This window comes from Marmota flaviventris, chromosome 17 (assembly GCF_047511675.1).
Source record: "Marmota flaviventris isolate mMarFla1 chromosome 17, mMarFla1.hap1, whole genome shotgun sequence".
Taxonomy (NCBI): domain Eukaryota; kingdom Metazoa; phylum Chordata; class Mammalia; order Rodentia; family Sciuridae; genus Marmota; species Marmota flaviventris.
Window position 1 is genome coordinate 56,437,578 of NC_092514.1, and position 112,914 is coordinate 56,550,491.

The 112,914-nt window shown below is 44.6% G+C and overlaps 2 protein-coding genes and 2 long non-coding RNA genes across 12 annotated transcripts; 3 read left to right on the forward strand and 1 right to left on the reverse strand.

The window, feature by feature from the left end:
* The first annotated feature begins 1,540 nt into the window (after positions 1-1,540).
* Positions 1,541-13,350, forward strand: Rapgefl1 (Rap guanine nucleotide exchange factor like 1). The gene is made up of 15 exons (XM_027923154.2): positions 1,541-2,060; positions 4,784-4,862; positions 5,715-5,850; positions 6,067-6,164; positions 8,489-8,601; positions 8,815-8,982; positions 9,830-9,927; positions 10,030-10,152; positions 10,673-10,851; positions 10,948-11,038; positions 11,593-11,643; positions 11,971-12,058; positions 12,295-12,359; positions 12,734-12,788; positions 13,026-13,350. Exons 1-15 carry the CDS (start codon positions 1,541-1,543, stop codon positions 13,148-13,150), a joined length of 1,989 nt encoding a protein of 662 aa, XP_027778955.1. The 3' UTR covers positions 13,151-13,350.
* A 12,008-nt stretch (positions 13,351-25,358) lies between these two features.
* LOC114108464 (uncharacterized) lies at positions 25,359-58,841 on the forward strand. 8 transcript variants are annotated; one of them, XR_011704945.1, is made up of 5 exons: positions 25,359-25,547; positions 29,144-29,281; positions 30,845-30,947; positions 45,539-45,670; positions 58,296-58,841. It is a non-coding gene; the product is annotated as an uncharacterized lncRNA (long non-coding RNA). The 8 variants fall into 8 exon arrangements; XR_011704948.1 differs by lacking the exon at positions 29,144-29,281 and having other exon boundaries at positions 25,359-25,585; positions 45,539-53,438; XR_011704942.1 differs by lacking the exon at positions 29,144-29,281 and having other exon boundaries at positions 25,359-25,585.
* LOC139701329 (pleckstrin homology domain-containing family M member 1) lies at positions 54,913-100,271 on the reverse strand. Its single transcript, XM_071603226.1, has 12 exons — positions 100,185-100,271; positions 93,592-93,680; positions 91,230-91,477; positions 88,867-89,493; positions 81,624-82,020; positions 75,135-75,405; positions 71,235-72,155; positions 68,414-68,559; positions 63,371-63,564; positions 58,343-58,406; positions 57,769-57,926; positions 54,913-57,034 (listed from the first exon to the last, which is right to left on the reverse strand). The coding sequence occupies exons 2-12, from the start codon at positions 93,637-93,639 to the stop codon at positions 56,923-56,925; spliced, it is 3,186 nt and encodes a 1,061-aa protein (XP_071459327.1). The 5' UTR covers positions 93,640-93,680; positions 100,185-100,271; the 3' UTR covers positions 54,913-56,922.
* A 53-nt stretch (positions 100,272-100,324) lies between these two features.
* Positions 100,325-107,710, forward strand: LOC114079490 (uncharacterized). 2 transcript variants are annotated; one of them, XR_011704950.1, is made up of 5 exons: positions 100,325-100,427; positions 100,858-101,027; positions 101,606-101,698; positions 104,484-104,597; positions 107,281-107,710. It is a non-coding gene; the product is annotated as an uncharacterized lncRNA (long non-coding RNA). The 2 variants fall into 2 exon arrangements; XR_011704951.1 differs by lacking the exon at positions 100,858-101,027 and having other exon boundaries at positions 100,336-100,427.
* The last annotated feature ends 5,204 nt before the right edge of the window (positions 107,711-112,914 follow it).

Consider the following 112,914-nt stretch of genomic DNA (forward strand, 5'->3'; position numbering starts at 1 on the left):
TAGCTTCTTAGCCATGATTGGGTTCGTTCTTTTTATTGTTCCCTCTCCAAATCCCCAGATGGGTGTGCAGAGCTTTATTTCTGTGAACACATGCCATAGCACACATGGGACTAGATATGCACATACAGTGACATGAGTGTAGTATACACCCTGTCAGTTCCACCACCACCACTCCCAGCTATTAGCATTCCTATCCTTGCCTGGCTAGTGCACAGTACACGGGTGGAGCATTGTCCAAGGAGCCTCAACCCAGCTGGAACAGGGTGCCACTCCCTTGACCTTGAAAACTTTACCTGGATGTGTTCATACTGTCTCTATCACTCTCCTCCTGGGGGTTTAAGGGGGGGTGTACCCTTAGGGACAGGAGCCTCTTGATATGAACATTAGGAATAAGGATTATTTGGAATGCAGTCTGAATACACTATTCCCATTCTATTGCTATGTGACACTGTGCTTGGTGTGCTTGATGATGTTAGTTGGCAGGTGGGTTTGTCACCCATTTCTGTGGCCCTGCTTCCTTCTACCAGTGGGCTCAGGTGCCCTCATATTCCTGGTCTCCTCCCTTCTGCCTACTATTTCTTTTCACCCAAACTAGACCTGCCACAACCTGCTGCTCTCTACCTGACTCTTACTTGCTTGCCAGTACCTGCCTCACAGGCCAGCCCTGCACCACCTACTATGCCCCACTAGAGAGGGCAGAAGGGCACCGCCCCCAGTGCCAAAGCTAATCCACCCAAGAGGGCTTCCTAGCCTTTCTTATTGGAGTTAAAGACCAGGTATTCCTGTGAGTATGGTAGAGGTGTGGTGTGCAGGGTTCAGCAATCTTTGTAGGTCTCACCTGTTCTGTACAGGTAGGTGAGTCCAAGTGCAGGCTACAGACCATGTCTGGCTATTTGCAGTGATGCTAAGAGACCCAGTAATTCCATAAACCAGGAATCCTTCTCCGTTATTAAGTCATTCCCTCGCCTTTGCCTTTAAATTCTGCGTCTGCTCTGAAACCAAGCCCCTGTTTCCTTCATGGTCAGCCCCAGCACCCAAGTTCAAGCCTCGCGCGGCCCGGGGGGGGGGGGGGGGGGGGGAACGGACCCAGGGATGGTAGAGGCGGGAAAGGGGCGGGGACTGGGCAGGGACTAGAGAAGGGGGCGCGGTCTCTGTTCTGCCACCTTCCCCCCGGCGAGGAGCGCAGCCGCCGCCGCCGCCGTGTCCTCTCAGCCTTGCGCTGGGCACGCTGCCTCTGCCGCCGCAGCCCGGCCCAGGCGCGGAACCTGGGGCACTGGCCCCGTTGCCTGCCCACCCTTCGGCTGCAGCCGGCATGGGCAGCCACTGAGAGCGGGCACTCCTTCCCTCTGGCACCTCCCCTGGCCACCGGCCACTGGACTTCGGCCAGCAAGCCTCGGCCACCTCTAGTCCCCAGTCCGGCGCCTGGCACGGCCCTCCGCTCTGCTCCTCCGGCTCTGAGCATCGCGTTCCTGCCCCCCCCCGCCCGCGCCTGGGACACCTGGGTCCCCCGGCGGCCCTTAGGAGAGGGGCGGGGGGGGGTATGAAGCCGCTGGAGAAATTTTTGAAGAAGCAAACATCGCAGCTGGCGGGACGGACGGTGGCGGGAGGTCCTGGCGGGGGTCCGGGGAGCTGCGGCGGGCCTGGAGGGGGTGGGGGACCTGGCGGGGGCGGCGGTCCAGCCGGGGGACCGCGGCCGCTGCAGCGGCGTCAGAGTGTGTCTCGCCTGCTGCTCCCAGCTTTCCTCCGGGAGCCCCCAGCCGAGCCAGGGCTGGAACCGCCCGCTGAGGAAGAAGGGGGAGAGCCCGCGGGGGTCGCAGAGGAGCCGGTCAGCGGGGGACCCTGTTGGCTACAGCTAGAGGAGGTGCCAGGGCCAGGGTCGCTCGGGGGCGGGGGACCCCTGCGCTCCCCTTCTTCGTACTCCTCAGATGAACTGTCCCCAGGCGAGCCCCTCACTTCACCGCCCTGGGCGCCCCTGGGTGCTCCTGAGCTGCCGGAGCATCTTCTGAACCGGGTTCTGGAACGGCTGGCTGGAGGGGCCACCAGGGACAGCGGCGCCTCAGGTAAGAAGTCCACAGGCTCATCCATCCCAGAGCAGGGGGTGCCCCTGGTTCCTCTTCTTGCCCTTGGAGAGTGGGAATGGCCCTGAGCCTGGGTGTGGATTTGAGGGCTCCCCCTAAACCGGGTAGGGACTGAGCTAAGCCACAGACCCTGTCTCAAGCATAAGAGGAGCAGCAGTGCCCACCTTCATTCCCGTAGCTGTCTCACCCACCAGGGAAGAAGCTGAGCCTCCTCTCCTTCAGCTACCCTTCCCCTCCTCTGGACATTTTAGCCACAATCTCCCATGGGTCCCTGCTGTTGACTGCCTCCTCCTGTGCCCTTAAATTGGGACCTGACATATTAAAATGGAAGCTTCTGAGCTCAACCTGTGCCACCTTCGAATAGTGCCCAAGGCCTGAAAAACCTGACAGGAGTCCCTGACTGTGTAAAAGCCCCAGAGCACAGGCCAGCCCACTTGATAAATCAGCGTGGACAAGGCCCAAGCTGCCTTTGGGGGTTAGGCAAAGGCATCTTCCTTAGCAGCTTGGTAGGGGCTAGCATTATTTGGGGATGGACTCAGTGTTTGTGAAGAAAGGGGCCTCAGCATCAGGGCCTGTGCATCAGGGCCCTGCAACATCCAGGGGAGTTGGGGCTTTTCTGGCTCCCACCCTTCCGGTGTCAGGCCTTTGCTCTTGGCTGCTTTAAAAAATAATAACCACACCCTGAGAGGCTTATTCCCTAAATGATGATGCTATTTCACCCCTCCCCATCAGCACCTTACTAAGGGGCCTTTAAGAAAACTGAGTCCCAAATTACTGGTTAGTGCTGAGGTAGAAGACCTCGGACTCTTAGGTCCAACTCTAGACAGGCATTAAGCATAGGAGGGTCTGAGGTTTGAAGCCCAAGTTGAGACCCTAAAGATGGGTGAGGGATTACACTTTGCTCTTAGCCCTCTGCAAGGAACTCCAACCTAGGTGTGTGGAGTGGGACACCTCCCCTAGATTTTTTTCAAGGTCTGGGTCCTCTCCTTTGGCTCAGGCTACAGTTGCCCTGGGGAGCTGACACCTTTTGGATTTAATTAGAAAAATATCAGACACACACAGCTCTCCTAACCATAACTTCCCGCCTACACCACACACCCTGTGTCTCTATGACACATTCCCTGGGGAGGCTGTGCATTGGACCAGAGCCTGCTTTGGAAGAGACAGATGCCAAACTATAGCCCCCATATCAGCATCTCCCCCATTCTGTCCCATGCTCCTCTTTTGCTCTGTCTTTGCTTTCCTGTGAGATAAAGAGACCTCCTTATTCCTAGTCACTGTTCCTGGAGCTGGGGGTCAGGGCTGAGATATCTCTGACTTACTTCAGAATATAGCAGTGTAGCTAGGTAAAGAGGAAAAGAGAGAAACTCTCTTTGCCCTTCCACAGGGGGCTGGTGCTACAGACTCTGCTCTCTCCCCTGGGGTGAGGCTCCTGAATTGATTATTACCCATATTATCTGGCCAAGCAGGCTGGATCCCCAGAGTAACTGGTTTGGGAAAGCCCAAACCAGTCCCAGAGTGAATTGAGAATCAGCTTAAACTGCCACCCTGATACTTCCATTATAACCCGTGTTCTCAAGCCATTTTGGTTTCCTCCCAGGGCGTGTAGGAGGAAAGGGCTTACAGAAGGTCCTCCACACCTAGCCAGAGCCTCTCGAACATCTGGGCAGCCCCATCTGACCACTAGGTTCTACCCTGACACTTTGCCCTTCTTCCAACATATTGAGAAAAGAGCAAAGATGCAGGAATCGGGGTTCTTCCAGCTCCAGGCAAGTCCCTTCTAGCACTGGGCCTCAGTTTCTCATTTGTGAAATGAAAATGGTTGAAATAGATGATTTTGTGTTGGTTCTTCTTCATCTTCATAGCTAGAATTGATGGCCTGAGATGGTGAGCCAAGGTCTGTCAGAAGCCTTGGTTTTGTCCTGGAGCAGTGCCTGGGGACCTGGCCCTAACCTGTCCTGGTGAAGACACCTGGCTCCCTCCCTGTGCCCTGCCTGTGTGTGCCAGGAGACTTTGCCCCACCCCAGGACTGGCTGCGAGTCAGGGCGACCTTGTACCCGGCTGACTGGCTGAGCCAGGCCCAGACAGGGGTGTGGAAGGGAAAAGGGTGGTGAGAGGAGCCCCTCCCCTCCACCCTTCCATCATTAACCCTTGCATCTCTGGGCATCTAGAGTACACAAGCTTTCTATTTAAAGCCTCTGAGATCAAAGAGATGGCAGTCCCTCCCTCTCCATTTTAATGGGTCTTGTTCCCACCTGTCTGGGTAGAACTCAAAGTAGTGAGGTAGGGAGCAAGGAGGGGAGGAGGGATACATACACATACCACTGACCCTAACCTCTCTGTTTGGAAGTTCTCTTTGTCTAGAGACCCTTCTGTGGGCTACTTCATTTTTCAGGCAGTTCTCAGGCTTGGTGTGCTATCTGACCAACTTTCCACATATACCAAAGAGAAGTATGCGTTGCTGCCAAAGGCACACCTCCTTCCCTCCAGCTGCCTTGGCAGCTGCCAGCCCCACCCCCGCGACAGCTGCCCAGGATCTTCACACATGTGTGTGCACGTGTGCAGAGCATGACAAGGCAGGTGGCCGGGGCTCCAGCCTGCCTAAAGAGAACTTGCCCTTGGAGGCCAGAGAAGGAGTGTAGGATTTCCAGTCTGGTCCTAGAAGTGCTCTTCTGACATTCGTTGGCACCCATTGATCTCCACAGATATCTTGCTTGATGACATCGTCCTTACCCACTCCCTCTTCCTCCCAACGGAGAAATTTCTACAGGAACTACATCAGTAATATCCTTTTGTGGAATTTGTAAAAGATAGGCCAGGAGGCAGCCCATTTTCTCTATCCCACGTGTGACATCAGAGCTCAAGCTCTCCCCTAGAAAATATACCCAGCTTTTCAGTTCACCAGCTGTGTCTCTTTAGGTAGATCACCTCACCTCCAGGGGCTTCCAGTTCTTCTGTAAAATGGAGGTAAATAATACCTGCCCTGCCTACCTATGGCCTGCTGCGAAGATCAATCTGATAGTAGATGTGAGAGTTCTTTGGCAACTGCAAAGACCTGTATAGATGTAAGGTGTTATTATCCTAATAAGGGTGCCTCTCTTCCCACTGAATTATTCTTCTAAACATCTGGTTGTCCAGTGCATTATTACAGAGTCTGCTGTCAACATCAGGTCTTGGCTGGGCTTCAGTAGGAGACCCTGGGCAGTACAGATGAGCCACTGGCCAGCCTGTTCATTAGATCTCATATAAGCAGATAGCCTTTCACTGAGTTATTTTAGAACCTAATTCTTAATGTCAGGTCACTGAGTAAGTAGAATGTCTTAGATTCTCTTAGCAACATCAGGCCTCACAAAGCAATAAAGTCAGGTTTGTGGGTGCAACTGTAAGCTCTGGGCCCTGGGCTGGCCAGAGGATGGGATGGGTCTTGGGCAGGGTATTCGTAAGTGAAAAGCTAACAGGAAATGGATGTGATCAGGTGGATGCCATCACTACCTATTCTATGCAAAAACCTGGGCTGGCACAGGAGAAGGTCTTGGCTCCTAGAGAATATTTGGGGGTAGTTTAGCCTGTCATTGCTTCTCTTCCCAATTTCCTCAGGCTTGCCTGTCCATGGCTTTTTCTTGACTTAGTGGTCAGCTTTGTTCGGGCAGGGGTCCTGGAGGGCCCTGAGGGGCTAGGCCGGAAGCAGGCCTGTCTAGCCATGCTACTCCATTTCTTGGACACCTACCAAGGGCTGCTGCAGGAGGAAGAGGGGGCCGGCCACATCATCAAGGTGGGCCTGGGGAAGAAAAGGTGGGTGAGCAAGCTATTAGCTCTGGAAGGAAGCCCTTTTGAAGGAAACATACTCCTCAAGTTGGGTATCTGGAAGCAAAAGATGTTATTGGGTCTTGGATTATATGGTTCTTCTATGCTCAAAGGCATGGAGTCCCTGCCCTGGCCCTTGCAGAAAGAGGTACCTGGAATGAAACCCCTGTCCTCCTCTTCTCAGGACCTCTACCTGCTGATTATGAAGGATGAATCCCTTTACCAAGACCTCCGAGAGGAAACACTGAGGCTGCACCAGCTTGTGGAGACAGTGGAGCTGAAGTGAGGGAAAATGGGTTGCTGGAGTGGTCAGGAAAGAGGTCCCCTGAATTCCTCTATTACAGGGGCTACCTCTGGTTCTTTGGCTCAACATAGTGTTGTTGTTGTCCTGTGAATGTGTGTGTATATGTGTGTGTGTATGTATGTGTGTATGTATGAGTATGTGTGAATATGTGTTTTGTACCAGGGATTGAAACCAGAGGTGCTTAACCACTGAGCAATATCCTCAGCCCTTTTTATGTTTTATTTTGAGACAGAGTCTTGCTTAGGGCCTTGCTAAGTTGCTGAGGCTGGCTGTGAACTTGCAATCCTCCTGCCTCAGCCTCCTGAGTTGTTGGGATTACAGTTGTGCACCACTGCACCTGACTTCAATATGGTTTTATTTTAGCCCCTTTCTCTTACTGAAGGGTGACACAGAGCACTGTGTCCAGTCATTTTTATTGTCCATTCACCCATCCATTTGCCTGTTAATCCAGTGGTGAACTAGTTAATATTTAACAACTAATGCTCAGGAGAAAGAGCCTTGATTCTTAGCTTTTGCTGATTCCATGGCATAAATTCTGTCATCGTTTTTGATTTTAAGCTACTGACATGATGTCATTGAATATGGAATAGAGAAGAGATGTGTGTGGTAGCTAAATGTTATATAGCATTTCCACAGTACTGATACACTAGAGGTAAAAATCTCAAAAGCACAGATAATAATAAACTGTACCAAAACAATTAGCATACTTCCTTTTATGTAATAATTTATTTGAGCACATGTTTATAAAATGTGTGTTTATACACACATACATGCAAATTTTAATGGCTGTGTTAAACATAAGTTGGCAAAATCCCTCAAAATTGAACTCGTGAGCTGCCTTCAGGACTCCACTGCATTTCTTCATCCCTTCTGTCCTTTCAGTTTTCTCTTTTCCATTCCCACCACCATGGCCCTTGTATAGGCCTCTTTAACTCTCACTTGGATTTTCTTTTCTTTTCTTTTTTTTTTTTGATACCGGGGATTAAACCCAGAGGTACTTAATCATTGAGCCATGTCCCCAGCCCTATTCTTTTTAATTTTTTTAAATTGTCAATGGACCTTTATTTTATTTATTTATATGTGGTGCTGAGAATTGAACCCAGTGCCTCACACATGCTAGGCAAGTGCTCTACCACTGAGCCACAAACCCAGCCCTCCCTATCCCTTTTTTATAGTTTATTTAGAGACAGGGTTTCACTAAGTTGCTAAGGGTCTTGCTAAGTTGACGAGGCTGGCTTTGAACTCACAATCCTCCTGCCTCAGCCTCCTGAGCTGCTGGGACTACAGGTGTGTGCCACCACACCCAGCTCTTACCTGGATTATTGCCGCAGCCTCCTACTCAGGGCTTCAGCTTGTGGCCTTGCATATTTCTCCCTTTCTTTACATTGACAACAGAGAGATCTTTCAAACTTGTATAAACAATACCATCACACTCCTGTTCCAAAAGCATCCACACTCTCTCACTACCTCTAAGACAAAGCTAAACATCTGAACACAGCATTCAACACCCTTCTCTTTCTGCCTTCTGTTGATCCTTCCCACCTCATATCCCACATCTTTTTCTACCCTTGACACTCCCTATATAGCCCACCATTCTCTCAACTCCTGTGCTTTCCCAGATTCCTGCTGTTGCTTATATCATACACCCAGAATGCCTTCCTCCCACCTCTTTCACTTCCTGTTGTCCTTCAAGGCCTAGGTCAAATGCCATCTTCTCCATGAAAGTGTCACACAGATCCTCCTTTTAGGAATAGCTTTCAACATCTCTCTCCTGTGCCTTTTTCACATCACCAATACCTCCTGCCTGGTGTTAGAAGTAGCTGTATGCACGTCTGTCTCCCTCCCAGATTGTGAAGTCCTTGTTGGCAAAATTCAGAAAACATCTGATGGCCTACTACCTACCATGTGCCAAGCAGTGTGCTAGGCCCTGGAGGATAAAAAAAAAAAAAAATTCAGTAAGAACAAATCCCAGTCCTCAAAAGTTCTCAGTCTCATAGAGGAAATAAGACATGAACATAAGCAATAATGTCCCAATATTTACAGCATTTGAGGCAAGCAAGTGACCTTTCCTGGTGGGGGGGTGGATCAGAGAAGAACTGGTGGAAAAAGTGGCATTTGATTTGGGTCACTTGGTCACTTGTCCCATGCTGGTCATTGTCTTCTCTTCTGATCCCTTTAACCACTTTCTGAAAGTGGAGCTGGTATGTCCTTGACCCAATTCTAATATCCTTGCTTAATGTTGCCTGCTTAGTACTCCAAATGCCCAGCAGAGCTTGCTGATGCCCCACTGTGTCTGTACCAGGATCCCAGAGGAGAGCCAGCCACCCAGCAAGCAGGTAAAGCCACTCTTCCGCCATTTCCGTCGGATAGATTCCTGTCTCCAGACCCGAGTGGCTTTTCGGGGCTCAGATGAGAGTGAGTATCACCATTAGAAAAGGCAGGGCTTCCCAAGTGACTCGGGAGGATTGTGGGGTATCTGGGTCTTGGGTACCATCAGAGGAGTCTCCTGTGTAGTGGAAGTAGATAGTACACTTATCTTCAGAGGCCAGCCTCTGGTATAGAACAGAGGTGCCCTGGAGGGGCTGGTAACTACCTGTGTTGAAAAGCTGTTTTCCTGTCTCTGTGCAGTCTTCTGCCGAGTCTACATGCCTGACCACTCTTACGTGACCATACGTAGCCGTCTCTCAGCATCTGTGCAGGACATTCTGGGCTCTGTGACAGAGAAGCTGCAGTATTCAGAGGAGCCCGCAGGGCGTGAGGATTCCCTCATTCTGGTAGCTGTGGCTTCCTCAGGAGGTAAGGGTCAGTGCCCTGGGGCTGAGACAAAGACTGAATTCTAGGTCTTTGCTACTCAAAGTATGATCCTGAGACAAGCCTCATGTGCATCTCCTGGGAGCATTTTAAAAAATCTCAGACCCTACCCCAGACTTTCTGGATCAGAATCTCCATTTGGCTAAAAAAGACTTCTGGGGGATTAAAGTTTGGGAAGCAATAGCCCAGTACCCTGGGATTCTGATTTGAGTGCTGCCTCTCACTCACCTGGGGGATTGGGTTCTAGTTCTTTTTTCAGGGTAAAGACAGGGTGGTAGGGCATGGCGGCACATGCATGTAATCCCAGCTGCACAGGAGACTGAAACAGGAGGATCACAAAGTCAAGGCCAGCCTGGGAAATGTAGCGAGACCCTGTCTCAAAAACTATAAATGGCTGGTATATAGCTCGGTGGTAGAGCACTTGCCTAGCGTATGCTAGGCCCTGGGTTCAGTCCCCAGTACCACAAAAACAACACAAAAAGATGCAGGGGTTCTAATCTCTGTGGGGAGACAGAAGGCCTGCAGTGTATCTTATTTTCCTCTAAGAAAAAAAGTCCTGCCTTTCCAATGTCAAAGGGACAAAAGAATGAGGGAAGGAAAAAAAAAAGCTATGAAAGAATGTTGGAGGTTAAAAAAAAGGAAGATTACGAATGCAAAAATAATAAATATGATAAGTATGGCAGATAAATATGGCATCAACTGGTGACAGCATGAGTCCCACTGGTCTAGAATGTGTCAGTGCAGGGCTAGGTGTTCTGGATGCGAAAGGAGACAGGGTCTGGGATGTGTGAGGGAAGGGGTGGGGGGCGCTAAGCAGCCTGTTCTCCTGCAGAGAAGGTCCTTCTCCAGCCTACTGAGGACTGTGTTTTCACCACACTGGGCATCAACAGCCACCTGTTTGCCTGTACTCGGGACAGTTATGAGGCCCTGGTAAGACAAGGTTTTGGCTGGGAGCAAGGGCTGAGGGGGCACTGTGAACAGTCCCTCACCCTGCCACCAGGAGCCCAGCCCCTCTGTCCCTGCCTGTCACAGGTACCCCTCCCTGAAGAGATCCAGGTCTCCCCTGGAGACACAGAGATCCACCGAGTGGAGCCGGAGGACGTTGCCAACCACCTTACTGCCTTCCATTGGGAGTTATTCCGATGTGTGCATGAGGTGGGGACTGAGGCTGGTGCTGGGCGTGAGGCGGGAGAAATGAGCCAATGGGAGTCAGTGTTCATAGCAGACCCTCCTGGTTAGATGGCTCAATTGCAGCATGCCCTTGGGCAATGCACAGCCAGGACCTCCTCAAGCCTTTGTCTTCTCAAAAAATGGCAGAGAGAGACTCCATACCTGAGTGATTTAGGGCCAAAGCACAGCTTACCCAGAAACTGACTCAGGGTAATTTTAAAATATTCACTGTTAAAAGAATTTTTTAAAAAAGGTAAGCGACAATAATGTCTCTCGGGTGGTTGTCTTGAGGAGAAGTCAGCCTTTAGCAGGTGCCTGGCACCTAGTAAATGCTCAATAGATGGTAATATCCTATTAACCTTGGTTCTCTCTCGCTTCTTGTCCCCCCCCCCCCTCCCCGCTCACGCTCTGGGCTCCTGCCTCCTGCATCTCCTCGCGCCCTACGCTGCCATCTTCCCACCCATGCCCTGACACCTCGGTGGCCCCTCCGTCACTGCGGGTGTAGCTGGAGTTCGTGGACTACGTGTTCCACGGGGAGCGCGGTCGCCGGGAGACCGCCAACTTGGAGCTGCTGCTGCAGCGGTGCAGCGAGGTCACGCACTGGGTGGCTACGGAGGTGCTGCTCTGTGAGGCCCCGGGCAAGCGCGCGCAGCTGCTCAAGAAGTTCATCAAAATCGCAGCCATGTGAGTGTGGCCAGCCGCGGCGGGGCGAGGGGCACACAGAGGCTCGGCAGCGGCAAGCTGCCAGATGCCCCCCTAACCCTGCCCCGCACTCCTCAGCTGCAAGCAGAACCAGGACCTGCTGTCCTTCTACGCTGTGGTCATGGGGCTGGACAACGCCGCCGTGAGCCGCCTGCGGCTCACCTGGGAGGTGAGGAACCACCTTCCTTCCTTCTCTTGCCACGGAGCTAGCTCAGTCATCCCATTTCAGGGATCTTGGCTTCTGGGGGGCTCACCCCAGTTCGTCTCCTGTGATTACAAATAGTCTTTGTGCTGGTTGGAAGCAGGCGCCCTCTTCTGGCAACTATAGCCCCAGGTCACAGCTTGTGTCACATCTTCTTGGTGCAAATTGGTAAAAAGCCAAATTCCCAGACTGAGAGGAACTGACCTTAGGAGTAGGGCTGAGTTTCAGCCAGCAACCAGGTGGCTTTGCTATGCTCCTTGTCATAGTACATGCATGAGCAGAAGTCTCTCTTTCCCCAGAAAAATTCAGTCCTCTGGGTTCTTTCAACTTCTGGACTTTTCCAAGGACTGACTGCTTCCCCACCCACTGGCTTCCCACCACTGAGCAAGATATGCCAGCCCTTTCCCTGAGCAAGATATGCCAGCCCTTTCCCCTTCTAATGCTGGGAATTAGTCAGATGTTCCTGTGATATCCCAGGTGCTCCACTCTGACATCTCTTCTTCTTCCTTCAAACTCTGCAGAAGCTGCCAGGGAAATTCAAGAACTTGTTCCGCAAATTTGAGAACCTGACAGTGAGTGGGTTTGGCTCTTTCCACTGCCCTTGGACTTTCATCCCTGTTCTCGTAAACCCTCTGCCTTTAGCTTCCTTTTCAAGGTTTTTAATGCCTGGGACACTGCTCCTCTACCCACCATGCAGGAAGGGGAAGGGTGGAAGTATTGCTACCCTGTTTTCCTTGGAGGAGGGGAGGAGAGCAATAAGCCCCTCCCTGTCACACACCCAGCTAGACACCCACACACCCCTCTAGCTGATTGGGCAGGGAGATGAGGGAGAGAGTGGGAGACATGTTTGGGGTACACTGAGCCCATCTGTCTCTTATCCCTCTTCTGTGGAATGCTAGGATCCTTGCAGGAACCACAAAAGCTATCGAGAAGTGATCTCCAAAATGAAGCCCCCTGTGATTCCCTTCGTACCTCTGATCCTCAAAGGTGAGAGAGTCACTGCCACACTGTGGTTCTCCTCTCCACATTTCCTTCTCCCAAGCCCCAGTTCTGACTCTCAGTCCCCTCTCAGCTCAGCTCTATGTGTCCTACTGAGGAGACTTCCAGATTGAAGTATAGACTGGCATAAAGGACCCTCCCCCAGGGGGAGGGTCCTATATGCCATGGCCCTTTGGACTTCCTCTCCTCTGTGTGCCTCAAATTTGACTCTCTTCTTACCCTAGACCTGACATTCCTACACGAGGGGAGTAAGACCCTCATAGATGGCTTGGTGAACATTGAGAAGCTGGTGAGTAGTTCTGCCAACTCTCTGTCCATGAGTGAGGGGCTTTGTCCTCCCCCTCTCTCCTGTCACCTTCCTAAAATAGAAGTCTTCCTCCATGGTACCCAGCTTGCCTAACAGACTCTCAACTGTCTCCCTGGTGGCATCACTGTGGCAACCCACCCATGGGTGGCAAAGCTGACAGGCCGCTTGGGGGCAACTCTACCCGCCAACCCACCTGGTACCCACCTACACCCTCTCCTTTGGTCCTTCAAAAACCCTTCAGAACTGGGAACTTGAGAGAGTAAAACCAACAGAGTTGGAGAATGGAGGTGGGGGGTGTGTAAGGGGGAAGCATCTTTCTGTGCCCTTTTCAGGGCTTATTTCTTGTCATCTCCCAGCATTCAGTGGCCGAGAAAGTGAGGACAATCCGTAAATACCGGAGCCGGCCCCTCTGTGAGTGCCTAGTACCCAGGATTCTAAGAGGGTTTTGGGTGGAGCGCTGGCTGAGTGGGAAGGTTAAGGGGACCTCTGTCCTTAAACATGTTTTTACTTACACGGGTCGGGTCCGTCCTCCATTTTCTCCTTGTACCTCCTGCCAAACACCTATCCTAATCTTAATGTTTTGCCTGGTGTATGGAGAGGAAGAAGGGAGGCTGGGAGCCTGACTGCCTCTCCCTCCCTGCCCCTCAGGCCTGGACATGGAGGCCTCCCCTCACCACCTGCAGACAAAGGCCTATGTGCGCCAGTTCCAGGTCATCGACAACCAGAACCTCCTCTTCGAGCTCTCCTACAAGCTGGAGGCTAATAGTCAGTGAAAATGGAGGGGCTGGGCTGCCCCCACCAGAGTCCTTGGCACCTGGCACTCAAGCACTTTGCACAATGTCCCAACAAATGCACATGGAATATATTTCCCCTGGAGCAACTTCCTGCCCCATGGGGAAGAGTCAGATGGACTTACCTGGATTCATAAGCTCATAAGCTTATTCATCCTTCTGAAATCCCTTTACCCTTGCTCTTTCACGCCCCAACTACACTAGGTGTGTTCCTGCCTTTTTGAGGAAAAGGGGATAGAGTGCTCCTTCCTCTGTCACCTCCCAGTGAGGTCTGTTCCAGAGATGGCATTTCCAGCCTCTTCTTCCCAAGCAGCAACTCACAAGACAGGCATTGTGGGAGGCACTGGCAGCTTTCTTCCCCACTGCCTGTCTGGCTTCCCCTTAGTCAGGGTTGGGAGCCCTGGATGTATCCCTGGGATTATTATTGTGTGTGTGTGTGTGTGTGTGTGTGTCCGTGTCCCCTCTCGGGGAGCAGGAGTGCATCTGGCGATGGAGGGAGGGTGTTATGTGTGCTGGGGGGATTTTTCCTTCTGTTTGGTGCTACCCTTGTCTGCTCTGCCCTTGGGACAGCGTGGTGTGCTCCCCCACCCACCCCCGCTTAGTGCCTCCTGCTGCCCTGCATGCCCAGGCTTGTGAGCCAAGCTGCTCCCAAGGGCAAAGAGCAGCAGCAGGTGGGAGGGTTACCCATCAGCCCTGTGAGTCTCCCACCCAGACCTCCCCAAGATCCCTAGATGGGCTCTCATGAGACAGTAAAAGATGCTCAGGGAAACACAGGCCTAAGCTGCCTATAGGACCCTTCCTCTGCCTTGCAGAGGGGCACAGCAGTCTCAGGAGTTAGGGGTGCCTGCTCTCCATACTCCTGCTCTTTGGGGTGTCTCTTTGCTAACAAGGGCATTGTCATCCCCCTTCTGGCTCTTGTATCTGATGCTAACAACACAGTCTCTGTCCCTTTCTCCCAGTCTTGACACCCCTTGGTCCTCCCCATAGAGCTGGGTGGGGTGGATCTCTGTAAAATAACAGGACGGGCAGATTCCTGAAAGTGGGGAGAGAAGGAGCAGGCAGAGACTGTAGAGGTGAAACTGGACTCTGACAAAGCCTTTGTTACCTCTATCTCTGCTCCCTCTCCCATTATAGGGCTCCAGGGCTGCGGGGTGCAGGGGCTCCTGGCAGCTACTGGGTGAGGTTTCCTGGCACAGCCTCACCCGCCTTCCTGGCACCACTCTTTCCCTTTTGAATAGGCAGTGGTGGCAGTGGCAGCAGTAAAAGTGGCTGCTGCTCCTGCTCTGGGGTGTATATATTTTTTACCCAAAGCTCTGGAATTGTAAATTTATTTTTTAAAACTCAAAGAGGGAAAGAGCCTTGTATAATATGTAAACATTGTATCATAGGTTATGTTGTACAGTCCCTTTTATACAGCAGTCTGGTTCCTGTTTCAAAAACTATCTGTGGACATACACAGGCACCATGCCCCACCCACCCACTGCAACCCTCACAGTGACCATGGCCCCTCCTACACCCTGCAACTGCTGATGCCTGCTTCTATCCCTGCAGCCCCGGACTTTCCATCCTTCCTCCTGAACCCTCTCAGCAGCCTTCTCGCTTCAGTTCCCCACCCCTCCTTGAACGTGGTAACCCCCTGGCTGCTTGCCCCTTGCCTTGACACTGCCCTGCTGCTTTCCAGGGGCTCGCCAGCCCACACCCCACTTCCCACAGCTTTAACAGAGTGAACTGTGTGTATTGTACAGGCTCAGTTGTCATTGAAGAATCTGCTGGGTGGAGAGAAAGCCCATAAAGTCTATGAATCAACTGCCTGCTGTTCTCCGTTCTGTTTCTCTGAGGCTGGGGAAAGACTGAGGGATGGGAGAGGGAATGGCCTCTCAGGGCTCAAGGCCCCTCAGCAGGACTGTCTGGAGTGACTTGGAAAGTGTGGGTGAGAGGAAAAGGAGCCAGCCTCACAAGACCTGTCACTAGTGACTAGAACTTGGAAGAGTGGACATTTTTGTTCTTACATGGTATAGGTATGTGATGTTTAATGCTAACTCTGTAAGGTAGAAGATGGAGACTGAGCAGCCCCAGAAGAAGATCCAAGTTATAGGGTGAGAGATGGGACAGAACTTGAACCCTAACCCAGGCCTATCTGTTGCAAGTAGCAAGCACTATTCATTCAGCCAACGGCTATGAGTTCCACCAAGGCACATGGAGCCTAGTGTTAGTCTCAGGAGATGGTTAAGCTCCAGGAAACACACACTCAAACAGCTGCATGGGAGCCCTTAATCTCATCTGTTCAATCTTCATCTCAGAAAACGGTGCTTTCATCCACCCAGGTTTTCAAGGCAACATTCTAGGAATCACCCTTGATGCCTCTTTCCCCCCCCCCCCCATCCTCACTCATCTCATTGGCCAGTCCCACCAGCTATAATTCCAGAACATATCCTGATTGACCCACTTCTCTACGTCTCCCTTGTGACCACCCTAGTCCATCCCACCTTCATATCTTCCTTGGATGGCTACACAGCCTCTGACCTTGTCTCTCAGCTTCCTCTCTGTAGTCCATCCCATCTGCTACCAGTCAGGACTCCATAGGGCAGCCAGATGCTTTGTGTGTGTGTGTGTGTGTGTGTGTGTGTGTGTGTGTGTGTGTATTGCCTCACACATACTAGGCAAGCACTCTGCCACGGAGCTACATTCCCAGCCCTGAGTCCCATTAAGAGAAGTTGAAGTAATCTTTACATGAGAAGTAAAAATAGTGGTTACTCAATGGGGTGGGAGGATCAACCAGGCAGGGGCATGAAGAAGCCCTCTGGTGTGATAGAAATATTTTTATATTGTGAACATTATTATGAATATACTATGAACATTACACAGGGTGTGTATGCACTCATTGGGTTCATAGGGTAAAATCTACCTTTTATCATAGTTATGTTATAGCTCAAAGCAATTCAGATTGTAATCCTAAATTCAGAGTGTCACCTATTTTCAATAATACTTAGATTAAAAATCAAAATCCTCCCTCCCTGTCCACATCTCCTACCCTTTTGTCACTCACTCACTCTGCTCTAACTACACTGATCACTTTCTTGTTCCTGAATCACCTAACACTCATTTTTACATTTGCTGTTTCCTCAGCTTGTCTGACCATTTGATATCAAGATCCAGCCCCTCCCTCACTGTCCCTCCAGAGCCTCCTTTTTTTCCTTCCAGGAACTCCTCATACATGTTTCTTTGTATATTTGCTTAGTGTTTACCTGCCCCACCTTATCTCCATGAGTGTGTCTTGTTCATGATCTAGTACCCAGAATCATATCTGGTCTATAGAAAATGTTCATTACATATTTTTTTTTAAAAAATATATTTTTTTAGTTGTAGTTGGACACAATACCTTTATTTTATTTATTTTTATGTGGTGCTGAGGATCGAACCCAGGGCCTCGCACATGCTAGGTGAGCACTCTACTGCAGAGCCAAGCCACAATCCCAGCCCTCAATACATATTTAAAAATTTTTTTTTTAGTTGTAGATGGACAGAATGCCTTTATTTATTTTTTTATGTGGTGCTGAGGATCGAACCCAGGGCCTCACTCATGCTAGGCAAGCACTCTGCTACTGAGCTACAGCCCCAGCCCAATACATATTTCTTTTTTAGTTGTTAATGAACCTTTATTTATTTATTTATTTATATGTGGTGCTGAGAATCGAACTCAGTGCCTCACACATGCCAGGCAAGCGCTCTACTACTGAGCCACAACCGCAGCCCTGTTCAATACATATTTGTTGAGTAAATAATGAGATTGGTTGAAATGGGAACCAGAAGATAGGCACAAGACACAAGATGATAAGTGCTCTAGGGATTAAGCCAAGAGGGTTCACTCTTGGCCTGGGGATGGGGAGGACAGAATAAGATACATTTTCTTGGAAGAGATGACCCAGACCTCAAAAGAGGGATCGGGTTTGGTAGTGAAAGCATGGAAGTGGGAAATTAGGGATGAAGCACTGGAAAGCACTTGGGAACTGGGCCTTTTTAGCATGGAGAGCTACTTCTGCCCTGTAGGACTGGTCATTAGGGGAGCTAGAAGTGTGGAGGCTGAATAGGTTCTGCTCTCCTCAAAGGGTGCTGGCATCTCACTGACAGACTCCTTGAGCAGGTGAGGATGGAGTCCTTGTTGCCCCTCTTCCCCAGGAAGGCAGACAAATGGTGTGGATTATTCTTACCCCATCTCAGCCACCTTCAGACTCATCTGTTACCTATTTTTCAGAGGCGATAACAAAAGTTGCCATTCTTTGTGCTTGGCTTTGTGTGCATTCTCTTATTTAATATTCCCAACAACCTTTGAGGTTGGTTCTATCCGCTCCACTTCCACTTTCCTGATGAAGAATTGAGGTCTTGAGATTTTTTTTTTTTTAAAGCATAGGCAGAGGCCAAGTCCCCAGATTTCACAACTAGCAAGCATTCAAAGCCAATTCATTTCTGACTTTACAGCCTATACAGCTCACGCTCTATAAATCCTGGGAGTCTGAATAGTTGAGAATTATCTGCTTTGTTGCAGGTGGCTGTGGCTGGCAGAACTTTTTCTTTTGGGGGGGGGAGAACTTTTTCTATCCATTTCTTTATACCACCTGTGTTCAGAGAATCACCCAAGACCAAGAAGTAGCAGCAAAAGGGCTCTGTGGGCTGAGGCTGGGGGAATATGAGCTTATATAGTAGCCTAGCACCTCCTAGACTGGTCAGCAATGAACAAAAGGATGAAAATGATCTGGAGTAGTCAGAAGACCAATGTAATAAGGTACCCTTGATGGGGTTTAGAGAGGAGAGCAAGGAATTTAGGCAGTGCCCTAGTCTTCCACTAGGTGTCACCACCAGAATTACTTTCTCAAGGTACCTGGGGATGGGGACTAGCCCACAGCATAGAGAAAGGGAATTTACATTTCCTGGGGTCATTTATTTATTTATTTATTTTTGGTGGTACTAGAGATTGAGTCTAGGGGCCCTTTACCATTTTCTATTTTATTTTATTTTGGTGGTCCTGGGGATTGAGCCCAGTGGTGCTGTACCACACAGCTACATCCCCAGCTTTTTATTTTTATTTATTTATTTTTTTAGATCTTATTTATTTATTTATTTTTTTTAGAGAGAGAGAGAGATAGAGAATTTTAATATTTATTTTTTTTTAGTTTTCGGCGGACACAACATCTTTGTTTGTGTGTGGTGCTGAGGATCGAACCTGGGCCACACACATGCCAGGCGAGCGCGCTACCGCTTGAGCCACATCCCCAGCCCCTTCCCCAGCTTTTTAAATTTTTATTTTGAAACAGGGTCTTGGCTAAGTTGCTGAGGCTGACCTCAAACTTATGATCCTCCTGTCTCAGCCACCAGAGTTGCTGGGGTTATATGTGTGCCTCAGCCTGCTCCTTATAGGTATAGTTCCTTGGTGGTCACTTAAGCCCTCTCCTCTTTTCTCTATAATTCTGAGCCGAGATTTTATTATTATATTTCTGTTTGGGGAGCTCTTGATACATAACAAACTATTCCAAACTGAGTGGCTAACGGACAACAACCATTTTATAACTTCTCATGAGGGCTTAGCTGAATGGTTCTTTTCTCTCTCTCTCTGTACTGGGGATTGAACCCAGAGGCACTTTACAACTGAGCTATATCCCCAGTCCTTTTTATTTTTTATTTTGAGACAGGTCTCACTAACTTTCTTAGGGCCTCTCTACAGTTGATGAACTGGCCTCAAACTTGCAATCCTCTTGCCTCAGCCTCCTGGAATTGCTGGGACCTGTAGTCTTGGCTTAGACCTGGGACTTGGCTCAGGGGATGATTCTGCTAGTCTTGCTTTAGGTCTCTCACATGGCACTGTTAGAAGCTGTGTGGAGCTAGATTGTCTAGGATGGCTGGCTCCCATGTCTCTCACCCTGGTAGGAAGAGCTGGGTTGCTGGGATGGCTGGACCTTTCTCTTTCTCCATGCCAAGGTCTCTTCTTCCAGATTTCTCATAAGGGATCTTAGAGGTCCTGAGAGCACAACAGTGGAAGCTGCCAGGTCTTCCTTAGGCTTAGTTCCGGACATAGGATGGTCTCGCTTTTGCTCCATCTCACTGGCTTAAGAGAGTCTCTAGTCAGCTCAAAGTCAAAGAGTACCTGGAATCCTGCTTCACTGAAAGCCACTTTTTAAATAAAAAGTGAGACCTTTATTTATTTATTTATTTACTTATTTTTATGTGGTGCTGAGGATCGAACCCAGCACTTCACATGTGCTAGGTTAAGTGCTTTACCACTGAGCTACAACCCCAGCCCCTGAAAGCCACCTTTGGAGACCACCTACTAGTTTCTGAGTCCCAAATTGCTATCGCTCTTTTCAGTGACAGAACCAAATATCCACTGGTCTACTAAACATCTCTTCTTGGGCGTCCCACAGGCTGCTCAGGATCCTTGACCACCCCAAACCCTCTTCCTTTCAGTTCTCTCCAGCCAACTGTTAGCCTCACCACCACATAGGAGTTCGAGCCAGAAGCTTAGCCATCATCTCTGATAGCTCCCTCTCTTCAGTCCCTACATTCCATTTCTTAAATATCTCTAGAACTCTCCATCTCTACTGCTAATAACCTCTTGATCATGGCTAAGAAAACTGCAAACTGTCCATGTGTGTACATACTTGGGACACATTCCGTTTAGTATTATCTTCATTTTGTGGATGAGGACCCTAAGGCTGGCAGAGATTGGAATAACTTGCCCAAGGTCTCACCTCAGCAAGAGAAAACTAAATAGTGGAAAGAACTAAGTTTCCTCCAGCTCAGCCGATAGGCAGCTCTGCCTCTAAAACCTAGTGCCCCTTGTCAGTACAGATTACTGTCATCTCTCCTTTGGACTTCCACAGCTGCCTCACACCCAGCATTCCTTCCTCCATGTTGGCTCCATCTAATCCATTCTTCATGCAGTCAGAGGGATTTTTTTAGAGTACAAAATGGTCATGGCACTTCTCTGCTTATAGTTTTCAATGTTTTCCCTCCTGCCCTTGAGGTAAAATCTATTAAAGTCTTTCAGAAATTGGTCCCTGTCAACTTGACAGTATAGAATGGGCCAATGGTTTACATGGGGACATTTTGGAAATTTGAGTTTTTGTCTTTCTCAATTAAAAAGACATGCTACTGGAATTTGGTCAGGAATTCTAGAGTGTTGCAATTCAAGGGGTGATTCCTTATAACCAAGAATTCTCTTGCGTTTCACAAGACTTTTGGATGACCTGCTGGATGTACTATGTGAAAAACGTCTTTGTAATTAGCTGATCCCAGGATCTATCTCCATTAACCGTACACTCAAGGGAGAAGGGGACAAGTTTATTTCTGGATTTCTGGATTACTCTTATCATGAGAATGTAGTCCTTTGAATCCCACCTTTATGGAAGGAGAAACTCCTGCTAAATTCCTCTTATTGAGGTTGTTCTGGGGTGTTCCCTTTTCCCATGAGACATTCACAAAAATCTCAAATTCACCTAGTTAGGCAAGCACCTTCAGAACAAAAGTCTGCTTCAGTGTTCCACTTACATCTCTCTGTGTCCCCGCCTTCACTTACTGTGTTTTGCCCTGAAAATTCCTTACTTTTCTAAGCAGTGCATCAAAGCATTTGAGATTTTTATTTTTAATTTTTTTTGGTGGGGGGGGGGTACCAGGGATTGAACTCAGGGACAGTTGAGCACTGAGCCACATCCCTAGCCCTATTTTGTATTTTGTTAGAGACAGGGTCTCAAGGTCTCACTGAGTTGCTTAGCACCTGGCTAAATTGCTGAGGCTGGCTTTGAATTTGTAATCCTCCTGCCTCCGCCTCCCTAGCTGCTGGGATTGCAGGTGTGCACCACCATGCCTGGCTCAGCATTTGAGATATATTTTTTAAAATATTTATTTTTTAGGTATAGATGGACACAACACAATGCCTTTATTTTTATGTGGTGCTGAGGATGGAACCCGGGTCCCGCCCGTGCTAGCCAAGCGCTCCACTGCTGAGCCACAATCCCAGCCCAGCATTTGAGATATTTAAAAAATATTTTTAGGGGCTGAGGCTGTAGCTTGGTGGTAAAGTACTTGCCTCACATGTGTGAGGCACTGGGTTCAATCCTCAGCACCACATAAAAATAAATAAAGATACTGTGTGTTCATCTACAACTAAATAAATATTAAAAAATATTTTTAGTTACAGATGGACAAATACCTTTATTTTATTTTATTTATTTTTTAATGTGGCACTGAAAATCAAACCCAATGTCTCACACATGCTAGGCAAGCGCTCTGCCACTGAGCCACAACCCCAGCCTGAGATTTTTTTTTTTAAACATTTTTTTAGTTGTTGATAGATCTTTATTTTATTTATTTATAGTGGTGCTGAGAATCAAACTCAGTGCCTCACACATGACAGCCAAGTGCGCTACCGCTGAGCCATAGCCCCAGCCCTCTGAGATTTTTTTTTAAATATATTTTAGTTGTCCATGGACCTTTAATTAATTAATTAATTAATTAATTAATTAATATGTAGTGCTGAAGATCAAACCCACGGCCTCTCCCAGATGCCAGGCAAGCATTTTACACTGAGCCACAACCCGAGCCCCAGCATTTAAGATATTTTTGGTACTGTGGATTGAATTCAGAGGCGCTTAATCACTGAGCCACATCCCCAGCCCTTTTTTTGTATCTTATTTAGAGACAGGGTCTCACTGAGTTGTTTAGGGCCTTACTAAATTGCTAAGGCTGGCTTTGAACTAGTGATCCTCTTGCCTCAGCCTCCCAAGCCACTGGGATTACAGGCATGCACCACCATGCCCAGCAGCATTTAAGATTAAAAAAAAAAAGTTTTATCCAGGATTTTAGTTGTTTTTAGGTCTTTTAGGTTCTTAGCTTGAAAAGGAAAGCACAAATATGCAATATTTTTGCACATATTTAATATGACCTGTCTTTTCCAGTAATGCAACCACTATGTAAATTGTTTTGTATTGTTCTGAACTTTATCAAGAGTTGTTCACCATTTTGGAAAGTCAGACCAATGGCAATTCTGCCTAATTCAACTCTCCTCGGTCAGTCTATATTTTTCCCTATCACATTCTTAGTGATTCTAGGGCTGGGGGTAGAGTTTCCTATTTTCCTCTAACTTCCAGTGTAGAATAGTGCCCAAGTATTTGCATATTGAAATGCCTTCTTCTTGTCTTTATTTTTCTTTAATAGCCAGAAAATTATATTGATCTGCTTTTTAAATTGTGTATCCAGGTAATTTATATTGCTTGTTAATTTCACTTCAGGGTAGTAGAGTTAAATATTTGTTTTTAAAAAGATGCATTGAAGCCAGGTGTAGCAGTGTACCTGTAGTCCCAGCTACTTCCATGAGTTTGAGACCAGCCTGAACAACATAGTGAGACTCTGTCAAAAAAAAAAAAAAAAAAAAGATAAAAAGAGGACACTAGGAGGGGACAGATTTACTGATGTGATCATTAGAGTTCAAAATCTGGAGAATTTCTGCTATTTTGAAGGCATGTGACTTGGAGCACAATGGTTAACCTTTTGGCATTGGGGTGTAGGTCAGTGGTAATGCTTGTGCTCAGCATGTATAAGACCCTGGGTTCAATCCCATACCCATGCCTCTTCATCCCTCACCCCCACACACCTCAGAAAAGATGGTTAACATCCTCAGTTGTTCACACCTGTAATCCCAGCGGCTCAGGAGGCTGAAGCAGGAGGATTGCGAGTCAAAGCCAGCCTCAGCAACTTAGCAAGGCACTAAGCAACTCAGTGAGACCCTGTCTCTAAATAAAATACAAAATAAGGCTGGGTGGCTCAGTGGCTGAGTGCATCTGAGTTTAATCCCTGTACCAAAAAAAAAAAAAGAAAAGAAAAAAAAAATAAAGAAGAAAAGGTGGTTAACATTGTTGAGTCTTGGTTTCCTTGGTTTCTTCATCTGCAAAATGCGGGTGGTATTATGTACCTCAGAAAGTTATTGTGAGGATTAAGTGAGTTATGATATGTGAAGTTATAATAGTACCTGGCACATGGTGTTAATGTCAGACCTTGCCAGGCATTGGGGACATGCCTGTAATCCTAGCAATTTAGGAGGCTGAGGCAGGAAGATCACAACTTCAAGGTCAGCCTTAGCAACTTAAGTGTGGCCCTAAGCAACTGAGTGAGACCCTGTCTTAAAACAAAATAAAAAAAGAAAAGAAAAACAAAAAGGGCTGGGGATGTAGCATGGTGGTAGAGTACTCCTAGTTTCAATTCCTACTACCACACAGACACACACTCACACCCTCCTCCCCTCACACATACACACCCACAAAGTCACAGGCCCCATGATTATGCCTTTGACCCAATTTCTTGTCTCTTCCTTAAGTTCTAGCTCTCATCACATCAAAATACTTTTCTTGGAAAATGCCATGATTCTTCCTGTTTTGCATATACTCTCCCTGGAATCCTCCCTTGTTTGAAACCCTGTCTAATTCCTATCCATCCGTCAGATCTCACTCAGAAAATGGGTAACAGCCTTACTTAGCTCTTTCTTCATGAAGTCTATTGCTATCTCCACAAGTGATGTGTCCCTGTTTTCACCACGGTGGCTGCCCTTATCACAGAGTGATGTTACAGAGCACAAGGGCTTACATTAGCTACAGTGGGCAGGGAATGCCTTCTGTAGAGGGGCATTTGAGCTAAGGCCTGAAAAATTAAAGAGGATAGATAGTACAAAGGCTCTGAGGTCAGGGCTGCCTGCAGGACCACACAACATAAAAGTGATTGAGGAGGGTACAGGTAGGACATGAAGATGAAGATCTGGGAGGCTCTAGCAAGAGTTAGGATCCACTCCCGCATTACCTCACCTTCAAGCATGCAGAAGTACATACCTGGACATCTTTACTTTTGCATCTGTTGATCTCTATGTCTGGAATGTGTTCCTTGCTTCTCTGATTATTAATAAAATCCTACTCATCCTTCAAGGCCAGTTAAAAACCATTTATGAAATCTTCTCTCATTCTTTATCAGGAATTAATCACTCCCTTGTCTGATGTCCCCATGGCACTAATCACATGCTGACTTGTACCTCAGCTAGCTGTTTACATGCCAGTCTGCCCACCAACACGGTGAGTTCCTGAGGACAGAGGCTCTTAGTCATCTCTGTTATCAATCTCCTGGTGCCTGGCCCACATCTGATACATAATGAGACACTGACTTGACTAGTGGGTGGGGTCCAGCACTACTCATGGTGGAACAGAGAAGGAAAACAAAAATAATAACAATTATGGCTTATCACGTGTTGTCCCATTCATTACCTGATTTGTGCCTTCCAACAACACTAAGAGACAGAAGGGACAGGCATATGCATCAATTTTACAGACAGGGTCGCCGAAGCCTTTTAAGTTGTGGGGACTAAGTCCCAATCCTGTCTCTTACTTCAGATTCAGCGCTGGGAATGGAACTGACCCAAAGAGCAGTTTGAGGATATAAATCAGTGGGATGGGCTGCAGTGACAAAGTGCTTTTGTGGGTGGACTTGGGAGAAATCCTCAATCAGTTGCCAAGGAGTTAGCAATTGCGCCAGGAAGGGCAAAGTATTTCTGTCTCTGAGCCAAGCAGCTGAAGGATTTCGCAGCACCATCTCTCATCACTGAAAATGGGAAACCCTTGGCCCACGAAAGATACCGTTTGGATTTGGTGGCTCAGTTGATGTAAAGGATGACTTGTTAGCAGGGGCCTGCTTCTCTGTTGCCATGACAACCAGAGCTTGCCTATTGGGCCCTTGCAAGGTTAGTTGAGGCGTTCTCTTAGTTAACTCGAGATTAGGGAAGGACACTTACGGGGAGGGTGTGTGTGCGAGCGCGCCTAGTGGACTAAAGATGAAAAAGAAGTATATTCAAGAAACACGATAGCTGAGTGGTTCTCCACCTCGGTGACATGTTAGAATCACGCGCATTAAAAGTCCCGATACTAGGCTGCACTCGATCAATTAAATCAGAATCTCTAGGACTACAACCCTGACATCAGTAGCTAGCTGAAGCTCTCCAGGTAGTTTCAATTGTAGTCAAAGATGCAAATCCCGGTTTTAGCTGCTAAGTGGAGTTCTTGCGACCTTCTCGAGATGGCGACCGATCCAGCCACTTCCGTCTTTACGTGCGCCAGGCAGGGGGCAGGTTTTCCAGAGGCGCATGCGTTTAGCGTCTCTTTGCTCCCCGCTCCCTCCTCCTTTTTCCCCCGCCTCCATTTTGTTCGCGGACGCTGGGGACGGTGGGAGCACATCCATTTCCGGGTTGGCAAAAGGGGCGGCGGCGGCGAGAAAGAGAGCTTGCTGGGGGGGCGAGTGAGACAAGACGAAACCAGAGCAGAGGTGGCGGAGGATTCGCTCCCGGAGCAGCTGCATCCAGGTCGGAAAGAGGCTGAGAGGGCTGAGTCCGTCCCTGAGGTGACCTGCGGACCTGAGTTGGGAGGGAGGACCGGGAGAGGGGGGCTTTGGGCGGGGCTTGAGGAGAGTGGGGGCACCGGAGGAGGGGCCTGAGGGGGAGAGAGGGGCTCTGGGGCGGGATTTGGGGAAATGGGGGTTGGGTCTGGAGAAGCTAGAGTGGGGGCGTGGGTCATCTAAGGAGGAGTGGTCAGGAATTGGTACTGGGCGGGCGAGGACTGCGAAGATGGGCGAAGTGCTTTTTGAGAGACAGGAAATACAGCATCTTGAAGGGTTGGTTGAGGTAAGACGGAAACTCGCGGTGAAGAACGAGGTAACCGTGCGCAAAAGGGGAGATGGGAAGGGAGTACCTGTTGGGAACAGGTAATTAGTAGGATGCTCTGGGTGAGGAGGCCCGTGTGACATTTTGAGAATTGATTTAGATAAAAAGTCATGGTTGGGAGGATGGCTCAGGAAACTGCTTACATTAGATAGAATCTTACGAGCGTTAGTTGAGAGGCAGTCAGAATGGAGTTAAAGGTTGGATTGAGAAATGTTGAGATACGTTTTGGTGCACCTGGAGTTGAGGGGTTCCTGTTGGAGTGCTAGATGTGGGCGTTGTGTGTGATTGAGTTGCTGATCAGGAAGGAAAATTCTGAAAAGATGACATTGTAGTGAGGAGTTGGAAGAAGCTGGTGTACTGGAATTCATATTTTTAAAGGGACTTGAAAAATACTGTTTTGGGCTCTTCCAGGGCCCATCTCCTTTTCTTTCTTTCTTTTTTTTTTATGCTGTTATTTTTGACTTAAGTTTTGGTTTCCAAATGACTTATTGAATGTTTCCGGCTACTCTTCTCCTTTTATGTACCAGAAAAGAGCTTAGAGAGTAAAAACTGTTCTAGCACACCTCTGGCTTTACTCATTAACTTTGAGGCAAATCATTAAACTCTTCATTTTTCCCCCCTTTGTAGTATAGGAGGAATTTACTTTTGCATCCTTTGATAAAATTCTACTCATCCTTCAAGGCCAGTTAGAAACCATTTATGAAATCTTCTCTCATTCTTTATCAGGAATTAAAATCCTCATCCTGTTCTCTAAAAGACTGTGTTAAACAAGTGAGATGTTGAAGTGGTTGCAAACAAGTGCTCTGGAAACAAGATTGAGATATTGCTATTTGAAAGACATTTTTCTCAGTCTCTTCCTCTTGGTCGCGTGTGTGTATAATAGTGTATATATATGCACACACACATATATATACATTATTATATAAAATGTATATCTGTGTGTAAATATGTGTGTTTGTGTGTGTGTGTGTGTGTGTGTGTGTGTATTGCCAGGAAAGAGTTGGTTTAGATTTGATGCATGTTCAGTTTTTAAATTATATCCCCCCCCCGTAGTAGTGGGGATTGATTTCAGGGCCTTGGGTGTATAAGATGAGCTACATCCCCAGTCCTTTTGTGTGCATGGTACTGGAGATTTTTTTTTTTTTAATATTTTTTTAGTCATAGTTGGATGCAATACCTTGATTATTTATTTATTTACTTATTTGTTTTATGTGGTGCTGAGGATCGAACCCAGGGCCTTGCACATGCTAGGTGAGCGCTATACCGCTGGGCCACAACCCCAGCCCTGTACTGGAGATTTGAACCCAGGAGTGCCCTACTAGTGAGCTACATCTCAGCCCTTTTTATTTATTTATTTAAAAAAATTTTTTTTGTCGTTGTAGATGGACGGAATACCTTTATTTGTTTATTTTTATGTGGTGCTGAGGATCGAACCCAGTGCCTCACAGATGCTAGGCAAGTGCTCTGCCACTGAGCTATAGCCTCAGCCCTCAGCCCTTTTTATTTTTATTTTTTATTTTGAGACAGGCTGGCCTTGAACTTGCCATTCTCCTGGCTGGCCTTCAACTTGCCATTCTCCTGCCTCAGCCTCCTGTGTTACTAGGATTATAGGTGTGCACTACTGCATCTAGCTTTTAACTATTCTTTTAAAAAAAATTAAATATATGTATGTTTTTTAGTTGTAAATAGACATAATACCTTTCTTTTTATTTATTTATTTTTATGTGGCGCTGAGGATTGAACCCAGGGCTTCACACATGCTAGGCAAATGCTGTGCCACAACCGCAGCCCCAGTGTGAAACTTTTATAGTTGAAAATTTCTAATTATTGTGTTACATTTTATTGGCTACCATCAAAATGAAGATAAGGAAATTAGAGTTGGGAATGAATGAGGTCAGCTGATGGAGACTAGGAGAATGTAGTATTTTATTCTTGACAGAAACTGGGTTTTTCCATGAGCTCTTTTTTTCTTTATTTTTTTAGTAGTAGATGAACATAATACGTTTATTTATTTATTTTATGTGGTGCTGAGGATCAAACCCAGTGCCTCACACGTGTGAGTCAAGCGCTCTGCCACTGAGCCACAACCTCAGACCCTCCATGAGCTCTTTGAGAATTCACTGAAAAATAATATTTTGGACAATTGAGCCTTATGCTTTAATCCAGTCACTATCTATGGCCTTGTTGTCAGTTGGTAGGGATGAGTGTGCTGTGGACAGTTTTAGCTGCTTTACTGTTTTTTTGTTGTTGTTGTTTGTTTTTGCTAATTTTTTTTTTTTTTTTTTTTTTTGGTAGTGCTAGGTATTGAACCCAGGGCCTCTTTCCAACTAGACCACTCTACCACTGAGCTATATTTCTGCTTCATTGTTAATTCTTCAAAATCCTGTTTCAACTTTTTTTTTGGGGGGTGGTACTAGAGATGGAACTCAGAGGCACTCAACCACTGAGCCACATTCCCAGGCCTATTTTGTATTTTATTTAGAGACAGGGTCTCACTGAGTTGCTTAGCACCTCAGGCTGGCTTTGAACTTGCAATCGTCCTGAGTCGCTGGGATTGTAGGCATGTGCCACCGCATCTGGCTTTTTTAACTTCTGTAGGCGTGATTCTCTCTACACTTTGCACATAGGTAAACTTATTTAATCTAGAAGTATTCCTGAAAGTCTTGGCATTTCTGAGGTTCGAGGTGGATTTGCTAAAGAGAGGGCATTTTTTAATTCTATCTCCCACTTAATATCAGAATGGTGTTTACCCTAGTTAGTACTGATTAGCTGTGTGATGTCAGCACAAAGGTGAAATGCAGGGGAGACTGGAAGATATTGAGAACAATGGGGTTTTCAGGTTTTACTGATGGCTTTCAAGAAGGGAAGAGAGGAGTCTTGTGTTGAAGAGAAAATTATAGAATGTTTTTCTTGATTTCTTCTGCTTTCTGGTTGGCTCTGGTGTACTTGGTTCTATTTTCCTACTGCTGAAGTAGTTCTGAAATTCAACAGGCTGTTGGGTCAGGCTGTTTGAGTAAACTATAGCCTTCACACCCACTCCAGGAAGAGCTGCAGGCTGTGGTATATATGTACTTATATGGGGGTAAAAACCTGTGTAATATCCAGATTTTTCAACCTACAGTGTGACTTTTTTTTTTTTCTTTAAAGGATCCTGGAGACTGAACCCAGTGTCGTGCATACTAGACAAGTGTGCTGCCTCTGAGCCCTTCAAGTTTTTTTTTTTTTTTTTTTTTTTGCAGTACTGGGGATTGAGCCCAGGGACACTCTACCACCAAGCTGCATCCCCAGCCCTTTTTATTTTTATTTTGAGACAGGACCTCACTAAGTTGCTGAGGCCTTGAACTTCTGCCTCAGCCTCTGGAGTTGCTGGGATTAAGGTGTGTGCTGCATCTTGGTTCATTTGTTGTTGTGGTGGTTGCTTTGGTACTGGGGATTAAACCCAAGGGCACTGTACCACTGAGCCACATCCCCAGCCCTTTTTTTTAAAAGATTTTTTAAAAGATGGACACAATATCTTTATTTATTTTTATGTGGTGCTGAGATTCGAATTCAGTGCATCACATGTGCGAGGCAGACACTCTACTGCTGAGCTATAACCCCAGCGCGCCCCCCAATCCTATTTTGTATTGTATTTACAGACAGGATCTCACTGAGTTGCTTAGTGCCTCACTAAAAAGTCTGGCTGAGGCTGGCTTTGTACTCATGATCCTCCTGCCTCAGCCTCCTGAGCTGCTGGGATTACAGGTGTTAGCCACCATGCCTGGCTATCTTGGTTCTTCTTCTTCTTCTTCTTTTTTTTTTAAATAGTTTTCAGTTGTAGGTGGATGCAATACCTTTATTTTATTTGTTTATTTTTATGTGGTGCCTTAACATGCTAGGCAAGCACTCTACCACTGAGCCATAACTCTAGCCCTCTTGGTTCATTTTTTTTCCCTCTTTAATATTTATTTTTTAGTTGTAGTTGGACACAATACCTTTCTTTTTACTTATTTATTTATATGTGGTGCTGAGGATTGAATCCAGGGCCTCGTACTTGCCAGGCCAGCGTTCTACCGCTGAGCCACAGCCCAGCGCCCCCCCTTGGTTAATTTTTAAGAGATTTCTGAGATAACTTATAGAGGCTCAGAGCTCCTGGGGAGGCTTTTGGTATAGCTTGCTTCCTTAATATAATGTTTTTCAATTTTTCCTGTTCTACATTTTCTTGTTGCTCTGCTTGAGCTATTACTAAGTGGAAAATGGCAGATTTCACATTCCCCCCCCCCCCTCCTTTTTAGTTTCTGGTGGATATCTTGTCTGTGTCACAGTTTGATATCACCAAATTGAAAGGATTCTTGACTGCTTCAAATGGGGAGGGTGACAGAAGCTGACTTGGGTTTCCTGCACCAGAGAATGGACTCTGTCAAAGCAAAGAATAGTTGCAGATACACAAACCAGGACTTTGAAGCTGTGACTAACATTTTGGCAACATGCATCCCTTTGCCAAATAACTTCTTTTCTTCTTGAGTGTGATTGTTGATCTCCTTGTCAAAGTAGGCTCTTGTTGCTACTGTTCTTCACACAGCTCCCAAGCAGAAGTTGGCAGAGTTCCGGTTGACTGACTGTCTCTTGAGCCTGGATTAGAGTGGATGGGGCGTTCCATGTCAAAATGAGGTTCATTGGCAGATCCTGAGAGCTGTTCTGCAAGGAAAGAGAGGCAGCAGTCTTTACTGAATGTTCTTGCAATCATTTATTATTTGTTTTCTAAATTCAAATCTGGTTCTTATTCATCTAGTGGTTAAATGCAGAATCATTGCTTTTGCCTAGCTTTGCAAGTCTAGGGCATTGAGGAAGAAAGGTAGTATTTCCAATCTCTGCCCCAAATCCCAAGCCTTTGAGCCAAAGGAACCTTATAAGCTAAGCTTATGAACATTTCTTTCTTTCTTTTTTTTTTTTTTTTGCAGTTCTGAGGAATGAACCCAAGACTTTGTGAATGTGAGGCAAGTGCTCTACCATTGAGCTACAACTCCAGCCACCAATGAGCCTTTCTGTATATAATTTAAGAAGGTATATTAAATTGCTGGGCATGGTAGTGCATGCCTGAAATTCCAGCTAATCTGGAGGCTGAGGCAGGAGGATTGCAAGTTTGAGGCCAGCCTGGGCAATTTAGTAAGATCCTGTCTTAAAATAAAAAGGGCTGGGGATGTAACTCAGTGATAGAGTGCTTTCCTAGCATGTAAAAGGCCCTGAGTATGAACCCCAGTATGGCAAAGAAAGAAGGGAGGGGAAAAATGCTAAACACAACATTATGATGTTAATAGAGGAAAAAACTGTGGTAGGTTCTTTAATGTCTGTGTCACTTTTAAACCTCTCAAGATTTTTGACTTAGAATACAGAAAGAATCCATGGAGGCATATAAGTTATCAAATGGAAGAACCAGGAATTGGCTCCTACACTTAATATAATTTAGAATGACTGTCTCTACTTTGTAAATACCCTTTTGTTTTTCAGGGAATAATTAGCTGAAGACTACTTTGTTTCTGCTAAATCTTGGGATAGATTTTTTTTGGTACTGGGGATTGAACTCAGGCACTTGACCACTGAACTACATCCCTAGCCCTGTTTTGTATTTTATTTAGAGATAGGGTCTCACTGAGTTGCTTAGTGCCTTGCCATTGCTGAAGCTGGCTTTGAACTCACAATTCTCTTGCCTCAGCCTTCTAAGCCACTGGGATTACAGGCGTGCACCACCATGCCTGGTTTGGGATAGACTTTGAAGATCTTTTCTTGTAATGTATGAGTGGCCCTACGTTGCAGATAACCCCCAAATAAATCTTCTTATTAACTTTGGAATCAGTTTTTTCCTGCCATCATTAGTCCATAATATTCTGTTTCTAATATGCAGGTTCAAATTCAGAGATTTTGATATGGTTCAGGGCTTTGCTTGTGGTAGCAAATATTGAAGTTATGTTTAATGTCTCAAATCTTTCTTTCCTGAAAAGTCTCTTAAAGTTTGGTAGATATGTATATGTAAGTAATATAGTGTACTTACATGTACAAATTCTTATGATTAAGTTTTAGAACTATTTTAGTTTCTTAAACTTGGTGGATTCAAATAAACTTCATTTGGATTTTGAAGTCCCTCAGTGCAAATAATTTGTTTTTAGTCAGTATTTATATTTCTTCAGTATTAATTCACTGACCTACTTTCTATGCTTATGAAAACACTGAATCCAATAATCTTTTGTTTTAAAAAAAAATTTATTTTTTAGTTGTAGTTGGACACAATACCTTTATTTTATTTATTTATTTATTAAGATGTTGACAGACTTTTATTCATTTATTTAAATGCAGTGCTGAGAATCAAACCCAGTGCCTCACATACATGCTAAGCAAGTGTTCTACCACTGAGCCACAACTCCAGCTCTTATTTATTTATTTACTTATTTATTAAAATACTCTTTTAAAAAAAATATTTTTAGATGCTGATGGACCTTTATTTTATTCATTTATTTATTTGTGTTGCTGAGAATTGAATCCATGGCCTCACACATTCTAGGCAAGTGCTCTACTACCGAGCCACAACTCCAGCCCTACTTATTTATTTTTTATGTGGTGCTGAGGATTGAACCTAGGGCCTCACACGTGCTAGGCGAGCGCTCTACTACTGAGCCACAATCCCAACCTTCCTTTTTTAAAAAAAAAACAAACCTACTAATAATCTCTTCTGACTGTGAAAACATTCCCCATATGTATTCAGAATTGGGACACTTGGTTGTTGAAAAATGGAATTTAAAGTGGTACAATCTAGGGGCTGGGGATGTGGCTCAAGCGGTAGTGCGCTCGCCTGGCATGCATGCGGCCTGGGTTCGATCCTCAGCACCACATACAAACAAAGATATTGTGTCCGCCAAATACTAAAAAATAAATATTAAAAAATTCTCTCTCTCTCTACGTCTATCTCTCTCACTCTCTCTTAAAAAAATAAAATAAAATAAAAAATAAAGTGGTACAATCTAGTATGAGGTAATATGTCTGAGATTTGTGGATAAGTGAGTTTTTTCTGTTTCCATTTCTGCCCTCCCAGTGCTCATCAGGCAGGTAAGGTGTTTTGTCATCTAAGATTCAGGTATGGGGTATTTAAACTGTTTCTGTCTCTCAGAAATAAGGACATGACTATTTTTAGAAATTATTTATTTAATTTTATTGATTGATTAATTGATGGGTACTTGGAATGGAACCGAGGGGTGCTTTATCACTGAACCACATTCCCAGCCCCCCCCTTTTTTTTTTTTTGGTACCGGGGATTGAACTCGGGGGACTCAACCTGAGCCATATGAGTTGTTAAGCGCCTTGCTGTTGCTGAGGCTGGCTTTGAACTTGGGATCCTCCTGTCTCAGCCTCCCGAGTCGCTGGGATTACAGGCATGTGCCACCGTGCCCAGCCCTTTTTAAGAAAAACTTTATTTATTTATTTTGGTGGTGCTGAGGATTGAACCCAGTGCCTCACACGTGCTGAGCTACAACTGCAGCTCAGATTTTATTTTTCAAATAGCATAGAATTCAAAAGGTAAAAGATATACACTCAGATATACATTCTACCCTTCTCATCAGTCCAATTCATGTCCTGGATGCAACTGATACTATGTTCTTAAAATCCTTTCTAGAGATACCATCCATGTATAAAGCAAATGTATATATTTCTTGCTTGAAAAAAAAAAAAAAAGACCAAGTGTAGCACACTGTTGATACTATCTGCATCTTTTTTGTTTTTGTTCTGGTACCAGGGAACCCAGGAGCGCTTAAACACTGAGCCGTATCTCTTACTTCTTTTATTTATTTTGAGATAGAGTATTGTTAGTTTGTTAGGGCCTCATTAAGTTGCTGAGACTGGCCTCAAACTTGCAGTCCTCCTACTCTCAGACTCCTGAGTTACTGGGATTATCCTCATAAGCCACCATGCCAGGCTCTTTTGTTTTTGAATTTAGTTTGGCCATTATCTTTATCAACAAAAAGAGTTTGATACCTTCCCTGAACTGATAATCTTCTAATTGTTTCCAGTCTATTGCTATTATAAACTATGCTCCAGTGAATAACCTATGTGTATGTGAGTATATCTCTAAGGGTAAAGTCTTAGAAGTAGAATTTCTCAGTCAGATGTGGTGGCTCATGCATAATCCCTGTAACTTGAGAGACTGAGGCAAGAAGATCAAAAATTTGAGGCCAGCCTCAGCAACGTAGTGTGGACCTGTCTCAAAATAAATAAAAAGGGCTGGAGATGTAACTCAGTGGTAAAGCACCCTGGTTTTCAATTCCTATTTCAATTCCTACTATGGGAGTGGTGGAGGAATAGAATTGTTCAAGCTGATTTTTTTTTTTTTTTTTAATGTTTCTTTCTTCCTGTTTTGGAACTAGGGATTGAACTCAGGGATGCTCTACTGCTGAGCATCCAGCCCTTTTTTTTATCTTTATTTTTTTAAAGATAATTTTTTTTCTTTTAGTTGTTAGTGGACCTTTATTTATTTATATGCAGTGCTGAGAATCAAACCCAGTGCCTCATACATGCTAGGCAAGCACTCTACCACTGAGCCACAATCCCAGCCCCTTCCCAGCCTTTTAATTTTTTAAAAAATTTGGGATAGAGTTTAGCTGAGTTACTGAGGCTGACCTCAAACTTGCTGTCTTCCTGCCTCAGCCTCCTGAGTAACTGGGATTATAGGCATTTACCCTTTTTTTCTTTTTTTGATATTTCTTATTCATTTGTTTAACAGGAATTGTTGAGCTCCTATGTGCCAAGGACTGTGCTAGGTGCTGAAGATATAGCAGGGAGAAAACTGCAGATAGTTAACAGGAATCCCAGCCCAGGTTGACTAGATGGAAGGGCTGTCAGGGAAGATCTTTGAGCAATTGACTGTTTTTTGTTTGTTTTTAAAATATTTTTTAGTTGTCAGTGTACATCTATTTATTTACTTATTTATATGTGGTGCTGAGAATCTAACCCAATGCCTCACACATGCTAAATAAGCGCTCTACCATTGAGCTACAACCTCAGCCCAGCAATTGACTTTTGAGCTGAAACCGAAGGATAAGTGTAGGACAAAAGACAATTCTAGATGGAGGGAATAGTTTATGTGAAGGTCCTGAGCGGGGAAGGAATGTGGATATTTTGAGAAATTGAAAGAAGTTTGAGCATGGCTAGTGCTTAAGGAATGAGAAGCAGAGAAGAGGCAAGGTTAGGAAATGTGGGCTCTCCTAGAAAAAAGAAAAAGGATAAATAGTATAGTGAATTTTGAGCACAATCTCTAGAGATTTTTTTTCTGTTGATTCTTTCTACAAAAGAATTCTTTTTTAATTCTTTATTAGTGTTAATAGTGAAACCATTAGTATAATAAAGGAATTAAAATCTGATGCTTCTGCAGTAGAGCATGCTTTGTATGATAACTTTCCAGGATAAAGCCTATTCTTTTTTTTTTTTAAAGGAGCTTGCTTTTTTTTTTTTTTTTTTAAAGAGAGAGAGAATTTTTAATATTTATTTTTTAGTTTTCGGCGGACACAAATCTTTGTATGTGGTGCTGAGGATTGAACCCGGGCCGCATGCATGCCAGGCGAGCGCGCTACCGCTTGAGCCACATCCCCAGCCCAAGCCTATTCTTTTAATCTTGGTTTCTCTCAGGTCCTGCAAATTCAACTTAGTTGTCTGGATTGGGTCTTACAACTTTAGGATCTTAGAAACTGGTTTGGAGATAGAATTATTGGGTAACAGTTCTTAGATTATGGGGCATGATTGGATTGCCGGTTTGTTAGATTATGCTATTTTTAGGAAACAGAAAACTTATTTATTTCTAGGGAATATTGACCTGTTTACAATCCTCATGGGACTAGGAAAAGAGCACAGATGTTCTTATTATGAACTGGTGAATATAGTATTCTGTTATACCTGTCGTCTAGGCCATATGTTTTAACATGATGCGTATGTCCAGCATCTATTATAACTATGAATATATGAAAGCTTTTTAAATCTGGGACCATTATAACTCTGGATATAGGAAAGCATTTTTATCTGCAAGTATATTGACTTTTGTTTGGAAATCACAGCATTCAAAGCCCAGATGGTCCTGTTTGATTTAGTACCTTTCTTATGTAACTGGATTAGCTTGTCCTGTTTTCATAACGTAAAAATTAGACTCTTGATTTAGTAGTCTATCACTGGTGATCAAGGAATGAAAATGTGCATATTTCTAGCTTTCCAGGATGATAGAGAAGAGACTCTTCAATAGTGAAAGTCATAGCTTTGTTATTAGATTATCTGTGGGGCGTTGGGACTTTTAATATATTGAAATGAGGCATGACACTTCTCTTCGTGTGAAGTCTGGATCAACATTTTATGAAGCATCTGCTTACATTTTATTTCAGTCCTTTTTTTTTCTTCAGTATTTTTTAGTTGTCAATATTTATATGCGCTGCTAAGAATCAAACCCCGTGTCTCACACATGCTAGGTGAGCCCTCTACTACTGAGCCACAACCCCAGGCCACCATTATATTATCTTAGCTACCTTAAGCACCAAAGCAGGCAGTTTGTAGAACATCTGGGGCCATTCATTGCTATTGGAGGGTAATAATGGCATCTATCTGCCTTTCTTCTATCATTCAGATCTTAAACCACAGCCCACTGACAGAATTCTGGGAAATATAGTTTCCGGGTCTCTAGCCTCTTATCTCCAGGTGAATCTAGAAGGAAGTAGAGGAAAATGTTATCAAAAGAAGAGGGGGAAGAAAATAAAGAAAATTTGTAGTCAACCTAATGATGATGTGTACCAAGATTACATTTAATTTCTTGCACGGTTTTCCCCTAGATGTAACATTAGTCATTCCTTCCTTCCTTCCTTTCTTTTCTTTTTTTGCTTGATTTACTGAATATCAAACATTGATTCATCCCTAAATTCTTTTTTTTTTAATAATTTTTTTAGTTGTAGTTGAACACAATACCTTCATTTTATTTATTTATTTTTATGTGGTGCTGAGGATTGAACCCAGCGCCTCGCCACGTGCTAGACAAGCGCGCTCTACTGCTGAGCCACAACCCCAGCCCCCATCCCTAAATCTGACAGAAGTATAAATCTCTTCTTTAAAAAAAAAAAAAAATATATATATATATATTTATTAATTTTTATGTGGTGCTGAGGATCTAACCCAGTGCCTCCCACATGCTAGGCAAGTGCTCTACCACTGAGCCACAACCTCAGCCCTAAGTCTCTTCTTTTTTATTTTTTTTTTTAAGAGAGAGAGAGAGACAATTTTTTGATATTTATTTTTTAGTTTTCGGCGGACACAACATCTTTGTTTGTATGTGGTGCTGAGGATCGAACCCGGGCCGCACGCACGCTAGGCAAATATAAAATATTATTTTGGATGTTATAGTTCTTCAAAAATTATAAGCCCTTGCTTTGTGGTATTATGAAATTTGATGCTATTCTAACCCTGGATTTTTTTTTTTTTTTTTTGTATTTAGTTGTAGGTAGACACAATAACTTTATTTTATTTATTTATTTTTACGTGGTGCTAAGGATCGAAGCCAGTACCTCACGTGTGCTAGGCAAGTACTCTATCACTGAGCTACTACCCCAGCCCTGGATTTTTTTTTTTTTTTTTTTTTAAGAGAGAGAGAGAGAATTTTTTAATATTTATTTTTTAGTTTTTGGCAACATCTTTGTTTGTGGTGCTGAGGATCGAACCTGGGCCGCACGCATGCCAGGTGAGCAAGCTACCGCTTGAGCCACATCCCCAGCCCCGATTTTTTTTTATAACATTTTTTTTTTTCCTCTGGACATCTTAGGATCTTGTTTTTTTTTTTTTTGTCCCTAGAATTGAAATACAATGATATTGTGGCTTAGTGTGGCTATTTTAAAACTCATCATGCTTAGTATTCAATGGGCCTTTTTAATTTTTTATTTTTTTGTACTTGTAGTTGGATAGCATGCCTTTATTTTATTTGCTTATTTTTGTATGTGGTGCTAAGGATTGAACCCAGTGCCTCACCCATGCTAGGCAAGTGCTCTGCCACTCAGCTCCAGCCCCAGCCCCAGCCCAGACCTTTTCAATCTAAAAGTTTATTTTTACCTATTCTGGGAAATTTTCTTGTATTATTTCTTGTATTGATAGTTTATTCCCTCTTTGATAATAATTTCTGTTCTCTATCTGGGAACCCTTATCCAGATGGTGAAGCTCCTAGGCTGGTCCTCTTATTTTTTTCCTCACCAATTTTTAATTTTTCACTTTTTTCTTTCATTGGAGTTTTAGGAGCTTTCTTTAGCTTTTTTTTTTTTTCCAAGTCTCTATTTCCTTTCTTTTTTTAAAAAAATATTTATATTTTAGTTTTCGGTGGACACAGCATCTTTATTTTATTTGTATGTGGTGCTGAGGATCGAACCCAGCGTCCCGCGCATGCCAGGCGAGCGCGCTACCGCTTGAGCCACATCCCCAGCCCTTTATTTCCTTTCTTTCTTTTTCCCTCCTTCCTTCCTTCCTTCCTTCCTTTTTTTTTTTTTTTTTTTTGTACTGGGGATTGAACCCAGTTGTGCTCTACCTCTAAGCTACACCCCTAACCCTTTTTTATTTTTTATTCTGAGACACGGTCTCTCTAAGTTGCATAGGGCATCACTAAGTTGTTGAGGCTAGCCTTGCATTTGTGATCTTCCTGCTTCAACCTCAGCAGGTTGCCCAGCTTTGTAGGGTGGCTTTTTTTAAAAAAATATTTTTTGTTGTAGATTGGAGTTACTAAACATAGTAACTTTGTTTAGTTATTTATGTGGTGCTGAGGATCGAACCCAAGCCTCTGCCACTGAGTGGCAAACACTCTGCCACTGAGCCACAACTCCAACACGGCTCCTAGCCCCTTTTTGTTTTTTGAGATAGGATCTCAAAACTCACCTGAGTTGCTGAGGCTGGTCTTGAACTTTCCTTCCTCCTTTCTCAGCCTCCTGTGTTGCTGGGATTACAGGTGTGCACCACTACACTGGGCTTATTCTCTGAATTTTATGTATCAGTATTTTTGCACGTCATCATAAGTTGTTTGTTTGCTTTGATTCTGTCCTTCCTATCAGAGATTTTCTTCAAATATCTGATAATTTTTGGCTCTCTGTTTATTTTTTCAAAATATTTATGTTTTAGTTATAGGTGGATACAATATATTTTCTTTATTTAAATGTTTTTTTGTAGTTGTAGATAACAGACTACCTTTACTTTATTTATTTGTATGTGGTGCTGAGGATTGAACCCAGTGCCTCACGAATGATAGGCAAGTGCTCTGCTACTCAGCTACAGCCCCAGCCCACACAATATATTTTACATTTATGTGGTGCTGAGGATCAAACCCAGTGCCTCATGCATGCTAGGGGAGTGCTCTCCTCTGAGCCACAACTCCCGCCCTTCTCTGTTTATTTTTAAGAATGAGACACTAAAAAGCTCAAACTAGGTGGCCCTGGGCTCATCACACCCGTAGGGTAAACTGGCAGGCTGGTCAGAATATTCTTGCCTATAGAGTATAGGCCGGTGGCTGGTGTTTGAGTGTGTCTGACAACTGCTGATTCTGGAGCCACATAGGAGAAGAGAGTTGGGGAGGGAGAAGAGGACTTGCTATTTGAGTAGTTAGATATTTTACTTGATCTCCCTATTTTCATTGTGGCATTCCTGTCTTATCTGTGACAGGTCCCTTGGTTCAGAGGCCCTCTTGTTCAATTTTCTCAATCTTCTAAGTGGTAGCATGGAAGAAGATAGAGGAATATGTTGTTGTTGTTGTTTTTAAGTAGACTTCCAGTCTACCACTGAGCCAAAAACCTCAGTCCTGTATTATACCCTCCTACATCCTCTTTTCCAGAAGTATCAGGCACCTCTAATTTCTGAGCCTTTTCTAAATGTTTTTTCTTCTTCCTTTTGGAACTGAGAATTGAACCCAGGACATTTTATTACTGAACTACATCCCCAGTCATTTTAATTTTTTTGTTTTGAAATAGGGTCTTGCTACATTGGCTAAGGCTGGTTTCGAACTTGTGACCTTCCTGCCTCAGCTTCTGAGTCTCTTGGATTCCATGCCTGGCTTCTGTGAAGTTATTTATTCCTAGTATATCTGCATTCCAGCTTTCAAAACGTTGTTGTCGTCGTCTTCTTCTTCTTTTTTTGTTTTTTTATTGTTCTTGTTTTGTTTTTACATTTTTTTAGTTTTGGGATTGAACCCAAAGCCTCATGGTACATGCTAAGTACTACACATTCTACCACTGTGCTGTAGCTCTAACTTGTTTTTTCTTTTCTTTTCTTTAGGTTTGTATCTTAAAAAAAAAAAAAAAAAGAAAAAGAAATCTCTGTTCTGTTGCTGGCTTTTTTTTTTTTTTTTGAGAGAGAGAGAGAGAATTTTAATATTTATTTTTTAGTTTTCTGCGGACACAACATCTTTGTTTATATGTGGTGCTGAGGATTGAACCCAGGCCGCATGCATGCTAGGCGAGCGCGCTACCGCTTGAGCCACATCCCTAACCCGTGTTGCTGGCTTTTCTTTTCCTTTTTTATTTCTGTATTGGGGATTGAACCCAGGGGACACTTTACCACTAAGCTACATCCCCAGCCCCCGACCCTCTTTTTTTTTTGTTTTTGTTGTTGTTGTAGATGGACAGCATGCCTTTTTTTATTGTTTATTTTATTATATGGTGTAAGGATCGAACCCAGTGCCTCACACATGCAGGGCAAGGGCTCTGCCACTGAGCTACAGCCCTAGCCCCTCCCCAGCCCTTTTTAAATTTTCTTTTTTTGAGAAAGGGTCTTGCTAAGTTGCTTAAGGCCTTGCTGAATTGCTGGGACTGTTCTTGAATTTGTGATACTCTTGCCTTAGCCTTCCAAATTGCTTTGATTCCAGGTGTGCACAACCAGGCCTGGCTCTTTGCTGTCTTTTTTTTTGGGTAGTTGGACACAATACCTTTCTTTTTATTTATTTATTTTTATGGGGTGCTGAGAATCGAACCTAGGGCCTCTCACACACTAGGCGAGTACTCTACCACTGAGCCACAACCCCAGCCCTTATTTTTTTTAATTGTACAACCAATTAGAACATAGATTCTAATAGTTATCTCCAACACTTTCTTATAACTTTATTTTATTTATAATAAAATAACTCACACATGCTAGGCAAGTACTCTACCACTGAGCCTCAACCCCAGCCCATCTTTGCTGTCATTTTAATGGTGTTTTTATGAGGGAACATTGATAAATGCATTTAGTCTATCATGTTTAACTTACACATTCATCAGCTTTTTCTTGCAGATGTCCATTCAAACACCATAGTATCTGTGCAGTGTAATATTGTGTCTGTGATTAGTAATACTCCTTTGATACAGTGTTTTCCAGATTTCCCTAACCCCAAGAATCACTTAAAGTGCTTCTTTAATATATAAAATATCAGGTCTTCTGGAGATTTTCTGATTTTAGTGGGTGTGGATTTAGGGCCCACAGATTTATTTATTTATTTATTTATTTAGTTGTGGTTGGATACAATACCCTTATTCATTTATTTTTATGTGGTGCTAAGGATCAGACCCAGGGCCTTACATGTGCTAGGCAAGCACTCTACCACTGAGCCATAACCCCAGCCCCCACAGATATTTTTGTGTTTGTGTTTTAAACAGATCCTCTACATGTATCTTATCTTAAGGCATATTTGAAAACCCTGATTTAGAAGAGTTCTTTCTCAACTATGAGTGACATCTCATGCTTCCATGACAAACTCCTTAGCTATCACCTAGCATTGCTTTTGTATTCAGACTCTGTTTTAGTCTGTCTAGCTTTGGTCTGCATTTCTAAATTAGGATGTGTCTTTCATCTGATTAACTCCCCTCTCTTCCCTAGTATTAAATATTGACTGATGATAATAACTTTGGCCTTGTGTGACTCCATTTTTCTGGCTAAATCCCTAAATCCCCTGGTTCTTAGGATATGTTATGTGGGTGGGGAGGAAATATTAATTATGAGTATTTAGCTACTCTATATTTTGCTGCCTAAATCCAGGAATCTATTAATGCTTTTGGAAAAATGGAAAATTGACACAGGCTTTGAAAATAGATGTAATAATCATCTGCCTTGGATTTATGCAACATCTTTTTTGAAGATGTTATAGCACTGTGATTTCAAGTTGTTTTTTAGCTTTGACAATACAAAGAGGCACATTTTCTTTTCCTTACTGTATTGTAGATCCTAGGACTGGAAAGGAAAAATGGCTAGTATCTTTTACTGCCTATGTATAAAATGTCTGGAAATGTGTGTGTAGGTTCTGCTTGGTTGCAGTGAATTGCTTGGTGGTCAGGGGCTAAAATGTACTTGGTTTGGTAACAGGACAGAGGACAACTGTAGTACTCTTATCTTCAATCTTAGAAATCTTGTGGTTGTTATTAGCTAAAATTTAGCCTGAGGAAGCCATGGTGGCTTTGGCATAGAGCTGATATGCATTCTGAGATGAGAAGCCACTAAGCTACAATCCCAGCCCTTTTTATATTTCAGTTTTGGGGATCAAGAAATGCAATTTCCTAGCTGGATACAGTGATGCACACCTATAGTCCCAACTGCTTGTGGGAGCTGAGGCAGGAGGACTGCTGCAGACCAGCAGTTTTGAGACCAGTCTGGACAACATACTGAGACAGAAGGAAAGAAAGGAAGAAATGGGATTTCCTTGAGACCAATCATTTTAGAAGTAACTACTGTTATATCTTTGGCTCCTATTTTAATGTCTTAGGGTAAATTACTTTCCTGGTTTTAGCCTCATTTTGTGAAATGCAAATTAGTTACAAACTATAATAGAGGGCTGGCCTGAGAGTAAGTGCTTATAATCTCAGCAATTTAGGAAGCTGAAGCAGGAGGATTGCAAGTTTGCCAGCCTTGGCAACTTAGACCCTGACTCCAAAAAAAAGAAGAAAAAGAACAATAGCAGCAGCAGCTGGGGTGTAATTTAGTGGTGGCATGCCCAGGAGTTCAATCTCTAGTACAACAACAACAACAACAACAACAACAACAACAAAAAAACTATAATAGGGGGACAGCAGTATATTTGAGTGCTGTTTTGTTACTTGATAGGTGGCTAACTTTTCATTGGTAGTTATGCTCTGATCAGCTTCCATGAGTGTGACTGTGGGGGGCAGCTATTGTAGTTTTTGAGTGCTGTTCTACGACTTGATAAGTGACTACCTTCTCAGGTGGTAAGTTATGCTCTTATCAGATTCCATGAATGTGCTTATACCAGGTGTCAGTAAACTATGGCCTATGAGTCATATCTGATCCATAGCCTATTTTTATTTGGCCCTCAAACTAAGACTAGTTTTTTATTTTTAAAAGATTGTGAAAATCAAGAGAAGAAAAAGACAGGCCACAGACTGGGAGAAAATATTTGCAGAAGACATATCTGATAAAGGACTGTTATCTAAAACATATAAAGAGCTCTTGAAACTGAACAATAAGAAAACAAAACAACTCAGTTTTAAAAAATGATAAATAGAAAAAAAATGATAAATAGGGATTGGGTGTAGCTCAGTGGTAGAGCATGGGTTTATCATGGTAGAGCCCTAGGTTTAGTCCCCAGCACACACATACAAAAAGTCAAAAGACCTAAACAGACAGCCTCACCAAAGATGATATACAGATGGCAAGTAAGCATATGAAAATATGTTTAACATCATGTCATTAAGGAATTGCACGTTAAAACAAGATACCACCACACACCTTATACAACTGCCAAAATTCATACATCTTAGTGGTAGAGCACATGCTGAGTATGTGCAAAGACCTGGGTTCCATCCCCAGTGCTGGCAAAAAACAAACAAATCCTTTTTTATGTGGTTGCAGTAGTGCTTGCCTATGTTTCCAGTAACTTGGGCTGAGGCAGGAGGATCGCAAGTTTGAGGCCAGCTTGGGCAACTTAGCGAGACTTTGTCTAAAAAATAAAAAGGGCTGGATATGTAGCTCAGTGGTTGAGTGCCTTTGGGTTCAAACTCTAGTACTGCAGACCAGCAAACAAAGAAAAAAAGAATAGCCAAAATCCAAAACCACCCATGCTGCAAAGATGTGAAGCAAAATGGTACAGCCACTTTGGAAGAAGTCTGGCAGTTTCTTACGGAATACAACATACTTTTATCATGTGATCCAACAGTCACACTGCTTAGTATTTACCCAAAGGAGTTGAAAAACCCTTCACATGGATGTTTATAGCACCTTTCTTCAGAATTGACAAAACGTAGAAGCAACCAAGATGTCATTCAGTAGGAATGGATGAGCAGACTGTAGTATATCTAAGCAATGGAATATTAGTCAACACTAAAAAAGAAAAAGAGCTAAAAAATGGATGTAGTATCATGTGACTATTGTCCCAGCAACTCTGAAGCTGAGGCAGGACAATCACTTGAGTACAGGAATTAGAGATCAGCCTGGGCAATATAATGAGACCTCATCTCAAAAGAAGCTAAAAGAGATGTCAAGACATGAAGGACTCTTAAATGCCTATTACCAAATGAAAAGACAATCTGAAGATGCTCTATGGTATATGATTTCAACTATATGACATTCTAGAATCAGAAAGACTATGAAGATAGTAAAAAGATCAGTGGTTGCTTAAGAATTGGGGGGATTGGCTGGGGTTATGGCTCAGTGGCAGAGTGCTTGTCTAGCACATGTGAGGCACTGGGTTCGATCCTCAGCACCACATAAAAATAAATAAAGGTATCTACAACTAAAAAATTTATATATAAAAAAGAAAGAATTGGGAGGAAAACAAGATTAATAGATATAGGATTTATAAGGCCATAAAACTTCTATATAATACTATAAGATGGTAGATGTAACTCATTGTACATTAGTCAAAACCCACTGAATGTACCATACCAAGAGTGAACCCTATGTAAATTATGGACTTTGGATGTTAATGATGTGTCACTATAGAGTTATCATTTGTAACAAATGTACCTGTAGTATGGGAGGGTATTCATGTGTGGGGACAGAGGTATATGATAATTTTATGTAGTTTTTGCTCATTTTGCTGCTGAATCTAAAACTGCTTTAAAAATAAAGTTTAAGCTGGCACAGCAGTGCACACCTGTAATCCCAGCAACTTGGGAGGCTGAGGCAGGAGGATCTCATGTTCAAAGCCAGCCTCAGCAACTTAGTGAGGCCCTAAGTAACTTAGTGAGACCCTGTCTCAAAAGAGCTCAGTGATTAAGCTCCCCTAGGTTCAATCCCTGGTAATAAATAAATAAATACTTATTCATTTAAAAAAAAGAAGGGAATGGGCTTCGTTGTGCCTCAGAGGTAGAGAGAGTTCTTCCTCAGTATGCACGAGGCTTTGGGTTCAGTCCCCAGCACCTCAAAAAAAAAAAAAAGAAAGAAAAGAAACAGAAAGAAAGGTTAACAAAACAAAGGAAAAATAATATGCAACAGAGACTGTTGCCTAAAATGTTTGTTATCTGGCCTTTTATCAAGAATGTTTACCAAGCTCTGGACTGTATTACATCACATCTAGAATATGAGGTGCTTAGTCTTTCTAGTGCCATGCCTAGTCCTCTAGTCCTCTTAAAGTGTGCGAGACTCCTCAGTGTCTTTAATGGTAAAGTAATTCTTATGATTATCTATTTCATTTACAGGTATATGAGTGACCTAAAGCTGCAAGTAAACACGGAGAGAAAGCAGTGCCAACAGGGAGCAGGGCAAGGATGCCAATTCCTCCTCCCCCTCCTCCCCCTCCTGGCCCTCCTCCCCCTCCCACTTTTAATCAGGTAGGTAGTCTTCTACTAGTCTATCTCCAAACCTTTAAGTAAACAGATTGATGGCCTTGGTTAAAAATTGGTTAAAAATTCGATTTTCCTGCCCATACCAATGTTATTTTGAGCCTGCCCTTTAATTCTGTTTTTAACATCCCAGATTTTTGGTCCTAGTATTCATAGATACTTAGGAATTCCTTGTATAGACATAGTATACTCATGACATTTGGTATGGGAAAATGGAGAACCAATATTGTCTGTCCTCATCATTTAGTCTCATGACTTCTGAAGAGGTCCATTTATTACTGTAATGGCATGTTTTATTTCCTTGTCCTGGTTCATTCTAAATGGAAATTTGAACTGGTTGCATTGGATTAGGAACTTGTGTTTCTTCCTGAATTATTTGCTTTTCAAAGGAGATTGTGGAGCTGGAGATATAGCTCAGTTGGTAGAGTGCTTACCTTGCATGCACAAGGCCCAGGGTTCAATTCCCAGCCCCACAAAAAAAAAAAGAAAAAAAAAAAAAAAAAAAAAAAGAGCATCCCTGGGCACCAGGGGAGCACTATCCTGGATATGGTGGGGGATCACCTACTTATCAAACAATTCCTGTAGAGTTCATTGGTGTCATGTAGTCACTAAAATAGTTTAGTTATAGGATCAATAAAAGAATCCAAATTTATGGGCTGGGGATACGGCTCAAGCGGTAGCGCGCTCGCCTGGCATGCGTGCGGCCCGGGGTTCGATCCTCAGCACCACATACCAACAAAGATGTTGTGTCCGCTGAGAACTAACTAACTAAATAAATAAATAAAAGAAAAAAAAAAAAAGGAGATTGTGTCATTTCTTTGGTATCCCTGAGAAAAGAGACAGGGATTCTTGTTGGTTGTTTCTTGCTACAAGTTCATTTTTTCCTTTTCTGCCCTGAGACAGTTTATTTTAAAGTCAAACATATCATGTTTTACACCCTATTAAGAAAGGAAGGAGCCAGCCCTGGTGGCACATGCCTGTAATCCCAGTGGTTTAAGAGGCTGAGGCAGGAGGATTGCGTGTTCAAAGCCAGCCTCAGCAAAAGAGGAGCTAAGCAACTCAGTGAGACCTTGTCTCTAAATAAAATACAAAATAGGGCTGGGGATGTGGCTCAGTGGTTGAGTGCTCCTGAGTTCAATCCCCAGTACCAAAAAAAAAAAATAAGGGCTGGGAATGTGGCTCAGTGATAAACACCCCTGGCCCTGGGTTCAATTCCAAGTGCCTATCAATTAATCAATAAAATTAAATAAATAAAATTTTCTAAAAAAAGAAAGGAAGGAAGCTGGGAATGGTGGCTTAGGCCTATAATCCCAGATAGTCAGGAGGTTGAGGAAGGAAGATTGAAAGTTCAAGCCCAGGGCTGGGATTGTGGCTCAGCGATAGAGCGCTTGCCTAGCACATGTGAGGCACTGGGTTCGATCCTCAGCACCACATAAAAATAAATAAAGAAATAAAATAAATTGTGTCCATCTACACTAAAATTTTGTAAAAATATTTTTTAAGTTGTTTGATGGACCCTTATTTTTTATTTGCTTATTTATATGTGGTGCTGGGAATCGAACGCAGTGCCTCACACATACATGGCAAACACTGTACTGCTGAGCTAGACTCCAGCCCCTACACTAAAAATTCTTAAAAAAAAAAAAAAAAGAAAGAAAGAAAATTCAAGCCTAGCCTCCACAATTTAGTGAGATTGTTGCCTCAGAATGGAAATTAAAGATTACCTCTAGATAGGGAATAGGGGTGGGAGGGAGAAGGAGAATAGCAAGGATGGTGGAAGGGGATGGTCATCATTATACAAAATACATGTATGAAGATGTGAATTTGGTGTCAGCATATCTTATATACAAACAGAGATATGATAAATTGTGTTATAAAGGTGTATTAAGAATTGTAATGCAAAAAAATCAATAAGAGAACTCATGTATAATCGCATAATTTGCTGTGAACATACTTTATATACAGAGTTATGAAAAATTGTGCTGTGAATGGATAATTATGAATGTAATGCATTCCACTATTTGTCATATATGAAATAAAAAAAAGAAACACAATAGGTATATCTGTTAAAATGAAAGTTATTAATTCAGTGAATATTTTTAGTAAGTTCTTAATAGACTTTCTATATGCCTGATGATAAAATAAGAATTAATAGAAAATAAAATGTTGATATTTGCTAAGTTTAATTAAAAAAAAGAATGAAAATTAAAAAGGGCTGGGAATGTAGTTCAGTGGTTAAACATCTTACTCTGGGTTTAGTCCTTAGTAATGGGAAAAAACAAAGAAGCTTATGGAATAGATTGGTAAGAATACAAAGTTTCAATAATGGGAGGAAAAAAAACAAGGAGGCAGCCACTCTAACCTTACCTGGGCTGTGAAACCTCCTGGTATCATATAATAAAGAAGGAATCTGTAGCTGGATAATCTCAGTGGCTTGGGAGACTGAGAGGAGGATCACAAGTTCAAGGCCAACCTTAGCAATTTAGACCCTGAGCAATTTAGTGATACTCCGTCTCAAAAAGAAAAAGGGGCCAATTGCGGTGTTGTACCTCTAAATCCCAGTGGTTTGGGAGGCTAAGATAGGAGGATCGTGAGTACAAAGCCAGCCTCAGCAACAGCAAGGCCCTTAACTCAGTGAGACCCTGCCTCTAATAAAAATACAAAAAATAGGGCTGGGGATGTGGCTCAGTGGTTGAGTGCCCCTGAGTTCAATCCCTGGTACCAAAAAAAAAAAAAAAAAAGGAAGGAATCTGTGCCTTCTCATTTTAGTAAAATTTACAAGTAAAAGTAACTTCTGACAGAAATGGTCTAGAGGTGTGTGTGTGTACTGTGTGTGTACATAATATATATACATATGCATATGTGTGTGCACATAATTATTTATATAATTAGGTATTTAATAGGTAAGAAATTGTGTCTTGAAGAGGAAAAGTGACTTGCTTAATTTGAGGCCAGCTTGGGTAACTTAATGAGACTGTGTCTCAAAATAGAAAGGGCTGGGGGGCTGGGGATATAGCTCAGTTGGTAGAGTGCTTGCCTTGCATGCACAAGGCCCTGGGTTCAATCCTCAGCACCACCAAAAAAAAAAAAAAAAAAAAAAAAAAAAAACACTGGGGTACAGTTCAGGAAAAGTAGGGAGTGGGAAGGGGAAAGTGACTTGTTTAATTAGATTGGTCTCAGAAGTAGGACTAGAGTTTAGATCTGCCAACTTGTACTTATTTTCCCCATAACCTCTGGTTTTCAGACATCTTCTTAGGATGTATATGAACTCCATTTGAGGTGAAATTTTGTATGCAAGCCCATTAAGAGCTACTGTGGCTATAGTGGGAGGAGGAAGGGGAGGCAAAGGCCCTGAGGAGAGGTAATGCTTGAACTGAGTCTGAAGTGAGCAGATTTTAGTCAGAAGAAAGTCACTTAAAGCAGAATGTGAAAGGATGGTGATTTGTGAGAAAGCATACGGAGGTTTAGATTATTACTTGAGATGATGTGATAGGAGATGAAGCCAGAGAGGCTGAGGGTTTGGATTTTTCTCTTGTGATAATGGGGAGTTGTTAAAGTATTTCAACAACTGGAGCAACCTGTTCAGTTTGTATTAGAAAGGTCACTCTCACAGTGTGGAAGTGGATTAGGGGTTGGGACTCCACAAAAGACTATTGTTATTAAAAATTGAGGTTCTGGGGGCTCCAATTGTAGCTTAGTAGTAGAGTGCTTGCTTAGCATGTGTGAGGCCTCGGGTTTGGTCCTCAGCACCACATAAAAATAAATTAAATAGAGGTATTGTGTCTATAACTAAAAAAAAAAAAATTAAAAAATTATAACTAAAAAAATTATAACTAAAAAAAATCTGAGGGTCTGGACTAAAGCAGTGAGGATGAAGAGTGGACATGATTTAGAAAGTAAATTTTTTTTAAAAAAATTTGTTTATTGTAGTTGGACACAACACCCCAATTTTATTTTTATGTGGTGCTGAGGATCGAACCCAGGGCCCCACACATGCTAGGCGAGCCCTCCATTGCTGAGCCACAACCCCAGTCCTAGAAAGTAAAATGTTTTTTAAAAATATTTCTTTTTAGTTATAGATGGACACAATGCCTTTATTTTATTTATTTTTTTATGTGGTGTTGAGGATTGAAGCCATTGCCACACACAAGCTAGGCAAGCACTCTACCACCATGCTACAACCCCAGCCCAGAGAGTAAAATCGTAAAGAGTTTGGTGACAGAAAGAGGAAGGAGATTTGAGAGATTTGGGAGCTAGATTGATGGTTTTATTTAAGAAATAATTATGTTTGTGAAAGAGCTCAGTTTTGGACAAGTTTAATAATATTTTCTTTACAAAAGTAATATGTTCAGCTGGGTGTAATGCATACCTATAATCCCAGGGTCTCAGAGGTTGAGGCAAGAGATTCATAAGTTAAGCCCAGACTGGGCAATTTAAAGAGGCCTTAAACAACTTAGAGACCCAGCCTCAAAATAAAAAATAAGCCAGTGTGTTGGCACACACCTGTTCCCAGCAGCTCAAAAGGCTGAGGCAGGAGGATTGCAAGTTCAAAGAAAGCCTAAGCCAAAAGCAAGGTGCTAAGCAACTCAGTGGGATCCTGTCTCTAAATAAAATACAAAATAGGGCTGGAAATGTGGCTCAATGGTTGAGTCCCTTGGAATTCAATCCCTGACCCCCCAAAAATAAATAAATAAAAATGAGAAATGAAAAGGGCTGGGGACACAGCTCAGTGATAGAGCACCCCTGAGTTCAGTCCCTAGAACTGGAATGGGGGGGGAGATATATTTAATAATTTGGAAACTGTGGATAAGGAAAAAGGAGTAGCCATTCATAATCCAATCTCCCCCCTTATCAGGGATTGAACTCGGGCACTCAGCCACTGAGCCACATTTTGTATTTAATTATTTAGAGGCAGGGTCTCACTGAGTTGTTTAACACCTTGCCATTGCTGAGTCTGGCTTTGAACTCGAAATCCTTCTGCTTCAGCCTCCTGAGCTGCTGAGATTGCAGGTGTGCACAACTGCACCCAGCTTATAATCCAGTCTTCATAATGGTTTTATGTATATCTCCCCCTTCTTCTTTCCCTTCTACTTAAAAAAAAAAAAAAAAGAGGCTGTGCATACTATACATACTGATTTCTAATCTGCTTTTTTTTTTTTTCATTACTATATTGTGAATGGTATGAATGGCTTCTCATGTCCTTAAATGTTTAATAGTGTCATTTTGGGGGGTATTTGAGTAATAGTATTTTCAGAACTGTTATTGTAATGTGATTGTGGAGCTGGGTACAATGGCACAAACATGTAATCCCAACAACTCTAGAGTCTTGAGAAAGGATTGCAAATTCAAATTCAAGGCCAATCTGGGCATCTTAGTAGGATTCTGTCTCAAAATAAAAAGGCCTGGAAATGAATTCTGTACATGAGTGAGTCCCTGGATTCAATCCCTATTACCTCTCCCCCAAAAAAAGTTTCTATAAAATTAGGAAATACTAATAAAAGTAAAAAATGCCAAACTATGGTTAACTTTTGTTAAGACTGTGTTTTATATTTACTGTAGGAAAATTAGAAAATACAAGAAAACCAAGAATTATTGCATGATAATAATCTTCAGTAGTATATCATTGTACAGTATGTACTTGCAGAAATTTTCTGTGTATACCTTTTTTCCTCCTAAAGTATATATTGTTTATTGAGCTTTTACTATATATACTAAGCACTGTACTAACAATCTTTTTAAAAGTGTGACCTCATAGCTAAGGAGGCTGAGGCAGGAGAATCACAAGTTCAAAGCCAGCCTCAGCAAGACTCTGTCTCAAAACAAAAAATAAAAATAAAAAGGGCTGGGGATATGGTTTACTGGTTAAGTGTGCATAGGTTCAATCCCTAGTATCCCTCCAAAAAGTAATAAATAAAAGTTTGATCTCACTAGGAATGTAGCTAAGAGGTAGATAGCACTTGCCTAATGATGTGTGAGGCCTTGGGTTCAATCTCTAGCACCACAACAAAAAAAAAAAAGAAAAAAGTGGCACCTCATTTAATTCCCAAAACTACCTGTGTGACAGGTTCTATTGTTATTCCTGTTTTATAGAAGAGAAAACTGGAGTAACACTATTGTTTTGTAATATTTTTATGATTGTGTCAAAATGCAAAATGTTTACTGCTGAGACAGATAGTTCTACATCTTTAAGAGCTTAACTGGTACTCCATTGTATAGTTATATTTTCATTGTTCCTTTTTGTTGAACTTTTATATTATTTTCAGTTATATGCTGTTATAAATAATTTATTGCAATTAGTAGCCTTGTGCATTTTTTTCCCCCCTCAAAACTAATTCCTGGGGCTGGGGTTGTGGCTCAGTGGTAGAGCACTTGCCTAGCACGTGCAAGGTGCTGGGTTCCATCCTCAGCACCACATAAAAATAAATAAATAAAATAAAGGTATTGTGTCCAATTACAACTTAAAAAAAAAAGTTTAAAAAAATAAATAAATAAAAATTAGGCTGGGTGCCATGACTTACACCTATAATCCCAGCAGCTTGTGAGGCTGAGGCTGGAGGATTGGGAGTTCAAAGACAGCCTCAGCAACTTAGCAAAGCACTTAGCAACTCAGTGAGATCCTGTCTCTAAATTAAAAAAAAAAAAAAAAAAGGATGGGGCTGGGGTTGTGGCTCAGTGGTAGCGTGCTTGCCTAGCTCTGAGAGGCACTGGATTTTATCGTCAGCACCACATATAAATAAATAAACAAAATAAAGATATTGTGTCCATCTACAACTAAAAAGGGGGGTGGCTGGGAATGTGGTTCAGTGGTTAAGTGAGTTTTTTGGATTGGGTTCAATCCAAAAAAAAAAGAACAATAAAAAAATCAAAAATTACCTAAATAAATTTAAAAAATAAGAAGTTACACTAATAGTGAACCTGTTTTAAAAAAAATACAATTGGGCTGGGATCACCGCTCAGTGGTAGAGCGCTTGCCTAGCATGTGTGAGGCACTGGGTTCGATTCTCAGCACTGCATATAAATAAATGAATAAAATTAAGGTTCATCAACATTTAAAAAATATTTTATAAAAGCACAATAATAATAATTATTATTATTTTGTACTGGGGGGTTGAACTCAGGGGCATTTAACCACTGAACCACATTTCCAGCCCATTTTTTGTTTTGTTTTGTTTTTTGTTTTCAGGGGGGCGAGTACTGTGGGGATTGAACTCAGGAGCACTCAACCACTGAGCTGCGTCCCCAGCCCTATTTTGTACTGTATTTACAGTCAAGGTCTCACCGAACTGCTTAGCACCTTGACATTCCTGAAGCTGGCTTTGAACTCATCCTCCTGCCTCAGCCTCTTGAGGTGCTGGGATTCAGGTGTGCACCATTGCACCTGGTCTGTTTTGTTTTGTTTTGGTTGAAAGCTAACACTTAGGAGGTATTTACATTCTCGGAGAAGGTTGTTAATGCAGCTGAACCAGTATTAATCATTTTAGTGGCCTGTAACATTCATAGAGGTATGTGTAGTCTCACCTCTAATATGGGTTTGTAACTTGGTGAGTGCAGTTCATCTAAACTGCTTTTTAAGTCATATTCTCAAGCAGGAGCTACATGATGGGTAGACAAATAATTTATTTTTCCATATTTTTATTGGTGCAAAATAAAATTTCTTTGCTCTCGGGCTGGGGATGTGGCTCAAGCGGTAGCGCGGGTGGAAGGAACAGTTGTGCCCTCTCCCTTAGATGCTTGTGCTGAGAGCTGGGTACTTCAGGTGAGTTGAGTGTTTGATTGGAAACTGAATCTGGCCATGCTCTTTCTTGAACCCCATTTCCTCCACATCTTTGACCCTGTGAGGGGTTGCCCACCAGTGAGTTCTCCTTATGCTAGTAGAATCTCAGTGCATCTGAATTCTGGTGGCATCTTAAGATCCCTGAGGCAGTCACAGCAAAACTCAGCATTGCCCTGCATACTTAGAAAATAGTGACTGGATTGGACCCTCCCTCCACCCCACCTCTTAGGTCTCCCCATCTGTCCTGGCTAGGCAGGATGGCAGTGGCTGGTAGTGATTGTACTCCTTGTTTGGGGTCTAGCAGGCTGATGTCCAGCTCTGTCCTGTGTTGGCCTTTAGACATTGTGAGTACTGACTTATGTCTGCATCTCAGCTTTCTTTCCAATAAACTGGGGATAGTAATGCCTACCTACTATAGGCTTGCTGAGAAGATAAAATGAGATGCACTAAGAGCAGTGTCAAGTACACACACTTCATTATTATTACTACTTTTACTGAGATGAGCTCTTTGGGGTTGAGTTGTGATCTCCAAACCTCCCGTTCTCTAGGTAGAAAGGGAGGAAGGGGAAACATGTGGCATTAAAGGTATTTTGGGTTGAGTCCAAGGGCAGGGCAGCATGAGCTCACATGCCCATGGCCCTCCCCTGGGCCTGCCCCCCCCCCCCCCACCCAGCCCTCAAACCCAGTTCCTCTTTGCATCTCTGGGCCTACCATCTACTGCCCCTGGAAGAGGGAAGACCCTTGGAGGAAGCTGGGGCTCATGGATGGGCAGAGGGTTTCCATGATGGGTTTAAAGGGATCTTCAATGGCAGGAAACTGCAGACCTGAATGTTATTCTTTTCTGCTCCATTTTCCTGCAACTGACTTTCTGGGAATTAAGTCTGTTTCCTTCTTTTGTTCTTACATGGACAGTGGGGGGCTTCCCCCTAGAGTCCCCCCCCACCCCTACCCCAGGGGCTTCTGGAACTTGTGAGAAAGGCTGGCAACCAAATAAAAGCCACTTTGAGCCCTAAATACAAGATTCATGATTCTGGGGCTCTGCTTAAGTCACCTGCTCCCCTCCCACCCATCCCTTCCACACTGCTTTATTTCTCCAAGAATTCCTGCCGTGTTCGTGATCAGTGTTGACATTTAAGGAGCAGGAAAGAAGCCATGGGGGAGTCAGCTTCAGTTGTCACAGATGAATGTATGAGTGAACCTCCCCAAAGTCCCTAAAATCCCATCCCAGGGGGGATCCCAACTCCTGGGCGTGAAGGGTGGGACTATACACTGTCATTTATGGGCTCTTTTCTCGATGGCCACTCCTGGTACATAGCTGCTGCCTCCCAGTGTTCTTCAGTGACCTGGAGACCTCCCTATGCCCAGGGGCTAATGGGTAAGTGGGGGGCTCATCCAATGGTTATGATGGCTGGTTTCCCCACCTCCCATGAGTTAGGATTCAGAAGTCAGACGGTGATTAGAAAGATCAGGTCTTTACTGCAAAATCACTCAACTATCACACAGCCGCAGTTCCTTCAATACATTGCAAAATCTCAGGGCCAGAGCCCTACTTTCTAGAAAGTTTATTGCATAAAATAACATTTTAAGAATAGTGTGGGCACTGCTGAAGTTCACCTCGGCTTTCCACTGGAGGCGGAGGGTAAGAGTCAACTCATCCAACAGCATTAGCAGCTTTTTTGGTACTGGAGGAGAGGGCAGCTCTAATGCACATAACCCCAGGGGTGAGGAGGACCCATCAATCAGGGCCTCACTCCTGCTGCCTCCCAGGGCACCATATGGAATATACACCCAGGACCAAGGCCCACACCAGGCCAGACTCCTGCCCACTCAGGGACCTGGGGCAGTTGATAGCTCTGATCAGGCGGTGTTTACAGGGGAGAGTTAATGCTGGCTATGGGAGGTGGGTGGGGAAGGGATATGGTCACACTTCCTGGCTCAAGAAGCTTTGGTGTTCTGGGCACAGGTGTGCACCACCTTCCACAATGGGGACACAGGAGCTATGTGGCAGCCTCCGCTGCCTGCCTACTGTCTCCTTTGTTCTATTGCACAATTCATCCAACCCTGTGGGGCTGGGTGGGTGACTCAGCAGCTCCATCACTCCAGGGAGGATGGGGGAAGGCTCACCTCTTGACAGTGACAGGTACATCTCCACCTGAGGCCTTTGACTCCTCAGGTGAGACAGTGAGAGGAGCCTGCTGGGTCCAGGAGAGGAGGAGAAGGACGCAGAGACCACCAACCCTCCCCAAACTTCAAGGACCTAGACATGCCTAGAGGGGAACTCCAGGCTCCCATCCAGCCCCCAGGACCCCTTCAAAAACCGATTCTACTCCAAGGAAATTCTCCAAGTCCTGGCAGACCCTTGCTGGGCAAGTCCAGGGCAGCTTTGTGAATTCATGGCTTTGTAAGACTGAGGCTGCAGAAGCACCCACAGGATAGCTTCTCTGCATGTCCCTGCACAGTTCAGCAGCGGAAGGACAGGGTCACTTCTCCACAGGGTAGGGCTCAGCAGTCACGGCAGTCATCTGAGGCAGCCGCTGCCCTTGGTCACTGCTCTCTCTGGGGTCCAGCCTACTCAGGAGTCAGTCAGGCAGGGGTGTGACCTCAAGAGTCAGTCTGAGGCAGGTCCTGCCCATCTTTGTGGGAGTAAGGTGGGTGGGGGGAGGAGAATGGGCAAGATGAGGTCCTTCCCCCAACCGAGGAAGTCTCAAAGTGCTGACAGTGCTGGTTTTGAGTCATTTCCCATTCTGCACAATGACTCCAGACTAGAGAAGAGCGAGGGGGCTCTGACTCTTAGAAAGGGAGGACTTTCCAGGTGAGAATCGAGGGGATAGGAAGTCAAGATGAGATGGGAGAGAAAGGAGGTAGTCATCAGGATGACCTCGTCCTGCTGGAAGCAGTTTGGCATGTGGCACTGGAGTTGTCAGTAAGCAAGTGCCAGCAAGGACGAAGGAAAGGCACCTGTCCGCTGACAGGCCTGACTGCCTGCCTTTGGGCCAGGCCTAAGTGTGCACATCCACCAGGGTGAGAAGGCCCGGGTTTCTTGGGTGACTTGTGTAGGGTCAAGAATAAAAAAAATATTTTCTGTTGCAATATGAAGGGAAAAAAACCCACCTTAAAAAACTAGACCTTTTAATCAGGAATGTGGAATTGAAAATGTCCCCCAAGTCTCATTTCCACAGTGTTTGAACAGCCCTAATGGAGGTGTGACAGTGAGGTGAGCCCAGCCTGATGAAAGGCCCCATTGAGCCTTGAGCAGAGGACATCTGGTGGTGTCCTTGCTCCTGAGACAGAGGGAGGTGGGAGGCCATGGGATGTCATTGGGCTTCCTGGCTTTCTCTGGGAGGCCCATGCTCTCTAGTCACACCTGAGGGTCTTCCTGAAAAGGGGAGACACTTGACACACCAAGAGGAGCCTGGGGTGATGGCAAACCCGGCTGGGACGGCTTGGGGTGGGTGAGGAGATTGGCCTAGGTTAGAGTGTTCTGTTCCTGGTATTTGCGCCGGCGGGCACAGCGGGGGCAGCCCTTCTTCACCACAGCCTGGCAGCTCTGGTGGAAGACGGTCTTGCACTCAGCACACCTGGGGAGAGAGCAGCGTGCACAGTTTGTGCCAGTTGACTAGAGGCCATCCTGGGGTGAGGGCTGGCCAGGGCTCTGGTCAGGTCCCATAGTGAGGCTGTGTTCTTCTTGGCAGCCCCTACCTGCCTGCTTTAGATGATGAGATCACAGCCATGCCGGGCATGGAGATTCTCCATCCACTTCATTTCTCACAAGTGCTGCCTGAGTGTCTCTAAATGATTTCTTACCTATCTTTAAAAACATAGTTTCAAAAACAGCTCCAGGCCCATGCAGGGTTGAACCCTGGCGGGTGTACTCACTGGAAGTGGAGGAATGTGCTCCCTGGGGCAGCTTTTTATTCCCCATGTCTGGGTGAATTTTTCAATTCAGAGGCTTCTGATATTGAGCAATGACTGGGGATAAGAACAATCGCTACAGTGGCAGAAGCTGTGGCAAGCACCACCCATAGGTGCCCATTCTGTGCCAGGGGTTTAGGGCCAGGGCCATAGCTTGTTCAGTCCCTCCTCAGCTTGTTTGCAGACTGAGGTGGGGGTCCCTCTCAGTACCGGCAGCCACCTCTTCTCCAGGGTGATGGATGCTCAGTACAGGGGGGAGCCATGGGAGCCCCAGGCAGGGGCTGCTCCAGACAACTTTGCCAGCCAGGCTCTGGCACAGAGTGGATGTTCACTGTTCCTGAGTGGCAAAACTAGGGCTACTCCCTATAGTGCTGTGCAGAGCTGTGGGTGTCGTGCATACCTGATTGTGGTGTCAAACTCAAAGGGGAAGATGATGTCATGGTGGTGGCAGATCTGGCAAATAAAGCCCCGCTGTGTGCACAGGTCACAGTGGTAGACATGCTGGGAGGCGAACTCGATCAGGGCCTTGAGGAACCCTTCATACACCCCATCTGCAATCTGTAGGGATAAGCACAAGCCTGGCCTCAGGCAGCTGCATTGTGGCACCAGACTCCCCGCTGAGAGGAACTGCCTCCAGCTCCTCTATTAGCAAGGAGACTTCCCCAATTTGGGCTGTCACGGGGAGTTACTGGATTTACAGATGAGATCCAAATCTACTCCATTCTCTTGAGCAAAGCAGCGTCCTACACTTTCAACCCAGGATTCTAGAGTCTGCTGCCTGCCAGGGAACCAGGGGAGTCTGTCACTGCCCAGGATGTACTGGGGCAGCAGGGAGGCCCATTCTGAGATGTGAAAAAGTTGAACACTGCTATCTGGTCTCAATATTCGGAAACACCCCTCTTCCATCTCTTTTTCTGATTTCTCCAGGAATGAGGCCTCTCTATAGAGATTTGGGGAGAGTTGGACATGTTTACCTGCTGGAGGTCAGCAACACTGAACTTGTGGGGAGATTCCAAGAGATAATTCCTGTGGTTGAGCCTGCAAAGAAAACACAAGAGCTTCCTCAGAAGGGCTTTGGAGGCTGGGCCACCCTGCATTGTCTGTTTTCCTTCCCTCAGCACTGCTAACCAACCATAACCCTTCTGCCTCGCCAGGCAGGGCTAAGAGCACAAGTCAGCTGGACCAGACTTGCCCTGGCCTCCCAGGTAAACTAACCAGCTGGTGGGTCCTTGGGCAAGTTGCTTAATCTCTGAACCTCAGGTATCTTCCTCTAAGAAGTGGAATTGTTTTTGATGATTAAATAATCTATTTAGAGCATTCGGTACAGTGCCCGGCAGGTAGTGAGCACATAACTAATAATGATGAGGGTGGAGCTGGGGCTGTGGCTCAGTGGCACAGCGCTTGCCTAGCATGTGTGAGGCACTGGGTTCGATTCTCAGCTCTGCATATAAATAAATGAACAAAACAAAGGCCTATCAGCGTCTAAATTTTTTTTTTTTTAAATAATAATGAGGATGAGGATGATGAAAACTGACAGCCAGTACCAGGAACTGGCTGAGATTTTACCCTCAGTCACTCATCTGTCCTTGCAACAATGCTCTGAGGCTGAGCCTGTTGCAACTCCCACTTTGAGAAAATGGGCAAATGTGGAGAGTTTAAATAATTTGCCTGGGGTCACACAGTAAGAGTCAGAGCAGGAGCTTGCATGCAGGTATCTGGTTCTAGAGCCAGCATCCTTCTCCACTCCACTGAAACTCTACCACCATTACATACCAGGGACCCTGCTGAGGACAGAAATGCAGAAGATACAGCTGCTGCCCTCTGGCAGCCCCTGGTCTAGCTGAAGAAAAGACATTCCAGTATCTGGTTTCAGTGCTACATGAAAGGAACTGAGATGTGTTCTAAGCACAGCAGATCCCGTTTCAGAGGGGAATGGAGTGGAGGACAAGGGCTGCCGCCAGCCCTGTTTTGGTTCCCACTACACCAACAGCCGAGACTCCAGGTCACATCCTGAGGGATGGAGAGGAAGTGCCTGCAGAAAATCCCTGGCACAGAACCCTATCCAGCCTTGCTCATGTGCCTGTGCAGGTCCTGGGGTGGGGGGTGGATACTCCAAGTCAGAGGAAGCTTGGGAACCTGCACAGGATGCCCTGGACATCTGGAACAGATGGTGTCTGGCATCAGGAATGGGGGCTTGGCCATACCCCATCCAATGGCCTTAGTGTGGTTCAGGGGGAGCCCAGTGTGGGATGGTCCCACAAACAGCCAGGCAGGCCACACTGTGCCATGTGGGGTGAGGACACTGCCAACTTGCCTCTCAGTTTACCATGCTGGTTTCCTTAGTAAACTTCCAGCTTTCTGGGAACAGGAAGCTGCCATTTATCACCGGGAAAACATGGTGGGAGATAGGCACACAGGCTGGCTCCAAGCTGGCAGGAAGGGTGGGGCTGAGTTGGATGGAGAGGTCCCTGTCTTCTACCTCTGTCTACAGTCCTGGCAGCCAGTCAGGCCTATAGCCTGATCTGAGAGTCACTGTGCCCTGGGCCTGTCACACTCTCAGTGGGGCTCTATAACTGATGCTCTGTCAAGGCCAGAAGGAAAGCAGTACCACTCATGCTGTCCTCCAGGAGAGAAACACCTGGGCACTGGAGAAAACCCTGGGTTACTCTGGGCCTCAGTTTCTCACCCATACAATGGAAAGACCCCTCTTAGTCCTCTGGTGTGAGGCTGATTGTCTGGAGAAGGGACCGGAGAGAATTTCAGGGGTCTCTGGGAGACAGTGGAAGTTGGAGAAGGTTGCTTTTTAACTCCTGTAACTTACAGGGTAATGGGACAGAAGGCCACATGAACATAGGGATCACTGACCCTGGCAAGGCCAAATGATCTGCAGGTCTCCAGTGGGCAGCCTGGGTGCTACCTCTTTCTGAGCCCCTCTTCCTCCTCTATCTACCTCTACTCAGCTGTTGGTAGGAGCCACCAGGTCTGGTGGGAACATCCCTGTGAGGCATTTCTGTGATGGTTCCTTCCCAAAGGCCCAAAAGAATGCTTTTAGAAACATGTCCCAGACCTGCGAGAGGACCCCTTTCTCTCAGGGGACCCACCAGTCTGTTGCCATTGGCAAGGGGCAGCTCCTCTTGACTTTACCTCCTACATCCAGAACCTGATCGTGTCTTCTCCTTTCTTGTCCTCCCAGCCTCCCCTCTGGCTAGCTTGGTCAGGTCTCCCTAGCCCCTGGGGTCAATAACGACACCAGCCACCTTGCCAGGACTCTCTCCTTAGCTCTTGCACCTTTGGTTGCTAGAACGGTCTCTTAACCACAGACTGAACCATGACAGTCTCGGCTCAGACCCTTCAGTGGCTCCATGCTGGTGGCAGATGAAGTGCAAAGGACTTCAGTGGGGGCCACAGGGCCTCCAAGTTCTGGTCCCTGGCCCGGCATCCAGCTGTCTTGAGCCTGTTTGGGCCCTTGTGAACTGTGCTCCATCCGCTGCCCACTTAAGGCCCCTCAGCCAGGAAAGCCAGGCCTTTCCCTGGCCCTTTCTTCTCTTGCTCCAGTGTGCTGACAGTGAGGCCTGGGTGCAGGTGGTGGTGGAATCTGAGAAGAGCTGACACGCACGTTCTGTTTCATTCCCTTTTATTATAAACACCCCTTTCAAATTGACTAACGTTGTAAAGAAAATAAGTATTTTCTTAAAATAAAAGAATGCTGCAAACCCTTAACCCTGATGCCATCTCTTGGAACCCCCTGGCCCTCTGGCCCCTGCCCAGTTGAGTCAGGTGCCCCCTCAGGCACATACCAAGCTGACCCAGGCTATCTGCCTGCTTATCTGTAGCTCAGACACTGAGCCCCTCACCATGACGTGGAAGGCCACATGAATATAGGGATCACTGACCCATTTTACAGGCAAGAAAGCTGGAACTCAGAGAAGTGAATTCCCTGAGTCATGTGGGTCTAGAGCTGGGCAGGAGCTATTCCTATGCTCTTTCCCCTGTCTTGTTAATTCCTCTAAAAGGGGACTTCTATAAGTGTGGCCTCATCCTCTAGCAGGCCAGGTACACAGGGACGGGACAGCAGGGCCAGAGAGTCAGAGGCAGGCTGCCCATGGCACCAATCATAGGCTGGCTCAGAGACGGTTCAGCAGGCAGAGTATGGGATGAGGTCAGTGCCAGCCCACCCTGCAGGTGTCAGGAAGGGTGACAGAGGTACCACTTGTCACCTGGTTTTTTTTTTTTTTTTTGTGCGTGTGTTTGTGGGGGTGTGTCTGGGGATTGAACTCAGGGCCTCACACATGCTAGATATGACCCCAGGTTTTTATCACCTGGTTAGGGGCAGGAAGGCAGACCTCTGGAGAGTCTGGAGTCCTGGGTCACAGAACCTCAGAAAAGAGAGGAGAAAGTCAGCCTCACTGAAAAGGGCGGGCCCAGGTACCCAGCTGGTGTGGGATGGCAGAGCCTTTAGGGGCTTTCTGTTCTTCCAGGCCCTGCAGAAGAGAAAGCCCTGGGGGCTCTACGGGCCTGTGAGGGACCAGTTCTCCGAGTACCCACCAGAGAGCTCCCTGCAGCACTGGACAGCCCCAGGGGACCTGTATGGGCATACCCTTGCCCGGAGGAGCAAAGCAGGCATGACTCTGGGAAAAACAACTGCACTCAGGGCCGAGAAGACACCCTTCAGACAGTGCTCCCTGGCAGCCCCTGAGGAGGTGAGGCTCTGGAGAAGGTGGAGGTGCTTATAAATTACTCTGGTTTCAAAGACCCAGAAAAGGTGAACCCAAAGCCCATGCTGGGCTAGGAGAGGTTTGTGACGGCAGGGAGACTATCTGAGTCCATCCTGAAGCTTGCAGTCACCTTCCATCCCTGGGAAACAAAGGCCTCCAGGCCCTGGGTACCCAGGAGCTTCTTGGAAGGGCTCCTGAGGGTGTGCTCTGATCACACACTCCTGGAGGGTTTCAGGAAGGATGCTGCCATGGACAGCAGCATCTAACAGTCAAGGCACGGAGGCTGGGCTGGCAGGAAGGAGACCCGGAGCACAGCCATCATCACCTGGCTAGCTGTGTCTCGCCTGCCTCTACGCACGCTTCCTGCCTCCCTTTCCACTCCAGACAATGCTCTCCCTGTGCTTTCTGTGTACAGTGCCTTCCTTTGGGGCCTGTACCTGCTATTCCTCTCTCTGGAACACTCTTCCCCTCCTCTTTCCTCTTCTACCTCCTAATCAGTTTTCAGGTCTCACCTTATGCGTCACTTCCTCCAGGAAGTCTTCCCCACTGGGACCTCCCCTAATCTGGTTAGAGGTCTTACTTGAGCTTCTGGGTATACTTCTCCTCTCCCCACCGCCCCCTGATTGGAGTTGCTGGTTAGCTCATTGCCTTCCCTCCTAGACCAGAGGCTTTCAGAGGGGAGGACTCTGGTATACTTTACTCAGCATTGCACCCTGTACACCTTGCCAGGTGCTTGGGTATGTTCTCAACAAATAAATTACACCCCCCCAACACACACACACACTCCCCACCCTCACACCCACACATTTTTGGTGGTACTGGGGATTAAACCCAGGGATGCACCACCACTGAGCTACATCCTGGTCCTTTTTATTTTATGAGACAGGGTCTCATTAAATTGCACAGGCTGGCCTTGAATTTATAATCCTTATTACTCAGCCTCCCAAGCAGTCAATTTGTTGAATAAATAAATAAATATATGAACAAAATCTACCCCTGAGGGGCTGGAGTTGTGGCTCAGTTGTAAAGCACTTGCCTAGCATGTGTGAGGCACTGGATTCGATCCTCAGCACCATATAAAAATAAACAAGTAAAATAAAGGTATGTTGTTCATCTGAAACTAAAAAAAATTTTTTAAATTAAAAAAAAAAAACAACTCAAAAAACAAAACACCCCTGAAGGATGTGGTGATTTTGCAAGCCCAATGGGAAGTTCTCTGCCCAGCCCTGGCATTGCTCAAGGAGCCGCCTTGAGCGTGTGTGGCCTGTGCATGTAGAAGGTACTCACCTCTTGCTCAGCTCCTTCAGGGCACCACTTCGACATAGGCCCAGGTAATCCCCCAGAAGCTTCAGTTGTTCCCGACTCCTGCCAATGAGGCGCATCTGCTCCACATGCTCGTACAGAGAGGCATTCACCAGCTGCAGGTTGACGAGGGGCTGGGCCCGGATCTGCGCCAGAAACTTCAGGGCCTGCCGACAGACCTGGGGACACCATGGAAAGGCTGGCTGTTAGCGACGCCTGCACTGCCCAGCTCTCACCTGCCCTGCAGCTCTCTCCAAGGGATGTAGCACTAGCTTCATCTTATAGACTAGGAAACTGAGGTTCAGAGCGATGACGCTACTTAGCCAAGAGCACACAGCTCAGAAATGGTACAGTCCGACTCCCAAACCAGCTTTTCCTCTAATGACACCCATGTTGCCCCCTCCCAACCATGACAAGATATGGGAGGTCACTCTGGATAAGGCCCCCTCCTCCGGGCCTCACAGTTCTTTCCCACTCTTTCCTGTATGCCCAACTTCCTTTTCCTGCCTATAGGAAACAGGTGCTCCCCTCTGGGCCCTGACTCAGGAACCAGGTGACTGGTGTTGCGGCTCTAGCTACAGGAAACCACAGAGCAGACACAGCTTAACAAGGTTCCCCAAGTGCACTGGGCTCTTGCCAACAACCACCAGGACTCCACTGTGACTCTGTGGAGCTGAGTGATCAATCTCAGCTTCTCTCAACAGATTGAAAGAGAGTTGAAGGTTCTACCCAAGATCCTGGCCCTAATACAGTTTGCCAGACATAGGGAGGGACCTTGATCATATCCTCTTTTCATCCACAGAACAAGCCATGGGGAGAGGTGGCATCATTTCTATTCTATAGATGAGGAAACTGAGGCTCTGAGAAGCTGAAGTATCTGACCTGCCTGTGGAAAGTGGAGCCCAGGTCTGAGCTGCAGTGTTGTTTCTGAACACCAGGCAGCCACTCTGACTAAAAGAACTCCTTGTGGCATGCTAAGGAGCTGGGGCTAACTGGAGGAAAATCAAAGGATCAATGCCAGGAGACTATTTAGCAGTGCTGGGAATTGAACCCAGGTCCTTGCTAGGCAAGTGCTCTACCACTGAGCTACATCCCAGCTTCCCCACCCCCTTTCTTTTATTTTGAGACAGGATCTTGCTAAGTTGCCAAGCTGGCCTTGAACTTGGGATCCCCCTGCCCCAACCTCCCAAGTGGTTGGTATTACAGGTGTGTGCTACCATGCCTGGCAGATTATTTTGAGTTTATATTAAAAGATATTCCATGCAAGTATTTGGCAAAGGGCCTGGCACAGAGTTCATCTTCAGTAAATGTGAACTTCTGTCAGCGACTATTTAAGAGCCTGTCTGTCCCTTTGAGGGTCAGAGAATGTAATGGGGCTCTCAGAATTGTCCCTATATCTGGGAGCTGAGGAGACCTCTGGCCTCTTGTCTCCCAGCTCCACCAGCAACACTCTTCTCCCCCTGCCACGGACAACTCCTTTTTCCATATCCTATAGCCCTGAGGTAGCAGTCCCCCAGCTCGAGGGCAGCCCAATGGCAAACCCCTGGTGACCTGGGTCAAACTGCTGTCCTCCAGCCATGGCTCAGCTCTCCTGTAACAGCATCTGTCTGGCCTTGAGTGAGGCTCAGATGAAATACACACAGGAATGAGTGCCAAACACTGCCCAGTGCTAGAGACTGGCAGGGACTTTGTGCTCCCCAGGGGCTGTCCCTATCCTGTGGGCGTGGAAGAGAAAGACAAAAGCAAAAACCACACTCTGGGGCTGACATCCTGCCAAGTGCCAGCTGGGCTTCAGAACAAGTGGGTCAGCCAGAGCTGCAATAGCAAACAATAAGGCCCCAAAGCCCTGGCCAGCCACTTTCTGTTTGGACTTTCTTGTCTCTCTCAGGTGGTTGATCTTTGATAGAGAGCTGGATATTTCCTGATCTCAGATAAGCCTAGAAAAGTTTTGCAGTTTCCTAGGGAGAAGGAAGGAAGAGCACAGGATTCCAGTACTGAGTAAGGAGGTGGCCCGACTGAAGTATCAGGGTCTGGGGAAGAGGGAATGTGCTCACGGTCAAAGGTGCATTCCTGGTGACTCTGAGGGTTAGTTTTCTGTGCGTAGTTAGTTAAATACTACTGAGGGCAGGGGTGGTGATGGGTGAACAACAGAATGGCCAAAGCAAAGCCAACTTTGGAGTTTTTCCTCCCCAGAGGAGTGGAATTTACTTGGAGTCACCTTCCCTGAATTCTGAGGACACATCCATGAGGCAAGACTGTGTAGCGTGCAGGTCCTGGGCCTCGAGAGAAGAAAACAACTGCTTCCTTGTGTTTCTGTGTCTGTCTTAGTAGAAATCTATGCTTTGGAAAGAAGGCAGATTTGAAAGGAGAGGGTAGCATTTGAGATAGGATAGAATAGGATGGAATAGGACAAGACAGGACAGGAAAGATTTATTAATGGATTTGTGGTTGAACAGATGAATGGATGAATAGGTAGACAGATGGGTGGTCTTGAATTAGGGACTGAACAAGTGAATTAGGGACAAGAGATAGGAATGGCCTCAGGGGAGGGAAAGGGCACTGTTAGAAGGCACTGTTCTAAGTGACAGGCAGTACTACCACAGTCTTCACAATAGACCCAAGACATACACTATTTTTTTCATTTTGGGGGGATCCTAGGGATTGAACTCAGGGCACTTAACTACTGAGATGGCTTTTTTATATTTTATTTAGACACAGGGTCTTGCTGAGTTGCTTAGGGCCTCACTAAGTTGCTGAGGCTGGCTCTGATTTCTTGATTCTCCTGCCTCAGCCTTCCTAGCTACGGGGATTACAGGTGTGCACCAACATGCTCGGCCTGAGACATACACTATTATTAAACCCCTTTAAGAAAAGAAAAACAAACCAAAAACCTTAAGAGATTAGGGATCTGAAGCTAACTTGCTCATGACAACACAGCTAGAAAAGTGGCTATAATCCTAATGGCTTAGGAGGCTAAGGCAGAAGGATTGCAAGTCTGAAGCCAGCCTCAGCAACTTAGCAAGACCCTAAGCAACTTAGTGAGAAATTGTCTCAAAATAAAAAATTAGGGCTGGGGTCATAGTTCAGTGGTAGAACATTTGCCTCTCACATGTGAGGCACTGGGTTTGATTCCCAGCACCACATAAAAATCAAATCAAATCAAATAAAGGTATTGCGACCATCTACAACTAAAAAAATATTTTAAAGAATTAAGAATTTAAAAAACCCAAAAGGGCTGAGGATGTGCTCAGTTGTTAAATGCTCTTGGATTCAATCCCCAGGAAAGGAAGGAAGGAAGGAAGGAGAATGAGACAGACAGAAAGGAAAGAAGGAAGGAAAGAAGGAAGGTGGCTAAGCCCACCTAGAGAAGAGGACAATCTGAAAGATCTTAGAATATATCTTGTTCAAAGAAAAAAAGTATCTTGTTCAGAAGCATCTGGTGGACATACAAGAGTACCCAAGATATAATATTAGGGGCTAGGGATGTGGCTCAAGCGGTAGCGCGCTCGCCTGGCATGCGTGCGGCCCGGGTTTGAGCCTCAGCACCACATACAAAAAACAAAGATGTGTGTCTGCCAAAAACTAAAAATAAATATTAAAATTCTCTCTCTCTCTCTAAAAAAAAAAAAAAAGATATAATATTAAGTGAACAAGATGGGAGAGAGGAGGGGAGGGGAAGGGGGGAAAGGAAGGACAGCAGAATAAAATAGACATTGTTATTGCTGCATGTATATATATAACTGCATGACCAATGTGATTCTGCAACCTGTACACTCAGAAAAATGAGAAATCATACCCCATCTGATTCAAATGCATAATACGTCAAGATCATTGTACTGTCATGTGTAACTAATTAAAACAAATTAAAAAAAAGAAAAAAAAATAAGTGAACAAAGCAGGATGAGTCCAATATGATCCCAGCACATGTGAGGCACTGGGTTCGATTTATAAAAAATAGATGCATATGTAAATTAATGCACAGAAAAGGCTGCCCCCCAGAATATTAGTAGTGATTACCTCTGGGTGATGACACATAATTTTGACTGATTTGTCTTTGGGCTTTTCTGTAAGTTTTAATGTTGAACAATAATCCTGTATTGGACTGGGGTTGTGGATCAGTGGTAGAGTGCTTGCCTAGCATGTGCAAGGCACTGGGTTCGATTCTCAGCACCACATATAAATAAATGAACAAAATAAAGATCCATCGACATCTAAAAAAAAAAAAAGTCCTAGTTTTCTGCATAGGGAAAGCTTTTAAAAAAAATAACCATATATTATCTTTATAATGGGTAGAGGCCCAGAAAAAGTGCACTTTTCCCCCCCAGCCATATATATAATTATTTTTTAAATTTAGAGACAGGGTCTTGCCAAGTTGCTTAGGGCCTCACTTGCTGTGGCTGGCTTTGAACTTGCAATCTTCCTGCCTCAGCCTCTCAAGTCGCTGGGATTACAGGTATGGACCACCACACCTGGCTAAAAGCACACTTTGGAAAACATGAAATAAGTAACCCACACAGGGCTTGCAGTCACCTGGGGCCCTCAGGGTTGGCAAAAGTAAGGTTGAATTGCTCTTTGGGGTGTGGCCAGCTGGCTGGGCTGTCCATTTACTTATCTAGCAATCCACCCACCCAGCCATCTACCTAACTCCATCCATCTATCCATCTATCCACCCACCCACTCAACTATCCAGCCACACATCCATTGACATATCTGATCTATCTTATCCTGTCCCTCCTTCCTATCTGCCTATCTACCTAGTTGCTGGTGCCTTACACAGTTTTGTCTGTTTCTTGGAAGCTGCAGAGAATCATCTTCAGAGGTCTACTGGGGACTCAGGCAGGTGTTTTCAGAGCTCTGTTTGGGAGCTGCAGATAGGCACCAAGCTTTTCTCTTGGTCTTGAACCAGTGATCTTGCTCCCTAGAGCCAAACCACTTCAAACATACAAACAGCAGCAGCGAAAAGGGGAGGATATTCCTCTGTCATTCAGCAGCCATGTAGGATCATGACTCGCTGGGCCTGAGACTTACCGGGCGCTTGGTGAGGTCCCAGTTGTGGATAATTCTGGCCGGAATCACTGAAGTATCATCTTGGTGGCAGATGTCACAGTAATAGAGGCCAGAGAAGGCACAGAGTTTGGGTCGTACAAAGGAGAAGCCAATCTGCCGGGAGCAGCCTGGGGAGATAGGCAGTGAGCAGAGAGGGGCAGAGTCAGCTCCAGGTATCACAGAGCTACTATGGTGGGAGGGGCCTGCTAGTTTTATATATATAAACATAACTAACATAACATATATATATATATATATATATATATATATATATATATATATATATATATATATATATATGTTATATTTTTTAAAAGAAGAGCACAAGGGTAAAAATGACTCACTTATATTTCCACCACTAATGATCAACACTATTAATGTAACAATGCACTATTAGAATTACTATCACAGGGCTGGGGATGTGGCTCAAGTGGTAGCGCACTCGCCTGGCATGCGTGCAGCCCGGGTTCAATCCTCATGGCCACGTACAAACAAAGATGTTGTATCCACCAAAAACTAAAAAATGATAAATATTAAAATTCTCTCTCTCTCTCTCTCTCTTTAAAAAAAAATTACTATCACCATTTTACAGCTAAAGAAATTGATGCTCAGAGGTGAAGAAATCTGTCTGGTTACACAACAACTAGTTTACACAGTGGAAATCAAATTTGGGCTTGGTTGGTCCCAAGCCTGAGATCTCTTCCATGATACTCAGCCTCCTTCATCCAGTGGTTCCACTGCTTGCTCCCCAATGCCACCTCCTCTCCATCCACCCCCTACCGGGGCCCAGTAATGGAAGCAACCAAGTCAGGGCCAGCAGTGAAAGAGCTGAAGAAGGGTAGTGGATGGGGAAGCCAGCAGGAGCCAGGGTGGCCTGGACATTTCCTGAGACCAGCTTGAACCCTGAGCAGCCTGTTATCTCAGGGGAGTGGGATAGGGCCAGTTTCAGCTGCTTGGTTGAAGGTCTCAGGGGGCACTGGGAGTGGGGTGTGGCTAGGGCAAAAATCTAAGGCTGGCTCAAATCCTGAACACATGTTCTGCCTCCCACAGGGGCAGGGGAAAGGGTCCCCCTACCACTGAGCCACTTTGGCCTTGGGACCAAAGTGCAGGATCTCTTGCTTAGCAGCTGCCTCACCCTGACCTTCACCTAATTTTCTCAAGGTTTCATTTCAGTGTCTATAAAACTCAGCTGCTACTTGCTATTTTTGTGGGGATATTACAAAGTAATAGTGAGACCATGTTCTGAAAGTGACCCGCAAACTGAAATACAACCCAGTGCGCACCAATGTCTGCCCAGCCACGGGGCTGTGCTGCAGGGTGGAGAGGAAGCAGGAAGTCGGGGTTTCACAGTCCTGGCTGTCAGGCTATCAGGTGAGAGCCATGGGGAGACCTGTTCTCTGTGACAGCACTTACTTCACAGGTGGGAAGTGTCCCCTCACAAGTGCTAAAGTCCTGCCCCTTGGGCTGAAGAGAGAAGGGTGAGTTCTGGGGCACAGTGCTGCTTGCAGGTGTTTTCTGTAGGAAGCTCTGCTCAGCCTGCTTCTCCCATCCTCCAGGGGGCTACCGCAGGCCACTTCCTTCCAGGCATTTAAGGAGGCTTTCCCCTCTGGTCTGGCAGGCTCCTCCCTCCCCCCAGGTCAGCTCTGAAATTGGAACTCAACTTATTGTGGCCTTCTGCAGCAGTGCAGCTGGCATGTCCCCCTGTACACCGGGGAGTGGTACATCACATAGGCTTGGACAATTCAAGGGCAGAGAGCCTCTGGGGTCCTCTCCACTAGCACAGGCTCCGAGGGAGCAACCATCAAGGTCCAGTTCTGTCTCTAACACTTACTAGCTTGTATGAGCCTGAGCCAAGGCACTTACCAGCTCTGGGCCTCAGCTTCCTCACCTATAAACAGAGTAACAGCCCCAGTCTCTACTAAATGAGATAATCCAAATAAAGCATCTGGCTCAGTGCCCCACACAAAGGTGATTCAATGGTGATAATAACAAGGCAGATGCAGTGACATGAAATAATACCCATAATGTATTACTAAGGAGAAAAAACCAAGTTGCAGAATAACACATAGAGCTGTGCTGCCCGAGACAGTGCCATGCACCATAGGGGTCCCTTTTAAGTGAATTTAGCAAATTAAAAAAAAATTTTTTTTTTTTTTAGTTGTAGAAGAATACAATACCTTTATTTTATTTATTTTTATGTGGTGCTGAGGATCGAGCCCAGGGTCTCACACATGCTAGGCAAGTGCTTTACCACTGAGTCACCACCCCAGCCCTTAAGTGAATTTAAATGGAAAACAGTTCCTTATGCACACTAGCCACATGTTAAGCATCCAGTGACCACACGTGGCTCACAGCTACCACAGCAGACAGCACAGATCTAGAACTTTTCATTAACACAGGAAGTTCTACTGGACAGCATGGAATAGCATGACTTGCAAAATCATGCACAAATATTTACTTTGGGAGAATCTCAGGCCCCTTTTGTAAAAGAATATGACAGTGTAGCAAGAAGATAATGCAGAAAGGAGACAGCAACAGGAAGCATGGTTGTCACCCACAGGTCCCACCCAGCAGCAGGTCCCACCCAGCAGCAGGTCCCACCCAGCAGCAGGAGAGGGGAGAGACAGGGGGCTGCCCAAGAGCAGGCAGCTGGCCCCACTGGGTGCTGGGGAGGTGCAGAGGCTTCCTGGAAGCCTACTGTTATGTCAACTCAGGGGAAGGATGAAGGCACAGGGAGGGCCCCAAATCAGGAAGTAGAGCAAGGCTGGCAGGCAGTGGGTGGTGGGAAGGTTCAAGTCAGCACCTGCACAGAAGCAGCCCTGGGAGTCCAGGCCTTTCTCCGTGGGGATGGCCACCAGGTACTGCAACAGGAAGCCATTCTCCCGGGTGGCGAACTTCAGCACCTCCTGACAGTTTTCATCCAGACTCCCGCCAAGTGTCACGGCCTCCTCGGCTGTCTCCAAGTATGATGCCAAGACCTTGCGGACCAGGTCCCTCCACAGGGCAGCCTCCTCGGCGGTCCCTGCCTGCAGCTTCAGCACGGCCTTGGCTGTGATGATTTTGAAAAAGGCCGGGCCCCCTAGGCTTGTGTCCGGCAGGATGTCTCGGATGGTCTCCACTCCATGGCTGTCACTTAGCATCTTCTCATTGTTTTTCACTCGGAAGCATTTAAGAGACTCCAAAGACAGGGAGAAAATATAGGGTATCCAGGTCCTGTCTGCATACAGGTACAGAAGGGATTCTTTGATAGCATCTGGCTCCGGAACCTGGGCAGATGTCCAGTCAAACTGTGTGCCCTGGGGGACTGTGGACTCCGGAAGCAAGGCTGAGTAAGAGAGGTGTCCACCTAGGGGAGCCTCAGCAGGGTCCTCAGGTTGGTCTGGATACTGGATGTTCACCCACTCATCTTCCTGCTGAGGCCGGACCTTCTGCAGGACCTCCCGCACCCGGTCAAGCCAGTCCTCAGCCTCATCCTGAGAGGAGGCACGCAGGGCCAGCTTCTTGCCAGAGAAGACTAGCTCAAAGCGCCCATCACTGTGGGCCGGCCCCACAGCCTCACAGCGCAGCAGAGAGCAGCTTTCCACACAGGTGCGCTCCTCATCACTCAGGTAGAGGCGGAGCTCCAGCGGGGAGAGCTCGCAGAAGAACTCCTTCCAGATGCCCATGGCCCCTCGCCGAGCCACTGTGCCCAGCTTCATGAGGCCCCGGAATGGGTTGGACAGCCCTGGAAGCAGAAAGAGGCACTTTAGAGAATGGGCCACAGTGGAAATCCCCAGAACACAGCTGGTCGTGGGCCACTGTCAGATGGGATTCTGAAAGCTGGATGGGAATATTTTTGAGCACCTTGGCCAATCCTCCTCAGCATTTGTTAGAGTCTGTAAACAAGTCTGGATGGCGCCTGGCATTTTGCCAGAGGGAGTGGTTTGTGAAGTAACACCATCGAGCCATTAAGTGTGGAGATTCCTTATTGGTTGACTGATGTATCTAGTTTATGCTAATTAGATAAGCTGTGTGGAATGTATAAATACTGCTCCTGTCCTGCAATAAAGGGCTCCTACTCCTGCTGTATCAATCTACACAAGTTGTTCGTCACCCCCCGGTTATTTTGCCCAGCCAGCCGGGCTGCGGCAAGCATTGACCTCATTTCCTGCACTTTGCTGAGAAGAGGAATGTGCTCATATACACTATATATACTCTGGCATCTGGGCCTTCATTGGACCTTCCCTCCTGTCATTAGGTTGTGCTTCTAAGTGAGGCCAATCCCTCCCCACACCCACACAAGGCCAAGGACATCTTTCCAGCAATTCCCTTTCTCCTGTGTCGCTCTTTCCTCCCTTCTCTACTTGATCAGGCCCTCTGGCACACAGAATGCTGTAATTTCTCCCATCTTTAAAATCTCTCTCCTCAACTCACATCTCTAATTACTACCTTGTTTCTCAGTCCTTTTTACAGAAAATCTGCTTAAGAAGTACAGGCATCTCTGGCTCTATTGCTGCTCCCATTCCTTCTTGAACCTGCTCCAGTTAGACTTCTGACCTCTCACTTTACTGAAACTACTCTTGGGAAGGCCAACAACACCCTCCTTGTGGCCAAACCTAAGGCCTCCCTGGAGGCCTTACCTGACCCTTATCTCCTCAGCTCCCTGACCTCTCAGGGCTGGAGCACTCTGGGGCTCAGCCCTGGGTCCCTGTCTGTTCTGTGGACACCCACTCCCTAGCTGAGCTTATCTGCTCTCAGGGCTTTATGCCCACAGACCCCGCCCCCTTTTTTCCTCTAGCCTGGACTTCACCCATGAACTTTAATACATCCACCTGCTCCACATATGTCTAATAGATGCCTTAAAGTTGACATGCCAAAAATGAATTCCTAATTCTCTTGCTGCAAAACTGCTTCTTCCCTAATGTTCCTTATCTCATAAAATGGAGAACTTCATCCTTCTAGTTTCCTAGGCTAAAAACCATGGAGTTATCCCAGATTTTTCTTTTTCACCTTATATCCAAACCTTCAGCAAATCCTCTTAGCTTCAATACATATCTAATAGTCCCCTGCTTCTCCACCACCTCTACTACCTCACAGCTCAGGCCACTGTCATCTCTTACTTGGATTATGACGACAGTCCCCTGACTGGTTTGGCATCCCCTGCTGTCCTTCAGTATAGGAGCTGGAGTGATTAGTTTAAAAGATAAGCTAGAACATGTCCCTCTGCCATTCTGTCCCCAGAACAAATGCCTACCTACTTTTCATGGTCCATAGGCCTCCATGTAACTGACCTCATCTCTCACCACCCCTCCCTACTCTGCACCAGTTGCTCTGGTCACCACTGTCCCCTGAACATGTTAAGCATGTTCTTGGCACAGGATTTGCATTTTTCTCACTGTTTGAAACACACAGATGACCTCATGCCTCCTTCCCTTCTCCCTTCCCATGACCTCACATGTCACCCTATTTGTGAGGGTGCTCTGGCTACCCTCTTGCCTGGCACTCCCTGACTCCTTATTTTCTAGGGCTCTAATCACCACCTAACCACACTCTATGATTACTTGACAGTTTTTTTATTTCCTGGATCCCCCTGCCAGAATCCAAGTCCCATATGCTTCCCCCTGTGTCCTACACATCTAGAATACTGCCTGGCACATTAGAGACACCAATGAATACCTGCTCAATGAACAAAGGAATGAAGGCCTGTGACCCACACTGCTCAATGCCCCTTGCTCCTCTGGAGTCTGCTACATTATATGGAGGGGTCCAAAGGCCACAAAATTCTCTTTCCCCCAGCCTGGAGATTTGTACTGCATAGGGTTTCCTGACCCCTTGGATATCCTAAGTAAGAAGCATACCACTGGGGGTAAGGGTTGTGGCTCAGTGGTAGAGTGCTTGCCTAGTATGTGTGAGGAACTGGGTTTGATGCTCAGTACCACATAAAAATAAATAAAAAAAATATTGTGTCCATCTACCACTAAAAAAAAAAAAAAAGAGAAAGACAAAGAAAAAAGCACACCTTCTCAGACATGGTTAGAGACCACAGCCAAAAGCAGGTGGGACAAACCCAAAAGAAGCCAACATGGAGATCAGGGCTCTTCTCACCCAGAGCCCCATGGACCTGACAGAATTCTCAGCTAGGTCACTATAAACAGAAAATGAGGAGAAACTGATGCCAGGACCCCATTATTTTGTTTGTTATAAAAGGAACTCATTTTGAGGGTTACAGAAAAATTAGGTTATGGTTATTTAGTGCTTTCTGGAATTTCATAGGGTGGGGCCTTCACAATAAATAGCACATGGAGGACAGAAACAAACACAAGACCTGATAAAGCCCACCAGCGCTGTTAAATGAACCATCTAAAATAAGGCTTTTAGAAGGAGCTGTTAGAACACCTTGGCCTCCGAGGTGCAGGGTGCTCTGAGCACAGAGAGAATCAAGAATCCTCTGTAATTCTCAATTTTATAGTGCAATTTCAGGGAGCGTATCTCTGTTTCAATATATGAAACAGTATTTTAATTCTCTGTAGATAGGTTTTAACACTATCTCAATAAGATTTTATAAGAGAATACAGTACTTTTCCTAAAATGCTCTCCTGAATTACTAAGCATGAGTATGCCTCTTATTACATTCTGATATGAAGTTTCTCTAGGGGAACACGCCACCCATTGGATAATGGCAAACAAGACTTTACAACTGCACGGTCCCTGCCGAGCCACCTACCCATCTGCCTGCGGTGCACCACCCGGAAGTTCTTATGCTCTGGAGCTGGTACTGCCCTGGCTTTCCTGCTTCCTGGGGAAGGCACACATGCTTTGTCTAATGCCCCCAGGGAGCAGTTCTTTCTTGGTCCTTGAGAAAAATGCCTGTGGAGAGCAGGCCTTGACTCTGGAGTCCCTCGAGAACCAGCTCCGGAGCCATCTGTGGTGCTCTCAGGGGCTTGCTCCTGGGTAGGGCGGTAGAAGTCATCTTCAGAGATCCAGTTTCTGCTTTTCTGTTGAGAAAGAAGTAAAGATAGAGATTGTCTGATGTTTAAGGTTTAAAAAATTATATACCATAAAATGACGCCCCCCCCACTTTTTTTGTGGTGCTGGGGATCGAACCCAGGGCCTTGTGCATGCGAGGCAAGCACTCTACTAACTGAGCTCTATCCCCAGCCCAAAATGAACCCATTTTTAAGGGTATATAATTCAATAATTTTGGTATATTCCCAGAGTTGTGCAACCATCCCCTTAATCTAAGTTCAGAACATTTTCATCACACCAAAAAGAAACCCATACCTACTAGCAGGCACCCTCATTTCCCCATTACCATTCCGGCTCTGGGAAACCACTCATCTATTTTCTGGTTTTATAGATTTACACAATCTGGCTATTTCATATAAAAGGAATCATATAATGTGTGATCTTTTGTGACTGACTTTTTTCTCTTAGCATAATGTTTTCACCAAGTATATGTGAAAATTCAAATTCTTTTTTATGGCCAAATAATTGTATAGATGAACCACATTTTATTTATCCATTCATCAGTTGATGGGTATTTGGGATGTTTCCACTTTTGGCTATTGTGATTAATACTGCTATGAAAATCCATGTACATGTTTTTGTGTGGATTCAGGTTTCCCTTTTCTTGGCTACATACTTAGGAGTGGATTTGTGGGGTTGTATGTAACTCTAAGTTTAACATATTGAGGACCTGTTAAACCATTTCCCAAAGTGGCTACACAATTTTACATTCCCACCAGGAATTTATGAGGGAACTAATTTCTCTATAAACTCTCCAATGTTTGTTATTTCTTGATTACAGCCATCCTGATGGGTGTGAAGGGCTATCTCATTGCAGTTTTCTTTTTTTTCTCTCATTGCTGTTTTGATCTGCACCTCCCTAATGTCTAATGATACTGAACATCTTTTCATGTGTTGGGTGGTATTAATATATCTTCTTTGAAAAAAAAAACCAATTTGAATCCTTTGGCCATTTTTAATTGAGTTATTTATCTTTGTTGTTAAGTGCTGAGTTATGCCCCCCCCCCCCCCCCCCCCCGCAAAGACTTGTTGAGCTCTTAACCCCAGCACCTCAGAATGTGATCTTTATTTAGATGTAGATGTAATTAGTTAAGATGAGGTCATACTAGAGTAGGGTAGACCCTTCATCCAAAACGAGTTATGTCCTTATACGAACAGAAGGCAAGACACACACAGAGGAGAACACCAAGTGAAGACAGAGCACAGAGGGGGAATGCAGGGGAAGGTGGAGGGTGAGTCTACAAGTTCAGGGACACCAAGGTTTGCTGGCTACACTGGAAGTGAAGAGAAAGGAATGGCACAGATTCCTCACTGTAATCTCCAGAAGGAATCAACCCTGCTGACATCTGGATTTTAAACTTCTAGCCTCCAGAGCTATCAAAGAACACATTTCTGTTATTGTAAGCTGTCTGGTTTATGGCATCCTATCATGGCAGCTCTAAAAAAAAAAAAAAAAAAATATATATATATATATATATATATATATATTTTTTTTTTTTTTGCAAGGGTTCTTTAACATTCTAGGAACTAGACCTTGACCCAGTTATATGATTTGCCAGTGATCTCTCCCATTCTGTGGCTGTCTTTTCACTTTCTTTCTTTCTTTAATTTGTTCTTTTTAGGTATACACGACAATAGACAACAGAGTGTATTTTGACACATCATGTATACATTGAGTATAACTTATTCTAATCTTTCACTTTCTTTTTTTAATTTAACCTTTATTTTTTTTAACCTATTTATTTTTTATGTGGTGCTGAGGATCGAACCCAGGGCCTCACCCATGCTAGACAAGTGCTCTGCCACTGAGCCACAACCCCAGCTCTCTTTTCACTTTCTTAATGGTGCCTCTGGAAGCACAAAAGTTTTTAATTTTGATGAAGTCCAATTTACCTATTTTTTTCTTTTGTCTCTGCTCCTGGTGTTGTAACTAAGAAACCATCGCCAAAGCCAGCGTCATGAAGATCTACTCCTACGCTTTCTACTAAAAGCTTTACAATTTTAGCTCTTACATTTAGGTCTATGCTCAGTGTTAATTTTTGTGCTAGGTCTAAGGAAGGAGTGCAACTTGATCCCTTTGCAGGTGGACGCCAGCTGCCCAGCATGTTGGTTCTTCTGCCCTGCTTATGGGGCTGGAGATGAGGGAGGTGTGGGGAACAGGACTCAGTTCTGTGCCTGCCTCTGCCTCGGCAGCCCTGGAACGCCACCACAGGCAGGCCCTTCCCCGCCCCTTCTGCGGTGCTGTCTGCGTGCCCTCTCTGTCTGAAGCTCACCTAACAGAGGAAGTCGGAGAAGTGTGGGGTCTGTGGGCTAGTGGGAATGAATTCCAGTTCCTTTGTTTCACTATTTCAAGCCCTCCCTGCTTCTGTGCCCAAAAATGCAAAAGCAGAGGCAAGGAAGCTGACTGGGCTGTCCTGTGTGGCTGTCTACACAGAGGATATGAGTCACAAGAGGGGTGGGACCAGACCAGCTGTTTTGTTAAGTGCCATCAGCCTCACCCTGATGTTGCTATTTCCAACCCCTAAATCAAGACATCCTCCTTGCTTATGTAGACAGGGAAGAGGAGCTGGGCTGGGGCTGGCTGCCCCAGAAGGGTACTTTTTCACAGTTTAATCCATTCAGATGCTCTAAGACTCCTAAGTCAAGAGCTGCAAGTCTGATTCAGGCACTTGGGGAACCTCCCAGAACTAGGCCCCCAAGGCCTCCTCCACAGACCCCTCACAATTGGCAGGTACATCCTCTGTCAGGGATGGGAAGATCTGTCAATGGCTACTGGGGAACATGTACAATGCTGCATTCTTAACAAAGACTGCCTCTGACATCAAGACCCTGAGGAAAACAGGCCGAAGCAGCTCCCTGAAATCATGATGCTATCCTGGCAGCCTCTCACACACTTGTGACATCCTTCTCACCATCTGTAGCCCCTGCTCATAGCCCTGATGGGAGACATCATCCATCACCTCCTCCTTAAGCTTCTTTATTGGTTCTCAACCCACACTTCCTCCCACAGTCCCAGATGGGCCAGGGTCCCCTAATGAACCCAGTGATATTCTATGCTTAACCCCATCTTGTTTGAACAGTCCTATTTTTCTTGATATCTCCCACTAAAGGACATGGCACAGGGTCATAAAAGATGGGGAATAAATCTTGATTGTCCCAATGTTTTTAGTATAATATAAGAAAGGTGGGTTGAAGGAACTGGAAGGATGAAAACAAATGTGAATGTTATGACCATGGATAGGGAGGGCTTCTCTCTCCACTGAGGAGAGGGAGACTACTAGGAAATATGCAGACCCTAGTTCACTGACCACAGAGCAGCCTCCAGGAAAAGGTTCTCTAGAGAAAACCTTTGGCTCTCTCAAACAACAGGGAAAAGCATTGGGAAGCAGATTCCTTGGAAAAAGCACTGAGAGTATGTGTCCTGCAAAACCCTATCAAAGAACACACCCGGGCAGGTGCAGTGGGGAGGGAGAGAATGTGCCTGCAAAACCATCACACAGGGGTTCCCTTTTCTCTCTCCTTTTCTATGCCTGTTGGTTCAGGGGCTCACATTTGGCCAGCTCCCTGCCCCTTTAATAGTGGGGGGAATCACTACTGACCCAATAACTATATTAGAGTACCACCTGCCACCAGGGACCCAAGACAGAGGAATGGCCACCCTGAGTTACTCAGGTACCATGATGACACTGTACACAATAGCTAAGTTCCAGAAAGAGAGATCTAGCTAAGGAATGTGATGCTGGGTCTTTGGATCACCTTCAAAAGGATTGGACATTCTGTCTAGGCTGTCCTCATTATGACAGGCAAAGGGACTTTGTACCCACGACTGTGCCATAGGTGGGTGGTCCATGGGGGATTGATTTGACCAACTCATAGATAGTCACTCTGGGTAGCTTCCAGTTTTCTGCACCTTCCTACCCAGCACTTAGCACAAGTGTAATTGTGATGTGGATCATCATTTGTCTAATCTAGTGTCTGTCCCCAAAGGATAGGGATCTTGTCTGTCCTGTTCCATCTCTGTATCCCTAGCATCCACCATGGTGCTTGGCTCATAGTAGATGCTTTCTGTTGAATTAATGAAAAACTAAACATTTTTAAAAGAAAAGCTGAATGGCTCTGAGGGCTATAAAAGTTGACATTGACCCCCAACATTCCTCCAAACATTTTTGCTCAAATAATAAGCATGGAAGCACAGAAAGATAAGGAACTCAGGAACAGGCACACAGGGCACGGCTCAGCATAACCTTCAGCATGGCTTGGCAGTCACCTTGCACAACCTTTAGGGGCCCATAACATTCATCTTCCAGAAGTACATCCAAAGCCATTTTCAGGATAGTAAATACAGAGAATCTAGCTCACATTTATAGTTATATGATTTATATAGTCATATTCAATAATGTGTGAATATGTAGTGAGACCCCCTAGCAGCTTAGCGAGACCCTGTCTCAAAATAAAAGATAGAAAGGACTGGGGTTTAGCTCAGTGGTAAAGTGCCCCAGGTTCAACTACCAGTAACCCCTCCATCATGAATATACACAATCTTATGAATACACTAAAACCCACTGAATTATACTTTGATTAGGTGAATTGTATTTCAAATAAGGCTGTTAGGAAGCGGGAGAAGTGCCTCTCTAGGCTTCATGGCCCTGACCCCAACCTGAGTCATATGATCTAGAAGCTAATACCCAGGGAGAAATAAGCATGGATAGAGCTGAAAAAGCAAGGCCACATCCCAACCTGAGCCCCAGATGGCAGCTGGGATAAACTTGGGGTTTTTTAATTTCTGTCTCTGTTTCTCACGACTCTCTTTTGCCCTCCATGGTATAGTTCAACTATAAAGGCCAGAGAGAGTCATCAGAGAAACTCACACCTACAAAGGGGTTCATTTTCTCTCTTTCACTGTGGCCTCTCTCCCTCTTCCTCTATAGGTCTCCAGAAGCATTCCAGAGCAGCTACCTTCGCTCACCCTGCCCTGTTAGGTAGCTGGGACTTGAGTCATAGAAAGGGCAGATACCACGCACATACCTTCCTGCAAACACTCAATAAAAGTCAATAACTTTGGGAAATGTCAAAGGCCACAGGAACAAGTGTAAAAGGCTAAGGAGCTCGAGTGCACAGCTTGACAGGTGCTTCATTGGGCCAGCAGTCCTAAAGCCTCTCGGCCCACAGAGCTCTCAAGGAGAGGCCCAGGGCTGTCTCTCCTAAGGTTCCTAACAAATCGGACTGGCCAATGCTATCTACTAGAAAAACAGTGTGGGCCACATGTATAATGTTAAATGTTCTAGTAGGCACATAAAAAAAGGCAAAAAGAGAGTTAGGGGCATAGCTCAGTGGTAGAGTGCTTGCCTCGCATGTGGAAGGCACTGGGTTTGATCCTTAGCTCCACATTAAAATAAGATAAAGGTTCATCTAACACTAAAAAAAAATTTAAAAAAGGTAAAAAGAAACAAGTGAATTTTAATCTATCTTAGTTAGTCCAATATGTCCAAAATCTTTTCATTTTAACATGGAATCAATAAAAAAATCATAAAAATAAAAATTATTGAGGGCTGGGGAGATAGCTCAGTTGGTGGAGTGCTTGCCTCCAATCCCTAGCATCACAAAAAATATTGAAAAGTTTTTATTCTTTTATCTTTTTCACACTAAGTTGTCAAAATACGGTGTTTATTTTATATTGCATATCTCAGTTTGGACTGGTCATATTTCAAGTGCCCAACAGCCACATGGACTGCCACATTGGACCATGTAGTTCTAAAACCTGGGTCAAGGAAAAATGTGTATTTTGAAAGCCTGGTATTTTATAAAAATATTAATTTAATAATAATAAATACTAAGGAGGAAACTAAGGCTCAGAGATGCAAAGTCACTTGCCTAAGGCCTTAAGCTGGTGAGTGGTAGTGGTTAAGAGGAGAGACTGTGACCAGGTAGGGATTACCTTCTTCACAGAGTTGATGTGAAGATGACGAGAGGTACATACATGGGAAGTGATTGGCACAGCACCTGGCTCATCTCTACTCCTCACAGCCCAAGAAACACTAGCTCATCATTTCCATGCTATTAACAATACTGCAGGCAGGAGAGGGAGGTTAATGGGGAGAAGGCAGAGACTCAGGGTCATTAGCTGGGGAAACCCTGCTTCTGCTCTGAATCATTTCCCCAGGACTTCCCCAAATCCTGCACCACTCACCGGGCTGGTGGGGGAGGAAACCACAAGCTTCAGTCCAACAGTACCATCCTCCAGGGCCTTCTGCTGGGCACTCCTGTGGCTGACTGCTGCGCCTGTCTCTTTCGTAGCACTAGAGGGCTGCTGGTCTGAAGTGCTCCCCATAGGGTCAGCTTGGGCAACATCTGGTTGCTGCACATCTGGGATGTCAGATGCCTGGGAAAGTGATTCCTGCTTGTGACCACCATCTGGGCTCCCAGAAGATGCTTGGGCAGCAAGGGATTCTGCAGGCACATCAAAGTCCAGGTGTGTACGTGTGGCCAGGGAGAGTGAGGCCTGTAGCGTGGGGATCTCCGTCTTTTGGCTTAGTCCGTTGGTTGGCACAGAGTTTACCTGGGCTTTGCTGAATTCTGACAATACCCTAGAACAAAGAAATCTGTGTATAAGATGATGGATAGAATGCCTAAGGCTACTGGGACAATGGTAAGAATGGAAAAATGCTGTTCTGTGATTTAAACAACCAAATAAAACAACACTCTCTTCAATACCCATTGCACTCCCCAGCCCCCAGCCCCACACAGCCCTCTAGACATACCCCACAAATGTTGTCCCTGGTCAGGGCTTAGTCATACCAGATGGTCAGGTGAGCTGTGTAGTCAGGATCTCAGGTAAAATGCTCACAGGGTACAAATGAACACTTGCACATGGAACGAACTGCCTTTCTGAGAGTCTGCTCAAACAAATGGTTGTGTGGGCAATTGTTTCCACAACACTGTCTGTGACAGAGACTCCAGGACAGATGGTGTCTACAGTGGGGATCCCCATCAGCAAAGCAGAAGAGACACCAAGACTGCTGGGACAGGGACTGGGTGAGATGAGGTTGTACTTTGTCTTGTGACAGTCACCAGGGCAGCAGGGAGGGAATGAGGTGCAAGGGTTAATTCCCCTCAGAGCTGGACTGGGTGTGGGATCATAGAAACCTCATGTCCCCAGAAGTTGAGCCCAGTGTACACCAAGAGTAGAAGGGTGTGTACAAGTGTACACGGGGTGTATCTCTTCATGCTCCTGTGGGACTGCCACTCCTTGTCTCTGAGGCACTTTCTGGGGCCACAGGGAGTCAATGTTACTGTCACAGTATCCATGTATACTGCACAAAACATATTTCTGAGCCTTCTGGAATGTGCCCTGGCTAGTGACTGCTCCTCCCTCGCCTGTGGTTTCTGAGAATCCAAGTTTATTTTCTAAAATAAACCTATTTGCTGTTTTCTCTTCGGCTTATAAAATCAGCAGAGTTTGCCTTAGATGGTAACAAGGTTGTTTGCAGTCCAAAATTTGCACACATCTACTTAAACTGGGTTCAGAAGATGTTAAACGCCCCTTAATTGGGCCTGACAGACATGAGGATTTTAGCACCCAGGTTGCTTACCTGCTTGTCTTCCCACTGAGCTGTGCTCTTTCCTATGCCATCCTAACTCAAAACATTCCAAGACAGATAGTCAGAATTAGGAGACCAACCCATACACTTATGAGCAACTGACTTTCAACATGGACACCAAGACATTTCAATGGGGGAAAGAACAGTATTTTCAACAAATGGTGCTAGAAATCAGTGAACAGACACATGCAAAAAGAATAAAGTTTGAATGTGATCTCACACCATATAAAAAAATTAACTCACAATGAATCAAAGACCTAAATGTAAGAGCTAAAGCTATAAAAGAAAGCTAAAGCTTAGAAGATGATATAGGTATAGTTGGGTGCAATGATGTATGCCTGTAATCCTAGTTACTTGGGAGGCTGAAACAGGAGGATTTTGAGTTTGAGGCCAGTCTGAGCAACATGGTGAGATCCTGTCTCAACAAATAAATTAATTAAATAAATAAATAAGGCATAAATTTTGTGTCTTTGGATTAGGTAATGGTTTCTCAGATGTGACATCTAAGCCTCAGTGATTAATACAGATAAATTGGATTACCTCAAAATTAAAAACTTTTGTGTTCCTAATGATCTATCAAAAAAGTGAGGGGCTTGGATATATAGCTTGGTAGAGCCCTTGCCTACCATGTACAAGGTCTGGATTCCATCCCTAGCACTGATAAAAACTAAAAAAAAATAAAGCATAATGACAACACACAGAATGAGAGAAAATATTTGCAGATCATACATAAAAGTCTAATATCCAAATATATAAGCAATTCTTACAACTCAATAATAAAAGACAATCAAATTTTAAAATGGAAAAAGGATACGAATGGACTTTTCTCCAAGAAAGATAACAAATGACAATAAGTACATGAAAGGTATTCGATATCATTGGCTTTCAGGGAAAAGCAAATCAAAACCATAATGAGATACTACTTTATACCCATTATGATGGTTATATTTAAAGAGAATAATAAGACTGGTAAAGACTTGAAGAAATTAACTCATATTAGTTGTGAGAACGTAAAACAGTGCAGCTACTGTAGAAAGAGTTTGGTAGTTCCTCAAAAGGTTAATCATAGAGTTACATGTGACCCACAATTCTATCCCTGGGTATATGTCTAATAGGCATAAAAATATGTTCACACAAAAACTTGGATATGAATGTTCAAAGAAACATTACCCAAAATAGCCAAAATGTGTGGGGGAAAATGTCCATTAGCTGATGAATGGATGAACAAATTGTAATAGATTCATATACTGGAGTATTATTCAGGCATGATATGTGTTATAAAATGGATGGATTCTGAAAACATTATACTAAGTTGAAAAAAAAAGGCCACATATTATATGATTCCATTTATATGAAATGTCCAGAATTGGCAATCCATGGTACTTGTAAGGGGCTTCCCTTTGGGGTGGTGATATTGTTCTTGAATTAGATGGTAATGATGGTGCACAACCTGGTGAACATACAAAATACCACTGAACTATATATTCTCTTTAAAAGGTGAATCTTATGGTATGTTAAATCTATTGCAATAAGAAAAATGGATATCCAATCGGAGAAAGGTGGAAAGGTGTTTGAGGAATGGTTGGGGTGAAAGGAAAGTGGGCAGGTGCTGTTTCTTGCTCTAAGGTCTCATTCTAAAAACAGATCAATGAAAATTCAAGAGTGCATCTTGCAGGAGTGGGGAGTGCTGAGTTCTGGAAACAAAGGGCTTCTACAGGCAGAGAAGGAAAGTAAATTTGCTAACAACTGTACGTGTCCATACCACTGGGACAGAATGGAGCCACTTCTGCAATGAGGCAGGGAGGCAGAGTTTTGGCAAATCTGCCTTGTGAGGTCCCAGTTGCCCACGGGCACCTGGAAGATGGTGTAGTGAATGACTGAGAGCAGGGCTCCTGAGTCTATGTGGTCTCACTTAGTACACTGCTGTTCTTTCAGCTCCTCAACTTCAATTTGTTTATCTGCATAGCAGGACTGATAATAGCACCCACTTTTTATGACTGTGACAAATACTAAAGAGATAATGTAGGCAAAATGCTTAGCAGAGTGTCTGGCACAAAGTAAGTAATCAATAAATGTTAACCTCAATTTTTTAGTAGTTACTTTTATCACTGATAAGATTGCTTAGCCTCCATGTACACAAATATAAACATTTAGAGAAAAAAAGTCAAATTATGAAAATACTTGTTAGCACTATAAAATGATTATCAATTAATGAATCCTAATGTAAGAAAAATTTTAATGACAAAGTAGACTAGGGGTATTAGAATAAATGAGTGAAATGCCTAAAGATAGCAGGAAACTTATATGATAAATCAGTTTCCACTGAATCAAAACCATGGTCAAGATGAAGACAAGTTCAGTTTCACCAACATCAGTACCAATCTTCAGGGCCAGAGAATATAAGAGAGACACGTGCATCAAGCGGAAAAAACTGCTAGCTAGAGATGAGATTTTGAATGAAAAGTAAAAGAAAAGAAATTTTTGAAGAATTGTGAAAAAATTGCAACCAAAATGGCTACAGTCCTTCCATTTCTATTTGGCTCTGGGCACCAATTTCCAGAAACTTTTAATAAAAAAAATTTTTTAAGGCTGGGGTTATGGCTCAGTGGTAGAGCACTTGCCTAGTATGTGTGAGACACTGGGTTCGACCCTCAGCATCACATTAAAAAAACAACAAAATAAAGGCATCGTGTCCATCTACAACTAAAAAAATTTTTTTTTTTTAATTTAAATGTGCTTTATTTTAGAAAGCAATTTGAATAGACTATGTGTCAGCTGGGCATAGAGATACACATCTGTAATCCCAGCTGCTTGAGAGGCTGAAGCAGAAGGATCTCAAGTTCAAAGGCAGCCTCAACAATTTAGTGAGGTCCTAAGCAACTTAGCCTGTCTCAAAATAAAATATAAAAAGGGGTTGTGGCTCAGTGGTAGGGTGCTTGCCTAGCATACGTGAGGCGCTGGGTTCAATCCTCAGCACCACATAAAAATAAATAAATAGAGTTATACAATTAAAAAAAAAAAAAAGAGGAGGGATGTGTCTCAGTTGTTAAGTACTCCTGGGTTTAAAAAAAAAGAGTATGTGATTTGTGTGTGTGTGTGTGTGTGTGTGTGTGTACACGCACGTGCCCATATATATATATGCTTATACATGTGTGCAGTAATTAAAAAACATGGCCTGGAGAACCACCTTACAAAACAGTACTGCCAAATGTCTTGTGTTGGTGGAACATGGTACTGTTTTGACAGGCAAGGGCCACTGAAATAAGCACAGAGGTGGGCTGCATATACTGAGAACCATTTCCCCCAAGGGAAAGATTCACGACAATAACATCTGACAAATATTAACAAAGCTTTTGCAGCAGTTTTTAAATTTATTTATTTATTTTGGTGGTGGTTGTTTTGATTTTTGGTACTGGGAACTGAATCCAGGGGCACTTAACCACTAAGCCACATCTCTAGCCCTTTTTGTTTTTAATTTTAAGACAGGTAATCACTAAGTTGCTTAGCACCTCACCATTGTTGAGGCTGCCTTTGCACTTGGGATTCTCTTGCCTCAGCCTCCCAAGCCGCTGGGATTACAGGCTTGTGCCATTAAATCCGGCATAAGTAAACCCTTAAGTGCTGGTGAGACACTTATATCTAAGAAATGCTGATCTCTGTGGATGTTCAAATACTTACTTCAAGGCCAAGCTCTAAGAATGATGGTGTTAGACATGCATTTGTGCATCTGTGTGTTTAATGTTTGTCAGGGGTTCACCTCACTGTCCACAGTGTTTGTCTATACATTCTGACCCTTGTCCCTTGAGTTTCCCCATAAAACCCAAGACAATGCCTCTCACACAAGGTGGATGGTTACTGATTCAATGACCTCAAGTTGGAATTTTCCAATCATAAGATTCATGAAAGATAAAGACCAGGTATATGACATAGCAAAGCAGGATGGTCTGTGGAGAAGGCAGAGACACAAAAAGAGCTGAGACAGGTGAGCAGACCTACATCATGTGGTAGAGACTGTTCCTCCCCAACATTCCCTATCCATTTGACATCAGGAAACACCATCTCACAGGCTCAGTGCTCAGAAGCTGTCTCTGGAGCCAACCATACAGTCTCACCTGTGTTGCTCACCAACAGGCATCTGACTTGATTCTCAAACAGCCATGTGTAAAGGAATCTCCATCTTAAAGATGAAGAAACAGAGCTTCAGCAAGAGTCAGCAGCATGCCTGACATTACTGGACTTGTAAGTGGTAGAACAGGACTGCAAACTAGTCAACACACCACCTAAATCCAGTGCTATTTCCGCACTGGGTGGGAACCCTGGAAGGACCTGAATCAAGGTCAGGGTGGGCAGCAGGAGTGGGAAAAGGTCCTAGATCAGGCTGATGGAACACGGGCTTACCTAAGGGAGACTCAATATAAGGTCTACATTTTCATCTATTAAATGAGCAGATATCCACAAGTTTGGTAATAACTTGTGGCAAGGTAAAAGGATAAGGCTACACCTCTGGTAGAGTATAAACAGGCAGTGCCTGAAAAGCACATATTAATTCATCCTTTGGCTCAGCAGTTTTGCCCTCTAGGAGTTTACTGAACTGAGATATTTACATAAAACTAAAAGACCACAAATACAAGATTATTTATGGAAATACTAAACTCCAATGTCCATTAAATATAGGGCTGATAAAATAAACTAATATATATTCAAGCAATGGAATAACATATGATAGAAAAAAGAATGAAGACAATCTGATAGGAAAAGATCTCTAAAACAAGGATAGAAAAACATACTTCCTTTTGTGGAAAAGGGGATAAGAAATAAGGAAGATATTTTAAAAATTTGCATACTATTATTTGTTACAGATGCATTTAGAAACTTTGGAAGAATATGCAACAAATCAACAATTTATTAATAAATGAGGAAGAAGAACAGGATAGATGCAGGACAGAGAAGGAAAATAATTTTCACTGTATATGGTTTAGATTTCTTTTGCCATAAAATAATTATTTAAAAAAAAAAAAAAAAAAACTTTAGCTGGGCGTGGTGGCACACGCCAGTAGTCTCAGTGGCTCAGGAGGCTGGGGCACCAGTATCACTTGAGCTGGCTTCAGCAACTCAGCGAATCCCTATGCAATTTAATGAGACCCTGTCTCAAAATAAAAAAATAAAAAGGACTAGGAGGTGGCTCAGTGGTAGAGCATCTCTGGATTCAATCTCCTGTACCAAAAAAGAGAAGGTTGACATGGTGGTGCACACCTGTAATCCCAGTGACTTGGGAAGCTGAGGTAAGGATGGCGAGTTCAAGGCCTGCCTCAGCAATTTAGTGAGAACTTGTCTAAAAAAATAAAAAATAAAAAAGGGTTGGGATGTAGCTCAGACCACCCCTCATCTGAGCTAAAAGAAAGAAGAAGAAAAAAGGTGGCTGAAGAAGGTTGTGCCCCGGCTCCCTCTAAGGTCAAGTGAATCAGACACTTTTCCACACACTTCCTTGCTTATCCCTGTTGTCCTGGGTTTTGTGTCCTCTAGGAAGTCTTCTATGAAGTTACATCCTTATGCATTATGCTTCATAGTATTTGCTAGAAATTGCACATATTCTCTAAACGATTAAACATATTTTACACTAAACCTCAGAGATACTAAGTGACTTGTTAAAGATGGCTCAGGAGCAAAGCTGGAGTTTTGTACCAGCTCTGAGCCTTTCTAAATCTAAGAGCCATGCCTCCCTTTGACTTTCTTATACCTTGACAGAGTTCAGTGACAGAAAATCACGTGTGATCAGGAAGAAGAGAGAAAAGTGGGAGGTGGAGAGGGCAGGGCTGTGGGAAGGGCACTTACTCTTGTAGAGACGGGTCAGAATCATCAGCATTTGCTGTGCCCAAGTCTGAATCGTAGGACATGGGTTCCTCAGAACGGTCTGGACTCTTGAAGCCATTCTCTTGAAGTAGGCAGCTATCGGAGTTTAGGCTGCAGGACAGCTGGGATGAACTGGCTGTATCCAGGCTGAGGGAGGAGGCAGTGAGCTTCCTATTCCGCCGGATCTTATGACCCGAGTGCTGGACTTCGATGTCCTCTGAGCCTGAGGAATGGGAAATTGAATCCAGAGACTCCTTCTGCTGTAGTTCTGCACCAGAGGTAGTGAGAGGGTCAAGCTCAGAGAGTGGGCAAAGCCCAGAGAGGGCCAATGGGGTGAGTGTCCATTCATTTAAGATGGCAGACTTATAGGACAGTTCAAAGGACAAGGATGTTAGTCCCTGCAGGAAACTAAGGAGGAACTCGCCCTCCTCAGCGTCTCGAAGCAGAGCTGTGGGCTGATAGTACTCGCACAGTCGGGCCTGCTCCTGCAGCAGCAGTTTCAGGTAGCACTCCATCAGGCCGTCGTTGAGGGCCAGCCGCAGCCAGGCCCGGCAGCGGCCCACATCTGTGTTGACGAAGACCAGGTGCTCCAATTCTGAGATGATGTGTCTGGCATGGGGAAGAGGATTACTTGTTTCAAGAAATTTTCTCAAATCATTGAGATGTCATTTTACCCACTGGTTAGCAAGAATCCATCATAACTACTGCAAGTATTATAGGAATAAAAAATACTTGGATAATATGTTTTAAAGGGAATATAGAAACATTAAGCTATAACTCCTGACTTCTTGTTGGTGTCATGAAAGATAATTGCCATGTTCAATATAACCATCCCTAGAATCTGTAAAATCATCTGCTTATCTAAGACATGTGTGCTAAGCCCTCAAGTCTTTGGAACTGAGAAGAAACAGAGTGAAGTAATTGCCTTTATGTTTTTGTGGTGCTGGGGAACAAACCCAGGGCCTTGTGTGTGTCAGGCAAGCACTCTACCATTGAGTTACTCTCCTAGCCCTAAGTAACTGCTGTTCACAGGCACATGGACATGAGCCCTTTAGTTGAAGAAGCTGTCGTGGGAGGTCAGACCATAGTTTCTGGGTTGTTGTAAGAAAAATGCCACAGAAAGGAAAGTATCTAAGCTAGAACCAAGGACTTTCAAGAAGCAGAGATAGAGAAACTTCTAGGCAAAATGGATGCACAGAAAAAGGACACAAGTGGTAGGAAAACAACAGACCTGTAACAGGATGTGAGCACTCTAATTGCAACAAGTGGAGGGAGAGTGGTTAATTTGGTTATGAAATCAGGCAATGGAAGGTCTTGAGTAAAAAGTGATAAGGCTACGTAAAGCAAAGTTTCCCACAACTAGCTGCACAGAAGCCCTTGGGGAGCTTACCAGGATATAGATTCAGGGGCCCCAACTTAGTGAACTAGACTCTAGGGCAGCATTTGGGAGCTACAGGTTTCTGTATAGGAAAGTGACCTGCCCACACCTATGAGGACTGCTTTAGGATAGATTGCTCTGGATAAGGAGACCAGAAACTGATATGAGAAACTCAGCTCCCACATCCCTTGGTCTGACATAAATGCCCTTCTGTGAGACCACAATGCCTGTGTGTGTCTCCCATGGGGGAGTGCAGACCACTGGACTTGGTGGCTAAGCTGTAGCTAGTTTAAGCTCAGTAAGTGTTAAGCAGCTGATGACTTAAGGAAAGACACAGTGAGATAATAGGGACAACTAAAGCCACTGCTGCCCAGGAGAGAGGTTAAAAACCTGAGATAGGACAGTGTCAGTAGGCGGGGAAAGGAAGCTCAGAGACTAATAAGGCACCTTGGGCTAAAGGTGGCACTGAATAGCTTTTAGAGGCACTGTGCCAGCCACTTGCTCAAAAGTCCCAGCAGTTAGAGACAAGGTCAGAGACACATGACTCAAGTGAACATTCAGATGCTCTACTTGCATTCTAGTTCTTGATAAAACAAACAATAAAAACCCATACCTCATTATGAGTATAATATTTACACAGATGTTAAAATATTTGAGGATAGAGCAACTTTTTCTATAAAGGGCCACAGAATAATATCTTAGTTTTAACTGCCTGACTCTGCCATACATGGTCAAAATGTCATTGGCCCTGGGGTGCCAGGACCACTGATCTTGCCCAAGGGCTGAGACTCTCAGAGTCTCAAGGTCTAGGGTCTGTCTGGGAAGCTAGGTCTGGTGATAAACCTTCTCTAGACACTCTCCAGGCTTCTCTCACCCCATCTCTACTCTAGAAGACAGGGAGAGGATAAAACTAGCATCCCACACTCTGAAGCTCCTCCCCTAAGAAAACCTCTCCAGCTGATCTCACTTGTGGGTGACAGCTTTCAGGAGGGGCCAGAAGACAGGCTGAGGCAGAGGCTTCTGGTGGGCACTTTTCTTCCTTTTCCCTCCAGCCTCCGCGCAGATGTGCTTGGCATGAAGGCCATGGATAAACACAGCCTCCAAGGCACTGCACATGGTGTTGGCATCTCCATCTTCACTAGTGACCACCGTGTCCAGGGACACATACTGCTTCTGCAATGCCTTCACAGAACCCACCAGCTTCTTCTTGATGACCTAGGTAGTGCCAAACAGAAGATAAGCCATTAGAAGAGAATCCTGTGGAGTGCCCCTGGAATATAACCCTCAGCCACTTGCCAAATATGTGTGCAGACACAAGCAGACACACCTGTGTAAGCATCTGTAGATTCCTTCAGCAAAATTAATACATGTTCATTACAGCAAATAAAGATAAAGCATAGTGAAGGAAAGCAAAATCACACAACCCTACCCAGAGGTATTGTTGCCCAGGGTAACACAACTGGACTGTTTTGAACATCATTTGCTGTGGATAATTTTGCTTTCGAAATCAAATTCCAGTGACTCTATAGCCATATAATTATTATTATTATTATTATTTTTTGGTACTGGGGATTGAACCCAGGCATGCTTTACCACTGAGCTAAGTCCCCAACATTTTTTATTTTTAATTTTGAGAAAGGGTATTGCTAAATTGCTGAGGCTAACCTCCAACTTGTGATTCTCCTGACCCAACTTCCTGAGTTGCTGGGATTATAGGCTAGCCATATACTATTGTATTTAAATACTTGCTCCATCATGGATACAGCTATGAGAGCAATGGATGGGGTGAGGCTTCCCAGATAGGTTATACAACTATCATTCTGCAGAGAATCAACAAGCTAAGGGGCAAAAAGTGCTGCTTTGGAACAATAAAAACATAGAGAAAGGGCTGGGGGTAAAGCTCAGTGCATGAGTGCTCAGCACACACAAGGCTCTAGATTCAAACCCCACCAAGACACACACACACACACACACACACATCAAGACAATAAGAGTATGGCTACATTAAGAAAGATTCTAGGTTTGGGAACCAAAGACCCACATTTAGTTCCAGCTCGTCAGTAACCACCTGGATCACCTCAGACACTTCACTTAACCTCTGAGCCTCAATTCCCACATGCATTAAATGGAAATAATTTCTCCTGATCAAAAAGTATTGGAGCATCGTCCCTTGAGGGCAGGAGCAGTTTTATATTCATCCTTGTGTCCTCAACATGTGACACTGTGCCTGGCACACTCAAGAACTCAATAAATGTTTGTTAAATGAAAATATTAGAAAATGTGCAAGATTGTGAAATACCATCTCAAAAAAATAAATGCAAGACATTAGTAGATTATATAAAAACTAAAAACACTTTTGAGTGTCCACAAGGTATTAAGGTAAGGTATGCAGGGACAGAGTAGGCATATACCCTCAAGAAACCTATAACCTCAAGGAGTTAGCCATGCTAGAAGGCTGAGCTGGCCCCTGCTCTGCTCCAGAGAGGGCCCTGGGTGTGATGGAAGACCATTAGGGATGGAGTGGGGATGTGGAAGGGGCCTCTGTACAAAGTCCGGCTGGGAGCTGAGTGCCATGCCACACATTTACAATCCCAGACTCAGGAGGCTGAGGATGGAGGATTACAAATTTAAGCCCAGCCTCAGCAACTTAGTGAGGCCCTAAGCTATTCAGTGAGACCTTGTCTCTAAATAAAATATAACAAAGGGCTTGGGGTGTGGCACAGTGATTAAGTGCTTCTGGATTCAATCTCTAGTACCAAAAATAAAATAAAATAAAATAAAAAGGGCTGGGGATATGGCTCAGTGGTAAATGCCCCTGGGTTCAATCCTGGGTACCAAAATAAACAACAAAAAACCAGGTGAAGCTGAACCCTCTAGTGGCCAGGAGGGGAAGATATATCTCTGAGGGCAGAAGTTCTTTTCAAGCAGAAAGTTCTCTGAACTGGGAGAAACAGCAGAGAAGAAAGGGCAATACTGGCTTCTCCCAAGAAGCCACCTCAGGATTCTGCTGAGAGACCAGTCCAAAAGCTCTCCAACCTTCTGTGTCTCCAAGGGAAGTGACAGAGCCAGTCTACAGGCCCAAGACAACTCTGGGACCGGCACAGGGCAAAGGACTCTCCAAGAAAGGGGATCTGAGGGGTCTCTGATGAATTGGTGACAAGCAACTTTGTTTAAAAAATCTTAGAAGGGGCAGGATCTCCTCAGGATCTGCCTCTACTATCACCTTTTCTCAACCTGAGGCCTCTTTTTAGGCACTGTCCATTCATTTCAATTAGAAAAGCCAATAAAATGGCAGTCCTTTGCAGCCCTCCCCACCCTTGCCCACCTACCGGGATGGCAGCCCGGGGGTCCAGTCCATTCTCCACCACTGAGAGCATTTCCACTCAGGCAGCAGCTCCTGAGGAGACTCACATGACACCTGCAGGGAGAGATGGTGGCCAGAGCAGGCTCCCAACTCACCCCTGCAGCCTGAGTCCCCTCCCAGCAGGCAGCAGGTGGTAGGCCCAGCTCACCCAAATGGCCACTGAGAGGCCTCTGAGCAACACTGAAGTAAAAACTGAAAGTGGATTTTAAGGAAGGAAATGGAAGGGAAAAATGTCAGAGGCTCAATACTTGGGAGGGGAGGAGCCCCGCATGCCATGAGTGGGTGGTTAAGGGTTCTTCACACCAAAAGCTGCTCCCAAAGCCAGTGCCTGTGGGATGGGGGCAGGGATAAGGAACCAAACACTGATCTAGGATACAAAGGGGAGGCTTCAGCTGAAGGTGCCAAGAACCAGGGGGATCGGGACACAGAGCTCACAATTAACACTGAAAGCCGGGGGTCCTGTGGCAGCTTCCCAATTCTTGTCCCCTCCAGGGTCTACCAGCTCAGCAGTGGAAAACCTAAGTGGAGCAGCACCAAAATAGAGAGAGCTCTCTTCCCACACTTCTGCTTCTCCTGGGGTGGGGGGCCAGGGATGTGTCTAGACAGACCAACAGGAGTCTGCTTGCAATTTACCCCTAACCAACAAGGCACAGAGGGCGCAGTATCAGACTTCTCCAGTGGAGAATAAGAACTTGTAAAGTTCTTACTGGTATAAATAGCATCTATAATCTAATGGTGTGGCCACCCAAATCTATAAGCAAAGAATGCCACTGCCCAAAATAGTTGGAAGTCAGTACAACATTAAATCCCTCAGGGCAGCTGGCTCCCTCCTTGGACCTGAGCAAGCGTGAAGGTGCTGTTGGAAGGCCTGGCCCCCAGCAGCTTAGGTTGGGAGGGCCCTCATATCTAAACAAATCTCCAGTGACTACTCTGCTGGGCTTCAGGGGAATTAAAAAAAAAAAAATATGGTGTTTCTGCTCTCTCAAGTAATTGTGACCCGAAGAAGTTAACAGAACCAAGGAATGTGACATAGACTGCCTCATTTAAGCTCCTCCTAGTCACAGCAGTCCCATTTTATTATCTCCACCTGACAGATAAGGACATGGAAATTGATAAGGTCAAGCAACTATCATAGGTGCCATGGCTCACAGTGGCCTGGCTCCATAGCCCCCAGGGTAATGCCAACCCCAGATCAAGGGAATTCCTGAGTGAGTGCCATCCTTAGAGCCAGGACTCCAAGGTGGGCTGGGAGAAAGACACTTCACCTGGGGGCCCAGGCTGGGGTGCAGGGACAGCAAGACCAGCCTGGAAGCAAGGATTACAGGAGAGTGGCACAGCTTGAGGTCTGAGAAGGAGAAAGCAGGGTGGCCTTCAATGAAACGCTGCTTCAATCTATGGCCTCTGTGGTGGGCCAAGAATAAACACGCCACAGAGAATTAGGGTCTGAAGCAGACCTTCTAAGCCAGGCCACAGAGGGAGGCAGGTGTGTGTGGACGGTGGCCCTGGCAGACTGCCTGGAAGAGCCCTTGGCCCTGGCTACAGTTTCTGGTTGACCACCTCACCCTTTGCCACATGCTGCTGCTCCATGTACCAGTGGATTCTCAGAGCTTCCTGAGACCTGCTCTACACACTGGGCATCAGAGGAAGAGGAAAAGGGATACATACTGTAGTCAGTCATGCCTGGCAACATGTCTAGATTCTGGAAGCTGGGTTCCTTCAAAGTTAACCTCATGCTGTCCAACAGGTAAAATCCGGCCCCTGGCTCAAGAACCAGGGATGCAAGCCTAATCCACAATTTCAGTGGCCTAAACCACTCCCTCAAGCCTTATAGACGGAGCCCTTAAGCTTCAAAGTTTCCCTTTCCTCAACCAGTTATAAGGACCCTAAGGGCATAGACTTCAATAATCTGTATAGTAGCTTGGATCCATTAATACCTCATTAACTAATTAGCTGAGAGTAACACAGCACTCATTAGGAGAAGCTATCAATAATTAAGTGCTCTGGCCAAGGACCAGTCTGCTAAAACAAACAAAATAAACTGAAGTTAAGAGCGGTCAGCTGGGCGTGGGGGATATTCACCAGCAATCCCAGCAACTTGGGAAGCTGAGGCAGAAGGATCCCAAGTTCAAGACCAGCCTCAGCAACTTAGGGAGAACCTGTCTCAAAATTAAAAGGGTGAGAACATAGTTCACTGGTAGAGTGCTCCTGGGTTCAGGAAAAAAGAGAGAGAGATGGGGGGAAGGGAGACAAATAACTTGATAAGAGACAAATAACTTGCCTAAAATTAAGGGTTAGAAAGCCACAAAATTACTAACAGCTAAGAGGAATTCAGAACAGCCATTTCACAATTTACAAAACAGAACCAAGACTTTGAGGCTCAGGCCACAATTCAGGATACCTCTACCTTTCTTTGTAGGAAGCCCAAGCAGCCTACTTATTCACAGCTCTTCCACAGTACTTCAAGGAGGCAGGAACGTGATCATCAATGACATAAGAACTTTCTGGTGGAAACTAATGGAGGCTTTGGTCACTGTTCCATTATCCATTTGGTGGCTCAGACCCTAAATCTGCCACTAGACCAGCTGGTGTCATTTCCTGTCCTCAGAATATCCCTTATTGACACCAAAAACCAAACTGGAAAGAACCATGGCTTCACTGAAGGGGAAAGAGAGAACTTGGGCAACACTACTAGGGAAAGAATGGCAGGGGAAAGGTGACTACCACTATTTAGGAAACCCCGAATCACAATAAGGCTATCTTCACCCCTAAGCTGACATTAATTCAACCTTCTGCTGCTTTCCAAAGTAAACAAAGCAAGTTTCTCTGATCTCGTTTTCTAATCTCATTTAATTCTTAGAGTAATTCCATAAAGATGATCATCCCTATTTTACAGAGGAGAAAATAGAAGTTAAATATAAATAGGGCTCAGCTAAGGGACAGAATTCTCTGGTCTCCTTGTCCTTTCATCATATCAAACTATCCTAGGTCTTTGGCTTGAAAGTTTTTAAGGAAACTACTATTTCCAGACTCTTCAGAGCTGTGGTCAGAAGCTCTGCTTATAAGGCCTGTAAGCAACAAGACACAATCCTGTGATCAGATTCATAGTCCCAAACAGCTAAGCCCAAGTCCTTCTCAGGGTACCTGAGTTTCACAGCTGTCTTTTCTAAATGTTTCAACACCAGGAAAAAACCGTCCTAGTTGTTTTTCTTCATTATACTGCTTGTCCTTCTATATACAGAATGTCCAATTTCATTTCCTCCAGAGATCAAGGAAGAAATAAAAAGAGAAGAACAGCTTAGACAAGACTTACATTAAATGAAGAAATGGATAAGCTGACGTTACCACTCTCAAAACATTCAACCCATCAGTAAACAGCAACCTATTCTCTTCAGAGAATTCTCAGCCTCTCCTAACAGCCTTCTGTCTACTGTCTGAATCTTACCCTGGTTGTTCAGAACAACAGACTGGTGTTTATGCCATCTAACTGCTGTACTAACTGATGAGTCATGTTATTTCACTGGGAAAAGAATGACAAAGTTATCTTCTGATTCGGAAAGGCAGCTGATCTTTCAGACATGTGAGTGCTGAATGAGTAAACAGCATCTCCTTCTATATGAAGCAAGGTGGATTTCTGGACCAGTGTCCTTCCTGGATGGGGTGGGGTGGAGGGAGAGGATAAGTCCTTCAGAACAATAATTTCAAATGAAATTTGCTGGAGGATGAGGCAGTGTGTGGTGGTACACCACTGTAATCCCGGGCTGAGGCAGGAGGATCACAAGTTTGAGGCCAGCCTCAGCAATTTGGCGAGGCCTTAAGCAACTAGGTGAGACCCTGTCTCAAAATAAAAATAAAAAGGGCTGGGGGTGTGACTCAGTGGTTAAGTGCCCCAGGGTTCAATTTCCAGTTAAAAAAAAGAAAGAAAAAGAAAAAAAAAATACACTGGAGGGTGAGAAATTTCTAGCTTGTAATTCTTGGACCAAGGATTAGTGGGCAAAGGCAGAATTGTGAAAATGGTAAACACTGAATATCTTTCTTTCCTCCCTCCTTCTTTCCATCCAAAAACAACTATTTCCCCATATTCTTGTCCCATGTGCTGTAGAATTCTAACAAAGTGTAAATTCTGGTTTTGCTGTTTGTTTACTGGAGCTTGAATCCAAGAGCACTTTACCACTGAGCTACATCCCCAGACCTTTTGATTTTTATGACACAGTCTCACCAAGTTGCCCAGGCTGGCCTCAAACTTGCAATACTCCTGCCTCAGCCTCCCAAGTCACTGGTGTGTACCACCATTCCTGGCAAGGAACAAACTCTGAATGAAAGAAAATAGTAACTCTGCCTGAGTCATTCACATTGCATTTCTATACCTAGAACTGTGCTTAGCACACAGTAGTACTTGGAAAATGCTTGTTGAATGACTTGATGAATAAAATTAAAACAGGGCATAGTGCAGGTAGATTCATTTTTAAGACTGTGGAAAACTGAGGTACACCATTCTGAAGTGGTAGGGGTACTGTGGAACTCCCGCCATTAAACAAAGCTGCCAATAAGGGTGAAAGCCATTCATGTAAGTCACATCTTAATGGCAGGATATTGAAGGTAGCAGTGTATTCAGTTTTCAAAAGAAAAAACCATAGTGACAAGCAAAGACAATGGGTCCTCTTGGGGGCCCTATAAATCCTGCCAGGGCTTGGGGTGTAGCTCAGTGTAAGCATGTGCAAGGCCCTGGATTAGATCTCAGCACCAAAAAAAATAAACAAATTGCCATCAAATGGCTAACCCTTCTGAAACCAGGTCATCAGAATTCAGAGGAAATGTACATCAAAAAGTCCCCAGGAAACTAACCACTGAGCATGAGCCCTAGGTGCCTCAGAAACATCCCTCTGCCTCAGTTACTGTGAGATAATGTGGCTTCCTGTGTTCATGAAACCCAAATGGCTAAAATTCAATGACCCAGCACAGAAAAGAGGAAGCAATTCAACAGCTTCTGCACCCACCTACACTTCAGCTTCCTCAGGACCCACCACCTCTACTGTTCACATGTAACATGCCTCTAACACTATGTGATCCCTGTGTTTAGTGCTGGAACTGATCTGCCATCAGCTCTGGCAAGGAGCACTGGGACAGGATCCTCCACAAGTGCCAGGACAAGACACATGGCCATGGCTCTGTAATTACAGCCAACCCCACTGGCATTCCCTGAGGTTCTCCAGAGCCAGAATACCAGTCAAAAGGAAGCAAGGGCTTCAACTGCCCCAGGGTGAGTGAGGTGGGTGAGGGACCATCTCTCACCTTGCAGGAATTTCAGTGACACCTATCATTCCAACAGTCAACACAAGTAATATAATATGAACGGTGAAAAAACAATCCCTGGGGACAGGTATAAGGACCAGACATCAGGGCTGGGGTTGTGGCTCAGTGGTAGAGCGCCTGCCTAGCACAGGCAAGGCCCTGGGTTCGATCCTCAGCACCACATAAAAATAAATAAACAAAATAAAGGTATTGTGTACCACTAAAAAATAAATAAATAAATAATAATAATAATAATAAAAGGACCAGACACCAGGAAAAAATCTCTGACCCAAGAGTAGAGGAACTCAACTCCCCTGCACTCATTAACCAAACAAGCTGCAAGGTCTATCAAGCTGCTCACCTCTGAGCAAGCACCTAGACTTGACTGTTCAGGGTTAGCTGGTGGGGTTGGCAGGGAGCTCTGCACTACAATTTCAGGCTGAATGGGAGCTGTCAAGGGAAGAATGGGCAGAGTTGATGTGAAGAGTTGCTACGGGGACAAAAGGTGAAAGGACATGGAGGATCTCTGTTAATAAAAAGGAAGAGGGTGATAGGAAATGAGGCAACTAGAGATGGGGACAGATAAAGACTTAGGAATGGGGTTTCCTCGCGATGGTAGAGGAGGGAAAAGAAGTACATAATGAGCTAGGAAGTTAAGGGCAAAGTCTGTGAAGAAGCTACACATAAAATTTGGGAGAAGGCTGAAAGAGGAGTTAACACGAAGCGGGTGAGCTCAACAGGGCATGAGAGGAGGACAGAGGTAGACGTTTGGGATAAACAGACCTTAGGGGGCTGGGTAGACATTGGGAGCTGGGGATGAGAGAGCTGAGCCAGAAAAGGGGAAACATGAATGGTGAATTTAGGGGAGGTCTGTGCGGAGTATTAGGATTGCCAGGGGGGTTGTGGGGTGAGGATTAGATAAAAAGGAGGTAAGGGATATATCCAGATCAGAGTTGCAACTAGGTTAAAGAGAGGTCACGAGTGAGGCTGCATTTATGCAAGACCGGTGGTAAGAAGATGGGAGCAACAGCTGAGGTTGGGTCACGGGTAGGAGAAAATGGACGGAACAGGCCAGCGGTGGCAGCGCGGACCGAAGGCTACGGTGGGAGCCCGGTGCGGGCTGGGAGGGCAGAGGGCTCCGAAGCCTGACTGTCTCCAGGCAACCAAGATCTCTGGGATCACCGCGAGGGCTGGAGGACCTACTGCCCGTTGGCGTAACGGCCCCGCCGCCCCTGCGCTGCCCTCTTCACCCACTGACCCCTAACTCACCAAAAGGAGCAGGGAGCGGGGCTGGGGGCGCTCCTGGCCGCGGCAGCCCCTCAGCTCGGAACCGACACTGCGGCCTCCTGGCCGTTGACAACAGGAAGCGGCGCCCCAGCGCCTGACGCCATCTTGTTGATTCGGCGCTCCGGCCCCGCCTCCAGCCCGAGGAGTCAATAGTGAGGCTTGGAGGATCAGAGGGCCGGGGCCAGGAGTTCTTCCAAGCCTGAGGGTGCGGAGCCCCATCCGCAGGTGAGTGGATCTAGATCTCTGTACACCGGCCCAAGTCGGACCCGCACTGGTAGATCCAGGCTTCTGGGTCCCTGACTCCGCTGGATCGGCATCAACTGAGCGACTTTGGGGTAGTGACTTAGCCTCACAAAGCCGACGACAGTCCACTTGAGTAGTACCAATAATACCCACTCTTAATACCTACTCTTCCTTTGCCTCCCGAAGGCATCAGTCCAACCCAGTGGGTAGAGCCTGGGCTCAAATTGGAGCCTTCCTCCTGGCTTTTAAGAGCCGGGAATACACACCTATTTTGAAGGCACCTAATACCACGTGATCACCTTGAGGTTTCTCTGGGCAGTCTCATGTGTTCAACACAATCCTGAAGACCTGAAGCCCAGGGGTTCGCTTTTCCTCTTCCAGCCTTGTAGTTGTTTGTTTTCTTTCCTTGTAGAAGTGACATCGCTCTTTCAAATGAACTTAGAAGAAAAATATCAAGAGCAGCGACTGCGCCTGGAACCCTTGGAGCCAGGGACAGTTCTTTGGGCACTTCACACTTGCAAACTTCGATCAATGGGAGCCTAGGGCCTGAGCATGGACTGTGAATTATTAGGGTCAGGAGAGGTACTTGCGCATCCTAAGAGAGTAGCACAAGGGTGACCAGGGACAGGCCAATTCTTGGAAAGAAGCTACACTGACTTTGGTTGGAGGTCTTATGCTCCCTTGGCCTCTAGGCAAGGAAGGTGGCCCTCATATCTCCACAAATCTAGGGGGGCCCAGTTCCTGTTTCCATTTATAAAAACAACTGTTGGGTGTGGTCCCCCACCTTGTTAGTGGGCTGCCTGCTCAGTAATTCTCCTCCCCTCAGTTTCAGGCTAGATGGGTCACAGTGTTCATTCAATACAGTTGATATTGAGCAGGAAGATGACAAGTACGCACGTACAAACTGTTCTTTTGTGTCAAACTCATTTTAAACAAGAAGGAAGGTAAGGTGTTTTCTAGGGAAACTTACCTACCTTGGCAAAAGGATAGCTGTTTCTGGTCATAATCATCACAGACAGATATTGGTGGTTTAGAAGAAGCATGTCCTGCCCCTAAATCAAGCACTTCATGTCCCTCAGTTATTCCCTTGCATTTTTGTTCAGCTGTTGAAAGGATAACTGTGTGGAATTCCTCAAAATAATCTCTTGTCTGTTTTTCAGGAGTCTCTGTTTCCTGGTCCCTTATTTTCCAGGCTCCTGATATCTGAAAAGTTTCCATGCTTGTCTACCTCTTCTCATCTTGCTCTATACAAGGTGAAGCTATATAAAGGCCTGGAGTTAAGATGGGGGAGGATGGAGGAAGTGGCAGGAAAGGGCAATGCACAAATGCACATAAATATTGCACATTTCCACAAAACATTTCACAATGGACCATGAGCGCACCAGGTAGACTCCAGATGGGGAAAAAAAATGTTACCCTGTGACTGGAACAATAATAAAGGTGCCTGCAAAATACTATCGAACCAGAGAAAAGAATTTGAGAGGTTTCCAGATGCATAGTATCCATGAACTTGTGAAGAAGTGTTGAGTTTGTGCTTTAAAGGTTAGTTCAATCTAGCTTCAGTCTTTGATCCTCCATTATTCATCTCATTCCCTTGTCTTTTGGTAATAGAGCCTCCCGTAACACTTCATGCTTTGAATATAGCCCTTGCTGCTCTGCCACATTGACTTATTATTATTTTTTTAAATTTTTTGGTATCAGGGATTAAACTCAGGGGAATCAACCACTGAGCCACATCCCCAGCCATCCTCTTCCTCCTCCTCTTCCTCTTTTTTTTTTTTTTTTTTGGAGATAGGATCTTGTTAAGTTGCTTAGGGCCTTGTTAAGTTGCTGAGGCTGACTTCAAATACATGATCCTCCTGCCTCAGCTTCCTGAGCTGTTGGGATTACAGGTGTGTACCACCACAGCCACACACAGACTTATTTTTTAAATAGACATGTTTTTTTTTTTTTCTCTCCCCTTCCCTAGTTTTCCCTTCCCTGATCTCAGGGGAAACAGGATTACTCTTCCTCTCTATCCTAGGCCCAGTTTTCTGTCTTTGAGCACACCTTTAATCATAGGAATAAAGTAATTCAGACTTGGGGGATGGCTCAAGAAGATCTAAGAAATCTCCCAAATTAACAAGTGAATTCTCTCTCTCTCTCTCTCTCTCTCTCTCTCTCTCACACACACACACACACACACACACACACATACACACTCACACACACACACACACACACACACACCCATCAGACATACCTGGAATGTAGCCTCTGGGACAAGAGTCCCCTCTGTTTTTTCCCTTTTTTCTTAAAACTGTGTCCTCATTACTGGAGTGGCATTGGGGACAAGGACCAATCTTTTGGTACCACTCTTATTTTACTTTCGGGATGAGCCTCCTTCACTCACTGTGATTCTGCTAGGTTTAAGTCCCCCACCCCAGGATATGTGCAAGGCAATGGCCAGCCAATCAGAGTCTCCTCTTCCCTGAACTGTGACCCAACAGGCCAATCAGAGACCTTTTGAGGAAGGTCTTTCTCTGAGCCATTTCCTCCACAGCAGTGGAGAATTGGACCATTCTTGCAGATAAGAGGAGTCTTCTCCTATGTAATGTTTTGAACAACTAATAATTAAAAAAAAAAAAAAAAGAGGAGTCCTCTCAAGGCTGAAGTTATCACAGAGGAAAGTGGACCTGAGATGCAGATAGGGAGTGGATGCAATGAGTGATGGATGCAGCCAGCCTTAAGCCCTTAGGGGTTCCTGTTATATAAGCTGATATGTCATGTTTTTATTTAAGCATATTTTAGTTGAATTTCTTTCATATGGAAAAAAAAAGCCCTAATATATTATCTTTTTGAACTTGGGCAAGTTATTTATCCTCCAGCTTCAGATTCTTCAACTATTAAATTGGGGAGAATAAGATCTCCATTCTAAGTAGATGTAAGATTTAAATGAGATAACATGCATATACATTCAATATATGATTACTATTAGTGATATAGTGATTATATTTTTGGGAGACACAGACAGGATTTATTTGCTCTGCAAATAGTGCATGGTGCACACATGCATTCAGAGGCTTCCTGCTGTGATGGGCTCTCCAAAGATCTGCAATTATTAATTGGAAATCACTGTTCCAGAGGTTACCTTTTGAGTAGGGCAACCTTTATTTTCCTGTCCCCTTCCAGTCTATGTGTATTCTTCCTTTAAGAGAAAGTTTGGTGTTATAGTTTTCTCCACCATGTTCCCATCTAATTGGCCTAGATTCAGGTTACTTCCAAGCAGATTCCCCATCCCTTATTTTGCTAATAATCAAACTTGCTTAGGAGGCATGGTGTTTGGAAGTTGTACATGAACGCTTATTTCTGTAACAAAACTGGAAACACCCTTAACAAGAGGAACTATGGCTGCTGATTATTCACGTGGAATATAATCACAATGACCCACACACATTTCTTGGAGGAAAAAATGTCAACCAGTGCATGGCAGCTGGTTGAATTTTTCCTTTAATGTTCCCTTGCTACTTATTAATTCACTTTGTTGCCTGTGAGCTCCTAAGAGGAGAGAGAGACTGGCAGGAGCTAAAAAGTTTAAGCTGTTTTTTGTAAAAAAAAAAAAGTAAAAGTAAAATAATGTCTATAAGCTTGTTTTAGGCAAATTTAGGTAATTTCCTGGGAACCACTGTCCCAGTATAGTGACCTAATTCCCACTTTGTATTTTTTTCAAATTCATTGTTAAATACCCAATGATATTGCAGCCTCCCAGTTGCCCTCTCTGAAACACCCTTACCAGCATGTCCATCAGAATTGTAGAGATGAAAATAGTCTACTATGCTATCTGATATGGTGGCCATTAGCCATGTGACTATTGAGCCCTTGATGTGTGGCTAGTGTGACTTAGAAGTTGACTATAAATTTTTAATTTGCATGAATTTATATTTGCAAAACATATTATACATAAATATTACATACTTTTTTTAATACTAGAGATTGAACCCAGGGCACTTTACCACTGAGCTACATCCCGAGTCCTTTTTATCTTTCATTTTGAGACAGGATCTCACTGAGTTGCTGAGGCTGGCTTTGAACTTGTGATCTTCCTGCCTCAGCCTCCTGAGTCCCTGGGATTATAGGTGTGCATCACTGCCTGGTGCAGCATGGGCTTTAAAGGTAAATCTCACTGTCTTGAAATTGTCCTTAAGCCATGTGGATCCTTGACTAGCTTGGTGCCTTCAGACAGCCTTCCTCCTAGGATATTTCAGGTGATGAGACTCTTTCCAGTTTCAAATGGCCTCTAGAGAAAGAAATTTCACTAACCTGTTTTGGTGTTTAGTCCTGTCTTCTGGAGGTCCCTACGGGAGGTAGCAGATTCAAAACTGGCATGAGTCAGATCTGGGCACAGATCTCAGCTTCAGATGGCACAATCTCTTTACATTTTATGGGGCAAATACTTAGCACATGTCTCTCTTTTGTAACAAATCACATGGTGAGAATGAAGGAATGGTTTAAAATTCACTCAGTAATATTTCTGAGTCATCCCTAAGGGCAGGGCATGGTGCTAGGCACTGGGAGAAAGGGAGCAGGAGCAGGGTAGAGAGGAAGGAGACATGATTCTTTCCTTGTCAGGACTCCTGATCTAATTGAGAAGGTGGCTGAATCACCACAGTGGTGGCATTTCTTTTCAGTAGGCTGCAATTCCAGGTGATCACTAGAAGAGTGGGTCCAAATTGTGTAACCTCCAAACCAGGGATCATCACATACTACGAGAGAATTACTGGCCCCAATTTCTCTCCCCTCCTGGCATCCATGGTCTCCATGTAGTGGGAATGTCCTTTCCTGTCCTCTGGCTTTGGGCTTGCTTTGACCCTTCAAATAAAGTACAAAAGGCCTGCTGAGGTTTTGCTGGCCCTTGTGTGTTTTTGCATTCACCAGGAGAAGTACATCTCTCAGGCAGCTACTGCATCTCCAGCCTGGACTGCAGAATGAGCACACTTGGAACAGAGATGCAGGGAGAGATACCGCTCAGTGGTTAGCACAGCATTAGAGAAGTATCTATATTAGACAGCTACAGGATTCTGCTGCAGGGATCCTTATTCCAATGTGGCATTTCGGTAGCAATCCTTATTCCAATGTGGAGTTTTGGTAGCAACCGCTAATCCATTCCTTTATTAGGTTGTTGGTCCAGCTGCTACAAGTGACACCCAGCCCAATAGTGGGTTAAGAATGTTCTCTGAGTTGTCATGTAATAAAGCCAATAAAGAAGTCTGGTGTTTCCTACACACACCATCATGTAGAAAAGACAGCAGAATGAATTGGACATAACTTTTCTATGCTCACATGTGACATATGACTAATGTAACTCTACATCATGTACTCCACATCAAGAATGGGATCCTAGGCCTGGGGTTGTGGCTCAGTGGTAGAGTGCTTGCCTAGCATGTGTGAGTCACTGGGTTTGATTCTCAGCACCACATATAAATAAATAAAATAAAGGTCCATTGACAGCTAAAAAATATTAAAAAAAAAAAAGAATGGGATCCTAACGAGAGTAAGTTGTACTGCATGTATGTATGTCAAAAGACACACCACACTTCTTCTGTCATGTATGACTAAAAATAAATAATAAAGAATTAAAAAAAAGACACTCCACTGTCATGTATATCTAAAAAGAATAAATACAAATAATAATAAAAAGTCTGGTGGTTCATATGTCAGAGACCCAGGCTCTATCTATCTTCTTGCTCCACCTTCCTCAGGGTATGGCCCTCATCTACATGAAGCCCTCTTAGTATTTCCAGTCTAGAAGCCCCTTGAGGAAAGAGATTCTGTCCTAGTCAGCTCTTAACCCCAATACCAGAAACAGTGTCTGACTTATAACCCAGACTTAGCTCAAGCTGCATCTTTTTCATGGGTTCTCCTTAGATGACCTTTCCCTCCCTGAACCCACACCTCCTTTCTGTATAGTTTTTGCCCAATAGTACATTGGCCCATTTCATCATCATCTTTTTTTTTTTTTGGTACCAGGGATTGAACCCAGGGGTGCTTAACCACTGAGCCACATCCCTAGCCCTTTTTATACTTTTTATTTTTTAATTTAGAGACAAGATCTTGCTGAGTTGCTCGGGGCCTTGCAAAATTATTGAGGCTGGCTGTGAATTCACGATCCTCCTGCTTCAGCCTCTCGAGCTGCTGGGGTTACAGGTGAATGCCACCTCGCCCAGCTCCATCACCTTCTTCTTGTATGTTTTATTCCCCAGGCTGAGGATCAAACTCAGGAGTACTCTAGAGAACTCTGTGAGGATGGTCTTAGGCCTGAGCCTAAGCAACTCCATTTTAAAAGCTCCAGTTTGAAACCTGCAGTCTCATCAGGCAGCCTAATGGAGCTTCCAGGATGGCCCTCAGGCCCCCACCTCAATAAACTCAGAGTGAAGCCTCTGGCAGAAGAGGGAAAGGTGCCCTATAATTGGGAAAGGCGAAAAGATCCACCAGATGTTTTGTTTTTAAATATTTATGTTTTAGTTGTAGTTGGACACAATATCTTTATCTATTTCCATGTGGGGCTGAGGATCGAACTCATGGCCTCACATGTGCTAGGCAAGCGCTCTACTGCTGAGCCACAACTGCAGCCCCCAAACCAGAAGTTTTAATCCCAGAGTAAATGATGTCACTGAGAAATCCAGTGGCAGCTGATAAGGATTGAAAGGGGGGTCGAAAGCCCCCAAATATAGTATAAATAATAGAGCAAATGAACAGACATTTATCCAGCCAATACTGATACACAGAAGCTGGAGAGCTTGATGAGGACTTGGACTGACATCCCATCACTTGTCATTGTTTGCCTGATCCTCTGCAGGTCTCACCGCTCTCAAACTCTACAGCCACATCTTGACCCTGGTGAGAGTTGCAAATTCTCCCTACAACCCTCTCCTCAACCTCAACTAGCAGTCAGCTCCACCCCAGAAGCCTGCCTTGGTTCCTGATCTGATCACCATGGTCTGAGTGAGTGTGCATCTGCTGGACTTAAAAGTCTAAGGCTTGAGACTTTTGATCTGACACTTGAACTTAGCATGCAGAGGGAATGTCTGCCATTAGCCTGTCATGATTAGTGTGTTTGCAGTGCTTAGAATTAATTATCTAGAATTGTTTGCTGTGAATGAATTAATCTAGAATTGTTTGCTGTGAATTGATTGTCTATTGCAGTGCCTTAAGCATTAAGGATTGTTTTCCTGATTAAGAACCTATAGAGTGAAATTTTTTTAATATCTTTTTTTATTTTTATGTGGTGTGAGGATTGAACCTGGGCCTTGCACATGCTAGGCGAGCACTCTACTACTGAGCCACAATCCCAGCCCTAGAGTGAAATTATTGATTTGAGTGAATAAAACATTGAAAAGGGCAGAAGCACGTGGACATTCTTTATTTCTCCCCCTCAACTGCATAAGTCGCACCTTGTGCCCATTGCGACAACCACTGAGCTCTATCCCCAACCCTTTTCATTTTTCATTTTGAGACAGGGTCTCACTAAGTTGCTGAGGCTGACTTCAAACTTGTGATCCTCCTGTGTGCCACTGTGACTGATTTATCTTCTTTGAAAAAAATGTCTCATTTGTCTGACATATTTTACTGGAATTACAGTTTTCATTAAATGCGTTAGCCACTGGCCTTGTATCCACTTCTATTGAGAAACTTATGTGACTCCATTTTTGAAAAATAACAGCAGCTTCTACCTCAAGACCTGTCCTAAGGAAGGAGGTGTGACCCTTGTCTTTGGAAAAACCCACAGAGCACTCCTAAGCACATACCCACCGTGCTGAGTTGTTTGTAAATAACAGGACAGATCTGTGGAGCCAGGTGTCCCTGACTTATTAGGCTAGGTGAAGACCCACAGCAATCCCCTAGAGACCACCAATCAGCATGAGACAGGGAAAATACCTGGGATGTCAGATGACCCCCCAGTAGTTTATGGTGGTTGATAACATGTTGGGAAACCATGTAGTTTAGCACGTACACCCCTCGTGGCCTAAACCAATCAGTTGAAAGGAATCCCCCTCTTGTACTAACCAATCACCCCTACCCAATTTGTTCCCGCCAGTGAATGTGCTAATCAATGTTAAGAGTTGTTGACTGTCCCGCGGTATTGAATGATTTGCTGTGTGATGTTGTGATGCATAGAGTATCCTCCCAAAACCTATAAAATCTCACTGGACAAAGGACCGGGACTCACTCCCTGGGACCACTGCATCGGAAACGGTTGTGAGTCCAGGCTCGAGCTTGCAATAAAGACTCTTGTGTGATTGCATCGATTCAGTTCCTGGAGGTCTACTGGGGTCCCACGAATCTGGTATTACACTATTATTCAGGATTCAGTTAAGATCTGGTCTTCTGAGCTGTTATTTACCCCTTGGTAAAATGGAGGCAGCCATGTTTTGTACCACCTGGTCCTGGACACTCCTCCTCTTCTACATGTATGCACCCTTTCAGTGAGGGGTGCATACTTGGTCCAATGACACATAGCTCGTCCACAGACTGGACAGACAGAGATTCTGGACACTGGCACAAACTCAGCCCCATTTAGGATGAGCTAGGAAAGGCAGACACTCTCTCAGGAGTTTTACTTTAGAACGATGGTTAGAGTAGCATTTGAGATTAATAAGAATTGTACACACTTGAGATAGTGATACTAAAAAGCATTCTCTAAGCCTCATTGTGTATGTCAAATTTGAAGTAACATAAATATGCAAAATAGTAACTTCTAGCTGTTCAGACTCCAGGGTTGAGAGAGGAACATGGAATGATTTATAAGGAAATGTCTAGGTTCCCTTTGTTCACAGCCTTTACAAGCCTCTAGGAATTTCCATTGTTTCTGTGCTCCTGTGTGCTCTTTGAGCTTCTTTGACTGCAAAAAGGGAGATTTATACACACAGCCCTCTGAAGATTCCTTTGGCCTACAATCAGTATAAATTCTTTATTCCAGTCTTTATCCCAGTGTTCTTCTGCTGCCAAACCTGGTCTCAAAAACCTGGTCTTTATCAAATAGAGAACCATGGCCATCAGAAGGAAATAGAAATTTTCTTTTCTTTCTTTCTTTCTTTTTTTTTTTTTTTGTACTGGGGATTGAACCCAGGGGCACTCAACCACTGAGTCACATCCTCAGCCCTATTATATTTTATTTAGAGACAGGGTCTCACTAAGTTGCTTAGCAACTTGCCATAGCTAAGGCTGGCTTTGAATTCTTGAGCTAAAGTGGCACCCCCTTTCTCCACAGAAAAGCCCTCTTCGCCATGGCTGATTTTAGGACTGTCAGCAAAAGAGTCTCTGTGAAAGAGTCCAATGTAGATAAACTTCCTATTTTCATGTTGCCCTGTTTTACTTGGCCACTGGCGAGGAAGATACCAGCACTCCAGGTGCTGGACACCCCCCCTTACTAGTTTTTCACAAACATATCCAGTATAGTACTTTGTAGAAATGTGCAAACAAGGCCTCTGGCCTTGAGCTGGGGTTTCACAGAGATGTCTACATTTTTAAGATAAGTTATAAATGGGCTCCATGGTAACAGCTGGCAGGGGGAGGAATGAAGAGGGAGAAGAAGCTCTCCCCTTTTCAGGTGTTGTCCTTGAAGAATTAACTTGCCCAGAACAGTGAAAGAAAAAGCTGCTTTTATATGAACTTTTGCAGACTGTGAACTTCTGAGCCCTTCCCCTTACATGCTGGGTATAAAACTCTGAAACTCCCTGAACTTGGGGTTCAGGGGATTAATTGATTACAGCAAAAGCTGTGCCCTCTGAAACTGTATGCAGCCAAACAAAACTGTTTCCTGCTGTCTTCGGTGTCCTGCCTCGTTTGTCCCTACAACAGAGCCACTGGTATTATAGGTGTACACCATCATGCCCAGGCAGGAAATATAAATTTTAATACCATTTTACAGCTCAGCCTATTCCGTAAAAAGGAAGAAAATAATCTGAGTTTCCTATGTGCAGGCCTAAGGACTTCTCAGACCTTATTTAAAAAGCCCAAATTGCACCAATCCTCCATGCTAAGTGAGGCCAAATCTCCCCTCCTTCAAAGTTCATTAACTAATGGGAGGCTCAACACAGATCAAGATTCACTACAAAAAGGGGTTCCATGTTCTCCCAGGGAATTACAAGTCACATGGTAAGGGTAGATAATCCAGAGGCTTGCATTTTTTTTCATGGCCACCCATGAAAAAGCATGTGGGTTATGACCAGACTGGTAAGGCAGCAGTTAAATCCAGAGGTCATGCATGGAAGGAGGGGTGGAAACCGCTGAACGCTAGAGGCTCCAGCACTGGGGGGACAGTTCCTTGGTGCAGGCACCTATGGGTTCTGCTCTTTTATTGGTTCATTTTGTTGTTCAGAGGAGAGCCTTGTCCTCAAATATTGTTGGGAGATAATGTCTCATAATTTTCCACATCCAAACCTGGCCTGATTACAGGGGGAATGAAAAAAGGGACTCCAGAAGAAAAGCAGTTAAAATGCCCTATGCATGAGGTTTGCCTCTCAAGCTCAAAACAGCATCTTCCCTTACTTAACTTCTGTCAGATCTTGATCTCTCCAAGACTTGCATCTGAAATGTAAATTGTGGAGGCCTACAGAGCTTGCAAGATTCACAAGGCTTGTAGAGAAATGGTTGAGACCAAAGGGGGAGGGGGAGGGGGAGGGGAAAGTATCACTTTTAAACTCAAGTTGCTTGTGGGACCTAAATGGCTGGCAATCTTATCTCTTCTTGCTGTCTACCATGTTGCTTTCTTAACAAGTTCCTCCCTAAACACTACAGCACGGGGATCTCATACATATATAAGACCTCTTTACCTCGAAAATCATTACTAAGGATTTCAGAGCTCTCTAATTTTTTCAGTATCTGAACTGACTCTAATCTGAGCCAGAAGAGCACACTGATCTGATAAAGATGTTCTGCTTTCTCTTTTACTAGAGTAATTATGGCCGTGTCTTTTTTTTTTTTTAAATAGAATTCCTGTTTTTACGTTTGATCCTGTGTGCTTAAATTAATATATTTTTCTGATCAGTCTTTTTTAAAATATCTTTTTTAGTTGTAGATGGACACAATGCCTTTAATTTTATTTGTACTTTTATGTGTGGTGCTGGGGATCGAACCCAGTGCTTTATGCACGCTAAGAAAGCACTCTGCCATTGAGCCATAATCCCGGCCCTCGGATCAATCTTATTTTATTTAACTATTGAATTTTTTTTTTTACAATCTGTTTTTGTTTAGAGGCCAATTTTCAAGGGTTAGCTCTCAAATGCATTGGGAAAATCTCCTTCACAAAATCCTAAAAAGGATTTATATATGGAGGTGTTGGTAATAAATCTAATAGTCATCAACGACAAGTGGCCACATGAACCTTTGATTTCAGTGTCCACCATGGCTGCCAGACTTCACACATAGTATTTCCAAGTGTCTAGGCCTACCCTATGTTTAAATCATAATGTAAAAGTCTGATAGGCTCTATTTTAATTTCTAACAGGTCAAATCTAATAGAGTTTTTAATAAATATCTGCAGCGTTGCCTCCTGCCTGTGGAAATCTACCTCCACACAGCTATAAGATCTTTGTTTCCTGTCTGTTTTATGTATGTGCACACCTGTGTATTGTATTGTGCCTACAATATGTGTGCTTATGTCCATGTACATATCATACATATCATGTACATTGGCATATAGATAAATGAGTACTAAATCAACATTTAGAAGAAAAATGGATCCAAATATCTTTTTTAGTTCATGTGACTTAAAAAAAAGGGCTCAATTTAAAAATGGATGAGAATAAAGATGTCTTTAAAATTGCTAACTAATGGGGCTGGGGATATAGCTTAGTTGGTAGAGCATTTGCATTGCATATACAAGGCTGTGGGTTCAGTTCCCAGCACTACCAGTAAAATTGCTAACTCACAAGTTTTTCTAGGTGGTCAGATAATTAACAGAGTGTTAGTTTCTATGAAATGTGTACAACGTAACATCCATTGCTTTTAGGATTTTTCTTCAACAAGGAAGAGATGGATAGTACATTCACTATACTTGTCTAATATTGGTTTTTACAGTTAGAAATGAGTAAATTAGATTTATCATCAATGGGATTAATCTTTATAAATGTGTTTCTTAGAGACATCTGATAAATTTACAAAGTTAAAGTGCTAAAACATCAACGGCTAAATATAAAATTAAGCTAGGTACATTGGCACATGCCTGTAATTCCAGCAACTCAGGAGGCTGAGGCAGGAAAATCATGAGTTCAAAGCCAGCCTCAGCAAAACTGAGGCACTAAGCAACTCAGTTGAGACCCTGTTTCTAAATATAATACAAAATAGGGCTGGGGATGTGGCTCAGTGGTCAAGTACCCCTGAGTTCAATCCCTGGTACCAAAAAAAAAAAAAAAAAAAAAAAAAAATCAAAATCAAGTACTCTTGACTTCTTAAATTCTATAAGGTAATATATTTAAACATTAAATGTGTT

Excerpts from the sequence above, each read along its gene's own strand:
- Rapgefl1 (XM_027923154.2), top strand. The coding sequence starts at position 1,541 with ATGAAGCCGCTGGAGAAATTTTTGAAGAAGCAAACATCGCAGCTGGCG. Across the intron at positions 4,863-5,714 it reads CTACAGGAACTACATCAGTA|CTTTGTTCGGGCAGGGGTCC; the intron begins ATATCCTTTTGT and ends CTTAGTGGTCAG. Across the intron at positions 11,039-11,592 it reads GCCTGCGGCTCACCTGGGAG|AAGCTGCCAGGGAAATTCAA; the intron begins GTGAGGAACCAC and ends CAAACTCTGCAG.
- LOC139701329 (XM_071603226.1), bottom strand. The coding sequence starts at position 93,639 with ATGCTCTCAGTGGTGGAGAATGGACTGGACCCCCGGGCTGCCATCCCG. Across the intron at positions 91,478-93,591 it reads ACCCCCGGGCTGCCATCCCG|GTCATCAAGAAGAAGCTGGT; the intron begins GTAGGTGGGCAA and ends GGCACTACCTAG. Across the intron at positions 72,156-75,134 it reads GGTGCACCGCAGGCAGATGG|GGCTGTCCAACCCATTCCGG; the intron begins GTAGGTGGCTCG and ends TTCTGCTTCCAG.